The sequence below is a fragment of the Echeneis naucrates genome, chromosome 20, assembly GCF_900963305.1.
Source record: "Echeneis naucrates chromosome 20, fEcheNa1.1, whole genome shotgun sequence".
NCBI classification, from domain to species: domain Eukaryota; kingdom Metazoa; phylum Chordata; class Actinopteri; order Carangiformes; family Echeneidae; genus Echeneis; species Echeneis naucrates.
This window is the reverse complement of record NC_042530.1, coordinates 5,740,149-5,884,327: the sequence shown is the minus strand read 5'-3', so window position 1 is coordinate 5,884,327 and position 144,179 is coordinate 5,740,149. Positions and strand designations below refer to the sequence as shown.

The 144,179-nt window shown below is 39.9% G+C and overlaps 6 protein-coding genes across 8 annotated transcripts; 4 read left to right on the top strand and 2 right to left on the bottom strand.

The window, feature by feature from the left end:
- Window positions 1-28,580: 28,580 nt before the first annotated feature.
- On the top strand, window positions 28,581-38,072 carry rnf32 (ring finger protein 32). The gene is made up of 7 exons (XM_029529154.1): window positions 28,581-28,695; window positions 28,788-28,930; window positions 30,209-30,366; window positions 30,519-30,627; window positions 33,666-33,833; window positions 34,723-34,925; window positions 37,738-38,072. Exons 2-7 carry the CDS (start codon window positions 28,796-28,798, stop codon window positions 37,745-37,747), a joined length of 783 nt encoding a protein of 260 aa, XP_029385014.1. The 5' UTR covers window positions 28,581-28,695; window positions 28,788-28,795; the 3' UTR covers window positions 37,748-38,072.
- lmbr1 (limb development membrane protein 1) lies at window positions 35,480-66,271 on the bottom strand. Its single transcript, XM_029529153.1, has 17 exons — window positions 66,078-66,271; window positions 63,309-63,381; window positions 62,400-62,439; window positions 61,042-61,181; window positions 59,505-59,608; window positions 52,877-53,003; window positions 52,478-52,546; window positions 52,271-52,335; window positions 51,874-51,946; window positions 48,102-48,191; window positions 46,941-47,017; window positions 46,360-46,437; window positions 42,715-42,788; window positions 42,341-42,431; window positions 41,603-41,669; window positions 38,785-38,946; window positions 35,480-38,244 (listed from the first exon to the last, which is right to left on the bottom strand). Exons 1-17 carry the CDS (start codon window positions 66,138-66,140, stop codon window positions 38,159-38,161), a joined length of 1,479 nt encoding a protein of 492 aa, XP_029385013.1. The 5' UTR covers window positions 66,141-66,271; the 3' UTR covers window positions 35,480-38,158.
- A 140-nt stretch (window positions 66,272-66,411) lies between these two features.
- On the top strand, window positions 66,412-72,283 carry nom1 (nucleolar protein with MIF4G domain 1). Its single transcript, XM_029529313.1, has 11 exons — window positions 66,412-67,472; window positions 67,570-67,679; window positions 67,795-67,990; window positions 68,151-68,474; window positions 68,617-68,727; window positions 69,041-69,211; window positions 69,819-69,940; window positions 70,074-70,206; window positions 71,000-71,131; window positions 71,209-71,318; window positions 71,753-72,283. The coding sequence occupies exons 1-11, from the start codon at window positions 66,558-66,560 to the stop codon at window positions 71,928-71,930; spliced, it is 2,502 nt and encodes an 833-aa protein (XP_029385173.1). The 5' UTR covers window positions 66,412-66,557; the 3' UTR covers window positions 71,931-72,283.
- Window positions 72,284-74,570: 2,287 nt separating this feature from the next.
- Window positions 74,571-76,887, bottom strand: mnx1 (motor neuron and pancreas homeobox 1). Its single transcript, XM_029529511.1, has 3 exons — window positions 76,371-76,887; window positions 75,355-75,515; window positions 74,571-74,858 (listed from the first exon to the last, which is right to left on the bottom strand). Exons 1-3 carry the CDS (start codon window positions 76,885-76,887, stop codon window positions 74,571-74,573), a joined length of 966 nt encoding a protein of 321 aa, XP_029385371.1.
- A 5,581-nt stretch (window positions 76,888-82,468) lies between these two features.
- On the top strand, window positions 82,469-106,743 carry ube3c (ubiquitin protein ligase E3C). Its single transcript, XM_029529513.1, has 24 exons — window positions 82,469-82,571; window positions 83,163-83,274; window positions 83,427-83,480; window positions 83,706-83,780; window positions 84,216-84,362; window positions 84,467-84,582; window positions 84,689-84,846; window positions 85,461-85,614; window positions 86,592-86,812; window positions 86,978-87,129; window positions 87,564-87,751; window positions 90,761-90,847; window positions 90,983-91,140; window positions 91,476-91,702; window positions 94,091-94,195; window positions 94,447-94,534; window positions 96,308-96,405; window positions 96,615-96,747; window positions 98,035-98,282; window positions 101,022-101,234; window positions 103,255-103,443; window positions 103,536-103,602; window positions 103,754-103,884; window positions 105,577-106,743. The coding sequence occupies exons 2-24, from the start codon at window positions 83,209-83,211 to the stop codon at window positions 105,745-105,747; spliced, it is 3,246 nt and encodes a 1,081-aa protein (XP_029385373.1). The 5' UTR covers window positions 82,469-82,571; window positions 83,163-83,208; the 3' UTR covers window positions 105,748-106,743.
- A 3,442-nt stretch (window positions 106,744-110,185) lies between these two features.
- Window positions 110,186-132,046, top strand: dnajb6b (DnaJ heat shock protein family (Hsp40) member B6b). Of its 3 annotated transcripts, none has more exons than XM_029529295.1 (10): window positions 110,186-110,322; window positions 117,544-117,658; window positions 118,676-118,785; window positions 119,487-119,552; window positions 119,879-119,983; window positions 123,134-123,268; window positions 123,355-123,502; window positions 123,610-123,680; window positions 129,199-129,357; window positions 131,045-132,046. In XM_029529295.1, exons 2-10 carry the CDS (start codon window positions 117,594-117,596, stop codon window positions 131,152-131,154), a joined length of 969 nt encoding a protein of 322 aa, XP_029385155.1. In that variant the 5' UTR covers window positions 110,186-110,322; window positions 117,544-117,593; the 3' UTR covers window positions 131,155-132,046. The 3 variants fall into 3 exon arrangements, with proteins under 3 accessions (XP_029385155.1, XP_029385156.1, XP_029385158.1); XM_029529296.1 differs by having other exon boundaries at window positions 110,200-110,322; window positions 117,547-117,658; XM_029529298.1 differs by lacking the exon at window positions 110,186-110,322 and adding an exon at window positions 114,886-116,330.
- The last annotated feature ends 12,133 nt before the right edge of the window (window positions 132,047-144,179 follow it).

Genomic DNA, 144,179 nt, shown 5'->3' with positions numbered 1-144,179 from the left:
TACATCATCTGGAGTAAACCTGGGAAGAGAGTGCACACTGACGCACACACACGCATACTGTACCCCCCCTACCACCACCACACACAAACACACACACACACACATTTAGGATAATTAAGCTTTTGCTGCTCAGCCTGCATTGTTGACATTCAGCAGCCTTTCAGAACTTTTGAATGTGGTGCTAATTTGGCAACGATGGTGCCTTTTCTCATTTAGCAGATGCTTTTCAATCATGTCTAATGCTGTGGGGGGGTGGGGGGTGGTGGTGGGGTTGGGGGGGTATCTCAGGATAGTCTAGAGGACTTTGGTAAGTTGGTGGATTTTTGGGGGGAAATGAGGAGGCTTTCAATGTGACTACACTCAGGGTGGGAATGACAAGACCAGGGTGCAGGAAGAAGCAATTATATCCCCTGAAGAGTTGTTCGACATTTTTATAGTGCAACCTCCATTTTCTCCATCCTCCATATCGACATCTGTCTGGGAAAAAGAGTGCCATTAGTTCCCCCAAAACACACCTCAATAATTAATGTTGTGCTTCGGAAAATCACAGAATATGGTAGATAGAAATGGATCATTGTTGTCACATTGGTCTGAGGAAAGTATCAGTCTCTGTTCTCATAATGTGCTTAAGGGTATTAAATGTTCTTGACACGTTCTTACATGTTTAAAATGCGATACTGACAAACATAAATGCTACTTATGACACGTGTAAATCATTTTAAACACTTTTAGTGCTCAAATGTCAAAGTGGTTATATAATTAGATATCTTAAAGTCTGTAATTATAAAACCCTGACAACAAACAGAACAGGATCAATAACTGGAGGATAAGGTTTCTCTGAGTGCTGGTTCATCCAGAATGAGATTTCACAGCTGCAGAGAGGTTAGGGCAACCTTGGCACAACAAAAAGGATCATATCGGTAACAGCAGTCAATACAGCAAAACAGCTTTGTGTCTTATTTTTATGTCTCAATAAAGTTTTATCTTGGCCTTTATTTTCGCCAAGCATATCTTGTCTAGTCCACCGCCGAAGCACGGCCATATGCAGTTTAGTTACACAAGTGATAAGGATGAATTTCCAGATAGTGGAACCCAGGAGAGCAAATATTTACCTCGCCTGCCAAAGTACAATAACACTCTATAACTTCCTAGAAATTGCTTGTTTGAGTATAATAAAGCTTGAAATATCGAAGATTGGATTAAAATCAATACCAATTATCTTTCTTAAGCCTTTTTTTTTTTTTTTTCAAATGGCAATTTCAATATAAATCTGCCTGCATTCAAATATATCTGCATGATTCTTTTTCCTTTTACTTTGTGGGAACATTTCTTTTATATTGATCTTCGTCTCCCTATAAACTTACATTTAAGTCGCCTCACTAATTTGTGCTAATTTATGTGTTTAGCAATATTTTTTAATAATTCAAACTGTGCCCATAAAAGATCCTCATGTATGTTATAAAGGTAAAATCTGGTCAGCAAAATGACATCTCAAATTCCTTGACACTTTAACAGTCAATTGATGACAGTCGCCCTAAACTGTAAATGAAGTTATGATATCATCAGTGAGCGAGCAGACATATTGCTTCAGGTCACACGTTCTTGTACAAAAAGCTTCCTCTCCATTTAACTGTCTCTTGCAGTTGAATTACTATAGGGCAACATAAATCAAAATGTATTACTTAAAGTGTGCACTGTGTAATATCGTATATATTTAATACCCAATTTGAACCTGTAAGAAAGAATTTGCCCATCAAATGACAGAAAAAGATTAGAAGCTTCACATTCCTCTTTTTGTATTTTGAAAAACCTATTCCACTAAATATAAAGATAAACTCCGTGCTCCTTTTTCACTGTAGCCTGAGTTGATATTTGATAAACTAAGACAGTTTTAAATTATTACCTTGACTACTGATATTTATGTACTGACAAAACCACACTAGAAAATAAATCACCCTTTAAAGGCCTTTCAGATATATTTTCTCTCATATTTTCAACATGGTGCTGTAGGTGATGGATTTGATTATTGCACATTATTTCTTTACTTGTTTATTTGTCCTTACTGGAATTAATGAATGGATGAAAATAATAGTAATACTAATGTTTATGCTGAAATTTTATTAGCCTTTGCAATTTAGTGATGTATATATACAATTACAAAGAAAATCTTCAGATTTGAAACCAAGTTTGACCGAAAACTAATATTGTATTCATCAGGTTACAGAAGCCAACATTAGATGTTTTTGTTGTTGTTGTTTTATTATCCCTTCAGGTTCATTTGGCTGTAAATTTCAGTACCTTAAGTAACCTCGCTCAATAGGTGCTCAATTAATTGTAGATGTTTGATGGAGGTTAGTGCAGTAAAACCAGCCATACAATATTAATCCAATGGAAATATACATTAGCTAAAGGACAGACTGCTGCCATGAACCTGATTGGTGGCATCAGCACTTTTAGGGACTGTGTTCTGTACTGCTTATATGATGAAATAATCTGTTAGGAAGGGTCTAATGTATATACATATATTTTTTTAATTCTATCCTCAAATATATATTTCCATTAAACCACCAGTGGACATCTCCAGTGTTGTAAGTGGATTCATGGTGCTGGTGCCAAATTCCCACTCTGCATTAGCAGCAGTGTAACTCCTCACAACATGTCATCTGCTGCTTCAACATTTGTTGAGCCGAGTGTCCTGACGTGGCCCTCTGCACATCAGCGTGCTGCAGGTTTCACAGTCCTCATCGGTGAGCTTAATCCAAAGCTTTGTCACGAACTGGAAGGCGATTGAACCAAAACTGGTAAATTCTGGTTCTTATAAATCCCACGGCTGCTGCAGCTGACACGCCTGGCACCAGCAATCATATCATGTTCAAAGCTGCCTAGATCGCACGTTTTAGCTATTTTTGCATTTAGTGGAATAGAAACCAACTGCTGACTCACTGTCTGCAGGATCAAGTCGTATGTGTAAACAGGAAGATGTTCTTAATAATGTGGCCACAGTGTATGTATGCAGGGAGGAGGGACCTGTCTGTTTTCCCACTGGAGAATTTCATAACTACATTGTGACAATGCAGAAACTTCCTTATATAACATAGGCGTCATTGTATTGTGGCTTTTGTAACCAGTGAGAGTTCTTGTTGCTTCTCACAATTATGTGTGAGTGTCATCACTATTTAGCTGAATACCCTGTAATATTATTTCTTCTCACCGTGAATTAGGGACTATGAAAATTACAGGCTGGAGGTCTGCTTCACAGTTTTATGGTCTTTAAGTGCTGATATTGATGGAAGGGTAATGGTAGTCCTCGGCCCTGAGTGTAAATAGTATCTAAGGTGATTACTCTTTTATCATGTGGGGAAAAAGGTGGAGAAGCACTTAGGGGAAAAGATATAATGTGAGACCCAACACAGAGGGCCACACTCTGAGAAAACAAAAGCTACTTCAGTCTCATCCTGATATTTTTATCATTATTAGTTGTCAGATTGGGTCTATGATTAAAATATTAACATCAACTAACCTGGAAGTCCCTTGCAAAAGGGAGAATATGTTATTTGTGAGATAAGTGCTTCCATAAGTTTGAGTGGTGTAGAGTAAGTATATTTCAGTCTGCTCTCAGTTCAGTCGTCCCCTGCTCTGCTTCTTTGTGTTGCTAATCCACTGCAATGACAAGGAAATCTGACAGCAGTAGTCAATTTACAGTTTGAATGCAAAATATTCACAAAATAACTGCATATATATGAACTACCCAGTTGTATATAAAATTCAAAAAGAAGGTCAAAACAGCTGACAGGGATAGGGATTTTAACTTTGTTAACATCTGGCTGATACCACCTGAAAACCAATACTGTTTTTAGAGTATATTCTTTGGTGTAAGAACTGTGTTGTGCAAATAAAGTTGCCTTGCCTTGTCTATAAGCTCCTCGAGGCAGGACTTCTATTTACCAACACTGTTTATATTATATTTTTGGTGATTTTGCATGTTGTCACAGTCTGTAATGATTCGTGTGTTGAAGGTGAGGTGAAGCCTTATAAATACATAGGTTACATAAATACATAGATACATTATAGAAGTACAGGAAAAGACAAACATCTAATTCAGTAAAAACTTTTCATATTGAAAGATTTTCCAGATCATCCAAAGTGTTGTTTTTTTTTTTTTAATAATTTCACAATGTATCATGTAATGATAATAATAATAAAAATAATAGCATTAATAATGGAGTGGAATTATTTTAAAATGGCAGTATATGATAATAAATGAACTTTATCATTTTATTTGAATATTTATTCGTTTATTATCCATTTTTATTTGTGCAATGTCTTTGTTTGGCTGCTGGTTAACTGCAGAATGGAATTGCATGTAAACATACTCAGAATATTGTTTGTTTCGGACAACAAACTTCTGACAAGTCTGGTGTACTTTATCTCGAGAGAATACTTTAGCTGAGTGCGTGATCTTCAGATCTGGCAGTGGTCCATGATCTGTTCAGCATCGCTCCACAGCTGAGGACCCGCCGTCACAGAAGAGCAGAACGCAATCTGAAAGTTGCTCTCCTTTGCTACATCTCCAATCAATCTGCTTGGCAGCTCCTCTCTTCGTGGTTAAGCAGCTGTTAAATTGTTTTGCTTAATTTATATCTGGAAGCTCTCGTTACGCAGAACTGCCTAAAAAGCTTTCTTGACACCCATGTCGAAGGGTTAAGATTTTTGATTTTCATCAGTGAGTTGTGCCACCCTCCTCCTCCTCCTGCTCCACTCCCTCTTGCATTTGGCCTCCTCTCTCTGGGAAGCTGAACATATAGCTGATATCTTTCAATCAAGAGCTGTCCTGTCCTTGCAATCACAGTGTCATTGTTCGTCTCATGTTGTGGAAAGCTCTTTTGACAGAGTGCTGTGATGAATCACCTGGCTAAGGCTTTTGGAAAAGAAGCCTTCAGATCCCATCGACCTCTTTTTCATAGAGTTGGAAAAAAACAACATTCAATTCATTTCTCCTGCTCTTTCATGTCTCCTGCTGCTTTTTTCGTTTCGTGCACAGTGTTTTAAAAGTTATTCACTGCAAACCCTCCTCTTTTCTTCTTGCTGGGCTTCGCAAAGCAAATATCTGGCGGGTTTAGTTCATAAAGGAAGCGCTTTTACTTGCTTAAGGTGCTGACGGCAAGGCACACTCTGTTATGTTGGAGGCTTAGAAAAACAAAACTTTGCAGGGTAAGTCTCAGTGGCCAAATTAAGTGGCAGAGGCTTCTAATTCTTACCTGCTCACCCTGTGGAAAAACGAATCCCCTCACTCTTTTGTCCAGTAAGCCGTAGCAATGCAGGGAAACTTGTGCTCTTTTTCAAGATTGTCATGAAATTCAGCTGTTTTTTTTCCTTATATCAACTCTTAAAAGTGAAAAGAGGGACAAATATAAACTTGCAGGAGCAGCATGTGAGCACACGATCAGGTCCAGGGTGAGTGTTTTTCAAAAGGCTGAACACATCATAGAAGAAACCGACTGTGAGAGAGCTGCAAATGACACTCCCTCCAACCAGGCAAAGAGAGTGATTTAGAGCACCTGTGATTTTGCTACACGAAAGCACAATATGCTTTCAAAGCCTTTCAGTGATCACTCATCCTGTGCAATAGGCTGATTATAAACACTGTTAAACATGTGCAGTATATATCATTGTTTAAATTATGACTAAGTGGCAGATTAGCAGGAGGATTTGGAAGCATCTTGTTAGGTTTGTTACCTGTAGCGGCTCTGCCAGAGGGGTTGGGTAAAGGTGAGGGATGTCATGCAAGGCAGCCAAAGGGAATTTATAGATCCAGACACACTGTACCTGCCAGCTGTGCTGCGATCACTCCGCCCAAACCTCCAAATGTAGACATAACAAGCATCCTAAGTGATGGGACGCAAACTTCGGGTCTGGCCTCCAAAAGCTTAACCTTAACCAAACACTGCAAACTTCAATCACACACAGATCAAACCATATAAATACAAATATATTTATAGATCCAGAAATTCCTGACCACACCAAACGCTGCAGTGATTTGCCAAATACCTTGGGGCAGGGCTTTTTAGACCATGCTGAGAAAGTTGTAGTGTACAGTGCAGGAAAATTAGAAAGCGTTCTTGATTAGTCTTTTTTGGGGAAAGAGTTTATGTAGCGTGCTTAAAAGCACTGCATGCACAGTGCAAAACTGGATATTAGACAAATGTCAGTGTGCAAGAGTTTAAAGGCCACGATTAAAAACACGACTTTCAAAAGTATTTTGAGAGATCTTTTCCTATTTCTTGCAGCCTGAAATGTCATGAATACAGGGCAAGTTTCAACATTGCAACAAGGGGCACTGTTATTTTGTCACGATTATTTTTTACAGGCTCTTTCACGGCGATATTGAATGAAGCAATCTGTACAATTAAGGCAGTGTTCAGCAGTGTGGAGTTCAGAGACCTGGACAAACCCTTTGCTCGCTGCAGCGGGAGGCCTGACACCTGGGCAAACACTGCAGCCCGATGATCTGTCATCAGCTATGGAAACCAGCACCAACCTGGTCGCTTTTGTCAGCGCACAAAAGAAAATGCCTCAAATTAATTTAGCACTCGGCATTCATCTTCTGTTGAGGCTTAAGACCTCATCTAAGCTTGCGAAACAGCAAGGGGCTCATGGGGCTTCATGTAAGAATTTTGGCTCATAGGTGAAGCCAAACGCTGTTAAGACATGACATGTTGACTGTTTAGTGAAGTATGTGTATCCTGTTAATTCAGACAGTTGGTAATACCTGGGATCTACAAAGCCCTTAGATGTACTTCTGTGTATACCCTCCTTCTCTGATCTCCTTTACTCAGCCTTACCTCCACAATGCCAGACCTCTTGAGGACATACAAGATAATTGTCCCTCAGCCTCCTCTCTCCCACAGACAACTTCAAACAGTATTGGCAATTCAAGATTATGCTGAACATTGCTGGTGATGACTTCTAAAGAGCACAATGATGACATGTTGAATTTTGTTGTGGCTGTCCCGCTGACGCATTCCTCAGACCTGAATTAAATATTCACACTGTCTGGAATGCAAATCATTAATGTTGTATGACTCTTAGACGTGGTCGCGGTTCATGGCGGATCGTTTCCTTCGGAAAAATGTGGCTCATGAGAGATTATGAGAGCTTATTCTCCAAATTTACGAAACAAACATGCAGCTGTGATAGTTCCAATTGAAGGCACGTTCTTTTTATTTTCCCTGCAAAAATGAAAGCTCAAAATTCAACTTCAAATGAATTTGTAACCAAAGAAAGGAAAAAAAATAAATGGTTAACATCTAAGATGCATCAGGATCAAAAGTATCAGTTAGCTTTAGCATTCATATTTTTGGATAAGGTCAATAGAACTAAAAATATTGTACATTTGTGTACAGAAATCACATTATTATATAGTACAAATTGTCAGCATCAGAATAAAAAGTGATGATAAAAGGAGTAGCTATGATGTTAAATTTTATTTTCATAGCCCAGTATGATAAAGCAGAAGTTTTCCTCATGAGGTTTTTGAACACGGAGGAAATTCCACCACTTTCTGCCCTTAGTCCCTCAAATCAAACAAGGGAAAATATTCCTTAAAAAACTTTAATGGTATAGCCAATAGATGTGGAGAGAATAAGGTAGCAAAGTAACTTCCTAATGCCAGGCACAGACGAGACTGGAAACACAACCTGTGCACGGATGACACAAATACACAAAAGGCAAAACTAAGCAAATCAATCACGCAAAGGAAACAAGCGCATTAAGGGAGAGAGACAAGCATGAGAGAGGGAGTCCTGTAGGACAAAGGTCCAGACCCAAAACCTCTGGAATGAGGCACCAACAGCTAGAAGGAGAGAACAAACAGGATGGAGGAAGAAACTGGAGGACAGAAAGAGACAGAGGAGACTTGTAATGTCAGCAACGAGGTTGTTCCAGGGGAAGGTGGCGCAACAGGAGGAGGCCCCGCATCCTCCAGACTTTTAACTCTGGAGACAGACAGGAGCCGCCCACATTACATTAGGGAGCAAAGAAAGAGTAAAATCAGAGTAACATGATCGATGTCCTGGATTTAGTTCAAATTCTGGCTGCACTGTTGAGAACCTTTGGAGGAGCATTAGTGCTGCCATCAAGACAGAGCATTAAAATGACCCAAACTGGATGGCACAGAGGTTGAACAAATGGGGTCCTGGTGTGTCTGATGACAGAGCGGACTGAAACGTGATCAGCTTTAACAGGAAGATACAGCTCAGTATCGTCAACATAGTGGAAAATAATTCCCTGATTTTGTTATGAAGAGAAAAAGCAGAGGCAACAACATTTGAAGACAACAACATCAGTGGAAGAAAACCTAATAAGTTAGTTTTTTTTTTTTGTCTTCTTTTATGTGGGATTTAACTTCATGCTCAACTGGTTTTGCAGGATAAGTTGGAAAAAGAGGAACAACATTTTTCTCTAATCTCAGATATTTTACTTTGTCGTTGTCTAAGCCTTGTTGTAAAATATGGATTTACATTTTGAGCATACTCACCTTCAAAACATTTAAAAATATAAATTTTTGCTACAAAATCTGACGGATTATCTATTGATGAGTGCGTTCTGTGTTCACCTTTTTCCTGCTGCAGCTGTACATTAAACCAGCAGCTGTGAATACATTTGGTTATTGCAGGTATGGCGCCACAAAGCATGGCACAAAAGGAATAACCTGAGTGCTATTTCCATGGTAACGCCATGTGGCTTGGCTGCAATCAGTGCAGCTACGGCTGTCACACAAAGCCATTCAGACAGTCAAACGATGAGAGACCTTGAGAGTAAAACAGAAGGAGAGCCAGTGTAACGGGGCCTTTTCTTCTCAGCAATGCATTATAAGGCATGCTGCTCAGACTTGATCGCACACCAGAGGAACTCATCTTAAGCTCTTTAAACTAGCCAGTAATCCACCAATATGTGCAATGTGACATGAATCTTTTGGCTGGAAAGGAGGGCATGCTACTGCACCGCATTCAGGTCACCTAATTCCCTGTCGGTGTTATCCATCCCACATCCATGTTATTATTCTTAACAATACTTGCTTTCAGATCAAGCACTTAAAAGGGAGTTAGTGTATCATCTGGATTTACTTGAAATGCAACAGACTTTTGGATACAACGCCAAGCATATTTTCACTGCCACATATTCTTAATTCTTAATTTTACTGTTGCATTATATACACTACTTGACTGAAATGGTTAGATGCATCAGCCATGTGACACGTCCACTTAATCTTCTGAATCAAAGTAGTGTTTGTTTGTGCCTTTGTAATATATCTGTATGAGCCAGTGGTTAGAGAATATATGAATAATAAATAGCATAAGTTACTTAAAAATAATTCCGCCGAGGCATGCACGCTTCATTCCCCCGTTCATCGTGAATATGTTTTTACATTTTTTATGTCTTGCTGGGTCACCAGTCCCCACGCATGTACGCTAAATGCTACCTAATTCATATTTATACTATTTATATCAACTTTAATTTAGATTAAATTGAGGAAATAATAGTAATAACAATAATAATTTCACTATAGCCAGCTCAGGATTTAACTCAGGGTTAAATAGGAACAGAAACACAATGGAATTTAAATCCTGCTGGTGCTGGAGTGATAGAGCATTCACATGACGCTTAAAACACAAGAGGAAGGCGCAAAAGGCTGTCTGAAACACACCAAAGCAGAAACTGCATTTATTAGTAGTATATACATGTTTCATATATGGTTTGTGACAGAGTAGATTGAAATTTAACAAATACATTTGTCTCTTGTGGGCAACCATAAATGGAGGCTGGTGGATAAATAGAGAATGAATGACTGCGTTGGGAAACCGCTGGTTGTTTTAAATGTGCCATAGAAAGAAACACAAATGCAATCATGTAAAATATGACTTTAAAAAAGAGGTAGTAGTTGTTATAAAATAACATTTATTGTATCTGTTTATAACTGATTTATGATGATTAATTGTAATAATTAAACTGTTTTCTACAGAATTTTTTAAATGTTTATATACAACTTTTAGCTGCTAAATAAAAAAAGGCAACAACACAATATTTCTTCCATAAAATGCAGTAAATAGCAGTCAGTGGTTTATGAGCTAAGATGTGCTGAAGCCCAGAAAGTGAATTATCTTAACTCATCAGCATCCATGAGCGCACAAAGACGACTCAACATATCTACCCGTCTGCCATATCTGCCTCTTTATTAGTGTGTCAAATGCATCAGCATGGCTGCCACCATGCTGGTGCGTTTCTTTGGTAAAAAGGTTTAATAAAAAGCTTAAAAACTACAAACGTGGTTGATATAAAAACAAATTGAGTAATTTATCATTCAGCCCTCGGTTAACAAATCCTTCCCGGGTTTCCTTCAATGTAGCCAAAGGATGAACAATATACTTTGTCAGCCAACCGGTCTCATGGCTGGCTTCCCTGCAGGTTTCTTTTCAGCGACAGGTTAGCCACCAGGGCAGATTAAGCCTTCTCCCCTCCCAAATCATCCAGTAATACCAGCAGGCTGTATTGAGCCCATGTTGGGTTTTGCCTGTTGAATGGTGGCTTATGGCAGCTAAAGACCTCTAGAGGGGGAATCCTGAGGGGATTACTCTCACGTTCTCCATGAAGTGGGAAATCAAAACAGTCTTGAGCGTCTGAGGATGATCTCAAACATCCAGCATTCCCCCACATGCACACACACACACACACACACACACACGCACACACACATGCTTGTTTGCCAACAAGTCCCACAGTCTCCCATACACACACATGCACACATAAACTTTAGGCATATTCCCAACCCTCTTACCCATTGACACCCAGGGTTTTTTGATACCCAAGTATAGACATCTAACAAGGGCCAACTCCACTCTGAGAGGATTAGTGTAAGTCGGACTGATAATGAAATCATGAGCTGAGTAGCTCTTGGGAGGATTTTATACAAAAGAGGCCTGAATTACTTTGTCTTTTCTTTTTTTTTCTTTTTTTTTTTTCAAATCCTTCATTCTCTATGGTGAGAACATTAAGAACAGTATGAATTCTGCAACACATATCACCCTGTGGCCCCCCGTCCCTCTGCACAGGGAACCCCAACATTTCCACCATCCATAAAGAAGCTGCTTAGCCTGGTCTCATCTGCAGCGGAACACATCGTCATGGCATTAATCTGCTGTAAGGCCTGCATCCTCTTTCACCGCAAGAATTTCAACTGGGATTACACACACAATCAGCGCTCTTCTGCATAAATAGATTATTGCATGAACTAGGTACAACAAATTGGCCGTGCCGTGGTGAATAGTCAAGTGTCATCATGAATTTCTGAATTATTATAGAAATGCAAATTACCTCAAATCTCTTAATTTACTCTTCATGTCGCCTGCTAAATCTCTGAGTTGAGACAGATCCTATATAATATTTTGTATTGCTCACTGTACAAACCGTGTGGGATTCATTTGATGATTTTAAGATTATTTTCAGAGTGAGTGAAAACAGGGTATTTCACAGTTTCAACGTATTTCCTCTTGAAAACAAATTGCTTTTACTTCTGTCCATGAATGTAAAAACACTGCAGTTGCAGAAGTTGTCGAAAAGAAGCGAGTGACTGAAATGATTTACAGTTTACCGCCAGCAATGACGTCATGTGTTGCTCTACTTTTAGAAACTGAATTTATTTTAAGCTTACATGTTGTGGCCTCTGCCTTTTAATGGCTTTGACCGCCTGTGCTAATTTCATCACCAGTTAAAATGTATTCGACCAGCTCTGCTTCTGATTCAGAGCTTTGACTCTACGTTGTTTTCAGTCCAAAGCTTTTTGTCATGTCATATCATCATATATATGAACTTGTGCCATGACATGTCGTTTGATTGTGTTTCCTGCCACAGTCTTCAGAGCTTTTGTTTATTATATATCTGGTAACATTGCATGGTGGATCATGCCCAATCATATTTACACATTTTCCTGTCATGCAATGAGTCATGCGAGGTAATATCGTGTCTGTCATGTCAGTTCATGACATAACATGTCATATGTCACGATATGATGATTTCTTATGTGATGCCATGATGTCATGTCATGGTATGAGATGTAATACAGCACTATGTTATGTTACATATGTCCCATACTACATATATGTCCTGTCATATTATGTCATGCAATCAAATTTCATATCATTTGTCATGCCATTTCATATCCTAAAATGTGATATGAAATGTGATTATTGCATTATGACATAACATGGCATAATGTGATTTCTTGTTAGGTCATGTCAGTGCATGTCATGCTGCATTTTTTAATGGAATGACGTGACTTTATCATATTTTATATCTCATATTTTGGTACATGTTATTATGTGTCATGTCATGTCATGTCATTTTCCACTTCAGTCCTGTGATTGTTATGCATTAGAGTGAACATATTCATCCAGGCAGAAGCCAAACTACATACAGTGAGAGACCATTCAAGGACCTGTCCACCCACACATCATCATCAAAGGAGGATTTTCAATGTTGGTAAGTTATCTTTTAGCATTTAAAACTGCAGTGAGTCATGCACACCCTCTCAACTTGCTTTGAAGCAACACATACACAAACAGATGTTACTTTAGAATTTTTTTGTTTGGCAAACACTTTGAGACATTTGTTAATGATTATATCTTCTTTGGTTTTGATCAGAAAATAAAGATTCGCTTGATGAGTTGAGTCGCAACCCCAGAGAAACTGACCTGTAGCTTATGCACAACAAGCTTGGGGAGAAATGTAGGTCAAAAGCTAATTATGTGGTCTGGCAAGTGGGGCTTATATCAAGATATTTCACAAGGACTACCACAGATCTGCATGCACATGCTTGCTCAACACAAGTACCATGTGATCAGTTAGGTTATTTTTTGTTTGGGTGTGGGATATGGTCACACCTTCACCTCATGAACTTAATGGTCTTCGGAAGCCAAAGTCCAAATGTCAGCACAAGCTGTCTCAGTGCTTTTGTTGACTTAAATCAAAGGGAAAATACAATAACTTCCAATTTTGTCAAACCCAGTCCCTCATGTAGGGTCTCACACATGAGCAGTAATTTAGGGATCAGGAAGGGAGAGCCACCTGTTGAGAGACAGAGGGTAAAAGCTATCTGTTGGCTTTCCCAGCATGCCTCTGTACACAGCCAGGAAGTACAGTTTCAGGGCTTAACGTTGCATTCCACAAGTTGCCTCAACAGTGATCTCACAGGAATGCTGCTCTGAAAGTGTTTGAGATTAATATTTAACACAACATTAGTTAAAAAAAAATGCTCCACAGAGTCTGTGGTTTGTTTGGCTGCTTCCACCTTTATCAGCTTTTTGTTTATAACAAAGTATTTACTGGTTGTCTCCTGTGACTGAGGCTGTCGCTCTGCACATGCTGAATTTTAAGGGTCATAGGTACATGAGACAATTGTATTGTTTTATCTTAAATTATCTAATCTAACCAGTGTTCATATTCTACACTGTACCCAATAAAATGAATGAACATGTTGCTTTTAAGGAATTTTCTGTTTAACAAAATTAATCTCTGAAGGGTGCCCAACATCCTGGCAATGATATTGCTGTTTGTGTCTGTCTTGGTGATATAAAACTACGCAGGGATTGTTTAAAATGTCCACCACAAGGTAAGATTTACTTAAATCAAGAGCAACATGGGCCCTTGCAGATCCACATATTGCTATAGCAACAACAGCCTGGCCATTGAGATATGAACAATGTGACAGAGCAGACGAATCAGGCTGAGACTGGAGTCGCAGGAGAGATGGGAAACTTCAGCTATAATGAAGATGTATGGGGTGTCTCCTCCAGTTCTGCTGCGGATCACTCAAACTGTGACTCTTTTGTCTTCTTTAATGTCGTATGTTCATCAGTTTCAGAGGGAATCATCTAGATTTATCATAAAACTGACATGTTGTCATCAAATCACTAAATGATAATAGTTATCGATAGCATAGCAACTGATCCAGATAATACATTTCTCAACAATAATGTTCTCAGCTTTGGTTCAATATATTCATCTACTAATGCATTTTGATATTAATAATATTCCCATTCTTGATTGACAGGGATTCTGCACACATCAGTGGTGTTGCAGGATTATTTAATGCGAAATATATATGAATCCACAGTCTACCTTCTTAATGTGTTGATTATTTTGACTTGCAGGAAGAACTTGGAGAATTAAATCTCCTGCTTGATTGCTGTTCAATATTTATGAGTGACAAAAACACATCTTTGTCAGGAAGCAGTTTTAGCTGCACATTTAGATCCGATTATGGGCAGCCTGCTGTTTGTAGTTCGGGTTCATTACAATATCACAACAGCTTGTTGCAGATGTTGAACTCCTGAGCAACACGAATATAATCAATGAAAACAAAAATATTTAACTTTTCAAAAAGCGACGGAAACCAATATGAACTATTCGCAGGTAAAGATTTTGGAGAGTCTTACGAAATAAAAAAACAAAAACAAAACAAAACTGTTGGCCAAACATAAGTCCCTCAGAGCGATCATTGCACTGATTGGGTGACAAAGATGAAAAAGGCCTTTTCAATAACTCAGACTAATGTTGTGCCATTGCTCAGACCGGCTGTTGCCCTGGGTGCGTGTGAAATGCTTAGCGTGGACAAAGTAAACCGCGGCCGGTGCCCATGCTCCATTGTCCTCAAAGCCTCCTAAAGAGGTCTCTTCACAGGTCCAGCAAACACACTCTCCAGACTCTTGGCATATCTCTGAAGATCCTCCTTTTGTGTGAGGAAACACATTACTCTCTCAAGGAGAGGAACAGGGGAAACAAGGCAGCACTAGTGAAAAGGCTTAAGTATCTCACCCCCCACCCCTGTCAGACTGCCTCTCCTCCTTGCCAGATGATAATTGGGACTGAAACACTTTTTTTTGGCCCAAGCCTAATTCAGTGAGTAAATTGCAACATGGGAAAAACATGAATGGGGCCCAAGCTGTGTGGTGACTCAGCCACAGAGACGCTAAGAGTCGCTCTTTGTGGTTTTCTACAAAAGGGAAATGTTCTGTTAATCAGCATTGTTATATAAGTAAGTGTCCTTTCCTTCAAAACTGTATGATTGGATGCTCCCTCTGAGGAGATTAATGAAAAATATTGATACTGAGGGATGAGCACTGCGAATAATCTATAGATATGATGTTGGAAAAGTAAACTTGAGTGAACTCAGAGTGGTAATTATCGCATGCCTGTTTTGCCCTTCTCTCAATAATGTCTGTTAGGTTTCTTCATTCCTTTTGTTTCACAAGAAGGTAAACAACAAATTTATGAGTTTGAAGTGCAACCAGATCAATTGGTGATTTTTCTCAGCAGTTTAAATCCCTGCAGTTGGCATGGAAAACAAACCACAATGCTGACCTGACCAGCTTATACCAAATTGTTTCCCTCTGATTCGATGAAAAAAGAAAAAATGCAAAGAAGATTAAAATGCAACCAGGAATGCAAAAAATGCCTCTCTGCAAGGATCAGCAGCGGTCTAAACTGTGCTGCACTAATGTTTACTTCGCAATCCCAACATACAGAGAGGTTAGACTGACAGATGCAACTCAAGGAAAGACCAGTTGTACCACGAGAAACAGTTCATTTTACTTTGAATATCTTCTTTTAAAACACAACATTAAACATAAGATAAAGGGTTAGGGTTAGGGTTAGTGTAGGGCCTGTGCTGGTATACAGGTCATTTCTCAGATGTCACCATGGAAGTTTGTGATGTTACTGTTGTCTAAGATGATGATTTCACCCCCACCATAAATTTAAGGGTGTTTTTTTTTGTTGTTGTTTGTTTTCTTTTTTCTTTTTGCTTCCTCAAAACCAACAGATTTCATGACTTTACCAGATATACATGAGTTACTTTCCATGAGGTTTGACTGACGCTTCACAAGCACTCTAACCCTAACCCTAACCCTAACCCTCACCAAGAACTAGACTTTTCCCATTTAAATCTTATGTTGTGACATTGCTCTTCACATTTCAACATATAGAATATGTTTAGATACCACAAGGAAAAAGGAAAATAATAAAAAAGCAATGGTAAAATGCAATACCAGCTAATTTGCGACCATACTGCTGGGCAACACAACTGAGCCTGTAGAATGTAACTGTGTGTAGGGAGTACCACGGTGAAATGAATCCAAATAATGATTATGCACAGGAAGTTATGAATGAAGCTGTCTCCTTAGAGTAGATACCAGCTCACTAAAACTATGGGCAGACCTTGCTTATACCAGGAAATAGGCTGAAAATAAGAACAAGAATATACAAAAGTATAGCTTCAGGCAATCACAAGTGATAATTTTCCAAATTGCTAGTCTCTTCTTTCTTCTGTCTCTCCGTACAAGTTCAAATCCCTCACTCAGACAGACGACTCTCTCATTACCACTCTCTCTATATATATGATGTGAACAAGTAAACAGTAGCAACACAGCAGTGGGCTGAGTGTGCGCCAAAACTAAGCTGTGCTATGTGCAATAATATTACAAAAGAGGTGACGTCACACTCTTTGTTTGGACAGACAATTGAGAGACAGGGTGGGTGTCGTTTCATTCCAAATAACCAAATCAGCTAAAACCAAAATGTACATTTTCAGATTACAGTCATACCTGACGCATTAACTGTACATTAGATTGCATAATTTTCTATTTATGTTTTTCACTATTATATAACCACGATGTATCAGCAGAACTCAATGTTCCCTCAAGGATCCTGGGAATGTGGGCCGCGTTTCCTGGTGTATTCTGTATATTCACTGCTCGCAATGGGTAGCAAACCTAGGGGACAAAAAGGATGATAATCTCCTTGGAATTCCACTGCATTTTGTTATAGAGCAGAGGGGAGTGCTGGACAGTGGGGTGGAAAGGTCAACGGGACCAGTTTGCTGAGGCCCATCTGTCGGCCCCTGCTCTGTTTACGCACCATCTCAGGAGTGAAAGGCGAGCGTCTCAAGAGCTATCCTGTTCTCATAACACCACAGCGCTTCATATTGGTGGTGAAGACACAGAGGGGAACTTGTGGTGGTCTGCGCCCAGCTACCAGCAATGTTCCCCACCCTATTCATCATCTGCTCGTCCGAAGAGACCTGCAGACAAAAAGGCTTCGGCTCAAGAGGGCCTTTACTTTATTGAGAGATTCAATGCTTTCATCTTTGACGCGGCAGGTTGCACAATATTTTTTTTAGGAAGTAGGCGCTAGGAATACATGAAAGCCTTGAAATTGTTCTATTTTAAGCCAAATCAAAAAGTGTATTTATAGATTTCTGTAAAAAACACATGATGGAGACAAAAACAGCAATGAAGTAAACACTACATCCGCTATATGCTGTCTCCAAAATGGGATTTACACCTGCTCTACGTTTTAATGTAATCAAAGAACAGGTTTATCATTAGCGTCAAATCAGTTTAAATATCGGCATGATTCTGTTTTCTTTGCTTCATATTAAAATGAAGCTGTTTGTTTTGTTGGTGGTTCGTGTGCTGAGTTCGACTCCAACCCAGGACCGATGCAGCAGGTCATTCCCATCTCTCCTACCCCTTTCTGCCAGCTACTGATTGATATAAAGGCATTAAACCTTGGCAAAATTAAGTTTTGTTCAGATTTCAAGTCAGCAATAAAAGAGTTTAAAATGACACTTACACACCTGGAGGCTTGCCGGGTTTGCCCTAAGTGTTTTATACCTGCCATTTGGCCTCGACAGTGAGCCATTTCATTCACAAAATCTATGATTATATGTTTTAATAACACCGTGCCACTCAGTGATAGAAAGGATCGCTGACTGAATATCAACTGGTGATATATACAAAATGAGATGGTTATCCCAGCCATTTGAAACTATGATACTGTATTTAGAGTGCATTTTGCCTTAACTTGTAAAAATTACAGCCCTAGCTATGTATTTAAAGGAGCTCACTACAGTCAGAAGGCAATATGTGAACAGCCCATGACCACATTAAACAGCACTTTAATATTCTACTTCAAAGTGTCAGTGAGAGCACTGGGAGCAAGCGCTGACAGCAAAAACAATAATTTCATACATCATTATAAATATTAGTCAAAATTTAAATCTGCTTTAAAGTGAGATTTTATTATGTGTGCTTCTTGTAATGAGAAGGTTGGAGGATAATTGTGTCCATTGAAAGTCTCAACGTGAGTAGACATTGAAAAATGTTATATGTAGAATAACACATTAGTTCAATTTGTATTCATTCATTTATGTCATCAAGGTTTCGGAAAATAATTAAACATTTTTTATATTTGATATGATACTTTCATACCTATGTGGTAAATATAAAGCGTATGACAGAAAGCAGCTAACTTAGCCTAGCGTGAAACCCGTAAAGTTTTCCACAGATTAAACTAATCGATAAACTCAAACTCAATGATTCAGTTTCAGAGATGCTGGTAAATTCATTTTGTTTAGACAGAGTTTAACTGACTCTTAATGCTAACATATGTTTAGCGGTTGCCTCCTGCCTCCTTTAAAGTTGGGAAAATTTAAAGTTTTATTTAGTCTACAGAATTGCAAACCAGTTTAAACACAATTTGCCTGCAGATTAGATGATACCACCTTGTATTTCTGCCATCTGTAAAAACTGGATTCATAGTTAAGAGACGGAAGGAAGTCATCAATGTAAAAAGTATAATGAACTGCTCTTGTAAAATAAATATAAGTAAATGTTTCGGTGTTCAACTCATTATTAAATTGAGTTTTATAGTCATGCCACAAGTGCATGATATAATTTTTTTTTATATGAAAGAGTATGTAATTATAAAACAGCCCTGTGAGCAATGCTCATTACATTAATCACTGAAGATTAAGCCGGCTTACTTAATAGATTCTGAAGTAACATCAGTCAAACGCTTCAGTGGCAAGAACACTTCCAAAAAGGAAACAATGAGGCTAAATCTTTAGAGGTAGCCTTGCTTTGTGTTTGAGTTGTGTAAACTGGGGAAATTCCTATTGTTGGCAGATGTATCAGCAGGCCTTTAAAGTCCTGTAGGCATCTACTGTGCAAGTCTTGGCTACACGAGACACAGCCTGAGGAGCTCAGACAAAATATTCACACCCCAGATATAAAAGTCATCATACAGGTAAGCAAAGAAAAAGAAACTGTTTTGTCATCTCATCAGGTTTCCTGCTATAAGAAAGGAAGAAAAAATAAATTCACAATTATGTCACTTTAATGTTATGCTGTTCAGTAAGTGGCTAATATGAAATAATAATGGAGCTTGTGAAAAATAGTTTTTGTGAGACATTTTGACTTGCCTTGTGTAGACAGTTCTGATCATGCCTGGGCAAGCCTGCATGAACGTTTAATAAATCTTACATGGAAGGAGGAAAACCCTTAACAGATTGATTAACTGCTGACAGCTTTATGACAAAATTACTATTGTTGCACTCGCAGTACTCATCATTAGTTAAATCGATGGTAAGGCATGATCATTTATACTGCACCGCACTTCTAGTGTCTCTGTCAGCCCTTTCATTTGGACCAAGTCTATCAGCAGGCCTCTGCAGTACGACACTGAGACTCTCCTAATAGCCAGCAGTTATGACAGTAGCTGTCATGGGACATCAGCTAGCCTGTACTGTGTGTGTGGAACTGCAAAGGGATTTTATTTTGAGCGTAACATTTTTCAATGATTTCATTTGTTGTTGGAAATGTGTTGTTGTTTTCAAAGGCAAGTTTCTAATATTTCCTTATTTCATTCTATCCGCAGTTAACAGTTGGTAAGTTAACATTTTCTTTAACTTGAGTGTAACCTGAGTTTCACCCAACTTTCAGTTTAAATTTGCTCATGTCCACATCCAACAGATGAAGGCCATCATTAACATTCATTCATAGATATTTTTGATGAGATTTGTTGGTGAGATTGAAGCAAGGGAGTAAACTTAACCCAAAACAATGGCCTGAAATAAAAATACCTACATGAAGTCATTTCATCCTCAAGTAATACAAAGATACATTATACATGCAGCTTTGAAAAACATATCAGTGAATATGTGTGTACTGCTTTTATTTGACACCTTCTGCACCGATGTACAACATCAGTGTACAGTTTCACATTAAAGGCTAAAATTTCTGGATCAAGTCTACTTTAAGGTGGCAACAAATCAAAAGGCTTTGAAACAAATTAAGCAAAATGGCAAGTGGAACAATACTCTAAACAATACTAACTTGTTTCAGTGAAATGATTAGGCTAAATCACATTTGTTTGACCAAAGCAGCTTACAGCAAGAGGCATGCGTTGCCAGCAGCATAATAAGAGGGTGACTGAAAAGTCTGACAAAACAAAAAAACACTTAGGTAATGGCCTGATTCTGGGTTTAGGTAACCATTAATTTATATGTGTGAAGTTTAGATTTCAAATGTCCAACAGTAGGCCGTCATGCACAGTGTTGACATTATTATAGAGCACCCAGCTACAGTATTTAATTCATTGTTTGTTGTTGTCAGATTGAATGTGTGCATGTACACACTTGTGCAACAGTTCTGAAATCTTATGAGCTACTACATTTTCAGTGATGAGGTTGAAATTTAGCTGGAGTGAAATATCCCATAATGGCATTTGGGATAATATTTTCCACAACCGTAATGAGGCCATAGGGCCCAGATGATAACTCTAACTAAATCACAGAGTTAAGCATAACTTCTTATTGCCTAAATAAGACAACCTGCACCATCATAGCTCCACTCTTTACTGATGGAAATCTTATTATACCAGAGGTTTGGCTATTTCTTGCAAGTGCTTAGAGGCTCACTCGACACATACCCCTCTGAAGACGGAGCAATATAATATGCCCTCAGCCTCAGGTCAGCCCCTTCCTTCAGCAGCAGCCGCACAGCTCCAGTAGTTAGTAACTTCATCTCATTCACATCATCTTTCACAAAAGGTGTGTCTGTTTACAAAACCCCAGCAAACGCGACACTTACCCCGTCGGCGGGTACAAAGCCCCAGTCGAGTGATCTGGGCCTGGCAATGAAAGATGAAAGCTCAGACTGAGACTGGTGCTCTGAAGCACGTGTCTGGATGATGCGCTCATCAGTCTTCAGACGGACAGGTGGAGGAAGAAGACGACCAGGAGACAAGGACAGGGAGGACGGGGGGTTAAGCCTTGGCCAAGGTTGGACTGACTTCATTCCTGTTTGATATACTTTGATATGTGCACTCCACCTGAGCCCAGACTGTGAGTGTGAAGGGCGATGAGCAGGGACTTGTCAGCCGCTTTATGGGATGCGCCGTTTGTTTATTAATCACTAGGTTCTGTGATGTGTCTCTCATCACCCCAACAGGTATAATTAAGCTTTAAAGGGCAAGGGAGGCTTGATGTGTCTGCAATTCATTTTGTTTTATCTCCTTGCTCCTTTTGAAGTCACTGCTGCTCGGGTGAGGTGTGAGTGTGTGTAAGCACGTGTGTGTGCTTGTACAGTATGCGAGTGTGTGTAAATCTGTGTATGGTCAGAGAGCTTCTTAATAAAGAATTTGTTTGTGGTTCCCATGTTGCATGACCTAAAATGTCCTCTCACACGCCAGCTTATTTAGCCTGACACGTCTTGTTTAGTCTGAGTCTTTCGGAAGAGTGACAGTTCAAAGGTTGTCCGTTTCTGTGCTGTTTGGATGACATCTTGGGTTCCCAGTGAGCAGCTGCGGCAGCCTGTTTTTCAGCACAGGTATGTGACAAATGTTGGGGGGAAAATAAACACCATGACTGATGTGGCACAATTGACCCTATCAAAAGGTCAAGCCAATTATAATATACATCAGAGAAATGTTTGAATTTCTTCAGCACCTTCCCACTTCATCTCCTAAAATTGATTTGCTGTGTCAGATGAAATATGTTGAGTGGGACATAATGTAGGAATGTCAACAAGGCAGCACCATGCTTTTTTAACCTTGATCTTCCACGATGGCTCTTTTCCAGCAAGGTCACTTCTTAGATTTACCTTTACAGAATCTCTTCCAATCTTTAGGAGTTATTCCCCTTCACTCTGAAGCAATATAGGCAATCAAAACACGTTTGCTGCCTTTAGGGAGGCAAATCTATTGTCCACAGTGTCTGATGTTCTTCGTCTTGATTCTGTTCCATTCGATTCTCTGTCAGGAGCAGGCAGAGGTGTGAAAAGATGAGAAGCTCACCTGTTTACTTTGGCAGGAGAGACTGAGCAGGCAAACAGCCAGTAGCCTGTCACCTCTCCCACTGGATCCCCCAGTTGTGTCCCCTCACATGTGAGTGAATCGATGCAAATCATGCAGAAACGCTACCTGGCGTTGCACTTAACGTGATGAACACGGGTCAGGGGAAATTTTCTGAATCAGTCCTGCCTGGAGAAATGTATGTAAATTACAGGCAAGATTTCTCTGACATGCGGCACATTCATGTGGAATAACTGATTCTGTCACTGACTTTATTTTGGCTTCGAACACTTCATGAATGGACATTTCATTCGTATTTCTCTTGCCCTCATTTGTTCCATATGATAATATATTCAATCTCAGTTTTTCCTGATACTCAACTCCCTCACCCCCAACCCCCGCTAGTTTGTGTGCTCTTTCTTAAAGTCTTCTGCACTGAGCTGAATGCACCATGGGAAATGCAATTAAGCGGTGACAGTCAGACATCATGTCAAAAACTTCAAGTTTACAAATTACAAATTTACTCTGTGCCATGTGGAAAACCCTCATATTTACTCCAACAGCGCTGTTTAGTTCTCATCAGTGGAAGGAAATCTTGATAATAAATAGTTTGCTTCTTTAGGTGTGGGGTTTCTCTCATTAACACAGTGTTATTTGAGACCCCATTTCCAACTATGCCTTTTTAAAATGATGGTAAGATTCATAAGTAAACATTCATCAGATGATTGGAGGAATGGATTTGATGAGACAGCTAATGGAAACAAAAACATCTGCGGCTGCACCTCTGGCACATTGAATAACATGTAAATAAGTGTTGCTACTTTGCCTTTCATCACCCACTAAAATTACAACAAGAAACAAAGAGATCGCACTTGTTTGGCAGCATCTCAACACTCTTTGAACCATGCGAGCAATGGTGAATGACTTGCCCTGAGAATGATGAAGCAACATGTGTCATCTAGTCAGCAGAGCGTTGATGTTTTTTTAATCAGTGGTGGGTTTTTTGAGTATCAGATTGGGTTGGTTTACTGGAGGAGATGTTTGATAGTTTATTACTGTCTGTATGGCTATGAATGTGTATAATAATGTATTGAATTAAGACAAAATGTGTCTACTGTTATGACATACCATTTATAGTGTAGCATTTACCCATTTAACATGGGTTATCTATTCTGTCACTGTGGGAAACAAAGCAAATCAATGTGGAATTTATTCATTTATTATGCCAAAACAGCTTTTGTTTAGTTTTTGAGATTTTTGCACAGAGGTAACGATATACCTTTAGTTGACAGGTGTGTAGTATGTTGGGCTAACCAAAACAAACACAGTCAGGTCATTTTACCCATAACTAGTTTACAATATCAAGTTTGATCCTGATATCTATCAAGGTTGCAATATAAAATGGCTGACAGACAGTTTTATCCATAGTATATTGTATCATATCATGGACAATATGCGGTACATGTCATGTACTGCATATTGTACATGATGTATGTTAAGGTGAGGCAAACATATTTTTTCAAAAATTTATTTTTATGTAATGATTAATTAATTCCCTCTGGGTTTTCACTGCAAACACAATTAAAGGATCAGTCATACACTTAACAAATTTAGTCTCCATACTCAAGAATCCAGTTACTGTAGATTTGCATAACCCAACAACTTTAAAGTCATCACTTACCATGTTGACGTGCTAAATATGGCTCTTCCCACCCCTTGTCACCTAAATATGGACTCATCCGTTGTAGTACATACAAGGTAGGAGGAGGAGACAGCCGTTCCTGTGCAGACGCGGAAAGTCCCCAATTATGTGGTAATTCTAGAGAGTGGTTGTGATATTTATTCTGATTGCCCAAAGAACTTGGTTTATGAGACTCACCGCAAACACATTCCCCACAGCACAGGCAAACTTGAAGCTGTGCACTCGTTCAATCAGATGAAATAGCTGCTGTTGCTGATTTATGGCAGAGTTTGGAAGGAAGTCTCCATCAGCCCTGCTTATTTAATTCAGGTTCTCCTTTAAAAAAATGTAATAAGTTAATTGTGTTTACAGTTGCTCTTCTTTGAGAAAGTTGATGGAATATGTCTATAAATATATATAGCCATGACAAACACTGTTCTGTGATTGCAATCCAATGATTTGACATTTTAATGTGTTGATCTTAGAAAAATAATAGAGGCGTTTACCTACTGATCCAATGATGGCTCAGAAAATTACATCACACAAATGTATCAAAATTATTTCTTTTATTTATGAGAAATGCTACCATACATTGCATCTTTAACGCCCTGTAAAGGTCAATTTACCGCACTCTATGCTAAAAGGTATGATTTGACTTGACTGGATATGCATTGAATGCAATCAGCATGGAGTCAAAATGTAAGGATGAAAAGAAATGTGTAGAAGTTGCCTTGCCTCTCACACACAGCGGGGGCGGTGGGATTTTCAGTGCTCATGCCTTCACAGGGCACAATTTATGGCCATTATGATGGTCTATTTCCAGCTATAGTGATGGATTCTGCTCAATTATTGTCCATTACGGAGAAAGATGGCCAGAAATTATTGGTTCCTACTGCAGTGACATTACATTGAGATCATCACTGCATGTTCAGCACAGCCAAAAGTAGCCTAAACTGAAATTCTCTCGCTTTGTGGATTGATTATTGTGGTAATTTTTTATGCTTGTGGTTATTTTTGCTGTGCCTATTTGTGCACCCTTATACCGAGTTGTATATCTGATTTGACTATTTTAGGGACATGAGAGCACAAATCAGAGAAAAGTCCACAGTAAAACTAACATATTGATCTTTTTGTGTAGTTTTTACTGTTCACTGGGTAATAACTTACATTAGTCTCAGGATTTATTGTGTGCCCTAATTGGTACATTTTAGCATGACATGGCTAACTAGCTTACTGTGAGCTAACCCAGCATTACTCCCACTGTGTAGTACAGGACTTACTAATGTGTGAAATCGGGTCCTAAATGTTGTTATATCAGAGATTATGAACAAGAACAGTCTTGTTTGGATTTTGGGAGTTTAAATTACAGAAACCCCATCCAAACCTATTCACCCCAATAGCTTAGCCATATTGTGATTAATAAAGATACATTTCTTGTTAGCCAGAGTTGTAGTTGACTTTTCCCTGGACTTTTAACATTTACCACGATATCAGGTCTATACCAAGTAGCCTACATATTAAAGGTTCCCTGTTTTATCATGAGCCAAGACAAGTTTCAAGCTACCTTCAGAGTCAACAATAGTTGTATTTGATATATCTGATGAGCAAACTCTTAGTAGTCATTTTCTTGTTTTCAATATGTATGAGATATGGAGGGGAACTAAAAAATACAGGGTGAGTTCGTTTTATTCCTGGCATTGGGACACTGCAGTAGTTGTCTTCTCGCCAAAGCCCAGGCTGGCAGTCAGCACAAACTGCAGGTAATTGAGAAGGAGAAGTCCCAGCCAGTTGCACAGTGGGGACACCATGGGCCTCTGTATGCCACTGTAGCCCTCAGTGAACATTAATCAAAATGCCCGATCAATAACTTCTCAAGTGCTAATAAGCACTGGCACATTTTGTGATATGTGAGCCCCTTCATCATTTCAAATACCCAGAGATTTATAGGAAATCCATTGTTAGGTCCAAAGTATGAGGTAATGTAGCACTTAGTAAATGAAGTAAAAGCCAAAGCCTGGGGTGATCTGTATTTCATTTACAAAGGACATGTCTAATCATTAGGAGCCCCATCTCTCTGAAAAGCAACCAAACGCCTATAATGATGGCTGTGTTCTTTTATAGCTTACTTACTCAGCAGTGACGCAGGAGATAACGGCAAATAGTGAAGGCTTGCTGTCTTCTACTCCTGACTGGTTCACTCCCAGATAGCCATGGGGGACTCCTATCCACCATGGAGTGATTAAAGTCATGTTAGGAAAGCATTATGGGTCAAGCCATAAAATAATTTGATTTCTGTCCCCCTCCACTGTCTCCTATCAAAGTGATTGGTCTCCTGGTCATCTCGCTGGCTGACATAATTGTTAATTAACCATTATGGGCTGCCCTTTCTCATCTATAGCTCACAGCAATTACTAATTTGACAACAAAGCAATATATCACAGTGTATGATGTATGAACACAGACCTGTTTTATGAGTATGAAGTGACTCACTATCATGAAAGTGTTGCACATTTACTCATGTCTAGATGGTTTATTTATACAAGTATTGATTAGCGTCATGTTTGTTTCACAAGATATCTCCCACAGGTAAAGTCTTGGCAGCTCTGTTTCAGTTAGCATCACAGCATATGCATGAGCACTGAAGAATTTTCCTCTTCAACATGTTGTCGGTGCAAATTTGCAGCAAAGCAGCAAAGTTTATTTTTTTCTGTTTTTCTTTTTTCAACCTGTCGCTTAAGTCATCAACTCTTTGCACGTCAAGGTGAGTTGTCTTTTCAAAAATACCACAGATCAGGTAAAGAGGTCCAGAGGGAAGAAAGTTAAATAAAAAGCTCTTTAAAATGGTATTCATAAAGAAAAAGACAAACAGTGTCCCTGTTGAAAATAAAAGCGCACACTGAAATCCATTCTGATGACAGTTGAAAGAATGCAGGCTTTACGGGGGACTTGAGCCCCATCTTTGCCATATCTTTTAAGCATGATTATTTACTTAAAACAACAAACCAAAGCCCCAAGTCTGGCATTGTGGACGACAGGCCTTTGATTGAGCTCTGAGCTTGAATTCTTAACTAATAAATTGTTCCACGCCTTTGTTTGGGGCATTAACAGCAGTGGTCTGCGTTTTTCTTGTCTTAATCTCAAGAATGCAGCAGCCTCTTGAGAAGCTCAGGGGTTTCCTCCTCTCCCAGAGCCAGGTCTTCACTTTGTTTTCTTAGAGGACTCCCCGGATTGACAGGCCTCACTGTTAGCCCTCTCCTCAGCCATCTGTTTTCACCGATTCTGACTGAGCACATCAAAGTCAATCAAGACTGCAAAGCATTTTAAAAGTCACACACCCCCGCACTGTGTGTGTGAAATAAAGCAAACTTTTCATCAGGCTCACAAAAAGAGACGGTTTGGACTGTGCGTTTGTGTGTATGGTTTTCCATGTGAAGGTGACCTGTGAGGGATCCCTTAGCTCACAGCACAGGTATGAGCAGCTTAGCTTTGTTCAGCTCCTACTCTGACGACAGCTCCATGAGTCACCTAGACACAGAGACCAACCCGCTTCGGTCAGGTTCCAACTGTTCCCTGACACCTTCCTGACAATAAAATAATCATTAGTGAGAATGACACGCTGCAGTTCTGCGTGGTGATGGAGGTCAATAGAAAACTTTATTGCACATTCCACTGTGTTATCATCTATGAAATGTAGAAATGTAGAAACTACACTTGAGTTTTTGATTAAAAAAAAAATATATATTTTATTTGCACAGCAGAGCTGCATCATATCACAGTTTACTAAAGTACATGAAGACCAAAACGCATCATTGAATTTAACGGTGCCGTGAATTTGAAATCAATCAGGTGATCAATTGGTCTGAGCTCAGCCAATCAGAGGCAGCGCTGGCCCGGCGCGAAGATGACGCGCAGGGCGGGGCCACGTCACCTGGTAACCACGTTACCTGGTAACCACTCACCCAAACACTGTGCGTGTAGGATGGACGTGCGGAAGGTTTGGACTCGTTCATGGCCGCTTTACGCTCCATGTCGTTGTTTTTCTTGGTTAACGCGTTAACAGCGAACATGGTGGCGGATGTACGAGCAGCCTGTCTTCTTCTCATCGTCCTCATTCTGTCTGTAAACTCCGTCCGGCGTCCGTCGCGTCTGTTTTTCAGCCGCTAGCTTAACGAGACACCGAACACCTGCGTGAACTCCACACGGTTCACTTTACAGTCTAAATGAACAAAGCTTTGTTTTATTTGTGTGTCGAATTCAGTCAGACCACTAATTTCCTACAGAAACGGGAGGGATAAATAATTCTATATATAAAAAAAAACTAATTTCTTTGACACACTTTACGGCAGGACTCCATTATCTTAGCCAACAGTCTTGACCATGCAGTAATTCATGCAGTAATTCATTCCAACGTTTTGCAATTATTTGATCTAGAGAGCATGTTTGATATTATATTATAGCTTTTTACTTGCACTGGTCTGAGATATATAAGGTGTCTACATTTGGTGCTTTGCCCAAGTGGTTAAGTGAGCAAAGCCTCATGCATCATTTATATAACTCCAGAAATTAACTTTTTTTTTTTTTTTAACAGATCTTCAAGTCTAACACAAGCAACAAGTTGGTGATCACTGCTGTTGCCTTTCAAGATCACCTCACAAAGACGCTGCTGTATCCAAACTTCTCATTTTCTGACCCTTTGCTGCAGTGCAGAAGAAAACCCCCCAGAAATCCTCATGCAAGAGGAAGACTGGAGGGGAAGCGTTTGCAGAGACAGGATGGGTGCGATGAGACAGAATATGTGGTCGATCCTGCTCCACCTCCTTTAACATTAGGTGGAAGAATCTTTGGAAATTGCTTTGAGTCAGTCTTGCTGTTTGTCTTTCTGTTGTGGCAGTCTCATCAGCATTCATCCTCTGTCTTTTAGCTCAGAAGATGGGTTTGGTGGCTCCCTCCTCAGAGCGGCTGACAGAGAATGAATGGATGCAGGTCAAGGCGAGGTCTGTGCAGCAGGGGGATTCAGCCCATCCCTGTGCAATATGCAGGGAGGAGTTTTGTCTTCAACCTCAGGTATTTCCCAAACACAGAACCTACTGTTAATACTCAATGAGAGCTTTTTCTTTCTTTCTTTCTTTCTTTTTTTTTTTTTTTACTTGTTTTCAGTGTTGTGTGTCTGTCCTCGGGGAAACCTGTGTTTCCGCATGCACACATGAATACACAAACATACAAACAAAGCCCCTTGCCAGCAGTTCCTGTATGTTCTAATCTGTGTAGACAACTGTACAAATTTACCCATACTGCCTTGGAACTCAAGTGTGACGTGATGATGTAGCAATCAGTGTGTAACTGTGAGGGTCATTCAGTCTTTTACACCTTTCCGATCCCCTTTTAAGATGCCAATCTCCTCAAGAATGCAAGACTAGAATAGGCGGCCTCACAAAGCACAGTTGCCATAGATGCACATGTAAATATTAGTTTGACTCAGGGAAAAAAAAAAAGCTAATTAGAGCCTGCTAACAAGGGAAAGTGACAAGAGGGAATCTTTGTTGATTTGGCATTTTCCTGGAAGCTTTCATATTGTAACAAAGCCACTTTGCTCTAGACTTGTGTTGCCTTCAAGCAAAAATATGACAATGGGAAATGCTTACAACAGCAGTTGCTCTGAACCAGATGTATGAACTGTAATATTTGTTTCTCTGTCCAGCTCATATTATTTGAATATAGTAGGTCAGGGTTTAAAAAGAAAATTCCTCTTCTTTCTATTCAATTTTTATTGTGTTTTTTTAAATTGCATGTCTGACCTTAAACTGTTGCTTGTACCCTTACAATGTTGTGCAAAATGACATTTCTCTGGTCTAATAGCTTGTGGAGCTCTTGGAAATTGTACACTGCAGGGGGCCCTTTCACTGGTGATGGAGTGTGTTGGTCAGACCAAAAACAATAGGAAATCAATATGCCTCCCCTCTGCCCTCTAGAGATCTAAGTAAACTGGTTTGTGTGCAAAGCTCCATAGCTGTGGCTGTCTCCTTTCAGACGATAAAAGAGCCTCTCTCACAGGTAGAAGGAGACTATAGTCCAGGTCCCAGTTGGCCCACTGGGGGTCATGCTGACTCCCTCAATCCCCTTGGCAAATAACACTTAGAGGCACACATTCACATCTGTGCATGAATACACATAGATTAAGCATGGCTTAAAGCTCACATGAACACAGACAGTATATAGTACACATCCTAAACCTAGGAAATCTAAACTCTCAAGATTAGTTTCAATAGTGCTTCTGAATTTACAGCATAAGTCATCCCATTTGGAACAGCAATATGAAACATACACACATCTGTCCCTTTGTAGGTGCTGCTGTCTTGCTCTCATGTATTCCACAGAGCATGTCTGCAGGCCTTTGAGAGGTTTTCTGGGAGAAAGTGCTGCCCTATGTGCAGGAGGGAGCAGTATGAAACACGGGTGATACATGATGCTGCTCGCCTCTTCAAAAACCAGTGTGCTACCAGGTAAGTACATTTAACCAGTGATGCAAAATATAAACACTGAAGATTTTCATCTCTTTTTTGATGTAAAATTTAACATCAGATTTTGAACATACCACTATATTATCTAATTGGTGGTTATTTGCCTTTTGTGACTGTATTTTCTGAATGTATAGAATTCAGGCTTACTGGCGAGGCTGTGTTACCCGAAAGTGGTATAGACAGATGAGGAAAACTATCTGCCCGAAAGACAAACACCTGCAACGCAAATTCTTTGAAGCAAAGGTGAGTTTGGACTTTAAGTGATCACATCAGGACCATATTGATTAATCATGTTTCTTGGGCCACACTGAACACACATAAAGTTGCATTGCTAAGTGTCTGTGTCTTCACATCTCAGTTTCTTCTTTCATTTCACCCTGACATTCTTTGATCATTTATTTAATTGGTTGAATGAAGACTGTGACAAACATCACAGCTTGAAAGTTAAGATTTGTTTCTCGGGGACTCACTGACCCCACTGCTAACCTTCACACACATACACACACCTTCACCTGCTCTCACCCTCTCGAACTCCTTTGATGCTTTGTGAATCATACCCTGTTTGTTCACTAATGTGGAGAGAGTTTGTGTTTTAGTCAAACAGTCTGGGAATTTTAGGGTCAACACAAAAGCACGATGTCTCCTGTGCATGTTTAGGTCTGGTATTCCTTCATCGATCAGTGTGTGTAGTACTGTTACTGGGTTTGACAGGAAAGGGTGAAGAGGTGAAGTTGGCTTGAGTGTTTGGATACCTGACACAGGTTGTCATTTCAGACTTTGTTCTGTTGTCGCATTTAAAAGCTATTAATCATGCAACCACTGGACTCAAGGAGGATATATCTAAGATTGGCTGGTATTGAGCGCAGCCAGTGGATGGGGTCGTTTGACTCTGAGGCTTACGTTGCCTTTGTGGTGACTCCCAGGAAAAGGGAACATTGCCACCTAGTGAACCTCCCCCAGCTGAGGCCATGGGTGGTCATAGATGACACTGATTATTTCTGTTAACAAGATATCAGGTTTTCAAGGATGCTGAACAATTTCTTCAGCAAATTCATCCAACAACCCTACTTTGGAATTATCATACCTCCAACACGTTATGTGTGTCCATTGTCAAGAACAGGTGTATCTATTTCTGTGTAGAGTGTTGTAATCATGCAGAGTGCTCATACGCTTCAAAGAGGCTGATTAAGCCAGAGTGACAAATGCACGAGGGCCACCCTTGTAATGTGTAGCAAGGGTCAAAGTGTCCTACCCATCCCCCTGTCAGTGTCCATCATCTCGCCTATAAACCATGCCTTAACATGTCACATAAACAAAGACACTGCATTTACTGAGCCAATTAACTCTGTTGTAACACATTAGGCCATGCCCAGGTCCTCGTGCTCCAAATGAAGTCACAGATGCTGTCAGGCACTCTAGATTCAAGTTGTGTGATTCAGTGATTGTGGGTGGTCATGAGATTGTCTCATATCTTTTGTCACACTGAGGATGATCTTCAAGAGCTGCGAGCTGTACAACACAGCGCTGAAAGGTCTGATTGACTTGATTTTGTAGGGGAAGACTTATTTGCTTAGCTGACTGTAATGCAAACAGGCGTGTTAGTGCTGAGCTGGAACCTGTGTGAGATGGAGACCTATTCTCTCCGTTTTCCTTGTGAAAGCAGGAGGCAGTAAAGCATCTTTGCACCATGTAGCCCCAGGTGTTCCCTGCGGGGAAAAAAACATATTCATATCAGGTCAGTTTCTTATCAGCTGATCCCAATGCCCAGCTTTCAATTTTTACTTACTTCGGTCCGACCCTGAGTCAACACATTAAGGAGGACACTACCGACATCTAGATTGATTGCTGTGAGATAACGCCTGTGCACTCCACCTCCTCTTCCCGTTCTGTGTCCTCTCCTGTCCCCATCTACTGTGGAGCAAGGCAAAGTTCACCAGAGGCTATACTGTTTGCCTTGACTGTGGAAAAGTCAGCCGGACTCATAAAAGCCTCCATCCGAATGGTTAACAGTTGTTTAATTAGTGATAAAAACCTAGCTGTAAAGCAATTCTCATGTCACCGTGGCAGACTAAGGGATGGTGTGTGTGTCACAAATGGAGAAAACAAGTACATTTGTGCAAGCAGGTGCAGAGGGAAGATCTATGCAATGTATTGTAATGTGTTACACTGCCCTTTCCCCACTGTACTTAACTAAGCTGAAATTGAATTATTTAATTTTTCCAGTCGTTTCTTAAGCAATAATGCCAAAGTAGTTCCATAAAGCAAAGAGCTTTATGCAAGTGTGACAAACTTTTTCAGTTTTGACATTTAATAGACAATAAAAATGATGAATGCAGAAATAATCAGTGGTGTAATCAAACTATTTCAGCCCTACATTAATGTACAATTATCTTTAGTCCACATTCGTTTGTTGAACTTATGAATATATTGATGCTTAACACAAACAGTCTTATCATAGGGCCCTCTTTAATGCCTGAAATTTATTCAATTTGTTCAGTTGTCAGGGAGATGATTTAACTGTAATAATTGAATTGTGTGTTGATTGGTCAGTTGCATTAGCCTTTGAAACATACGGTTTATAAATAGCGCCTTCATTGACTGCTGAATATGTTTTTGATATAAACTGTGATATGCATATGCGGGCATTAGTTGTTGCTTAGCAACAGCTGTTGTAAATGGGAGAAGAGAGATGAATTATGGGATGATAGACACTAGAAGTGAGTCTTAAAATGGTCAACGTGATGATGGAACATTTTACTCGATCCATCAAAGAATGGAGATAAAAAAATACAATTATTAGAATTTCTATTTTACTCAGTTTAAATATTCAGTTGAATTATCTAAATGCTGTTTCATAGCTTTTCACACTGATAATGGCTGCTGGCCACATTGGTCCAGACTAAAGGCACTAAAATAATTTCCTAAAAGACAAATTAGAAACGCTCTATTACTTTATTTGGAGTGATTAGTAAGTCACTCTTTTTTGTGTACAAAACAGAAGAGAGAACATGTTCATGTGAGTGTGTTTGAAACAGGAAAATGTGTCAGATGTGAGTTTCTATGTTTCCCAGCACTGTCCTTTTTTACTGGTTTCCATTAATTCTCTACGTTAGTGGGAGACGTGACCGTATTGATCTGGCTGTTTAACAACTACACCCTGTCAGCATGCCTCAGCCATTACAATACACACACACAATTAGCCTTTGCCGAAAACACGACTCTATTGTGTATCTGAATGAAACATGCCTCCTTTGTGCCAATAAAATGGTTTCTCTAATTAGTTGCAGGAGTTGAATGACAGCTTTGTCCGATACTGTCACACTGACACGGACGCTTTTCTGAGTGATATCGACCGTTCCCTGTCATCAAGCAGACGAGTGTTCGAGCAGCTGGAGAGAAAGCGCATCTCCGAACCACAAGAGAGTGACTGGGACCGAATACAGAGCCAGGTCAGGAACAAGACACACTCGGCTGAACCAGAAACCATTTGTATCATTGAACACGGCCCCGTGAGAATATCTAATCCCAGTCTGATTCTTCTTCACCCAGCCTTGCCTTTCCTTGGCATGTTAATGCTTGCATGGGGACGACAGCATTACAGCTGCTATATAGAAAATACACATTTCTCCTGAGGTGATCATTCACTTTACCAAATGAATGGCAGTGGGAAGGCTAATAACCCTCTGTGTTTACAAAAAACACAAGCCAGTCTGATAATGCACGGCAGGCTTTTCATCGCCTAGACTGCTGCTGAGGAACTGAAAAGGCATTAAGATTTGCTGTTCCATAAGGCTCCATTGTTGGCTTTCATAGCAGCCAGTACCATTTTCCATAGAGGGGGTGGGGTATGTGCAAAGAAGATGTCTTTTTTTTTTTTTCTTTATTTGGTGTGAAAAGGTTGAGCACGAGGCAGGAGTGGCTCAGCCTCGACATGGAGAATCAAACAGTGAATGTGCTTTTAACACATACCTTGCACCTTTTCCACAGGTGCAAACTCTGTAAGGCAGAGTGCAACTCTGACAGTGGGGCATGTTGGCCCATAAATACAGGTAGCTGTCTTTGGTCAGTCACAGATGAGCTTGTGTTGCTTTATTTTGGTTAGCATGCTGTCGTTGTAGTTGTTAACAGAATTGTTTGAGTCTGTCCAAATTAGACGAGCCTTTACTTGAGAAGTGGGAGGAGCAAAGTCACTGTTAGCATCTACTTATCAACAGGATGCACAGAATTCCTTATCATGCAGATACTTGTGCATCTTCCTATAAACACCTATCTAAAGGGAATTCTAAGCATCCCTAATGTGGTTGGAGAACTTAGATTGTTTGTTTGAAACTCTAACAGGTCATCCAGAGAGGAGTCTGGGACTGCTCCATCTGCCTGACTGCACTGTGCAGCTGGAACCTTCCAATGGAAGCTGGTGGATCAGACCAACACCACCGCAGACACAGCGTGCTCCTGTCCTGCTCTCACCTCTTCCACCAGCTCTGTTTGGAGGCATTCGAAGCCTTCAGCGCAGACAGAAGACCTTCATGTCCCCTGTGCAGGTCTGTCTATCATAAGAAACTCATCTAAAAAAAAGTTCAAAGGTTTTTAGACCCTCGTGCCCTGTTCTCAGAGCCGGCAGAATGACTACGTTTTAAACAAAACTACAGCTGAGTATTTGACTTATTCTCTGCAGTTAGATGGGAAGGTCGTTACCACTCCCCTGTCTATATGTCAGATGGAGCTGTGAGGCAGCTAGCTTAGATATGCAAAACTGGAAAACAGGGGAAAGTGACAACCTTGGTTCTTTCCAAGCAAAAAAATCTTGAATAAATTTAAGCTGTTTAAGTTTTTTTTTTTTTAATCTTTAACCTTTGAACAGAGACAAGCTAGCCCCAACTGATTCCAGTTGTAGTGCTAAGCCAAGCTAATTAGTTCCTGGCTTTAGCTCCAGACTGTGTACAAAATCAGAGGAATGTTATTGTTCTTCACCAACTCTCAGAAAGAAAGGAAATCAGTTTATTTAAAAAAATGTAAACTATTAACTACTATAAAAAACTATTAGACACATTTCTCATTATTCCTTATAACCTGGAGACTGAGATTATGATTTAAAGACTGTTGAAGCGTTTTCTACTTTTATTTGCAAACACATAAACATCAGAAATAACAACTTAAATTTAGCCAACTGAGAAATTGTAAAAAAATACATTCACAAGACATTTACCAAAAATTACATGCAGAGACTGACTGACATACAGACTGAAAAAAAAAAAAAAAAAAAGCTGCTTCATCTACAACAGAGGTCAACTCTCAACTTTTGGAACGCCCATGTAACACAGATGTACCATAATGGCAACCAGAAAAGCTTGATTTGAAAACAGACCCGTCAGCTCTCACCCCAGAAGTTACGGCGAGAATGATTGTGATGTTTCCACCAATGATAGAGATATAACCACAAATCCGTTGAGCTATTTTAGTAAATGTAGTTTAACCAGATCAAGTAATACAAATCCTTTTACCTCCACTTATTCATATGAGGTTAAATTCCCAGAAATTTACAAAAGCTTCCCTTTTTCTTTACCATATTCCTCCCCACCATCTTGATTTTTAATAGTATCTAATCAGCATTGTTCATAACATTAATATTTTAGCTGAAAATAGCAGTAAAGCCATGAGACACACCATACCTGAAAACTACCAAATGTTTGTACTAGTAAATAATTTGGTTAAACTAGACCTTTACAATGACATTTTACAGATTTAAAAACATGGCCTAGCTTTTTGTTTGGGAGGCAGAGTTCCCACTTCTCTCTCTGAATTTCTGATTTTGGAAAATATCTTGAGTATCTCAGTAGAGTTGTTTGTTTTAGAATGGCAAATCTTTCTATCAATCCAATCTTTGTAATATCACAACCAATGACAGACAGCTTTGATGTAAAACATTCCCTGTCCTGAGAACCTAAAGATTGAATGTATATATTAAAATGTCCTTATTTCCTCTTCCTTAGTCATCATTATTGTTTCTCATTGGTCAACTTAAAAGACCTGACAACTATTACAGCATAAAATCAATCCTAGCAAGTGCTCAGGTTTTATGGATAGTGAGTGGATCTGGGACAACATTCATGGCAAAAAAAAAAAAAAAGTTCTGTTATATCTAGCTGGCTTGAACTTGTGGTGTGCAGGGGATCACAGTGGGACTGTCTAGAGACAATGTACATGTACAAAAACAGACTCCACAGAACAAGAAACAACCTTAACATTAAGCCTGTGAGATACTTGTCGTATAAGGCATTTAAGGTGGTTCTGGAGACGAAGAACATCACAGTTTCAGAAAATTATGCAGCAATACAACAACATGTAAATGGGGCCTGAGTCACCAAGTCTTTCTACCAGCTCCGTATTTTCACTCATGCACTCTGTATGTGAAGACTGTTACAGGTTTGCCTTTGATTTAGGTGTTTGTTTCCAAAAAAAAAAAAGTCCAATGAAATACAGATTGCTTAGTGAGTCAGACACTCAGCTGGCTCACCGAGAGCCCACTATTTACATCCAAATAATGCAAAAGAGGTATGAAACATAATATAATATGTACATGTCAATAGAACATTTGCAAAAATGAGAAGTTCGGTTTATCTTTCTGTGCCCTACGAATTTAAAACATTTTTTCAGGAACAGCAAAAATATGAGATTTTATTAGCATGTGCATAATAAAATTTTACCACAGGCTCAGCTCCAAATGCCCTAAAGCCCACTGGAACTGAAGTGGATAAAATTCCCAGCTTCTCATTTGTAGATTAGCTCAAATCTAGAGCACCTAAAAAAAAAAAAAAAAAGTTCTTACCCTACTTCGTACAAACTAATGACATCATCAATAAAATTAAAGCGCACTTGAGTAAAGCCAAATAAAAAAAGACAAGTGACAGCAGGAGTGTGAAAATCCGAGGCCTATCGTTAACGACAGTGCCAATGGATACAATATGAATTGTATTGATACTGTGCAGTTTTGCGTGCTGGCTTTGATGAGTGTCAATAAGTGACCGATTCCATGCTTCACAAAGCACGATTTCTTATTTCAAAATTTGGAGCGTAAACCAAAAATGGCAAATTGTCACCTAATCTTGCCTGTTTCAGTTCACACAGCTATCAGTGACCAACAATTAGTGTGTTCACTGACAACGATTCCCATGGACATACTGACGTTAGCTAAAGAGTAACTGAACTGTTGGGGTCTATTTACTATGCTGAATACAGAGATGGCACAGGGTGACAGAAAAACAACCCACTGCCTTTTAGATAGTAACACTTAGAAAAAAAAAAAGAAAAGAAGGTGCATTGTTTCACCTGCTGTACCCTCTTGCTTTTCTCTAGTGCAGCTTGAGGAGGTTGTAGAAGAATACCAAGTAGCAACGGTGGGAGGGGAAGAGTGTCCTGAAGCAAGAGACGGGCGGTTTAAAGTCACAGTCGCAGTTGAGGTCAACATCAAGGTCACTGCAGTGATGCCAGTCTATTTCACTCCTCAGTTGCATCCCTGGCTCTGTCCCAGCTTCCATCCGAGACGCAGAGGATGGAATGTCACGAAGCTAAATTGCTCTCAGCCTCCATTTGCAGCATCCGTCAGACACTGCCTGGGTTTATTAAGTTCCTTCCAATCCCTTTCACCTTTCAGCAGTCAGGCAGTACTGTTGAAATCTCCCTTTGGCTATGCTAAGGTCTATGTTTGTGAGTGTATATGTGTGGTTGTGTGTCTGTGTGGGGTTTTGTGTGTGTGTGTGTTGATCTGTCGTTCCTTTCACAGAGTTTTCTGATGCCCGTTGGCCGAGAGCTTCCCAGATTCAGGGTCCGTGGGGCTGTTTGACAGTTGCAATTTATCCAGACCTGGGCAAGAGGAGATAAGGGAGAGAAATCTCATTAAAAAGCTTCAGACTTTCACTTAGACAGAAGTATTGATGTGCCTTTTTCCCCCTCAGTCCTTCTGTCTGACATTTTCTAACCCTATCCCACCCAGTGTATCAAACATCCAGGGCCTGTCACCACAAGCCTTTGAGTCTAGCCCCATCCTCTGTCACATGTCAGTTCAGCAGCACTTTGGCTATGGCTACAATTTCTTTCATTTTGTCACTGCGGGTTGTGCTGTCTGAGAGAAATAAACATTATCTCCCTCAAAAAGCCACGGCGCAGGTGTGTCTGCTGTTGGAGTTTCAGACCAGACGTTTGTGGATTCAAAATTGGGATGAAATTGAGTCAAAAGTCTTGTTCCAAAACAGCGTCAATCATATCAAATGGAATAATTTTAAAAAATGACAGGACGGCGAAAGAAAATGTGGCGCACTTGGGAAATAAAATGTTGAGTATATTAAAACAGAATCACTAACAAGCCTCATGATAAAGAAACAACAGATACACAAATGGATTTACCTAAAGCCTTTAGGAGCTCTTCCCGAACTGCTGAGGTGAATTTTCTCACTAGACAAAGTGTTGTCACGACGGCAAATAACAGGTTGTATGAAAGGACGATGTAAAAGTTTCCCAGCCAATTAAATCTCCCAAAGTCTCCCAACAGATCAAACCTGGTGATACCTGTGAAGAGAGTGGCACAATAACGACCTGGTCAGAAAGCTGGTCATTCCTTATGCAGAAATGTGAGCTCAGTTTGGCCTGTTAATTTCAGAAAATAAACAAAAACAGAAGCTGAGTGTCCCGTTGACAAGGTAAGTTTTGTGTTTCTAGGCAAAATTCTTCACAGCAAAGCCTGAGGCTGCAACAAATGGGTCAGTTTAAGAAAGTCTCTGTCTGCGGCAGAGGCACTTTGAAAAGTGTCTCTCTTTCCAATACTCTAGCTCTTTCAACAAGCACAAAAGCTCAATCTGAAAGACGAGGATGAAAACTTGTGCCATAGTAAATCAGCATGAAAAGGGCTAGAAATAAGTACTAAATGGATGTACCCCTCACATGACTGTTAGTTTACATTTGGGGCCAAAATGTGCATTTCTTTGTCTCAGTGAGCAACAACAATGCTGTTATCCAAACTTTGCACTGGACAGTTCATGCTCATGTTCATCCTTTGACTGTTACTTGGTCTGCAGTAATGTATTGCCGGGACCGTTCTCTCTGGAAGATGAACAAATGGGTGACTAAGTATAGCGGCGGACGTCTCTGTCCCCGGAGATAAAGGAGCAGCTTCTCCTGCAGGCTCCTCTCTACTCCACGCTGCTAGACCGATTTCTAACCATCTGTCACAGCTGCCTGCAAAGCCATCAGCACCCTGGTGTTTTCCTGCTTATCCATTTTGACCTGCCAGTCCACATGTTCCCACTCTCCACGGGCCAACTGCACCGTAACGGTGCGATGACAGTGAGTTGACAGATAGTAAAGCTGTTGTGTTTAATGTTACTAGTGTTGTATGTATTATTTCAGATGTTTTAGGGTTTTTGTAAAAGGTAATTCATGCATCAGTATGTTAAACCGAAGCACCACAATCACACGTTCCACTATTTCTGCACACAGATGGCTGAGGTTGTCTGTGGACAACCTACTTCTGACTGTACATCTACACAACGTCTTTCCTCAGTCTGACTGGCTAATCGATTCATCGTCTTGAGAGACGTATTTACAGCTGCAGTAAGCAGTTTGCAAGCATCATGGAGCTTTAACAAAATTGCCCATGAAGAGACAGACAGAGAGATGATGGAGACCTCAGTCGATACAGCTTGCCACTGTGGTCTGACTAAATTCATTTCTAGTGCCAAAGGTTTTGATCTTGGCTTGGTAAAATGAGAAAATCTAATTGGGGATAAAACGATTATTGCCATTTAAAATGTCAACGGGTTTATACGGCACGGCCAGTTAAGATTGTCGTTCCTTAACACTTTTGAAAGTACTTTGACATGAATTACAAGCCATTATATTAAGGACTGTTTCAGCTCATGTGTAAAGAAAACAGGAACACAATGACAACTCAGTGTCACTGTAAAAGAATATTTTGGAATACAGATATGTATACAGACAGCTTCTGTTAGAATCCAGCATAAATGCTGTAAATAGAATCTCGGGCTGCCTCTAACCGGATATACATTTTATCTCGTGAGCAGGATGATTGACTGTTTTCACTGAGAACAACCGATGCATTCAACCTGTGAACTCCTGCCGTACGTATCATCTATGCTGACTGTGGATAAAACCACAAACACAGTCACATGATTTCCTGTTTTGCTTTCAATATCAATTTAAAACTTACGTTACACGTGAAACTTTAACATAAAATAGGACTTGGCCAGACCGCCATCAGCTGAGCGGAAATCAATTCTGATATTTCATCCCACATTATTTGTCACTAGCTTGATAAAACAGACTTGGGCTTTCTGTTGTGCAGTGGTATACAGTTCCTTACTCTCTTGTACAGTGCATGCTTCCCATACTGACACAGAAACGCACAAACAACACCTCACATCAACATACAAAACCCTTTCTTGTCTCTTAACATCTCACTTTGTCACACTCAACTCTCCGTGTCTTTTTTTTTTTTCCTTTGCTGGGAGGCTTTTTTCTTCAAGTCTGTCTCATGCATTTATTCCTTTTCATCTATTCAGTGTCACAAAGCAGAACCTGTTGATATTTTATAAAGCTCCCAATGAGTCACTGTATTCTTGCTCTGTCCCATTCTCCCAGTCTGTTGGTCTCCCTCTCACACACACTCACACACACACAGTAGTACTATTTGAACAGCTGTGCTCTGCACTCTGCATGTTTATTAGTGCCATTGTGATGGTGCTACTTCTGTCATTTTTAGCCCTTCTTCCCGCACTCCTTTCTAACGTCACTATGGGAAACTATAGGAGAATTCAACTTGCTAACCTTAATCGTTGGGTGTTGGTGGCTACACTGAATACCACTGTTGGGGGAGGAGCATTTTCGCTTTCTGATTGGTCATTAGGACACCTTTGAAAATTCAGTTCAACCTACACACATCTCAAAGAAATAATGTGACTTTTTCATAAATATGCCTATTCTAATTCTTTAGTTGGGATGTAACATTTTAACTAGTGATCTTGAGAGGTTGATAGTTGTATTTTGTTAAATTTAGACAATGCCATGCTGCCTAAAGTTTTGTATTAAATACACAGAGCAGATTTTTATCCATCTTCTCTAACTCCCCATTTTCCAAAATGTTTGAACATTGGACCTGTGGACTTTGGGTGTCACCCCTTAGCACAGACAAACACACTCCTGCACTCACCTAGAGTTCTGGACATCACGGGCAGGGCCGAGCTCAGAACCAGGATTGAGACACAGCATCCAATGATCTAAAAATTAGGACAGATTATCAAACTTCAGACAACCATAAAGATTTTGAAGAAGGAAATTTTAAGAACTGAAAGGAAAATCAGAAATCCATTCAGAAATACTTCATTAATCCCTTGTGAGAAATCGTAGAAAAAAAGCCCCTTTTGCGCCATCAGTTTCAGCCGTGACATGGCCACACATGTACACACACACACCACTTGATGTTAAATTGGTTCCACATATTGTACAATTAGTACCTCTGAAGTTGCTCATTACCAGGTTTTCTCCATTGTCCTTTCAAGTCCTTTCACTGGAGCGTCATGGCTAGTTAACAAGCCTCACCACTCCCAAACTCATTACCAAGTGAATGGGTGCCACTATGGGCCAAACAGAACACACATCCTCCACCCCCGTCACCCCCCAAAAACTCCACTCTCCCTCTGATGTACAAGAAAAGAGCTTGCACTTTGCCAGTGTTTGCGCAACCCACAAACAAATATTGGACAGATCAACTAAAGCCATTGAGGGGCCCTGAGGAGAACACTGGCGAGCAGTAGGAGTTCGGGGTAGAGAGGAAGGGGGAAAAAGATGAAACACAGGGGGTCTCAAAGACATCAGCACCCTAGGAGCAATCTTGGCACCCTTTCCCTCTTACTTCACCCCACCCCCTGACCTTCCATCCAATCTTTACCGTTGTCATGGTTGTGTCATCCTTCCTGGGAGTGAGTCCTTCAAAGACACGCAGGCTATAGAAGCCAACGACAGAAGACACCATCAAGTAGCTGTTGGGCAAATCAATCAAGGACCCAAACCGCCTCTCTGCTAGTAGCAAAGCAGCGTCACTGGGCTGTGTTTATGAGTGTCCCACGTCTGCACTTTTCACCTATGATAAAAGGTGATGACACAGCGGAACATGTCTTCCGGAAGGTGTCTGCCTGAACTATGTGCTAGATAAACAAAGCTGGGTGGACAATGTTGCTCTTGGCCATGGAGCATGCTACTCTGGCCACAGACAAAGGGGGAATGGGGTGGTGGAGGGGTGGGGGTGGGTCACTAAAAGGATACAACATGAGGATGATCTCCAGAGCCGCCTGAGCCACGCCAAATGTGGAGAGAGAGGTGTTCCCGATGCCTCGGTCCTGGATGATGGAGACAGACAGAAAACTGGGTTATTCAGTGTCATCATATGCCAATCTCATCAAAACATCACAAATAAAAAAAAAAAGAAAAAGAAAGAAAGAAAATGGGAAATGACAGCACTGCAGGCAGTTGCACACACATGCAATTACAGAAATCCTGCAATAGTAAGTACACTGTGCATGAAGAATTTCCCCACTTGAGAAAGACAGAATCAAATTGGCAAAGTAATGAATGGAACAAGATGAAAGAGGCTCTTTTCAAATCACTGTCGATCATACAATATGTGAACAGGTGTTCAAACAAAAACGGCACATTGCTTACGGTAAGAAGAGTGTACAGGCTGAAAGCACGCCAAAAACATAAAAACAACAAAACAAATACTTGAGCAAACATACTCGACTCAACCGCCACTTCTCCAACACACATACACACAGACACAGACACACACAGTCACCCATTTTGAAAGTGGAGCAGCAGAAAGGCGTTCATCTACATACACTGCACATACCAAGCATCTTCCTCGTCAACTGATAGGTATTTGCTTTTGTTGGACTGGGCACCTGTGTTGATCTCTGCGTCGTATGGGGCACCTACAGTACTTGACACTCTGTCTACCAGTAATGACTGCGTACCTGTGCTACTACTTCAACATCTCCCTCTTCATTAAAACTGCCTCAAACTTAGTGCTGCACGTTAACCGCTTATAAATGTGCTAGAAAATATGCAGATAAAATGCTCAATGCTTTCAATGCTATTTCCAATTCTTGCAATACCTGTTCATATCTCAATTGCACAGTATATATTTATATATTATACGTTATTTTTGAGCAGTATGATCTTACTTGTACTTTATTGTATTTTATTTCTTCCTCTCCACCTTGAGTGTGCTTATCTTGATTTGTTTTGTAAAAGAGCCTGAAGAAAAAAGGAAAGCCTGGCAGGTTGCTTCATGCCTTTTTATGCAACTGTCATCCCTGGGAGCTTACTGCAGAGCCATGGTGCAGTGCTCTTTCTCTCTTACACAGGGAATTAGCAGACAGCATCTGATGTCATTTATTAATGGAGGGCAGGCGAGCATGCATTAAGACTGTGTGTGCGCATGTACACTTGCATATGCGTGTATGCGCACACTAAGGACAGCTAGCTTTCACAGTATGCCTCCTTTCAACTCTTCACTTCTTTTCATTCCAGTAGCAGGAAGGGTGATGGAGTGTGTGTTTGTGTGTGTCAAAGAGACGAGGGGGGCGGGTGGGGAAGGGAAGAGGGGTGGGGCGGGGGGTATGTGCTGCCTGCCACAGCTCAGTCAGCATACATTGCATCTGTGCAATACCTGCAGACTGGCAAGGTTATCAGCACCTTTCTCTGTCACACACACACACACACACACACACACACACACACACACACACACACACACACACACAGCTACGTCTCTCATGACTATCCAATGCCAGGTAAGAGAGGAAACAGCTATTAAAAAAAAAAAAAACCCCAGCAAATATTATATAGGGGAGGTACGTGGTTCTGAGTAAGGTAATAATTGAGTGCAACCACCTAAAAGAGAATCATCACAAGTCATCGAGTGATATTCTGCAACGAGAACAACTCGGGCAACACTTCTGCCATCATCTTTACATTATTTGACAGATCTATAATTAAACCCTTGAATTTTTATCGTCTTTGAATCAGATATACAGACTGTTTCACATACTGTTTGCTCCAGCATCACTATGATCCTAAAAATGAAATGCCATCGTCATCTTGTTCTAATTTCTTAACTGGTAAGACACAAACCTTTGTTGGCAAGGAATGCAACAACAGTAGTCCTTCTGGTATTCCTTCTCACTTTAAGGGCATTTTGTCAAATTTGCTCTTATTTCAAGAAATTCATTTCTCATAATTACTTTTTTAATGCCAATGAGTGAACTGATGACAATATGGAACTGCCTCATTTATTAGATTTATTAATCTCCCTGTAATTCAGCCAATCAGGATGATGAAGTTTTAAATTCTAATTTTGCCTTTTTTTGCATTAGATAACAATTGAGCAGAGATGTAGACAGACATGGAACAAACAGGAGTTAAGGTGCTTATATGAGTGAAAGTCTGAAGGTGCTTGAGAGAAGGGCAACTTTAGTGAGGTGAAAATTGCAGTCCAGTTGTAGCTAATTGTCCATTTTACAAAATACAGTGTCAAGTGCGGTGGCTGCCAAACAGGAGAGGCTGCAGTAACAATTTTATTGGTCCCTCTTAGTGCTTGTTCATCAAGCTGTAAAACACTGTGTCCTTTGACAGAGCTGCTCCAGTGCCCCCCCTCCTGTTTGTACCTACAGCATCTTTGCATTCTTCTTCCTCCCCATCCACCTGCTTCTTCTCCCTCCTCTTCAACTCTCATTGCTCCTCATCATCCTTCACGTCTGCTCTGCTCTGTAAAGTTGAGTGGGGCACCACTCAGTATGCTAAAGACTACAGAGGGATGCTTAGTTAGAAGGAAAGACAAACATTGACAGGGCACTTCTATTGTGCTCTTCCCCCACAACAATCAGCACATCAGGGCCTCATTTGACTTTCCCACAGTCTGAGTCGCTTTGCTCCGATAAAGCCTCATCCAGACCTCAAACCAGCCACACTCTCCTCTTCCTTGCATCATTTTCTGTCCTCGTCCTTATCTCCTTCCAGGCAGAGAGCAGGTACCTGTGAGGGAATTTCTGTGCTAGTGGGAAGGCGTTTCAGAGTTGTGCAGGGTTAACAGGTGGCTAGATACCATATCAATATCGATTCTTTTAGAGGATGTCAGCCCACCCCACCCCTTTTCCTCTAATGCTGTGAGATCAGAGGTGTGGCTTCCATCCAGCTCAACAAACGCATAAACCATTTAGTGGGGCCACACTGTCAGGGAGGACAGCTTCAACTTGCATGACAAGTGTAATTTGGGGGATTTTCTGCGATGCGTCATGCCAAAGAAAACATCTCTGCTCAATAAAATAATTGGAATGTTGAGGGCAGCTTTGTCAGTTGCCCGCAAGACGCGAAATTAAATGAGGAAGAAATAGGATACATGATGTTGCCCCCTTTGAGACAAGAAGGCAACCACAAACACACACATGCACACACGCACGCACACACACAAGCACACGCATGCATGTATACAGGCACCTCTGTCACTGCAGATGAGAAGAGATAAAGAGAGCTTAAAACACATTGCATGTTAGCCGGAGATGCGAATCTCAGAACCATTTCACAGGCAGTTATTCTGCCTCACAGTGAGAGCCTTTCACCTGGCCTGGCTGCCTTTTGCAGAACGGAAGAAAAGCAGCTTATTCACCCACCGCTGACTTGAGACACGTAGCTAGCTCACTGAATCTTCACAGTGCTGTGAAATGATTTTCAATGAGCTTCCAAAACAAAACCAGAGGCACAAGGTTGGGGCTTGATTAACATCTGGTCGGGTCTTTTCTTTGAGCATGCACCTGAGCATATCTGGAATTTGACTTATGTCTCCGCTGGGAACATGGCAGATCTGCAGTGTGAGAGCGTGTCTGTGTGTGTGTGGTTAGACTGTTAGCTTACGGTGGATCCCTTGGGCATTGCAGTCTCATCCACTAGAAGGTAGAGGATATTCAGTGCCACCATAAGTACTGAGATTGTCTGCAGACGGAGAGGAAGATAAAGATTTGTTTACACATGGTATAATTATAAAAAGATTGATCAAATCCCCAAAGTATCTGGCATCATGGTATAATTGAATTGTAGGGGCCTTGCTGATCCTTAAGTATGGTAATGCATAATAACCATCTTGTGATTGTTAACTGTTCCAACATTAAGCTTCTCAAAACCTGAACAATGTGGGGGTTGTTTGATGCACGTGCCATGCGTCTCACATGGCCTTTCTGCCTTATCTAACAATATCAGACGGCATAAATAGTATTCCAACACTATAATCTATTGAAAATCACAGTTGTTGCAGGTGGCTATTCAGCATTGTCTTAAACAGCTATTAAACAAAAGTGGTTTCCCCACCCAGACACTGTGGGAAAACTGTAAGGGGATGGGGTTTGAGGTGCAGTGTTAGTCCCAATGGCCCCCAGCCAGGCTGTATACGCCATGAGTAAACAGTTAGGGCTTAATGATAGGTCAGTCTCAGCACTCACCGTTCCTGCGAGCAGGATCAGCATCACTATGGGATACAGCAAGTTCTTCTCCCAACCTGATGCTTTCTTTCTTCTCTCTGAGAGTGAAGGAGGGCAAGACAAAGTGTGAGATTATTTGTCTTCAGAAATATAGAAAGTAGAGCCTGGTCTTTAATAGCAGGATTAATTGGTGATCTTATCATTCATTACAAACCACTTTTTAAGCACAGTTTAATTAATATGTTCAAAGACAATTACTGAACCCTCAAACCCTCTGGCTTTGTTCACTGGTTTGTGCAGTTTGGTTTGGTTAAACATATCGTGAGTGCGTGTACGGAAAACAATCTCACCTGCTCTTGCTCACCCTTTCCCTTCCAGGTAATGCACATTTCATAACCTTCAAAAATGATGTGCTTCCTCTTTAATTAACCACATTCATCATTGCCTTAATTAGTGGAAACAACAATAAATCCTGGATGAAAAGAAATGTGGCAAAATTAATTCTGTGATTTATATTTTGGTCAGAATGTGTGTGTATGAGTGTGAGTATGCAGAGGGCAACTAATGTGTCTCATCCTTCCAAGCCAAATGAAACCTTTGAACTTTATCTTTCCATCTTCATCTTATTTCCACAGATGATAAGTCATGTTCATAGACACCGATGACAGCCTGTGGACTACATGCACTATGTCTTCTGTTATGGACATCCACAGTTCTCTTACAATATGCATCTGTTTGCCCTCTAGTCTGACCATATTGACTTTCTCTCTCTATTTCCAACCTTGTTAGTCCTCCTTATTCTCAAAGTGCACCCACCCTGCCTGCCCGAGAAGTTTGCCAAGTGCACTTTATATGCACCATCCTTCTAAATTAATGACATCACTAAAAGGCTTGCTACAATATAAAGTTTGCATCTTGTCCAATATCCTAAGTGCCTTGTACTCTCCTCTGCCCACCCTGCTCCCCAAAAGGCTCAAGCCTCATTTATAATATCCTAAAATGGATGGAAAATTATCAGGCTGTTCTGGTCCAAGTCCAAATTAAGAAATTAAGGCAGACGGAGAGAAAGCGGCTGCCTGTCAGCAATATGTAAAAAGCTAATTTCTTTGGCATATATTTCCATGGCGGTTCAAGATTTTAAGACAAAATATATCAGAAATGTCACAAAATACAAACACTTACCCAATTTATTTCTCTGATTTCGTACATTGTCCAATTCCTTGTTGAGCTGGTGAGTAACGCTTCCGCGTGTGTAAGTGTATGAAGATGATCCTGCAGAGAAATGACAGAAATTAACAAAAATATTACCAGGTGACTGCAACTAACAATCATTCTCATTCACATTTAATTTATTTGCCAATTTCAATAATAGTCAAAAACCCAAAAGCCATTCAAATGAGAAAACTACCATATGTGAGGATGGAGAAAGTGTTTTGCTTGCTCTCTCGACTAAAACACTTTTGTCAGTTGACCAATCGTTTCAGCTCTAAACATGTTCAAAGATGTAAGATAGTAGAGGCAAAGTTTGTATGTGATTTGTTCATCTGACAGACTGTAGCCGACAGTCCACTGAAGAAACTTCAGCGAGAAAAGTTTTTTCAGACAACAAATCAAAACTTCTCACTCATCTTAGCATATAGTAATAGACTTATCTTCATTAAGCAACCCCATCAAAACAGGCAATCCTGCTCAGAACGTAACAATGTGATCTCAAACAAGTAAAAATAATCTCTTGTGTCAGGAGCTGTCTAGCACATGCCACAACTGGTTGAGTGGGCTGGAGAAGACAGCAAGGGATTCTCCAGGAAAACCACAAGGCTAGCTCATTTAAGGCTAATTTATCTATTTTACTCTGTTTTCCTTCCAGCTTGACGCACTATCGTAGAGGCCCCTCACAGCCAAGGTGGAAGAGTATCCATTTGCATCCCCTGGGGTGATTGGCAGATCAAGACCAATTAGTTCAGTGTTACAGTGTTACTAGCGTGCAATAAAAATACCATCTTTCATCTTTGTTACAAGAGTGAGGGACCAATCACTTTGATCAAACCTTTTTTTTCCCTCTGTCATCATGACACGCCCTGTCTGGATGGGTTTAAGTAGGCAAAAGAGAGGAGATGGACGTGGAGAGAGAGTTAAGACTCTTGTCTGTGCCCTCACAGATACCTGTCCTTGGATCTAAGCAAGGGAAAGTTTGAACCCTCCAAGCAAATGCACTCACAACACAACAGGAAATGTCATGGACAGTTCAACAGCTCTTTTTTTTTTTTTCCTTCTCCAGAGACGAACTGAACACTGAACTGCCTGAGGGAAGCCAAATCTCCTCAGCCATAAGTGAACGAATCTATCACCAATGTGAACAACACATCCAAACATGGCCGTGCACATCACCAAGCGCAGATAAATCATTGATCAAATGACATGTAGATTCTTAACAGCCAAAAAAAAGGAACAGATCTAACCAAAGACAAAGAACAATATCATCACTTGTTCCAAGCAGAAATTGACAGAGACTCAACTGCAGTATCTTCAATGACATCATTCCAAACACAAGTTAAATATACTCTTCTCCTTCTGCTGGCAGCATGAAGACTGAGTTACAGCAAGGCAGAGATGCTGAGTGAAGCTTCTGGCAGCCTGGCAGGCCTGGAGTAATTCAACGTATCCTCTCCAACCTTCACCACATCCGAAAAATGACGTCATCTACAAATATGCTAAACACCATGCTGAGACAACAGAGGCACTGGCAAGGTCATTGTGCCGCATAGCATCTGGCCAGGCGCTCTGTTGCACTGATATCAGCAGATCGGGGTCTTGAAAGGGCACTGTATTTGTGCCACATTGCCTGTGCTGCAGTATGTTTGTGGACTGTCGCCATGAGATTTTACTTTAAGTAAACTTCTCAGACAAATTTCATGTTGAAATTATAGACTCAAGTCATTTACTGGGTACAGCCTGCAGGCATCAAATGGTACAGCATGAATTCCTGAAAACACATACATAAGATTCTTCCAGCTGGGATTATTCATTGCAAAGAAGCTTAACTTGGTTAAGTTCTGGGGTTTGAGTGATCTTAAGGACCTTCCGTGTTCCTCAAACCATCTTCAAATCTGTGTGCAACAAGGGGATAAAGTGAAAATTTTGCATACTACACACTATAAAGCCATGGCAGCCTCCTTGATGAGGGTCAGAAATCAACAAACATGGGTATTTTGTAATTAAATGAATCATTCCTTATCAAAATAATTTATTCTATGTAAATGAACCAGTTCATCAATCAGTTGATAAAATTGTTTCAAAAGCAATGACTTAATCAAATCCAATCACCTTATCTGTCTTGAACAACTGCACATTTAGTAACTTGAGTCAAAAAGCATCTACAAGCGGTAAAAAAGTGATTCACATTAGTGTCATGAAAATGGGAAAACTCTTTCTTGTAAATAGACTGCTTATCTAGACATTTGCACGGTCTTTTAACATTTTACTTATTAAACTCATTATGCTATTGACAAAGAACACAGACACACATGTTCAGTCAGCCGATTAAAACACAACCCTCTGATGTGGAAGATTTAAAGCATCAACAAAGTCATTAAAAATGGGCAATTGCATGTAGAAGAGTAGAATAAAAGCCCAGATGTATAAATAAACAAATGGATCAACTGATGTGACTCAACCATGCACATCTACAAACACAAACTTGGTAAGAGGATAATCTGTTTGAGGAGCTTGATGCAGACAGAACACAGGTGAAGCAAGGAGACGGCTTTGCTCACCTCTGGAGAGTGTCAGTGAACTGTTCCTGAACTGCCTTCTACTCAGCACTCAGCAGATCAAAGGAACACCACTCAAGCCTTCAGTTTCACCTATGTGCGAGCATGGACGCTGAGTGTGTGCATGTACGTACAGTGTATGCACAAAAACATTCATGTCAACATCCTCCTTTAATTCCCACCTCAGCAAAATGAATTGCAGCTTGGTCTCAGCGCACACATGGAGATGTTGGCCGCTGTTATTTATTTTTTTTTTTTTTGCCCCACAGTGACTTGAAAAGATCAAACATCTTGAGGTTGATAAGGAACAGATTACAATTATTTTATCATTTAGTTCAAAGCATTGCAGTGTGGAATGAGCCCTAAGGAACCATACGCTTAGGTGGCAGTGTATGGAAGTGGCTGCTGTGGCATTCGAAAACAAGCGTTATCAGGGAAGGATCTCCCTTACCTCCCTGGTTTGAAAGGCCGTTCCTCTTCCTCATCCTCTTCATTTACTCGCATCTGTACACTTGGTTGCGTGCTTGAGTTAATATTAAAGTAGGTTTTGGAAGCTGGCCCAAATACTTCCTGCTTTTTCAGATTATTCAACGCCAAACAAGGAATTTGGGAACACAGAGGGGTGGACATGAAAAGGAAATGCAGGCTAAAAGAATAACATCTTTACCATTAAACTCTTTAAATGTTCCCTTTGTGTCCAAGTCCAGACAACAGCACAGGCCTCCTGGTTTCTTTTCAGAAGTCGATGAAAAGTCGCTGCTCTTTAATGTCCACGGGACAAAGCTAAAACTTCTTGTAAAAGATTTAATTTCCATCCTATTACCCAGGCTACAATTCTAAGCCTGACATTAAATGAGGCAATCATTTTGCCAGCAGTGACAGTAGCACTGGAGTGTCTTAAATGGATCTTTAAAAACTTCCTAAACATAAAATATGGTCCTTGCCATGGTGTCTGCCTTGCCCTCAAGTACAAAGTTATGAGAGTAAGACTGGTAGAGAAAGGCTGGTGTCAAGTGTGTGTGGACTTTTGTGATTGTCTGAGCATGTGCGTGTGTGTGCGCGTGCACATGTGCCTGAATTTTCAATCCTAATTGATTCCAGTGTGGTATGCTCCATCGCACCCAATAGCGCAGTCGACCCCTCCCCTCCCCTATAATGTGCCAACACGTCTCCCACAGACATACCGTTTAATCTCCTCTGAAGGGCTTCCTCCTGCAAATGGATGCAGTAAATCTGCTCATCCAGGTCCTCCAGGATCTGAAGGGGAGGGAGCAGAGGAGGAAGGGATGAAATGTGTTATAATTAGGCCCAAAGTGGGACTAGAGAGAGGGCAGATGGGAAGATGAGTTGGTGATGTATTTGTAGTCCTGTCACAAATGTAAATGGCCAACTGAGACGGATATCTGTCAGAGACACGGAGCAAAGTGGATTCAAGTCTGAGCTGATTCGTTTAATTACAGTTTCAAAGAGAAACTCTTTATTTAAATGGAATTAAAACTATTAAATAAACTCTCTGTAATGACAAAACCATTTACAAACCATCCATGTATATTTAAATAGTTAATACAAACGATTACTTACTGTTGGCTTCACAAGCAACTGGCCCATGACGGTGAACATCCTGGACAATCCCACAGGGGTGCACACTGCACAGCAGGCAGAAAAAAATGAGCCGTGTTTTATCATAATAAACTGAGTTAACCGATGGCAGCAGTACATCAAGCTACCCGACGCTATGAGATTCTGTTTCCTGTGTCAGTGTGTATCAGACTGAGTTAAATGGCTTACTTAGTAGAAGTAGTCCTCCCATCAGAGATATACAGGAGTAAAGGTATGGTAGGTAGAATTCCCAAAGATCTACACAAAAAAACCCACATTCATTTAGGCAATTATACGCAATCAAAGGAATTTACAGCCGAAGTTATTCAAGAAAGAGTTTGAGCATGCCACGCCAACTGTTTTTATATTTAGATTTTTGAAGGGAATAAAACACTGTATAAAGGAGTTCAAGTTCATTTTCCATAATTCTTTATGCTCATGAGTATAACAATTGACATCCAGTGATTAGAACTAAAAAAATAAATACATTTTCCAATTACTGAAATTATTAAAAAAAAAATCTACACACAAATGTACAAAAAAAGAGATTTATAGGCACAACTGATGCAGAATCCTTTAAAAACTTACCATATAGGGACTCCATACTGGCTGCATCGTTGTCAATGAGCGCTGATGCCACCCACACAATGCCCAGGATGAGCAAAGCCAGCAGAAAGAGCATCACAAAGGTCTCAAGAATACGTGCCTTAATGCCCTGACAGTAAACAGTGCACATAAAAGAAATTAAATCAATTTTTATATGATTGGTACAGTTGAAATTACTATCAGAGAAAGAGAAACAGAGAAAGATTTTTATAATAATATCACAGTCTCATCACAAATTTAATAATAAGAAAAAAGTTCATTGCACTGAGCTAAAAGATGGCATTTCTTATATTTTAGATCCAATTTTTAAAGATAAAACCAGATTCATTTTATGAGACCCCTCCCCCAACACTCCTTTCTGCCATATTAAAACAGCATCACTTCCATTCACAGAACACAAACATAGCATAAATGCTCTCACAGATTTATGTGTAAAACAGCTTTTTTATACACACATATTGAAGTCTATAAAGTGAGTCTAACAGGGCCGGTCGTGGCAGAGGTGAAATTAAAAAGGAGGGGGGTGCAGGGTGCTGTAAGGAGCATGAAGCCTGGCTGGGTCAGCTACTGTCTGCGATCAAGAGCAGGCCTCCCATCTGGGGCTGATTAGGAGTTCCCTTAGCACCACGGTTGCGTCCCAAGCCGGGCAGACAAGGGGGTTTTGGGGTAATTTGGGTTTTCCGGGTCACAAACTGCTGAGTGGTTAATAAACTCTTCTTCTACCTGTTCACACAGTTCCCATTTCCCACCCTGCTGGAGAGCCAAGCCGTCTCACACTGTAAGATAGATAGGCGTTCTCATACACATGTCAGGTAGGCGACCAGGCACAGGATAACAAGGGCTCCCTGCTTTGGAAGGGCTGCGTAAATTGGGTACATATGAGCAATTTGTTACCAGCTAACATAATGGCTGTGTGGTTGCTGTTCAGTATTTGTCAACAGGTTCATGAAGGGGGTCTCTCTTTGAAAGTCACCCCTGTTACTCATGAAGCCACTTTATAGAATGGAAATGGTTTTGATTCTTACAATTAAATCAGACAGGGGTTTCAGTCTGTTGTTTTTGGCCCAACACTGCTTATAACTACCTGTCCCCTCCAGTTTGTATTACAATTAGGGTCACTGTTTAGCAACCGACTACTCTAAATCACTTGAGCTCATGTCTTTTACTCTGACAGACCGCATCCAGATTCAAAGATTTGATAAATGAAAATGCCTGAACGTTATCGCTTTCTATACTGACATAGGAATTAGTTTTGGTCCAAGACATTCAACATCATGGATCAATTAATCTATTGATTGCCAGGATAATAAATCCCCTTTACTATCCCTTCACCTGCCATGCTGCTGTATACAACGTACATGCCTCTCACCTCCTCTGATGGGGATATTTAAAGGAGCCTCAATAAGTGAGTGTAGAATTTTCTAGCACAAGAGAAAGGAAAGTGGGTAGGGTCTGGAGTGCCCCAGTGTGGCCAAGGTGGACACTGCAGCCACGACAGGTAACATCAGAGGGAGGCAGGCCCTACAGAAGCTTTAGTCCCCTCAAAATAAATTCATATACTATGAATAAAATATAGCATTAATAAATGTATTACACTGATAACATTTATAAAGTGAAACCATATGAGTATGTGTTATTATTACATCAACAACAATGATGATCAACAGGCTTCAAGTAAAGACATGAATCTATCTGACTTGACCATGAAATTTGCTGACTGACTGATGCCCATTTCCACACAAACACAGGCGCACATTAGATTTATGCAGCAATCAGCCATCTCACAACATGACTCAACTGAACCGTGGGGAAAATACTCAACCCTATCGAATTTAAAACAAAAAGAAAAAAAAAAAAAAGTGGAGTGCAATAGAGAGAAATAAAGAGAACAACAGAGTGACTGGCGGAGGAGAGGAGTCAACGTCTGAGCGCATCTCATTCCCCTGAGGTAAAAGAGGTGAGAGAGGAATGCTTTCAGGGACTTCAGCCACGTCCCACACGCGCTCTCTTAAGGAAGCCTCAGGACAAACAGAAGCTTCTGGCAGGACATGGATCTGCTGAATCGCACCAGTCCACCTTAACAAGCTGCCTATGCCATGCTGAAGGTGTATTCCCTTTAGATAGGTCTCTCAATCATTTATAAGACTCAAATCATTACCCATTCAGATCATTTAGGGCAAAAGCAATGCTTGTCACCTCCCTTACTATCATCCCCTGTCCCTGCGTTGCTGGAAGAACAATCCAGTGTCTGAAAGGATTTGACTGCACAAGAGAATTAGACAGTGAACTAAGAGGCCTGATTGGTTTCATTGATTCATCCATACGCTTGACATTGCACATTTAAAGTTCTGTCTGTCTTTACCTATTGGTCTAAGCAAGAGTCCTTTTGTTCCCCATCGTGAGGGAAAGGCAAAACGTGTGCTTTGAAATAAATATGATATAAAAACATCAATATCTAAATAAGCCATCATCATGACCAAAGATAAAACTGTCAACTGGTGAAGGAATGAAGGAAAAAAGAAAAGGGCCTGTGCCTTGGCATTCAGAGCGCCTGCTGAAAGTTTCTATTCTTGCCATTCTAAATGTGTAGCTACCTCTAAATATAGCAGCTTTGAAATATTCAGCATCCCCCGATCCTCACACTGACATCGAGTGAGGGGCTAGTTAACTGCAGCTATGTTGTACAAGACAGGAGAGACTTCCAAGAAATGCATGTAGCGGAGAAGAAAAGTAACCGCTTCATATGCACTTCCAAACAAACATACATGAATTCACATACACACACTGACAGACGGACAGACAGACACACAAGCAGCCAAGTACATCAACCTCCAAATCCGACCAATTACACAAAGCCGCAGAGGGCTTGGAAACAGTTCACAAGCTTTTTTGTCTAGTCTGTGCTACAGAAAAACTAAAGCGCAATCTGCCACTGTCTTTGATGTAGTGGTTTGACCAGCGAATCCAGCAGAGAGTTCACCTCTGGAAGCCAAATGATATAGTGGACAAGTGTGTGAAAGAGTGAGGGATGACACTTGGGAAGGTGCGGGCTGCGTTGGATGGTGGGGAGGGGATGAGAGAAAGAAATCAGACAAAGGAAAAGAGTTAGGTAGTGCGGGAGCTTCCTAGTTGCTACCATCAATCCTTAGCAGGTCAGAAGGCGGTGGCAGAGATCATCCCGCGGACCATCCTTCTGCTCACTGTCAGGGAAGTGTGGAACAAGGGCCAAGAGTGTAATAAGTGAGGGAGGGGGCAGGGTCCCTTTTTTTTTTGCTCCCCTGCAAAAAAGGACTGCCCTTTTTGCTAAAGACATGCCAGATGCCAACAACCTTATTAGTGCTTCCTTCAACCAGTCGGCCACAGCGCAAAGACCGTGTCAAAGACAGAAAGCAGAGAAGAGGGACACTCCCCTGTAAAGCTGCAGAATGAACTTCTAAAGACTCTTAATAAGACTTCTTAATAAAGCCCCAACGGCACAAGAGCATGGAAAATGATTGGCCTCACATCGTATTGTTCAAACCTGAGGTGGGGTGGGGTTGGCAAGAAAAGGAAAACATGGTTGTCAAAGATGTACTTCAGTGATACTTTGATATGAATTAAAACTCTTCCAAAAGGCGATTCTGTATCCATGCTGGTTCGTAGTTTTAAGTTGCCATCCTTCAGCTCTGAGAGCACATTCTGATTACAGAAAGGTTAGCGGTGAGTACACCTTGAGACCTATAAACATAATACTGTGTGCTCCTTAAGCCCAAATGACAGAGAACGTCTTATTTAAAATCAGCGAAAGCCGCAAAAAAAATCTGGGACAGAATCCGTTAAGTTTCTGAACTTATTGCTCAGTTTAGAAAAACTGAGTCATGAGAGAGGAAGAAATCCTGAGCAACTCATTTGTTCTTTTTTAAATTCCCAGCTCGAACTAATATGTTGCCATGGTAACGAACATTGTAACAGGCAGCTTTAGGGAGACATTCTGACCTTAAAGGAAGGTATGTAAACACCACTTTATATTCTCCGGCTGGCCCGGCCCGAAAGAAGGCCTGGGAAAAATGTCTGCATGTGCAGGAGATTTGAAATAAATATCCAGGCTCCCATTGTGGAGCTCCAACAAAGAGGAGTATCTTAGTAACACCACGCGGGTTTGCTTGGCGAGACATCCCCCCCCCTCCCACTCCCTCTTCCCCTCCTCTCCCTCCACAATAAACACACTTCTCATCATCGGCGGGTAGGGCTTTGGATGAGATTGATGAGGAGTTTCTTTAACTACCAGATGAAACCTGTTGGCCCTTTGCTAGGTCAGTCAGGGGGTCAGACTCGTTCCAACTCGTTTCAGGATCAAACACATTTCAATACTGTGGGTAGGACCAAAAAGATTATTCACAGCCAAGCACACTTTTCACAACTTATATGGTTACCTCAGGCAATCTAATTGGAAATTTTGCATATTGTTCATCACACTAAAGTAACAGAAAGTAAGACTAAACTAGAATTAGACCAGGAAGTTGTCAGTCAAAACTACTTCTTTTTTTTTTTACTTGATCTAATCGTTTTTGAGTAACTATAGCTCTAAGATATGATACTTGTCATGTATAATTATTAAACCAATTTAACGCTTTGATATAAATAGCACTGTGAACAAAGGTTTGCGCTCATCGTTTCAGTGTTTGTCAGAACACGCCAATTATTCCTATAAGGATATTACAGATGGTTCTCAACATCATGCCATCTACTGGTGATGAGAACACAATTTAAAGATTAGCAACAGAATGAAAGTGAGACATTAAAGCCTCAAAAGTGGAAACATTTGTAAATCCACTCCCAGTGAACTCAAAACACCACAACAACGTTAATTTCTTCCTTGACAATACTGCAAATGCAAGATGCAAAGGCACAAATACACCTCGGCACAGAGGTTTCTAAAGTATGATATGAACCTAAAACCCTAAACTACACAAGGAAAGACCTTTTGTGCCCCGTGATGCAGCTCTTCTGCAAAGATTTCAGAACCCAGCAGTAAAATGGGAGACATTTTACAGCAGCAAATAAAGCTGGATCATAACATCTGACATCAAGACCCTAAGTCACTCTGATTCATCCACAATTTGGACAATTTGTTAAACTATTAATCATTCAAGTGACATAGCCTCTGAAGAGCTAAATAGTTAACATTAAAAAAAAGAAAACATCCACATTTCCATCTTTATTCTGGTGGCGTCTTTTAGTACATCGTCAAAAGTAAACACAGCCACATGAAAAGGCTGACTTACAACGTTAGCAGTGAAATTCATCATTCACTTCATTTCCGCAGTCAAAGCGACCTCATAGTGCTATAACATTAGCCTAGGAGGTTATAATGCCACATAAAAACTTATGGCATTGTGGTCTAATGCTGTTATTGGAGAAAGGGATAATATCGCATTATAAAAACTGGGATCTGTGTTTTACATTCGCCTTGCTGTCGGTCGCATGATTGACTCTCCAGGCATCTTGGTTTTTTCTTATTCTTTTCTTTTTTTTAGGTGCAACAGGAGTGTCACCTCCACCCTCTCCTTAGCACACACACAATATATACCCGGACGTGCAGCTCAACATTGAACAGTGCTTCCTCTAAGCAAATTTATGGAAGATCAGTAGCAAGAAACAGTCTCACTAAAATGAAAAAGAACAAAAAGGAGAAATGTGAAAGAGGCCCTCATCCTGCTGCCTACACATCAGGGCCTGCCCTCTGTTGAAGAAATCCAACCGAAACAAATTAGTGAGGCTGAGGAAGAAAAGGACTGGCTATACACTACAGTACAGACTAATTTTTATGTGCTTTTGCCAGGAGGGACATAAACCAGAGAGGTTTCAAACTGTGACACAGGATAGAGGTGTATTAAAAGTAAATCTTTCCCCCTCCATTTTGCGAGGCTCTATTGTGCTGTCATGTTGCTGCGACTTTATGGACTTTTGGAACACGAGCCCCCAGCCTCTTTTTTTGGGGGGTAATCAATTAAACGAGGAAGTTCGCTGAGCCTTACAACTCGATTATTAGCCTGTCCTTTTGAAGTTTTATTTTAGGGGGGTGGGGAGGGGGTGACAAGGAATCAGGCTTTAAATCAGTGGGGCCGATGCAGCAGTGTTGAAGCGTTTGCAGCCTATGGCCTTATTGGAAGGGTTTGTTAGGATGTGGCGCTGGGTGAAGACCAGATTCAGACTTTCATGGTTAATGAGCTTTCTGCGGTGGCAGTTACGGGCAGTGGCTTGAGTCAGAGAGAGGACAAGGACTAGGCACCTGCTGCTGCTGGTTTAGCTGCTGACAGGGAAGCTTTTGATTCAATAGCCAAGCATACAAATATGTCAGCAGGAAAACAGACAAAAGTAAGTAGCATTCGACATTTTCCATTTCAAAGATTTATATTTTTTCAGACATTTGTTTTTTAATTTTGTGTGTCAGATTCATTTTTCCTTCTTTTTTTGATCATACTTGGTAACCTTTCTAAAAAAAAAAAAAAAAAAAAACAAAACAAACAAACAAACAAACAAAAACTTCAAGGAAAATAAATTAAACAGAATCACAAATAATTGTAACTGTGAACACTAAGGGTACACTAAGGCATTTGAGGTTCTGTACCTTTTTCGAACCTGCAAATCCCTCAGACTCCAGGAAGAAATAAGCGAATGGCATCAGAACAAAGAGGCAAAGGTTGGAGAACAGTGACACCAGGTTCCACAGACCTGCAGAGAACATAACATATGAGTGGATGCATACAGTTGCACACATAAACAATATTTTATGGTCAGTTCCATTTTTAATCTGAGAATGAAATATTGTTCCCAGAAGCATCTGAGTAATTTGAGGCGAGGTGCCCAGCACAAGGTTGCACCTAGCAAGGGCTTTACTTGGCAATGTCATGGACTCTAACGCCCCCTGGTGGATGTCAGAAGACCCAACAGCATTTAGCAGCAGTCAACACAGAGGATGGCAAAGGTGACAATGACAAACCCTGTGTTGATACTGTGAATGAAAGAGATGGACTTTTAAAATGATGGTTAAGTATATGGTGTGATCATCATTTGGATTAACCACAATTTGTATGCTTTCACAAAATTCAACAAGTTTGTGCAGGCAAAGGATTGAATTACAATACTTTGTCATGTTTTACCTTCCTCTTTGTGTTGTGCTACTGACATTTGCATGCAGCAAATTAAATTTGTGCATTCTGGAACCAGTCTAGTTCTGTTTTGACCAGTCCAGACAACCCTTCTTAATAATATTTTTAAGATATGGCAATGAGTAACTAGTCTCCCGGTCAAGGTTCAGTGACAACTTAAGACAAATACAGTTAGATACATACACGCATCTCTCAATAAATAATAACCATCAACGCGATGCAGCCTTTTGTGGCCAAAAACTTGAAGCCATAGGATTATGTTTGCACCTCCATCAGTTGAAATTATATTGCCTGTACAAACATTTCAGCGAAATCCATCCTGGCTTTGTTATCAGTGAAATATTATCATTTCTCATCTTTATTTCACACAAATCTGAGCAAGAAGAGGCAATTGGATGATGACGAACGCTTTACGAATATTTTTGCTGGAATATGATAATGTTTCATGATTTAAGTATAGAATTTAAAGGATTTAGCCAAAACACACTCATATTTGTATCCATGAACAGTGTTTTAGTTACATTTCTAAAATACTTTGTGGTGGTCTCAGGAAATTTGAGCCCATATGAATCTGCATGGAAATTTTGCAGGAAAAAAAAACAACCATTACTGTAACTTTTGAAATTATTAGAAAACTAGTATATCACGTATAAAACATAAACCTTCAATAGCAACAATGTGTTCATTATTCTGAGAAATTCATAGAACTCTATTATTGTTCTATGTTGTGTCACAGCACAAACTAATGTTGGGTTTAAATAAAAAAAAAATCAATTTTTGTGTTCCAACTTTTAACAGATTAGAATTTTCAAGAAAAAAAAACTCATACAATATCGGGAGCCTGCATGCTGTTTTTTAAAAATGAATTACACGATGGAGAAACAACATTAGATGGGTTAGAGTTAGCTTTTTCATGTTACTTGAGCTGACCTGAATTAAAATTTGAAAATGAGTTTATTGAACTAAAAAGAGACATGATGTGTGTGATCTACTGACCGTGAATGAGGGAGCCATTGAGCCACTGAATGTAATAGTTTTTGGGGAAGGAGAGGAGGATCTCATTACTAATAATTGAGAAAGGCAGCAGGAATACAGCACCACCCGACACAGCCAGGGTGAAGGTGCACAAGTACAATCTGCAAATGGAATCAAACACGCATACACAACAAGACAAAAACACAGACAGACAAACACACACACACACACACACACACAAGTGTTAGGGCTAGCTGCAATCAAAACTAACACATGCAGAATCATAAAGTAATAATACCATTTTCTTTCTTCAAATCCGATTATAAATTACAAGCTTGGTTACTTGGTTACTTGGGGATTAATTTTGGATTATATGTTCCAAAAGAGTCACTGGGTTTACAGTGTGACAGGAATTAATAAGTGAAAGCAACTGAGGAATTAACTTATTTAGTGACCACTTAAAGAGCACTGGATTTAACTGCCATCGGGCTTATTGTCATCTGTGCTCTCAATCATCCTTCCCCTCCTCAAATTATCCAAACTGCTCCAGGCCCGGAACAAAAGACCACGACTGGCTGCGTTTCTGCTGCCTGCAAATCTGTGGTTTACAGATTGGACCCAAGGGAGCACCCACCTGCTCAGTGGTCCTCAGTGGGGCAGCAAAACGTCAGTATTTCACCAGATCCCTAAAGAAGCTAATTTATCTGAAAAGCTTTCCATTATATTTGCTGCGCCTTGAGTACCATTTTACTCAGATGGCCTAAAACAGGGAGGATGCAGTGCGGCTGCAACAAGCATCCCTGACTGTGGTGTGTCCTTCCAGCCAGATATCTGTGTCGCCACTGTTCTAGTTTAAGTAATACACTGAAATAATTAGTATAATCAGTGAGTCAATGCAACACTTTTTCAATTTGTGTCATTGGTGTTTAGTAATGTTTTCATTTTAAATGAATCTGCTGGTACTTTTTATTAAATCCATTTATTGTTTGGCCTTCAAATTGTTGCTAACATCAGGCCATTAGTCAAAAACAAAGGTCTAAGACACAGAGAAGCAGAAATCCCTTAACCATGATAAGGTGGAACCAGAGAATATCAAAAATCATAACTGAAATAATGAATCATCATCAAGATTGCTACAGATTCAATTTCTGCTGACCAACCAATTTATTTTAGCTCTTCAGTAACAATAACCATTTGTAATCATTCAAGTCATGTCAAATCTAATCTTTGAGCATTTGCTTTCTCCCCTTTCTTTTATATCTTCTTTTTTATTATTATTATTGTGTACTGTCTATGTATATTGAGCCTCAATATTAAAAGTTAGTCTGAGAAGTTGATATGGTCAAGAGTGTTCGTTCTATAAAATCTGCTTCACTCACGATATTCTGTTGACAACTGCATCTTCATCCTCGTGATCATCTGTAAGAAAACCAAAACACTGAATCAATAAGAATTATTTATTTTATTTGGGGTTAACTGATTCATCTGAAGTTAGCAAGTGAAATATGATATTTTTGTACCACATTATTAAAGTGTTTTGCATTATCATCTGCTATTGTTTTGAAAACAATGTAATTTGACAGTCAAATTAGGAGACTCTCTTTGCATACAAATTCCATAGAAAAATATTTTTTCAAATCACAGAGTGCAAAAGCACACAGGTATAAGAACAAGAGCAGCCTAGATTTCTTCTGCATAAACTCCAGAAGGAATTTGTGTGCAGAGTGGTCTACTTTCAAAATGAGACAAGGGAAGCCCAGGTGACCTGGACATACTATATTTGTCCTGGGAAAATGGGATACAGTTCATAGTGTTTTCCTCTCTATTTTCTCTTTTATTACAACTGCAAACTAAAATGCATTCCAGAAGAACAAAACATATTTCACTATATGTCTCGCTTCCTGTGAGGCTTGTATTTATGAATATCTGGACAGGTTATGTCAATTATTGTTGTTCTTGCTGTCACAAACCTAGAGGGAATTTGGTTCCTTGATAGTTTACATTGACACGGAGCTGGTAGATCACTGTACAGATATGGGTGTGGTTTTTCACACACACCCAAATGGCTTCTTGTCTCAAACGTCCTTTGACTCTAAACACAATGAAAGGCTTTGTCTGTGCACAGACAAAAGCATAAACAGGTATAACATCTCAGCTGGTTCTACCACAGTTACAACAGTCTAAGTATCTAAAGTGAGGCTTTAAGATGTATAGATGCAGTCTCTCTGGGGCATATGCAAATTTCTGCTCACATGGTGTGAAAAACTGTATTCTACTAGAACACTTACCACTCTTCCTCTTGTATCTAGTTATGATGCAGTAGGATACAATGTAGAGGACTGCAAACAGAAGGAAACAAATCTGGAAGGACAACATAAGAATCTTAGTGCAGGATTTATTATGACAAGATGATGAATCAGCACATCAGCATGTGGTTATCAACAGTAGATTTTACTTTGAATGGCCTTAAGAATCACTTGCTAGAAATTGCTTATTATAGAGAGGATATTTGTTACACTATACATACATACATACATACATACATACATATATATATATATATATATATATATATATATATATATATATATATATATATATATATATATATATATATATACACATACATATATATATATATATATATATATATATACACATACATATATATATATTAAATATATATATATATATATATATATCATACAATATTTGTGCATAATCAATAGAAATACAATTTCAAAAAAGTAAAATCAGCATGCATTCATGAGATGTTACTAATTAGACCACTGCTAAAAGCAAAGTGCTCCACATAAACTAATGCAGGGAATTTATGAAGTAACTGCAGGCTCTAAGCAAATTAGCTGGTCTAAGATCACCTTCCACATTCTGCTCTTCTACTGTGACAGTGACTGGGACATAACTAATGTTAGAAGCTCCCACTTCAGCACTTTGCACCCTGTCAACATTGCACAACTCATCATGGCCAAGCTGGGATTATAAAATGAGTCAGGCAGAGACCAGGCACATCATGCACATTTCAGACAGAGAGACTAGCATAAAAACAATTATTCCAATATTCATCAGTCAATCTGGGAGCTATGTAGTGTTATATAACTGCTGTAGCAAAAGCTGTTTTTCATTTGGAAGGGGACAGCAAGTTATATATATAAAAAAAGCAATATTAATTTCCAAGCTCCAAACTCTGAGATGACATTGGCTTTGCTCAAAAGGGAATGAACCCAATACAACACAATCAGGTGCACAGGACTGATAAACTGACGAAGACACAAATGTTCAGAGGGAGATAAGAGTAAATTTCAGACCCACCAGTCAACGCTACTGCCGCTAGTCTAGATATTACTCTGTTTCCCTTCAAAAATTGAGTCGTACAGTAAGCTACAGAGGTAAGGAGCAGGTAATAACTCGTCAGGCTTATTCTAAGCACTTTGCAAGCATCCACAACCAACTTAGCAACAGAATTTCACACCTAAATGATACATGAACTCAAACTTGAAGTCACATCAACTTAATTACAGGGTCTCTTCAGGTCCACTGAATATACCTGCAAGCATGTACTGTGTGTAACACCATAGAAATCTCAATAGCAACTTCCAGGACTTATTTCAGCAGTGCAAATGTAGATGGATTTACTAGATTTATGCTGAAGAAACCTAAATAATTGTTCTTATACCTTACTGAGTCTATTTAAACATTAAAGTGTGCACAAAATGCATATGGCACAAAGAGAGCGTTAGGTGGTAGCACTGTGTTTTAGTCTGAAATGTGTGTGGAACTATCTTATAATTGTTCACTGAGTTGTGTTCAAAGCTGAATAGCCTTGACAACAAAATTAAAAAGCACAGCAATAAAAATCAACCTGCTGCTGCCAATAAAGATCAATCCATAAGATAGGTCACCACAGTCATTCAGGATAAATGACAGTGGCATTACAACATTGTGCAAACCGATCTAATGTGAAAAACACTGATATGGGATACTGCAAGCCATGTGAGGAGGGGTGTGTGGGATAAAATATAAAAGCTAAATCTTGGATGTCACACTTGGCCACAAGTAAGAAATCTGATCATTTCTGTGTCTGTCAGAAATAACAAAGGCTGTTTTCTGAAGGTGTGGCAAGTTACGAAGACACCCAAGGGGAAATCATCAGTTTATTATTTTTATTATTATTATTAGTCATTGTTTAGTGTATAAAACTTTCTCACCGAAGACTCATTTGACAGAAAAAGTAAATTTTGAAGAGGAACAATGTCAGACAAGAGTACAATTTATTACAGTAACATTACACTATTATTACAAAGACAGAAGGTAAAAAGCAGAAAGTCTTTTCCCTATATGTCTTTTATAATCATCCAACCAGATGACCTAATCAGAAATGAAGACTTTCTACCATTAAATGATCATAAATGGGAATAAGAGCAAGAAAGGTCTTTTTAATTTTTAAATTAGTGTTAATGGTAATCTTGATTTCATTAAATATGAAAATCCGACTTCACTGATAACTCAAAATGCGTTTTGAACAAGGTGCTATGTTGTCACCTCGATCAACACCAGGCGTCATCATAAAAACGTATTTTTAAACCCTAAATAACTTCAAGAATAATGCTGATACAAAATAAAGTTTTCAAGTGTCAAACTAGGGGGACATTGCACTGCTAAGGACCGGGACGTTGTCAATGTCCCATATAAAGACCTCCCCTATGAACGACAGCTGTATTTAAGAAAAGTCTGATTAAAATGTTATTACTTATTCCAAACTATTGTAAAATCAGAGAGCTATAATTAACGTCAGCTCCTTTTAATCAGCTGTTCGCTTGCTGTCTTTGCTCTAATCAAGATTCGTCCTGGAAGCTGATCGTGCCATTAAATATCACATTTTTTTGTGTGTGTGTTTGCACCACAACACGAAGTGTCGACCTTTATGCATTTTGCCGAGTCAAACTGACAGCTGATGCTAACGCTAGCTACCGTGAAGGCTGCCGTGCAATAGAGGACGTTGTTAGCCGGCTAGCCCCGACTAGCTGTGAGCTACTTACGATGTACTCTCGAACTTGGCTGTGGAAATTTTGCTCTCTGATGGAAACATCGTCTTCTTCCATTCTTCATATTGCAAATACAAAAAGCTACGGACTCGCTACATGCTAGCACGTACAACTGCCATCAACGACAGCAACTGTGAGCAAACATTGCCCTGACTGGTGTTAAAACACAGTTTACACCGATGGAAAACCGCCCGCTGCTGCTCAAAAAAAAAAAAAAAAAAAAAGATGAAAAAAATGCCCCAAAATAAATAACGTCATCACCCAGCGACAGCTCTCCTGCGTGACCCGGAAGAGAAGCGTCACGTGTCCATGGGTCACGTCAACAATTATATCCTCATGGAGATACATGTGTAGGTTTAATCTGATTTAAACAGGCTGCTTCTTTCGCCTGTTTACATTTCAAATCGGGTTAGCTGAGCTGTCGTGTGTTTTCTGCGAAGGCTAGCCGGTTATATCAAATAATATTTTGCAGAGATGAAGGGGAAATGGAAGCACAACAACAGCAAAAAGAAGAAAGGAAATGTTGTGTTACAGAAATACATGGTGTCGGTGGACGAGTTTGTCAAAAGCAAAAGCGGCGCAGACGAGGCGCCGCATGACCACGGACTGAGATTTGTGAAAAAGAAAAGCAGAAAGGAGACACGCAAAGAAAAGCGAAAAATGAAAAAAGCCAAAATGAAAAGTCATTATGAGGGTAAGAAGACGCCCAGTTTACCCAAAGGTGATGGAGAATGCTCGGGGATGCCAGGTAAGAAACAGCCACAGGAGCAGACGAAGAAAACTGTGAAAGCACAGAAAGAAGTGCCAAAATCCAAGTCTGCAGGTGATACCTTAGTCCAAAACGTCAAGTCCAAAATGCCATCATCTGCCAAGAAGGGCAAGAAAATTAAAATGAATAAGCTTCAACAATCAAGAAAATTAGCACTTTTGGAAGCAAATGAACAAGAGGACAGAGAAATAAAGAAACTGGAGCGCTGCCTGGGATTAAACAAAAGGAAAAACAAGAAAAGTCTCCCACAGTCCTTTATGGCTGATGGACTTGATTACATCCTTGGTGTGCTTGACTCTGGCTCATCAGCTGCAGGTCTGTATGATGAAGATGATGACATGGACATGGCTAAGGACAACTTCGAAAAGCTTGGGAATGACTCTGAGTTGTCAGAGGAGGACAAATCCAGAGAAGAATTGTCAAATGAAGGCAGCGATGAAGATATGGTTTCATTTGATGATGAAATTGAGGATGACGATGACGATGAAATGGTTGACGAAGAAGAGGAGGAAAGTGAGGAGGACGAAGATGAGATGGATGACAGTGATGAAAATGAAGAGGAAATAGATGAAGGAGCTGAGACTCCTCACGCAAAGACATCAGAATCCGATTCAAAAACTGTGAGTTCACAAACGTAAAAATTTTTGTTTCATTCCTGTCGAAGCACGGAGAGCCATATAACAGATCTAATCTGAAATGACTTCTTCCACTGTCCAGGTCTCCGCAAATGGTAAGTACGTGCTGCCTCACTTGCGAAATATAGGAGATGACAAATGCAAAGCTGAGCTTGAAAAACTGAAGAGGAATGTGAAAGGCCTGACGAACAGGTAACAGAGTGAGCCCAGTTTTTATTTCTCATAGAAAATGCAGATTACTGATCAAGGTCTTAAGTCTGTTACGTTTAAATGACCGAAGTTCCCACATAATTTTACAACTTTTTAGGCTGAGTGAGCCTAACATGGCGTCCATTAGTGCTCAGCTGGAGGAGTTATACATGAGCTTCAGCAGGAAGGACATGAATGACACACTGACAGAGGTGCTGCTAGCGGCCTGCGTCACCCCCACTCTGATGCCTGACAGACTGCTGATGGAGCACGTCCTCCTGGTCAGCGTCCTCCATTACACTGTTGGGTTAGAGGTAAAGACAGCCATCTCAGTGTTTGCTTTTCGATTTGTATACGTAAAAACTATCCTATATATGTTATCATTACGATATAAACATTGCAGTATCAAACAGTACAATGTATCGTAACTCCTACAACAAAAAAAAAAATCACATTGATTATTTTATTTTTCAGGTGGGGGCCCATTTTCTAGAGACAGTTGTGCGAAAGTTTGACAAGTTGTACAAGAACCCAAGTGAAAGCAAAGAGTGCAACAACCTGGTGGCCATTGTTGCTCACCTTTATAACTTCCAGGTGGTGCATTCACTCCTCATCTTTGATATCCTAAAGCTGTTACTGGGAGCGTTTACGGAGAAAGACATTGAGCTAGTTTTGTTTGTGCTGAGAAATGTTGGCTTCGGCCTGAGGAAGGACGATGCTCTGGCTTTGAAGGAGCTCATCTCTGAAGCCCAAAGGAAGGCCAGCAGTTTGGGGTCACAGTTTCAGGATCAAACCAGGGTAGGGAACTAATGACAACAGCAATGTGTTTCAAAATGAGTTGCAAAAATTAATCACAACTACATTGTTGTATTATTAATGGCTTAACTTTAGTTGATTTTGTATCCTTGTCTTACATTAAATCATGCGTACTTGTCATCAGGTGCGTTTTATGTTGGAAACCATGCTTGCTTTGAAGAACAATGATATGCGGAAGATCCCAGGATATGATCCTGAGCCTGTGGAGAAACTGAGGAAGCTGCAGAGGACTCTGGTGGGTAATTTTTCAAATCATAACCCTGTAGTAGTTAAGTAGTTTCACAAGTGAAAATAGATAAAAATTTCAAATGCTTAACTCACTGGGATTGATTTTATTTAGCTTACTGATGCTATTTTTGTAGCAGCTTCTACTTGTACCAGCAGGTGGCTCCAGACGACCACCTTTACATACTCCAGGTCCAGAGTGTTTTTAATGCTATTAACTTGACCATGATTCCGAGATTGCAGACAACTTCGTTACATTTTTTTAAACTGGTGTTAGTCTAAGTGCACTTGAGACTGATGATTGGTGAATATATGTAACTCAGGTCCACCGCAGTGCAGGAGGCAGTGACATGAAACTGAGGGTCTCTCTGGAGAATCTCTTGGCCGCAGAGCAAGTCGGTCGCTGGTGGATTGTCGGCTCCTCGTGGAGTGGAGCACCCATGATCAGTGAACCAGGCAACACAACAACGAAACAGCACACTGATGAAGGAAAGGTAGAGTATTGGATCTGCAGAAAATAATAGCACTGCCACAGTGTGCAGTTTTATTTAAATCATTCCACATATTAAATGTAATGAATTTCTAATTTGTAAATCTAAATTATTCCCATTAGCAAAAATTTTAAAATCCAAGACAATTAAAGTATTTACTCATTTTGCATCTAATAATTTATATTAATTACAACTGAATTACATTTGTTACCATCAGCACAATTAGTAAGGCTCCATGGGCGGCTGTAGTTTAAATAAGTCATGGCATTAAGACCTGGTGTCCACACTGTTTTTTTTTGGTTGTATGACTGAGCTTCCTTGGTCAGAATAATAATCTTATTTACTCAGTCAATTTTGTGGTTTTCCCTTAATTATCCCACATTATTATTATTATTGTTAAATCCTTATTAGTCTGTGTTAAGACACATTGAGGTGTGTGTGTGTTTTCTGTTAAAGGAAGCGTTTTACAGGAAAATATATTTTATGCTTTTAAATACAAGGTAATATAAAGTATTGTTTCAGAATTACTACCAAATCCTTTTATGGAGCTGTGAGTTTGGCCTTAGCAATATTTCTCCCTTAACTGTTGCCATTGTTTTATTTGTCTCAGTTTAGTGCCAAAGTCTTGGAGCTGGCCAGGAAGCAACGGATGAACACTGAAGTAAGAAGAAATATCTTCTGTGTTATTATGACCAGTGAAGATTACCTGGATGCGTTTGAGAAACTGCTGAGGTTTGTAATAGCTCCTGTCTTTGTTTTATGTCAAATTGGTTGGGGAAGGGGGGATATTTACTATAGCAGCTTTTTATGTCCTTGTGATCCAGTTATAAAGTATTTCAAAGCCTGTTGTGTGTTCTGTGTAAAGGATGGGACTGAAGGATAAGCAGGAGAGAGAGATCGTACATGTTTTGATGGACTGCTGTCTGCAGGAGAAAACCTTTAATGCCTTCTATGCTGTGTTGGGAGAAAAATTCTGCTCCCATGACCGCCGCTTCCAGGTACTCCAGCTAAACCATAGAAAAAGATTGTTATCAAAGACTAAAGGTCTTTCACTTAATTCAAATACAAACTTAATAAGCACAACCTACTGTAAATATCTGTTTCTTTATATTATTGAATGAACACACTGCAGGTCCACAAAAGCATAATGAACTAACAGCATTAATAATTTCACCTTAAAATGTGTTGTTTGTAAGTCACTAAATGTAATGATTGATAATACTACTTTGATCCTTAGGAATGAATATGTTTCTGTCACTCAATTAATTATTTACAGTTTTTGTGCTGTCCAGTACGTTTAATTATTATATAAATGTCTATGACAGTTGCTCCTTTTTGAAGTGATAGCACAAGTTTTAGCACCTCTGAAGATAGTTTGTAATTTAATTGTGGGTGGGAATTTCGCTGTACATAAATTTGTGTGTGTGACCACCCAGTCTCTTAAACTGTGTGTGTGACCTGCCAGCAGCCTGCAGTTCACCTCTGCAGCGTGGGAGTCTTTCACACCTCTCACCTCTTACATTATTTGACTTAAACTGTGCTGACAAACAATGGGGGTGAGACCACACTTCCTACATTACAGCCATGTAAGCAACGCATCTGTATCAGAAACTGATCACCATTGTCTTCATCGAAGAGCTTGAACCAGGGCTAATGGGAATGTTTGCTTTTCACATGTAAACTGGATCAGGATGAGAGAAAAGCTAGCATCCAATACTGTTTTTGACAATCGATCTGAATTACTTGAGGTTCACATATAGTCTTTTAATTTCACATGCTTTGCTTTCCCAGATGACTTTCCAGTTCAGCCTATGGGACAAGTTCAGGGAGTTGTCCAACCTTCCCAGCACCACCTTTAACAACCTGGTTCAGCTGGTCACCTGCTTCCTTCAGAGGAAGTGCCTTCCACTTTCCATCCTTAAAGTAAGAGACATTTAGAGTGAAGCTTTCAGTGAATGAACAGTCATATTAACTGCAGTCTTCTGTGTTTTTCTATGTAGGCAATAGAATTTGGGGAACTAGATAAACCCAAAGTGCGCTTCTTACGCCAAGTTCTAACTAAACTACTAAAAGAAACTGAGCCAGAGGACCTAGTCCATATTTTTGGAAGGTGAGTGTTGTCGTGAATTCACTCGGTTCTTAGAGGCTTGGAGATTTAATGTGTAAGCTAAAGCAAAGCTAAAGAAAAAGAGTCCACTCAACAATAATGTCTGGAGACTCCTAACAAAAAAACCTTGTAATCGCACCAATGAAGAATTGAGGGGATGATAAAAGTCATTATGATTTATTCTCTGGGACGAATAAATATCTGTCCTCAGTGTCATGGAAATTCATTAAATAGTTGTTGATATATTTTAGTGAAAGTGATGGAGACAAATATTGCTGCTGACAGAGCCACAAACCTCACATGCTCAAAGAGTCTACTTTAACTGTTAAGGAACGTTAAACTCTATTAGCCTTTGTCTCGTAAAAGCTTTCCTCTACTGCAGGGAACTGCCTCAACATCTAAAAATCAATGTCCCTCATTGTCTTCTCATCCACCAGGATTTCAGGAATTCCCAAGCTAGGAATGCTGCGGGAGGGCTTGAAGCTTTTCATCAGTCACTTCCTGCTGAAGAATGTTCAGTCACAGGGACCAGCTGAGCAAGCAGCAATGCTGTCAGAGCGCGCCCAGGTCGCCACCAAAGCCATGGAGGCCAAAGAGGCCAAGCTCAAACTGTAAAACACACAACAGACATGCTTTCAGGCAAGGTGGAGTGAAATGCCTCGTAATACAAAGAACAGAAACCCACAGTTTATTTTAAAGAACAAGACAGGATTTTGATATTTAATCAATATTTTGCCATTAGGGAGTTCTTGTACATAATTCTTTTCTTTGAAGATTTTTTAATACAGAAGGTTACAAAGTTATCAAATTAATTTGATAACAATGTTGAATCTTTTTTATCTATACTCAGATTCATTGTCGAGAATAATGCCTCTATTTCATAAGGAAATGGGGTGAAATGTCAGAAAGTGTAATAATTCCTTAGATTTACTTTAAATGTGGGATCTGAAGTGTAAACATGAGTCACAAAAGCCTTAATAAATAACCAATATTAAGCATAAATTTTGGACTTATTTATAGAGAGAAAGAAGCTCCTAAAACAATCGTTGTTTTTTTTTTTTTTTTTGGACTGCCTTCTTGGAGGGAGTGGCAATGACAAGAGTTAATATCACGTGTTTCAGACACCTGGAGCCATTCTTCTGGGCTTTAGTGAGTATATTTACACTTAAACACAACTGATTAACAAACATTATTCTGTTTCTATCGTTTTCCATTATTATTTACACTTGGCTGCTGAGAGTGAGACATAAATAAGAGCAGTGAGATTAGACGGACGGTGGTGTTGTTCGTGCAGTGTTTACATGCCATGATGAAATGACCCAGAGCGTTGAGTCTGGCCTGTTTGCTCGCTGACACCAGTGGTTCTCCGCGTGTTTAGCATAGCAGAGTCATTCTGTTACATTTGATACTTGCTCCTATTAATTAGCTGTATTGGTGCAGCCAGTATCAATCTAAGGCTACAGCATGCTCTGAGGTCAGGAATGGGCCACCAAGGTCAACTAGAGGAAATGTTCTCCACCTATATACAAGCCACACAGTGACTATGGAGGTGTTTGAATTACAAGAGTGATTCACTGTTTTGTTGACGAAGAGCACAACCCTCCATCAACAAAAGGACACGGATGCAGAGGTGGCGTTTTCAGTGAAAAATGGAAGACACTGGAGTATTTGGACAGTCAAAATTGAGATAGTGGGATCAATAGGCCTACTGTGCAGTCCATACACTGGTCATTGTCTGCAGCTGTGAGCCCCAGTCGCCATCATCTTTACCTGGTGCACTCTTGTTAGGATTGACCCTCAGCTGAACTTTGATTTCAGTCTGCTAAAGTTAAAAGCAAACAGCTGAAGATAGCCAACAGATCCCTCAGTAATCCTGTTTCAAATGGCCCATAATCAGTCAACCCCTGCTATAGTTTAACACGAATGACAGCGGGAACAAAGATAACAGCTAAGGCCATTCTGTGGACTGTTTTCTCTGGAAAGCAACTGATGCATAGGGTAAGTAAATATCCAGGTGAGTTATCTAATTGTGCCAATAGATCAGTCATATTGGTAGATGAGGGATTAAAAAATAAAAGACTACAGTAGAAAAAAATCATTCTCATACTGAATTTAGAAGGTGATAAGACACCCTAAACAAACACGGTTTTCTCTTTTTCTTTTTTTTAATTCCCAGCCCCAAAACCACAATAACAATCCTACAATTATAATTTCTAATTATTAGTTATTCTCGATGATAAACTGTCTGTATAATACTTCATTGCCAAATCCCAATAAAGCTAATTCACACACTAAAGCACCCACCAAAATAAAATAAAATAAAAGGCGAGAATTCGTTCTCTTAACTAACTTTAGTGTAAATATATATAATTTTATTTTATTTATTTTTTTTTATAATTTTAATGTTTTCAGAGCTGAAAATAGGGCATGCAGCTGTCGCTCAGGCCGTTTAAAAGCTTTATTAATACGCGCCCATTGCTAGTGTGGTGTGAAATGTTTCCTCCGTCTGCCTGCCGACTTGCTGTTTGCTCTCACTGCACGTTTGCACAGATCTGACAGCGCTATTAACAGTAATTCCCATGACCCCACCTGTCAGAGCTGCAGAAAAACACACGTCCAGGCTGCAGCCCTGCGAGCAGCCCCGCTGTAAATCAATGATCATCATCATATTAATGAGAATAATAATCAAAATACCGACTGATATTTATAGAAAACATTTTATTTCGCGTTGTTTTGCACCGAGAGAGACGCTAAACAATAATTTAGCATGCACTGGTATGACCATTTTATAAATACAGTATAGAAAAATAAACATACTTTTTTTTTTTTAAACTCCAGCGTGATATGACGCACTATGGAAGTATAACACCACAAAAAACACAACAAGACAAATGGCAGCAGATTATAGACCGTGTGCTGTGGGATATAAGAGAAACTAACCATCACTGCACAGAGATTGAAGTCCTGAGCCAGTTTACAGCATTTTGCATAGAAACCATGCAATGTCAGTGTTACTATAGCCGAGTGCTGAAGACTGTTCCTACGGTGTATCATCAAACTAAATATTTTGTTTTCAATGCGCGTCAAAAGCCTGTAACATATTGTTGACCTACATTTTATTCTTTTCATAACAAAAAAATAATAATAATAATAATTTTCATTTATTCCATGAAGGCGATTAGAGGTTGGATTGCATGCAACTGCATTTTTCTAGCGAAAATCCCCCACAGTCTTTAGAAATTGAGATCTTCGTCTTCAGGGCTGCGGACTAATGTCACTGGTGTGATTTCTCTCGTCGTCCGAGGAGCAGTCTGACGAGTTGTACAGGAAGTTATCGCCCTCGTCATCGTCACTGTCCCTGAAGTCTCTTATTCTGCCATTTTTTGAGTCTGTCTTGCTGTGATAATCCGACTGTTCCAGTCCGTCAGATTTCTCCTGGCCGCTCTTGGTGCCCTTTTGCTTCTCGGCCTCCTGGGCGGCCTGCTCTTTGGCCTTCTTACTTCTCTTCCACTTCATCCGTCTGTTCTGAAACCAGATTTTGACCTGTAGAGATGGACAAGACATGTAGCTGAACAGCTGCATTGATTCAACTAACCGTGGCTCCTGCTACAGCAGCGTCTCCGCTTCTCTTCAGACAGGGCTACTTTGTTAAACATCATTTCCAATCTATCACTTTTTATTGCCTAGTTCCAGTAGTAGTTATGAAAAGCCCCCAGAGTACTGAAAAATGAATTTTAAAAAACTGTAGCCTAACTCTGTGCGTAACTGTGCGTAACGACTGCGTAAAGGTCACTGTCCACTTGACCATGATCGACTGCGCGTTACAATTATCCAACCCTGAATTAATTTATTATCCCAGGTTTAATTAGGTAACTCAACAATTTAGATACCAGTACTGAGAATCAAATTTTTAAGTGAACTTTATTTTTTCTTTGTTTTAAAATGTTCATATTAAAAAAATATTTAACATTGTGTGAATTTTCTGGGGCGAGCCTTCCCAGAATATAATCACAACAACCGGCTGTGTGTGCACATTCACCTGTGTCTCTGTCAGCATGAGGGACGTGGCCACTTCAAAGCGCTTCGGTCGTGACAGATACTTATTCAGTTTGAACTGATGCTCCAGCTCCAGCAGCTGCTGACTTGTGAATGCAGTTCTGGGTCTTCTGCACTTGCCAAGCAGATTGGACTGAGCCTGAGCTGCAAGAAGAAGACAACATCAATTTCATGCACTTGAAAGCTTCTCAACGCTTTTCTTGACACACAAAAAAGGTCCAAAGAATGCCCTTAGCCAGCTGCCAGATTATGAGAATAATTCAAAATAAAAATAAGTATAATAAAATATCCAAAAAGTTTTTTGTTTTTTTTTATTGGAAGGCAAACCGGGCCAAAATTTTCACAGTTAAATCAAGCAACACTGCCAGCCCTTGGCTGTTATTGCATTGTAAAACGTAATTTTCCATCTCTGAGCTCTCTGCTTAAGCAACAAGGTCATCCACATATGAATATTTCCATAGAGAAGCTATTTGCCACTCCATTTTGAACAAATCTGTTAAGACGAGCAGAAACAAAAAGGCAGTATCTGGTGAGCAAACAGCATGTCGACTGTGGGTTTCACACTCCTCTGCTACTTTCCCACTGTCCATTATCTGTCAATTTTAGTTCCTCTCAGAAAAAACATGACCCTATGACAGCTTTTTTTTTTTTTTTTTCATTCACACCATCACAGTGCACCAGAAACCTCCCAAAGCAGCTTTATTTCAGAGATCTCTGAATGCAGCTCTAATCTGGGTTGTATATTTATGTCTTTAGCTGTTTCAGTAGGACATTATTTAGGCCTGCATTGCTTATGGCTCATTCTTGTTCGTTATTCAAATGACAACCAACATGATTACTATAAAATATTTATACACCATATGGGATTTACATTCGTAACTGCTTGATCAAATTATATATATAATTATATTATATATTATAAATTTTATATATATATATATTCAGGTAACTAAGAAAAAATACCGAAATATTTTGTAGCCAAATAAAAATTGTACTCACAGTTAAAGTCAGACATTTTGGGCAGCATCATGCCGGCTGTGGAGACCCGGAGCCAGTGGTCCAGCTGGAAGGTGCTGGCTGTCAGTTTGATGGGGTCGCTGGAGTGGTGGTGATGGGAGCCGTGCGGGTAGGAGTAGGACAGGGCCGGGTGTTGGCCCGTGAGAGCTGCAGCCGAGTAGGTGTACATGGGATGGCCGTAGAGAGCCTGTGCGGGGATCCCCGCGGTGCTCTGCGGGTGTAATCCAACCATGCTGTGCGGACTGTTGAGGAAACCCGGTTTAGGGATCAAGCCGCAGGTGGAAATCCTCGGCGGGGACGGCGTCTCGGTGCGTAAAGACTCGGCGCTGGTGGTCAACTCCGGGGCTGCCCCGCTTCCAGACGATGGGATGGAGGAAGAGGAGGAGGATGAGGAGGAGGAGGAGGACAGGGAAGTCACAAGCGCCAGCGGGGAGGTCTGCACCTTGGGTGTATCGACTGCTAAGAGCGCGTCAATGCGAAAGTTTTTGGATTTCTCCATCGGGGCCCCGGTGCAAGTCCTTGTCGCCTGCGCTGCTGTTAAACGAAGGAGAGAGTCAGTGCCGTTTTCCCACCTCTCAAAAGTTATGATGTGGTCCGGAGTGTGAGAGAGGAGCTCCGTGTGACACTTAATCCCCGTCAGATGGAGGCGATTGGTGCAGCCTTCTGGCAGGGGGCCGTCCCAAGCGGCTGTCGGACCCAATAACGCCTCTCTGCTCTAATCACTGTAAAGCCCAGTGTTGGCTGCCTCATTGCTTTCATAAAATATTACTATTATAGGAAAGCGTTAGAAAAAAACTTTGACTTCTGATCTGCTATAGCTGGGTGTTATTTTTTTTTCTGCACAGGGAAACATGCAGTTCATTAACAGAGGTTTTGTCGAGTAAAAGTTTCCAAAGTGACCAATCACGAAGAAGGAATTGATTTATTTTTTATGAGTAAATGTTTCTGTAGTCTGTCTCACTGAATATACACATATCACCAACTTGGCCAAGGTCACGGGAACAGGTGTCACATTTTCTTTCTAAACACGGATTTTGATCATATGAAATTTGTGACAGTAAATGAATATCCAATCTTTAAATGTTTTGCTGTTCTGAATGAAAATTCATGTATTTCTTCTCCAGATTGATTTTATGACCACTTTCTTGCTGCCACAGGATTGATCTGTCTCATTTCTCCATTTCATGGTTCATCTGAGATTAGGAATTGGTGTGGTGGTGATATCACATAGGTCTGTAAGATGCAATACTGGTGGTGACATGGTGGATATGCGTGTGTGCGCAACAAAAAACTTTAGTGTGAACATGTTGAGCAAGGTTATAGGTGTCATTTCCAATTATTGAATTTAGATAGCAAATTAAATGAAAATATATCAGCAGTTAGAAATGCGGACAAAGGATCAAGTTGAGCAGATGCACCCTAAGAGGCCAACAGGGAAATAGAAGTAAAAGCCTTCATTCTGGTGACAGGCTCACCCTGACATGTGATAATGGAGCTGTATCAAACCAAATGAATGAGGTTACACCCTTACTGCTTCTAACATGATGTTATCAGCAGATGTTATTTTGAGATCCCCCACCACCACATAGATTTTCATACAAGAAGGGAAATATTTTCTCAAAAAAAAAAAGAAAAAAAGTACAGGTCCCTCCAATACCCCAGTAGTGAAACCATTTTTTGCATTAGATGAAAAATGTCATTCGTGGTTTTTGCCGTCACAATAAGTGAAAATTGGTCATAACATGTGTGCATGGAGCTGCAGAAAAATATAATTGAAAACGTCAAAGTGTGATGAGGAGAGAAATGTAATAGGCCCGTGGCTCCTGGTGACTTGGGCCTAATAAGCCACTTAAAGTTAATGGAAGAGGAGGTCAAAATGAGAATTATTGACACCCCGTTGCCCTTAACCTGTCTACCAATAAAGCTGATTAGTTTTTGTCAATTCATCAGCTAACCGCGCTCCCGGGTCGTTTATTTGCTCGGGGGAAATCAACAAGTCACAGGGTAGTTTTCAAGTAACGGATCGCAATTTAATTGTGAACCTTGATGATCATGGGCAATTACAGAATGATAACGGGAAGATTGATGTGATAGGGATGCGGGTCTGCATGGAAAAAAATAGAAAGGGGAAAAGTTAGAAGACAGTGAGTTCTCTAAATGTGCTTCTGTCACCAAATATCCAAACTTGTTTTGCTTGGAAATGGTGGGATTGATACTCTCTCTTCTGTGTCATCAGCATTTTCTTTTCCACAAGATGGGCCACTTGTGATTATTCACTTAGCCTTTGCTCTCAATTGTATTGACAAGACATAACAACTATATATCGTAGCCACTTAAGATCACTTAAGAGCTAAAAAAAAAAAAAAAAAAAAAAGGCCATGGGAAAAAGCGTGGCAAGTATTTAAAGTGATTCTGCTGATGGGAAGAACTACATAAACATCCTCACCTCTGGTCATTTAACAGACCAAAACGGAAGTCTTATTTTGTGTTTTCCTCGTCAATTAAAAAGCCCTTTATCAGGCACCTTAGTGATTATTATTAGAATAATAATAACAATTATTATTATTATTATTATTATTATTATTATTATTATTATTATCGCTGTTGGGCTTTTGCAACAGGACCCTTGATCGCCATACGGCCGAGCTGCGGGTTGTCTCCTGCACCTCGGGTTTAATTTCATTAAGGGGCCCGCATGAATATTTCTATTAAAGCTGCGGTGAAATATGGAGCCATTTAGTATTGGCCTTCACCGATCACCCAGATTTATCGCTCCTTTTCATCACATCTAGGGGAGAGAAAATTAATAAGGCGCCCAAGATGGAACCGGACCCTAAAACCCTGGTCTTTCCTGAAAGCTGTTAATTTGCTCCGTAATTACTTTCACAATTAACTAAAATACAAATCAAAGTGACAAATCGGGATAGTTTATATATTAATTACGCCCGATAAATGTGTTCATCATGAAAAGGCGATTTAAAAGGACCCTTACTGTCTCTTTTAATGCAACACATAGGTGACATCAGGTTAAATTGTCACGAATGGTCACGTCCATGAAATGTGCGAAACTGCTTTTAAAAATATTTGTGGCTCATAATCATTTTTATTTCCATCTGATTTTTATTCAGAGAGGGAAAAAAAACATTTCAATGTCAATATCGCAATGACACAATTAGGACACTGAAAGTGACACTGAGATCTCAAAGTCGGTATGAAATTCAATATGGTTTGTTAATCTGTCTCAGACGTGTTATCAATACACTTTGAATGGTGAGTGCTCCTGCTTCCCCCTCAACATAAACCCACAGTATTTTATATAGGCCCGATCGGATCTTATTGATGAAACCATTTGCCTCAGCCTCATGCTCATGCTTTTAAAGCATTTATTCGTTCGGACAATAAAAAGCCAGGTGAAATAAGTCATCAGCTTGTTGACAAAGTGTAAAAAAAGAGCAATAATAATAACAACAATACTAATAGTTTGAATAATAATAATATAAGCGTGTTCATCCTTGAAAGCTTACATGGCTACAAAGTATGAAAAAGAAAAAAGAAATATGTGACTACAGCTTATCTCTATCTTCTTCTTCTTGTTAGATACTTCTAATTGGAAATGTAAAAAAAGAAGAAGAAAAAAATAGAGGATAAAACATGAAAGGTAAGCAAAAGTCCAAATCAAAAAAGAGATAGGTTAAACATTGTATCTGTAACTTAGATATAAAAAAAAAAATACATTTCTATAAAAGCATATGTCTTTTATAAGCCAATTGGTTGACTTCCATTATAATCACATTTTATTGGAAACAAAAATCTTACTTTTTAAGTCCCTATAAATGTCATTCTGCTGGAATTACTGACGGGATTTATTTTTGATTCTACAGAAGCTGGTTCCAAAGTGAGAAAGTCTGTAAATGGTGATATTTATTGACTCAGTCATAAATTTAAAAATGAATAGAAAGCGCTGTTTCGATAAGAGAACTCTCACTTAGGATCCTGTGTTGGGTGGAAGGGGAAGACAGATTGAGCGTGGTGCTTACTTCTTGCATTTCCGGCTGCCTCTGTCACAGATGAATTGTTTCACAGTCCCAGTTTTCTAGTTTTGATACATATAAAAGCAATTACCTTTACAAGCAGCCGATCATTTGTAATTTTTCCACAGTGGGATAAATGAAGGAAATCAGTTAATAAAAATGAATCCATGACTACTGCCCTCCAAGAAGATCTATTTACATTAATAATCCTTTTATGGACAGATACTAAAGGGGATTTAATGGAGTCTTCTGTAGTCATTTTGGATTAGATCTTTGAAGATGTAAGTTTTGCATGAGGTCAGGAAACAGAAAAACTTCTTCATAAACATAATAATATTCACTCAAATGTATGTGTAAATGGGGGTTTTTCAGAACAAATGCAGATGCTTCAAAATCTAGGTTGATAAAACTAAAGCGCTGACAAATGCATAGTGCAAAAAAAGGATCACTATAAATTACCATCCCACCAATAATCTTGTTATATGTCTTAGAATGAAAGAAGAAACTGTCAATTTCTACATCGTATATAACTGTCTGTTCAGTTATATATGATGTAAAATATGATTTCCACAAAGAATGAGCCATGAGGTACACCAGAGGTAATTTATAACTACGAGGAGATGAACACGTTCACACAATAACTTAAACGGATCATTCCAGTGTGACAGGAAATGGCTATACTGGCAGTATTGGACTGGCCTGTGATCATGTCATGGGAATAAATATCAGTATATCTAACTATTACTGAAGAAAATTTTCAAAAGAAAGGTTTGCAGCCAATGTCTTCATGTAGACTATGTGTTATCAAGAACCATCTTTTTTTTAGATATCACAGAAATTTAATGTCCAGAGATTTCTTCTGTTCACTTAAGTTTATGAAGTAATATTTACTGTTTACAACGTCAACATCCTATTCTTAATCTCAGTTTTCCAGACAACATGTTTACAGTTCCATGACAACCAGACATTGTACCACAAAGCTTATCAAATGTAAATACAACAAAAAAAGTCCTTTTATGTATGTAGCAGATTTATTTACAGATTCAGTTGTGTAACGTGGCTCTTATGAAAGAGTTTCTTACTGGAGAAAAGGGTTATTGTTTTGACTGTATCGCTGGCGTAGGAAAATAGGCACCTTCAATTATAATGAAGCACATTGGAAAATAAACATTTCCAAAGTGCCCACTTAGCAATAGTCCATCCATTCATACAGAAGGAGAACACTTTTTGCCCATATCGATTGTTTGGAAAAAAAAGGTACTTGCAGGGCGGTATCTGACCTGTCTCAAATCTATTCTATTGCATGACAATGATCCCAAACATACAAAGTCATGAGCAACAAGTCAAACAAGGAGTGCAAGTCTTGATTTAAGAAAATACTGTCAGTGTGGAATGATATGAAAAGACCAAAACCAGACAGCCCAAACCAACAGTAGAGCCGAGGCAACGTCTCCAAGAAGCATTGAACCATCTCTACCTGCCAAGTGTCTTCGAAAACTGCGTGTAAGTGTGCTGAGGGGAAATTATGCTGTTTCAAAGACAAAACAAGCTCCTGCCAAATGCTGATCAAAACTCTCCATGGCCTTTATTTTTTACGCCTGAAACGTTTGGGGTGCTGTACATATATCACACTAGCCATCCATCAAAGAAAAATAAATTAGATATGAATAGTATGAGTCATATTTATGTGAGCCTTGGATTTAAATTAATCTGTTAATATTCATATAATAGCCTATATTACTTTTATCATGAGACTATTTGCCTACCTATGATCTGATGTATGAAATTATGACTACAATGAAAACAAATGAATAACCAAGCAAATAACGAGCTTCTGAACCACAAAACCAAAACCAAAACCAAAACATGAAGAACGAACACACACACGAACACGAACACGAACACGAACACACACGAACACACACACTAGTCGCAGACATTTATCGATGGCTGTAGTTGGGAGGCGGGTTCAAGAAGTGATTGTCATGAGGGTTGACCAATCAGAAGCCAGGAATGGCAGGAACCGGATGTAGTTAATCCGGTCGTTCCCCTGTCAAAGAGAGGAGGAAAAGAAGACTTGACGTTTGGATTAACCCCAACTACCTTCTCAGAGTTATTGTGTCTGTCTCACTGACCAGTTCAAAAGTCAAAGGTAAACGATTCACAGGCTGTTGATTTATGTTCCTCCGATGAGTGTCCTGCAAATAAGAACGATGTCAAAAGGGACATGCGGATCTGAAGACAGCCCCCGGAAAGTTAGCCTGTCTGAGTGCTTAGCTGCTGTGCTAGCTAGCTGCAGTGCTAACATCAACAAAATCAGTTTACTTTCACGTGTGAGAACCGGCGCTGCGACATGCCACCAATAAATGTGTTGTAATGTGTTGCCTCCGTTGTTGCTTGTTGTCAGATAACTTGAATAGCATTGTGTTTTCTGTGCGTGACAGCTGCTGAGTCATTAGCTAGCTAAGTTAACCGGCTAGCTAACTATTGTTGCAGCCAAAATGAGTCTGTCAGCCGGATAAATCGCTCAAATGAAGCTTTGTCGTCCAATAATCGCCGGCAAAGAGGATAATATCTGTAAAATATGGCCATATAAGTTGCAAAGATAAAACGTAGCTGTTTACTGTAATGTTGGGAGAATCTAGTAGCCGAAGGCAATTGCTTCTAAATTGAAGCCAGGTCGTCAGGTCATTCTGGTTTTATGCTGTCGCCCACTTTATTGGCGTTTCACTTTCTCTTTCAGAAATTAAAGGAGACCTTGGGCATCAGTCAATGGGAAAAATCTAACAATGTTTAGCTTTGAGGGTGATTTCAAAACAAGACCCAAGGTATCACTTGGAGGAGCAAGCAAAAAGGTGAGTGTCATTTGGTCTTTCATTGGAGCAATGGGGTGAAACTTGCTTCTCTTCAACTAATATTACAGTTTCTCAGTTGTCTGTGTTTATCATACATCGTATGGTATAATTGTCTTCGAAGTATTGCTCTCTTCTCTCTTGTTGTGTTTCAGGAGGAGAAAGCATCTTTGCTGCATCGCACTCAAGAGGAAAGAAGAAAGAGAGAGGTAACTATGTTTGTGTAGGGTTTTCTAAACAAACAGCTTAATAGTCTTTGTCACCAATTGTATCTGATTTGTTTGTGTGTCTCAGGTATCCATAGTTTCTTTAGAGAGAAATTTATACAGCAAATTTACAGGCTTATTTTGTGAAAATGCTGCAGCCTGCTAATATTTCAATGCAGTGATTAAATGATGTATAAGGCTTAATCATTTTATTCTTGCATTTATTAGGATGAAAGAAGACGTCTGAAGAATGCCATCATCATTCAGTCCTACATTCGTGGGTACCAGGATTTAAAACGACAAGTGAGTCTACAAGCGTCATACAGTCACCCTCATGGTCAAATGATTAGCATTTGAATGTCATCAGTATCATTAGCTTGTTGTTCTTCAGTCAAACAACTTGAAATGAAAATGTGTAAGATCAAGGAAAAGGGGTCCAAATATATCAGATATTAGGTAACTTTCAGTCTGACTTGAGACCTCAGTGATCAGAGAAATGCTATTTAAAAGATCCTGAGAAAAATAAGCCTTTAAATTGTTTGTGATATTCTGGGAGGAAAACATGTATGAATGTATTATACTTTATCAGCAAACCAAGTAAATGTCCCACTGAACTTATTAGAGCACATTTAGTTACAATTAGTCAAATGCACATCTGTTTTTGTTCTGATGTTTTTGCTATACAAGTTTGCGCAAACAAACTGTGCAGGATTTGACTTTTGAACCTTTTCCTTCCAGTATGCCATCCAGAGGGCCAGGTTTGATGAGTGTGCCAGCCAGACGCAGGCAGGGGGGACTCAGTATATGTTGGATGGTCCTGGTCTCTGCCTCTTATCAAGACAACTAATTTTTTTTTATAGACAAAGTGTGGATGCACATAGATTGGTGAGAATATGACATTTTTATTGCTTTTGAATCAAATATTTTGCAATTATAGCCAGAAGCTTACATGTCAATCTCTCAAATATCTTCTGTCTGTATTTTTAAAGATATGGTTGTGCCAGAATCTGGTGAAACACAACAGCCAGTTTGTGAAGTTGTTGTTGGGCCCTCAGAAGCAGACATGTATGTTCCAGATCAAGAGAATCTTAGGTTTCTGCTGCAGGTATAGTGCTTATATTCCTTATTGTTAGATGTGTCCTGACAGAAAACTGATTAGACATTTTCAGGGATGTTAATTGTCTCACCTTTGCCTCTTTTTTTTCCCCCAGACTCTTACAGAACTGCAAGGATGACAGTTTAAATGTGGCCGTTCCCATGCGGATGCTAGAAATTTTTTCTTCAAAGAGAACCTATCTTCCTCTTATTCCAGATGCTAACTATGTAGCTTCATTACTCGAGCAGATTTTGCACTATATGGTTCAGAAAGGTACGAAACCTTTGGGATTAACTGTCTTATTATTATTCACTGTGTGAAAAAGCACTCATACTGGAAACCTATTAATTATCAGTCTCTTTTGTGCAGATGTAATACTTGAGTTTGTGATCATTCATGTGGAGGGTGAAAAACTCCAGTATTACAGATGTTTTCTAAGGCCACTGTTCACTGCCAAAGAGACGCTTCTGAAGTGTTTGAGTACTTAAATCTCTACATGAGCAGATCCTGCTCTGACAGGCACCTGAGTATATACAGAGCTGTGTGCATGTCAAGTACATTTTGTAGTATTTGCATTTTCCAAGTATTACTCACCAGCAGAGTTTGAGATCATTCATATTCAGAGGAACTTATTTGATTAAAAAATAAATAACCAAGAATATTAAACTGGCTAGTCCTTTTTTGACCAAGAATATGAGCCTTAGGGAAATGTGCTTTTCGTTTTATGTTGCAGTTTATCCTTGCTTGTACTATTCATTCTTTTTTAATATTTTGATTTCTTATATTTATGTAAATTATGCTGCAGCATGTTTATGGTGGGATTTTAATATTCCTCAGAATTCCTAAAATTCTAATTACATTTGTTTTTATTTGTTTATTCTCTTCAGGATACTACAGGTCGCTTTACATTCTTGTGAATCACAGGCTCCCCTCTAGTCTGGAGTACAGCGACGCTCCCTCTATCCCTCTGGCAAGCACACTGTTGGAGCACATCCTCAATCCCCTGCACTTTACCTACTCCTCCTGCACAACAGGCGCAAGGTACAGTACTAGAGAAACCTGACCATTTGAGACACTTGTTGAGGGCTGTGCTTTCTGCATGGTAGCGGGCAAAATTTTACTGCAGAATCTACCTGTCAACTTTTTTTAAATTATTGTTTTTATCTCTATTTAAATTTATAACAAATAATTTTTTATATTAAATAGAAATAGAAAATAGATTTTTTTTTTCTTGGCTTTCCTTCGCTTCAGGTCAGAGATTATGTTAGTGTGTGAAGAAAATATACATTTGAAAATAAATATAAATTTTGAATAATGACGCACGTTACTTAGTCTATCTTGAGCAACAGACTTTTGCTTTGTTCCTTCTGGAGTACTACACCACAAGGAATTCCCATATTTACAATAAATAGCAGATTGCGAATAAGTGTGTCCACTATATGTTCATAAGGTTACACTTACCTTAAAGACCTCCCAAATTGCTGCTACGTTTGCAGGAAGGGAAGTTTTCACCCCTGGAGAATTCTTTTAAAAATCATCCATTAAACTGATCAGACAAACCACAGCAGTTTTTGTCCCCTCTTAGTCAGTGGTGAAGCAGTAATTGCTTCAGAGATCAATTTACAACAAGCCATAAAAGGCCCCCGGACTCGCTCGCGTGCCAGAGTGCAGAATATCAGCCTGTTTGCCCTGAGTTTGAGACATTCTTAATAACAAACGACAAGAAGACTTCTTTTCTTCTTTGAAGAAAAGCGAGGTGGGAGTGAGAGAAACTTATGTACACACTGACTCCGACAGCTAATTATCTGACTTTACTCACCAGATGTGTGTGACTGAACCACACAAAGCAGTTCTGTTTGGAAAGACAATATTGTAGCACTCATGAAGTAGAAAGAGCTGGGGAATCCTAAAACAACCCACATTCTCAGATAATTTCAGAGTGCACACAAAAGATTTTTGTTCATGTTTATGTCTCTAGTGTGTTGACTTAACATCCGATCTTGTTTGTCGTCTTTTAGGCAGTTCGTATTTGCAGCCTTTACCGAGGAGTTCATCTCTGCCCCGTTTACTGAGCAGATCTTTCACTTCTTTATACCGGCGCTGTCGGACCTCCGTCTGTCATTCCCGTTCGAGGCCTTCCTGAGCTCCCTCAAGGATACCATCGGCTCCTCCTCAGCAGCACAGAGCCAGGCACCGTGGCTGTTTTATTTTGTCCTCTCTGCCGGGGAGAACTGTTTAGGTAGGTGAACTGTGCTTTACACTCCCTGTATCTACTGTGTAGTGCACTGTGTGTGTTAATGAAATAAATGTAACTCGCTTGAAGCATAAACTCGCAGGCAGACTGATTTATAGAGATGAGGATATGATAGCATGTACAGTAATGAAAATGGCTGTGTGTTGGCAGGTTCACTATCAGAGAAGGGTCTCCTGCTGTATCTTCAGGCTCTGCAGACGCTGCTGCCTCTGCTGCCGGTATCAGAGAGCAGCACCAGGCCTGAGGTGAGCAGTGATTCAGAGGATGAGGATGATGTTGGCATCCATCCACCACCCATGCAGGTAAAATCCATTCATTTGCATGTATAAATATATGTTATAAGCCCACGTTTGAATGTGTTGGTATGTGAAATTATTTTTTTCATATGGGTGAGATTCCTTCAGTTTAATGAGGATTTGCCTTCATATGCATTCAAACTAGTTTTTAGCATACTTTTTTTCACCAAAAACCAAATAGTATGAGAGGTTTGTCACTTTTGACCTATGGCAACATCACTTGTCTAATAATGACGTGTGATAATATAAATAACCCCAAATAAAATATGGTAGATGGTTTATAGTTATTTCATTCAAATCGGAAATAAATATTGGTTTGCAGATCATTGTGACAAAATAAGGTATCTTTTTGTGTTATGCATTTATTTTTGTTATGTGTGACTGCAGCTCAGCCTGTCACAATTTCTGCCATCCAACGCACATGCTTCTTTCTCCCTCAGGATGATAGTCGGATATCTGTGCAGCTGATTACGGAGGAGTGTGTCCATAAACTGGACACTAAGCAGCAGACTAACGCTCTGTTGAACCTGGTCTGGAGAGATTCAGCGAGTGAGGAGGTTTTCACTATGATGGCATCCATCTGTCACACACTTATGGTCCAGCATCGCCTCATGGTGCCAAAAGTCAGGTACACGTACAAAAAACAGATTATTTTTATGGTCATGTTGGTTTTCTAATGCAGATGACAGGAGAACTGATTAATATTGATCAAAAATTGCACACACTTTGACAGAGTTAGACTGTGAATCAAAAGATATCATGAAAATAAATGTAAAGCCCTTTTCCCTTTATTTGATATCATAACATTTTACACATCTTGTCAAGATCAGCCTTGTGTTCAGAGAGCTTGTTTATACACCTACTTGATTGAGAGGAAAACTGTGTCTTTATATGTTTCTGCGCTGTAAGCATGAATGTAAATAACAGTGAAGTACAGCAGACAGGCAGTTATCTGTGGTCCGCACCCACTGGCATTTAGAACTGGCAGAGGAAGCAGGGATGTCAGGGAAGCTGTCAGTTTTGGATGAGGGCAATTACCCCGTCTCAAGTTGATTACATTAGGGCCAGGATGTCAGAGTTGGTGTGGGTGTATAGGGGGGTGGATTGACTGACAGGAGGTTATCCCAACAGAGCTTTATGGATGATCAACCTGCTCTAGTTAATTATTAGTGGAACCAGTTGCTGCAGGTAATTTGTATGTGAATGTATAAAGATTCATATTATTTTGCCAACACTTTTTTTTTTTTTTTTATTCTGTGAGCCACGTCGAAGATGAATTTCCACTGCTCTGCAATGGACAATAAAGTTCTTTCTGATTTCTGATTTCACCTCCTTAGTAGGTATCTGTTTTCTTATTGCAACTTTGTGTTGTGGCTATAGCGTCTCTGAAGCCATGCAATATAAGGATATGTAAAAGCTTCCTTTGTAATAAAAATGGGACACATATGGCTAGGGTCTGATGATCAACTAATAACTTTGCACTTCTGCTTATCAGAATTCAGAAGAATCTCAGTTTATCGCCCCTCCTCTATTCCCCTTAATTTTTTACGGCTTCCTCCTTTCCTTCGCTTTTACCATAAATCCTGCCCTTCGTCCTCCATCATTATTGGATATCTGTACAAAATAATTAGCTCACTGAGAAAGATTAATCAGTGCAGAAGTGGACCGGATAGCTTTACAAGAGGCTAAGGGGAGCAAATTGCATTCCGGCCTTGATTTACTGCCTTTACAGCAAAAAAAAAAAAAAAAAAAAGAGAGAAAAGGAAAAAAAAAAGAAAAGAGAGGAAGAGGCTGGCTGGTTGTCCAGCCCGCCCGGCACACCGTGTTTTTAATAAATATGTAAAATGCCTCATGAAACCGTGCTCTGTGCTTTTTTTCAGAGTGCTTAAAAGCGATGCTGTGATTCTGGACCAAAAATAAATTTTTGATTGATTCACTAATTCTCCTTAGCCTAAATTAACTCCAGTTGCTTTGCTGTAATTTCACTTTAATTGTTCAGCCTTGGATATTTGGTGTAATTTCACTTTGATCGTTTGGCTTTACCCAGTGTGGCACCCTGTTGCTAACGGGGCTTGCTGTGATGAAAGTGAGCGCGGATAAGCTTTGGTCCTTCATTTGCTTTTGAAGGCTTGCTGTGATTTTTGTGTTGTCATGAGATAATGATGTTGATTGAGGTAATATAGGAAAAAACAAATTATTTGGTATTTGGGTGGAAAGTCTGTTGTTCAGTCTGTATGATCTCAAAACCACAGCACAGCCTTTTTTTCCTGTAGAATAGAGCTTCTTTCATTACAGCAAAATGGAATGATCTAGGCATGATTCATCAAGCTGCTTTTCTCACAGAGACACACACACATACACACCCCTTTTGATGTCTTGACTTTGTTTATTAGTGCTTCATTCCATGATTGAAATGGGGGTTTGGGTTCTCTCAGGCCGTAAATCAGCATGTCAGCTGGCATTTAGTGCTTTGTTTCCCATTTCAATCAAACACCCGCACCACTTGTTATGAGCCCACAGCACTACTCCTTGCTTCTCTCCTGAGCCTTGTAGTACTGACAGATGGTGTGTGCTCTACTCTAACCATTTTTCAAGTCATACTGAGGGTTGGTGACACTCCTGAAGCTGATTTTCATTTGGGGATTTTTGATTGGGTGATGGAAGATTGAATCAGGGAATGGGAATTTAAGCATTGACATTGAGATGAGAGACTTCAGCAACTGTAGAACCCCGAACCCCCCTGTCTACCTTCTTTTCTCTTTTTGTCTCTCAACTCTTTTTCCACCATTGACCTTTGCTCCTCTCCTCTGCCGTGAATATATGATGCTGCCCTATTAAAGGGAAACATCCTTATAGGTGTCAGTACTGTCACTCTTCAGACAAGGGACTATTATATGCAGGGGCACTTTATTTTGTCTTTTAGCTTACTTACCACATTATTGTCACCTGCACCTACCCTCTGTGTGAAAAGCCATGCAATTCAGGAGTATACACACACAAACACACACACACACTTGGACAAAGAGCAGCTTCACACCTTGGTGCCATAGCCCGTTGAGTGGTGAATGACTGTTGCTAGGTATGTGGGCCCACCTCAGTGTTATCATGTAATTCACTGTGAGTGTGGAAGCATGCCCGCACTGTGGGGTCACAGTGAGGACCAGGCTACCCCTCCTCCGCTGTCCTCCATTGTCTTGCTCCCCTGGCCATTAAGTTAAATGGGCCTCCAGCAGGAAGCCAGAAGGCTGTTTATGACCCGAGCTGGGCACCATCGCCAGCAACTAGTTTACTAATGGAAGGTGCCTCGCCTAAATAAAGCTTAATGGCTCATTTAATCTCTTTTCGACCCTCACAAGGTACAAAAGGGGAGAGAAAGGCCAAGAAAATTCTATAAGGAAAATGTTGGTTAACAGTGTCATTTATTTTTTTCCTCCTTTTACTTGTGTCCTCTGGTTAACAGGGCAAAGTTAACAATCCTAAAACAGGAGACAGATTGGCGGAAAGTAATTTTACTGTTCTTCACACAAATTGTGTCATCTGATTGAAATATTTTTCTAACTCACTCTTTCCTCTTTCAGATGTCTGTTTTTTTTTGTGGTGTTTGTTTTTTTTTAATCTCCGCACTTGTTCTCTGCAGACTTTTGTACAGTTTAGCTTTCAATGCACGCTTCCTAAGGCATCTCTGGCACCTGATAACATCCATGACAACTAAAATGATCACTGGGTGAGCTAATGCATTTCTGATTATTGTCATGTATTTTGATCTTTGTGAGTGGTTGCATAGATACATTTGTGCTTGCATAGAGCATATATATGTGCCTAATATTTTGTCTCTTTCGTTCTGTCTCTGCCTCCTCAGCTCCATGGTGTCTCTTCTTCAGCTGATCTCGCGAGGTTCTCCCATGTCGTTTGAGGACTCGAACCGCATCATTCCTCTCTTCTATCTCTTCAGTTCTCTCTTCAGTCACTCACTCATCTCTGTGCATGACAGCGAGTTTTTTGGGCATGAAATGGAAGGTAGTTGAGTTATCAATCCATTAACTAGATTTTTAAAAAAGTGTTCATCAGTGCTGCAGTTTATATTTACTCTAAGAGCGCTGTTCAACAAATTAATACATTGTCTTTAGATTGCTGGGTATCTCAAATGCCTGGTTGGGTTCAACCTCTCCTTGTAGCTGATTATCGTTTGGACACATTCATCTATCATCTCTTATTATCTTCTTTAGCATTTGAAGAAAAATAATATATTGGCATTGACTGTTGCCTTCATCAGTTGCATTCTGTCTTGCCGCCATGTAAATGTGAAAATCAATACCTGTAAAATAAGATGAATATCTTTTCCCTCTTCACAGGTCAGACGCAGTCCTCCATGATGCCCTTCACGCTTTCAGAGCTCGTGACACTCTCTCGCTGCCTGAGAGATGCATGTCTGGGAATCATCAAACTGGCCTACCCCGAGACCAAAGCAGAGCACAGAGAGGAGTACATGGCTGCCTTCCGCAGCGTGGGTGTCAAGACAAACACTGAGGTTCAGCAGCGTATCCAGGCAGAACAGAAACGCTGGGTACAGCTTTTCAAGGTAAGCTGTGTAAAGGCTCTGCTCTTTCTCAGTTATGCCTGACACCCAACAACATTTCCTTTTCTTCAATCCCATCTAAATATGAATATTAAGTATTGTTTGTTTCAACCTGCAAATATGGCCAGCAAACTTGGCAAAAACATCCACATTGGCAGCTTCTATTAGATGATAATATTTGGTGTTTTTCCACTGCATAATTTATTTTAAATATGTTTATAACATAGACCAAACCTCTTTGCCACAATTAATCATCTTAACCTAGCTCCTTAAGTCCCAGTCTTTACTCTGAGAGGATCATTTTAACTTAAAGTACTTTCAAACCTGGTGAAACAATTAAGACAATGTAAATTAAATTGTGTTCTCCTATGTAAACCTGTGTGGTGTGAATATGGCCTCAGTGTTAGCACTACATCTGTAGCACAGATCATATCTCATGCCTTTCATTATCGTGACTGCTTGTTCATTTGTCTTGTCTGCATCACTGCCTGCCAGTATTGGGGACCTTTGGATGGATTTTATTCTGTAATAAACATTACAATAAACAATAGTGCTGTGAACTCACATGAATGAGGAGAAACTGAAACCGAATTCTTCTTGGATGGGAGCATAAACCATAACATGTGGCACATTAACTTTGGGCCTAATTGTTGTGTAGCTAGTCTGTGCAATGAAGCAGAGTGGCCTAATGCTTGGCCATGCTAGTGGAAATCAAGCATATATGCATGAACAGGCAAAAACAAAGTTGAGCGCTGCCATCCAGGTCATTCATTAGTTATTTACCTAGAGGAAATGAGGTAGAAGATGGCATTAATGTCATTCTCTTCGGCTCTTTTCCTCATTCTACAGCCACTCTTCATTTTCCTTTTTTCCCTTTCTCCATTCTTTATCAAAGAAATTGTAATTAAGGCACTTTGTTCTGCCTGATACTCTTTGACAGAAGGATTTAAGTGTGAACGCTGGCATTCTGTGAAAGGTGGCAAATACGTGAAGAGGACATCAGGAATTTTCATAAAAGATCTGCCCAAAGGCCTCTTGTCAGCTAAAATGACCCATTAAAGAAGTGGGAAGCACGAGAAATGCATTTTCCAAATTGAACGGTGGGATTTACAGTCGGTTTAACGCTGCTGACCCCTAACACGCTAATGTTTGGTTCGTGTCATCAGCCGTCCCTCCCCATCTTTTATCACCTCCATTGTCGAGCTATCTATTTAATTGAAAGAAGTTAATTGAATGAAAATGATCAACTAAGCTTGTATTAATATTGCTAATGGAACTTTCTTCTTGGCCATGTTTGGACAACGATGTCACGCCGGAGTTTTGGAAAGGCCCATTAAGGCTTGCACTTAACCCGATGGGCTAATTAAGGAATGCTTATTCATTCCCAGAGTCAGGGGGTAGGCCTCCTCCAAACCCATCGCCACGTGCATTTTACAGCATTTTGCACTTGCCATTATTGCGGACCCTGGTTGCCTTCTGGTGAATGGCCAAGATTGATTGTCATGCTATGAAAATGACGTGCTTTAGAGAAGAAAATTTCGATTGAAATAATCTTGCTGGGGTATTATATGGAAATGGAATGGCTGTAACTGTTATGGCAGATATAACGGCTCACTTACTGAATTGTCAGGCATTGGCACACATGAGGTTATGAAGTGAATGTCTGACAATGACTAGCAACATGGCAACAGTAGAGCCTGTTGTGTTCTTTGGTCCTAATCCTGGATTAAAATGGGAAAAGATTAAATGTATCTTTAACTTTGAACGGCAGATGTTATTCCTAAACACAAAAAATATTTTTGTAGAGTATATTTGCTTTGATCATATTACAGATCTGAATCTTGGTTATGCATGAACAAAAGCTAACGAAGTAAAATTGACCAGTTTCTTCAAAACTCCTCTTACATCATGCAATTTGCTGTCATTGCATCAAAGTACAATATTATTCTAACTGGGAGCCCTCCACAGTCCAGGCAAGAACCATGCTTCAGCATGCAGTGCTGTGGACCTCTGCTGCTGTGTCTCTTGCATTCTCTCTTCTGATGGCTGATGTCAGCAGACCTTGGCAGTAATTAACAGGGCTGGACATTGAGGCACGGTGCAGGTCGTTTTTCTTTTATACTCCCTATAAATGGTGCACTAATGGCTGGATTCTCAAATTGCTTTTTTTTCTGAGAGAGAGAGAAAAAAAAACAACCCTCATTTTGTTCAACGGCCTATACAGACAGAAAAATCTCTATCTGTCTTGTGTTCTCTACTCTGAAATGTACTGGAAATTTACATTTTCCTGTCTTCTCAATAAATTAGTGGAGATTCAATTGACAGCATCAGAGGTATTAATGCAACTCGTGTATGGGCTGTGCCTGTCTTTGTGTTTGATCTACTACCCAGGTCATCACTAACTTGGTGAAGATGGTGAAAGCTCGCGACATTAGACGACCTTTCTGTCCAGCAGGTCATTGGCTCTCTGAGGAGGTCAACATCCGGGCTGATAAGGTAAAACCTCTGCTGTTGAGATTAAGCCTCACTGTTGGCTGTTTGATGTTGTGTATGAATTCAATTGTAATTAAATGTAGGAACCGAAGAAACTGCAACTCATTAAAACTATTGTCAGTATCAATTTTAAAGAATTTCCCACCAGAGTATGGCCAGGAGCCTTAGAGTCGAATACACCTATAATTAGATACATAGATGAATAAAAAAAACAAAAGCCGTCAGTTGAATTAACCAGTGTTTTGCATCTCTAGGTCACACAACTGTATGTTCCTTCTGCAAGACATGTTTGGAGAACACGACGGATGGGTCGCATCGGGCCACTTCAGTCAACACTCGATGGTAGTGTCATCTGTTTTTAATTTTTCTTTTTTTTTTTTTTATTTCTTTTTTGTTGTTTTTAAAGCTTGACTCCCTTACCAGGATGGAGGTCTATGAATAGCACAGTACTACCTTCTTGGTTTTGTGTTGAATGATTAAAAAAATATTCAATTTACTTAGAAAACAGTGATTATACATATAAAAACGTTTACATTGTTTTGAGTGATTGACCTTTCGGTTATTCTTCCCTTTTAAAAACTAAGGGTCAGTTGTCTTTGTCTTAGAATAGTATATTGTGTTATTTATCATCAGTCTGAACAGCTAGACTCCTAGCCTGTTATTCCTAATGCTGCACTTAATGTACACCACAGAGCTGCTCTACTGGCAATGGATGAAAATTTAGAATCGTAATGCTTGTGTCAGCTTGATACATTGCCCAGAAAATCATCCTAATTGGTGTCCAAAGTCACCTTCTCTGTGTTTGCTGCTCATATTCTATGCAGCTGTGCTGTGATATTATATCCCCTAAGAAAAACTAAAAGTCATCTCACCGGTTTCTATCTATAATAGGAGGGAAGATTGTCCTTTGGTGTAAGACTAAGAAAATATGTTATTAATACTTCCTCAATCACTTTTTTCCAAGTAAAAAAACGCTTCTCAATCAAGATTCTGGAGCAACATACCATCCCAGTTTTAACAGATATATATGCATTTTTCTTCATTCACTTAATTAGACACTCGGAGGGAAGATTCTTGCAGGCAGCGCTGCATCTGGCTCGCTTTAAGCAGTCCTGGGTTTCTGTGAAGTATGGTGTGAAAACAAGCTGATAACAATGTGTGTATGATCTACCTAATGCCACTCTGAGGCTGTATGGGGTAAATTCAATTAGTGTGAAAGTACCTGATGAACTCAGCCACATCTGCTCCATGTGTTTGTCTGGCCTTTTCTCATTTCCTTAAATTGACGGACCCATGGCTGATGAATGAGCAACGTATTGACCACTCCGGGGCCATATTTCTCCTCAAAGATGGAAACCTGATGCGAAAATGCAGATCAGATTGACTAATTGAGCAGAATAATTGAGCTGCAGTGGAAGCAAAGTGAAGAGGAAGAAGAACAGTTAAGCTATTGTGGCAATTTTTTACAGGCTAAACTGCCTTAACCCTGAGTTAAATACAAAACAAACATCAGCTTAATGGATTTAGCCCAGCAGGTAGATGGGCAGCTCACGGATGGGTTTATTAAAAGGGTGTAATTAAAATGGTGTAGGATGGAAAAGTCTTTAATGGTAGGCCTGTAAGCTGTGCACTGGGTCTTAACTTTAGAGCTAAGCCCTGAGAGTGTTAAATATATGGGAAGATATGGTACGCATCAAATTCACAATAAAGAAAACACAATTTTCATGGTTGTGACTTCTGCACTACATTGATGCCCATGATGGGAACCAAAGGTCACCTAATGCATACGACTAACATACACCTACATTCATGGACAGAAGTATTTACAAATAATTGACTTTAGTGCACTATAGCTTAAAAGTAGCCAAAAAATTACACAATAAATATGTATCATCTATGCCTAGCTATAACCATGATTTTAGAATTAGTAGTAAAATTAGTGCCAAAGAGGGTTGATGGAGGTGTGGCTCAGCTAAAAGGTATTTTGTCATCACAAAATACAATTTATTGGAAAACTAACCTGGATTCTGTTGAAACCGCAAAGAGAGAAGAATGACTGATTGTCCAGAATGAAGGAAAACTAATGTTTTTATATTTGTGTGTGTCTACTTAAAGTTGGCTCAGAGCCTCCGCAGCTGTCTGTGTCTGAAGAGAGACATCTGGCTATACTCACAGAGCTCCCTTTCGTGGTTCCCTTTGAAGAGCGAGTTAAGGTACTGCATCACTGTCCCACTCACATCCATAGTTATATTTATTATTTATTTATATATTTATAATATCAACCGATCTGCTCATCTGTTTCAAAAAATCTTCCAAAAGTTGAAAATAACAAAGAATTATAAAGTCTATGGCCGAATTGAACATTTTATTACTGAAAGGATTTGCCACTGACCCTGCCACTGGGTTTATGTCTGTCTTGTAGATCTTCCAGAGGTTAATCTTTGCTGACAAACGGGATGTACAGGGGGACGGGCCATTCCCTGATGGTATCAATGTCACCATCAGGCGTAACTACATCTATGAGGACGCTTATGACAAACTCTCTCCAGAAAATGGTAGTAAAAAAATAGAAAAGCTATTTTTCTGTTGGGGGGGCTCGTGCGCGTGTGCGTACACATGTGTTACTGTGTTAAAGGCGTGTACATGAAAACATCTATAGTGACTTATTTATTTTCAAGATGACAAGCACATCAGAGGAAGAAGATCAGCGTAGTAAATGTTGACACTGTTACTGAAACTCTTGTTATAGTCTATAAAATCTTAATATTGAGGTTCAGGGTTCCATTTCGCATTAAAGATGAAGGCCAGCTCTTTCTCCTGGTGCAAAGCCCTGAATTTCAGTAAAACCTAATTGAGGTTCCGATTATTATAATGGATCACATAAAAGCAGAATCAATTATTTTAAGTCACCTCTTTTGTGTTTGAATTTGAAAGGGCACTTCGGTCGGGGCACTCTGATTAAAAAGAGTAGTATGAGACCTGGGCTGAAGACATGATCTATATCATTTATGTGTCTATAAGTTATAGCTGCCTTGATTTATCACTGTACATTAATTATTCTGAAAGATGACCTTTTATAGAATTTGATTTAAATATACTGAGGTCAAGAAAATGCTTCCTTTGCAAAAATGTTTGTTGTGGAGAAAACAATATATTTAACATTTAGGATTTCTAATTCTGTATCTTTCAACAACTTTCGTTTTACAGAACAAGTTGTTTCTTTATAGGACAGGTCATTGTTGAAGAACAGATTAACATTGACGCAGAGAGGTTGCTGTCTCATTGCTTTTATTTTCACTCACTTGGCTGTTTCATTTCATCTTATTCCATCTGGCCCAGGCCTGCAAAATGGCTTTTCAAACTTAAGTAGATGTCCCACTAAAAAGATCACAAGAAAATTGTTAAAAATTGATCTCTGTTGATTTAAAAAAAAAAAAAAAAAAGTCTCAGCAAGACTTTTAGACTTTTATAATGGCAATATGAAAAAATGTGTCGTAAAATGTGTGTTTTTGATTTCTGAAGCCAAAACGCTAATCAGTGTTAGATTCTTGACCTTAAAAAAATTATTTTCTGACTTCTAAATGATTTTAGTGCAGTCTGTACCCATTTAAGTGATTAGCCTGAGGGGCCAAGTACATCTTATTCACTCTAAGACTAACCTGAAAAAATGTGCAAGCTTATTTAATTTTTGGGTGAAATGGGTGTAAATATCAATCACAAACTTGGAATGTAACCATCAAGTCTTAGAAATGAACATCAGAGATCAAATTCACTGGGCAATGTTTTAATTATCCTTTTCATTTTGTACCTTCCTAAGTGCTTGCTCTACTTCCTTATGTTAGAACCAGACTTAAAGAAAAGGATTAGAGTCCACCTGCTGAATGCTCATGGTCTAGATGAGGCAGGCATCGATGGTGGTGGCATCTTCCGGGAGTTCCTCAACGAACTGCTGAAGTCGGGCTTCAATCCAAACCAAGGTTTCTTCAAGACAACTAATGAGGGCCTGCTGTACCCCAGCCCTGCTGCAGAGATGCTGGTTGGAGACTCCTTCACCAGACATTACTACTTCTTAGGCAGGATCCTTGGAAAGGTGGGCATTTAATAAAATCATTGGTGATGTCAGATTTTTTTTGGATTTCTTTGTGTAATCCTGAAAACCAAATCAAAGCAGCTAAAAAAATACAGAGCTAAACAGGCGGCCTTGACTTTATGATCAATACGTCAATTAAGATCAGTCACTCAGCCAGTGTCAAGGCTGCCCTCGTTCTTCATGTTTATTCAGAGGTTGTTTGCTCTGGAGACTGACAGCGTCGAGAGAAATTGCCATCATTTGTTTCTGAAAAAGATTTTAGGGTTGGGGTTAGAACTTGAACCTAACACTCTTGTAAGCCTTTGTTTTTTCTAATCAGCCCTGTGTGTAATCTGTTGACGCCATTGTTTTTCTGTTCCTTCCTTCCTCTGATAGCACTATTTATTAGAGCCTAATGTTTCTAAATCATCCTTAATGCATGTGGTAGTGATTGTTTATCAAGATGTCTTCTTTGTGGGGGGGGTGATCATCTCAACCTGGAGAAGAATTACCTCATGACAAGCGGTCGCCTCTCAATTAGGGCTTCCATTAGCCGATGATTCCTACTTCTTGTTTGTGTAGTGATTGCATTTGGCTGGCATTAAATCAGTGGGCCCACACAGACAGGACATAAATAAGCGTTCAAAGCATGTGGTAATAGCATTTTGATCTGTTTTACAGTCAGGAACATCCAGGTCTCTTCTCTCTTGCTCAGCCCAAGATGGTCCAGTCCACTTATCAGAGCATCGTAACTCCTCCTCCTCCTCCTTTTCTTCTTCTCAGTATTCTGTGCAAGTAAGAAATGATCAATCAGCAGCTACAAGCTTTCTGCCCCCACTCCCTCAATATTATGCTCTCCATAGCTAATGGTTCAGGCAATTAGGTGGGGGGAAATTAATTTGAATTTGACTTTCAATTAACCCTTTCTTAAGTTCCCCTTTCTCCATAAAAATGGACGTTTGAGTGGCCATTTGAGAGGTGTATTGATATTTGTTTAGTGCTGTTATTGCCTGGATAAAAGGCAACCGTTTATATAGATTGGGATTGCATCACCACTGCAATGTGCACGGTGCACATTGCGGCTCAAAGGACACAGGAGATTAATATTGTTAATTAATGTCCGAGGCGTGCCATTGTTGTGGAGGTGATGTATTACAGGCAGGAGTGGCTTGTCTAGGGTACTCACTGAAATGGGATTGAACATCAGAATAGAGGCCGGTCATCATCCTTCTTCCTCACTTGTCCACCCAGCTGGCAAGCCAAAAGATTTAAGCCACAAATGGGGAGACATGGAAACAGGTTACTTTGCTTTTGTTGTTCAACTGCCCCCCCCCCCACCCCCAAGCCAAAAGTCTAAAAACTTAATTTAATTGTGATGGAAGTGTTGCTGGAGTCATTTTGTCAGAATTGTCATTATGTAATATGACCTGTGGGAGGTTCTCCGTCTGCCTCATTCATCTCTCATTAATACAAAACCTCCAACCTCATCAGCTATGGCCTCTCCGCTCTGTAAACTAAGAGGGTGAAGAAAGTTTCATCCTTCTCCCTCCTTCAACACCTCGTTCCTCCTGCCCAGTCTGATCACCAGAGACTGATGGTTCCCTTTAAGAAATGTGTGGGGTTGGCTTCTCTGATTGATAGAGATGCGTTTTAAAGGCATTATAATTTTATTGATTCTTAATGTTGTAAATTAAGGAATTTATTTGGCAGCTAACAGAATGCACCTGTAATGTTGCTGGCATTTATTCCACCTGATGGTGCCGCGATCTGTTTTAATTGCGTTGCCACTGCACTCACTTATATTAAAAGGCTTGGGCCATAATAATTAATTCTTTCCAGCCCAAGTCATTTTGGCACAATTTCTGGCAATAAACACTCATAAATAAAGTAAGTGGCATTGAAAAAATAACGCTACAGGTTTTTCCCATATACTTATTGCTGCCTCTTCCCGGCACAAGTGTTATTGATAGGTTTCAAGGGGCCACACGGCGCATATGGTCTGAAATGAGCTCAGGCCACGAGAGAAATACTAAGTGGATTATTTTGCATAAAAAATAGACAATGTTTGAAGTTGTGCAATTAACCTGTGTTTAGAAAATAGCTGTGATTTATGTATGTGTGTGTGTTTAAGATGCATGCATTATGGAAATCCTCTAGATTTATAATCCATTTAGCTGATGCGGTCAGGGTTTTTAGCGCTATCATTTATAAAGACCTGTATATTTTAATGCCTCCAACAGGCTCTTTTTTGGACTATTCCAGTACATTAGCTTTGGATTTTATGAGTCACCTGCCCGCCTGTGGTTTTAATGGCATTTAAGGTCAAGGTGAGAATTGACATTTATAAAGTTTGAGGCGGGTGAAACAGAAGCCTGTGTGTTTTAGAAAGATTGTGTTTTGCTCTCAGTCACTCTGATGTGACCAGGTTTACTATTTTATCACTTGAATTTATTTATTTATTTATTATTTATTTGTTTTTATTGATCTAAGAGTATAGGTAAATTTAATGCTGCATAAGATATGTTGTAATCACATTTTTGTATAGATACTTGCTACTTGAGCCAGGCTGCAGTCCATTTAGTTATCTGGGTTATCTAATCATGTTTTATTCAGTGAGACCCAAGCAATAAACAATAATGTTTAATGCTGAGAGCATTTCTCATTTGTACTGATTGACTCATATCTGTAGGTGAATTTACAAGAGTGGACTGTGTTCCTTCTCCTGCTGTTGTCCTACAGTTAAATTCCATTTTCCCACAGGCGCTGTATGAGAACATGTTGGTGGAGTTGCCATTTGCCAGTTTTTTCCTATCTAAACTGTTGGGAACCAGTGCGGATGTGGACATACACCATCTGGCCTCGCTGGATCCAGAGATGTATCGCAACCTTCTCTTCCTTAAAAGCTACGAGGGTGACGTGGAGGAGCTGGGCCTCAACTTTACTGTTGTCAACAATGATCTGGGAGAGGCTCAGGTGACTGGGGCTGGGGACGGGGTGGGATGAAGGCGCTTAATTGACTTACATCACTGTTTTTCCATCTCTCCATCCTGGTCAGTACCTCACATTTAGGTGTCTTTACTTCCTCCTGTATGGTTTGTCTTTGTGGCGTTAATAATTCATTTCCTTCATGATGTGTCACTTTTCAGCTCTGGGAGATAAAGCACGTTGCCACTGTCGCCCTAAGCCCTCCTCTAGTGCAAGGAACACAGACACTGTTGACCATTCCACGTACCTTTCCTCCTGCAATTATCTCTCAACATGCCTGACAGAAGCAACTAGTTGCTCTTAAGCACGTCCCCTCCAAAGCTCAAGGCTGCAAAGATGAACTGCTGCCACCATACTGCTGGGTTCCAGACCTGCACTCTATCCAGAACCCCTGTTTGCTCAGGGCCTTAACGCCTCTTATTAGCTCTTCTCAAACAATACCTGAAATGGTTGAGTTACAATGTAGCCCTCCTGGTCTCAAATAAGGCCTTGCAAACACGATAGGGAAAACAATTTGTGAAAGATTAGGCACACACCCGGGAGCAGTCTGCCCTGCATTTGCCCTCATGAGATAGCCAAAGCAAGCAAGATAACGACAGTAATTCTCTTACATTAGCACATAATCAGAATCCACTGTGAGGAGAAAAAAGGCTGAAAATGATTAGCTGCCAGTGCAGCCTCATGCAGTGAATACCATTCAGGAAATGGACATATTAAGAGGAACACCTAACTGTGGGTTACAATTTCATTTAGTATGGCTACACTGAATTCCTTTGTGAAGCTTATCAGTCACTTTTAGTTGAGACTGCGTCAGAGAGCTGCTGATTCATGTCTGTTGCCAGTTTTGAATTTATTTTATACTGTTAAACAAATATTCTGTAAAGTGTCAATCAGTCACTTTATATGACAGTCTTCGTGTGACCACTGTTGCTCATTGCCTTTGCAACGTTCCTGTTTTGAAAATGTTAGGAAGAAGGGCACAGAAAGGTAGTTGTGTGATTCTGTTACAAAATAATGGCAGTTGCTGGATATTTTGGGTGCATGTCCACACACTGGATTAGATACAGTGTGATCCAACTTTTCATCAGGCCTGATATAAAATATTTTGATCTCTAGTCCAGTATTTGGATACCTTCCACTTTTCCTAAGACTTTTCTCAGTGTGACATTGTATAATGTTTAAATGTTTGCCACTGCTCCTTTTTCTTCCTCCCATTTAAGCTGCCCAAAGCTGCTTTGAAAAACATGAAACAGTGATTTTTAGACTTTTACCATTTTGTATTGGGACTTGTATTGGGTTGTCTATATATATATATATATATATATATATATATATATATATATATATATATATATATATGTATATATATATATATATATATATATATGTATATATATATATATATATATGTATATATATATATATATATATATATATGTTAAAAATCAAGCTATCCAACAAAATTGTACAAAATACAAAAAAGAATGCAATAGAAAAAAGATGACATTTATATTTTGTCCCATAGTGCAATGCTGCTATGATGTCATCATACACTCGACTTTATGAACAGAGATGAGCACATCTTATCAAGTGCTAACTGCTCTAAAGCTAATGAAAAGAGAACCTGGGGCCAAATTGTATTGGACCAGATGTACATTGGATGTGCTATATTTAGAAACACTGAAATGCACTTTAACACTCACTCTCACACACACACACACACACTCACGCGCAAACAATTCCCACCTTGAATCAGAGTGCTATTGGAAAATATTTAAATGCTTTTCTGTGATTGAATTAAATCTGCATGGCACAATTAAAGCACTTACATTGTTTGTTGGTCATTTGGCTCTCAGTGCGGGCTCTGTGATATGCATAATGCATTACACAATATAGTTACTCTGATAATATTACTCAAAAACACAGTGGAGATTGCATCTTTCCCCCCCCCCAACTCATTAATGTGAATATTTGAACTAAAACTGTGTGTGTTGTCTGTCTGTTCCAGGTGGTTGAACTAAAAGCAGGAGGCAAAGACATTCCTGTGACCACAGCGAACCGAATAGCCTACATCCATTTGGTAGCTGACTACAGACTGAACAAGCAGATCAGGCCTCACTGCCTGGCCTTCAGACAGGGCTTAGCCAATGTGGTCAACTTGGAGTGGCTGCGTATGTTTGATCAGCAGGAGATTCAGGTAACTTGCTCATGACAAGCAAAACTGCAGAAACACAGAACCAAATTGCATCTCTTGAACTTTAAAATGTTTTTTGTTCTGCTCTTTAATAGGTGCTGATATCTGGGGCTCATGTGCCAATTTGTCTTGATGACCTGAAAAAGTTCACAAACTATTCAGGTAGGAGTTTATTCATGTTATGTATGTTGCTATGTACAGTAAATATGTGTTGTCATGACACAAATCATATCTGCATCAAATGGCTTGACAAAAAGAAAAGGTTAAATAATTTGGGCTAAACAGTATTGTTGTCCGTCATCATCTTCTTTAGGCGGTTACTCTGCCACTCACCCAGTCATCCAGATCTTCTGGGAGGTGGTTGAAGGTTTCACAGATGAAGAAAAGCGCAAGCTGCTGAAATTTGTCACAAGCTGCTCCAGACCTCCATTGCTGGGCTTCAAGGTGAAGGTTTACCAGACTTGAACTTGGACTCCTTTTTTTTTTTTTTTTGGTATATTCCTACCCTGCATATTGTGCACTACCAGAATCCTGCATTATAATCATGTTTTCCGAGCCCAACAGAAGGGAGTGTTCTCATTTAATGGGCTTGTAATGAAAATACCTAGACTGATAACAGCCCTCAAAATGATCATTTTCAAATTAGACGGCGATAAGACAGAGCCAGCACGGCTGAAGCCTTATCTCCATGTACACTGTTGTTTTATAGTTCGTGACCTTCCTCTGTTGAAGAACTCCCTCTGCAGCTCTGTATGTGTGTGGGCTTGGTCAGAGATCTTAGCTGGACAAATATTGCCATTCAGAACTCAGTAGCAGATTGAACCTTTCAACTTTTGCCCTCTATGTGACATGGCAGGAAGAAGCTATATCCTGTTCAATGAGCATACAAGGAATCTATATCCACCTATTCTAAACATTGTTTCAGCAGTGCTGAATCATTACTACAAACCCTGTATTTCTGAAATGATTTCTTAATTGGAAACCATTTTACTTTCTTACTGACATGATTTGTGGGATGCTTAAGTAGTTCAAGATAGTGGGGGGTGGGGGGAAAGGAGAAAATGTTGCTTGAGGCCATTAAAGAGTTTTTATGTGTCTTCCTTCGTCTAACCAGAAGCTGTAATCATCATATGATTGGTTTTAGTACTCTTTATGACTGCCATTAGTTAGGAAAACTTAAATGGTGTAGAGCAAGGGAACAAAACTCTTCTTGAAATCCTTTGCAGCGCATCCTCGGGAGGTTTAAGAGTCGCCATTTCTCCTCATTTAATCAATTTGACTTTGGCCAGTGTGTTTGAGATGCTGCTCTACCTCCCACCCTCGTCATCTCTTCTCCGGGGCTGGAAAGGGCGGTAATTCGTTGGGCGAGGGAGGGGGGGCAGCCCCTGACCCGGCCCTCAGCCTGAGCCAGCTAAGCCTTAATTGGCTGTCGTGAAACAGCCCAGGATTCATTAGAGGAGAAATAGCTCTGTCAGAAGAAGCCATTTAAAAAAGATGATGGAAACTCTCTTTTTTTTCCAAAATGATAGTCGCAGTAATGACACTTTCTCAATAAGCAACGATAGTTTAATACGGTAATTGTCAGAAAAATGGGGTCATTACAGCTAAGCCCCAGAAGAGCCATTTAATCGGGCGAGTATGGCCACTGCACCATACACGCTAACTTTAAATAGCAGAATGAAATCAGTGCTGTAGTGCTTATTTGTCGGCTGGGCTTGTGATGGAAATGGTCAGTGTCAGAGTCGGTGGATGAGGTGGCCTCATCACAAGAGGGCTTGATTTAAAAAATGCCAGCTAGACAACATGAAATGACTATTCCTTCAGCATCTCATCCAAGGGTCAAACTGTGGGCTGGATTCTCGCTCAGTACCTTTCAAGCACTAAACTGATTTCCTAAATTTATACTTTCACTGTATTAGCTTTAGGCTTAATGTCTCTCTTTTAACATTTATCCCCTAGTGGAATTTGACATTTATTTCTTAATTGGGATTGCTTTGAACATTGTGATCATCACTGACCCAAGTTGATTCATCCCTTTCTCTAAATGCCTCTTGATGGCCAAATTTCTTGAGTTTTAATCTGCAACTACATCTACAGTTTATCATTCGCTTATTAACAATGTCCATATGCACACAGGAGCTTTACCCGGCCTTCTGCATTCACAATGGCGGCAATGACCTTGACCGTCTGCCCACCGCCAGCACCTGCATGAACCTGCTCAAGCTCCCGGAGTTCTGTGACCAGCACCTGATGAGGAACAAGCTGCTGTATGCCATCGAGTCCTCTGCTGGTTTTGAGTTGAGCTGAGGAGGGAGAAGGCTTCTCTGTCCCTGCATCCATGGACTCGGTGCCACAGAATGGCTTGGGAGAAAAACTTTTCAAGAGACAAAAACAAAACAATGAAAAACAAGTGATGCACTGACCTGCCTGATTTACTGTGTTTTTGTTTGTGTACCTGAGTGTACGCATGTGTGTGCGTGTGTGTGTGCGCGTGCATACGCCAAGGGTGAGAAGATGAAAGAAAGGGGGTTCAATGATGAAGTGGGGGTAAGGAAGCCATTTTTATCCTTGTTGCTTTTAAGTAATTTAAATGTTTAATCATTTGTCAGAACAGTGATGCAGTTGAATTTTGCAGGAAATATTGTGCGATGAAATAAAAACGGGAAACGAGCTGCAGCAGTGGCTGCTCTCTTGTGTAGTATAAAATGAATGGAGAGTTATTTTTCACCAAAGATTAAGTGGCATCATATTAAAGAAGGCAATATAACAACAGAGGGACAGACTGTAGGACTCTACGGCCACCTTGTGGTGAGCCAAGGGCTGTGGAGGCAGAGGAGCTTTTGTGTATACCCATCATGTGTTTTCACATAGAGGTCATCAAAACTGCAGTTTGTGTGATTTCTCCAATTCAAATTATTACTAGTAATAACTGTCATGGCTCATAACCATAATGTACATGTGCACATGCCATCCGATGTGTGGAAGTTACATATCTTGTTGGACTGAATTAGGGGAAGCATATGATTATGGATTTGTGAATATGTACATGTTTATAACTACCCTTGTATTATTCAGTATTCAGTATTTGTACAGGTTTGTTTTCCTTTCCTTTGTGTGGTGAGTGGACGCCTCATGTTTTCACACATGCTCGCTAAGGTGAACAATCTCCTTCCTGGTCAGCGCCTCAAAGTTTGCCTATGGGGAGCAACTGCCATGTTGTGTTGATAAGGCTTACAATGATCAGTGTACCAACAGGGTGAAAAAAGAGTGTATGGAAATAATAAACCCAGTTTTCTTTTTGCATTTTCTTTCCACAAGTCTCTTTTCTTGTTGTTTGTAATTTACAGTAATGACCAAGCCATAAAACAGTGCTTTGTGGGAAAATCTTCGCCGGAGTTTTATGGCCTCTGACATATAATTAAAGAAACATCCAGTTAAGAAACACTGAGCAGAACTATTCTGGCCTTGAAATGCATTATCGTGCTGAGCACAAATTAAGATTGTGTGCGTTTGTTATAAATCTACCTGCCCTCTGACGCAGTACAGCCCAGTAAGATATCCATCCCTCTTTGGATGGAGTCCATCTCTCCATCCCATCCTACATGCTGAAACAGCCAACTTGCTGTCCCCCTCTTCTGCACTCAGAGCCCGAACTCTGCGCATCTGCCGGGCCAGGGAGCTCAAAGTGGTAATTGGGTCTTAAAAAACGGACTTGTCATTGGAATGAGGGATTCATCTCAATTACGATGAGATTTATTTAAGACTATTACCTTATGATGAATTATAACTGACAAAGTTAATGCAGGATATTATGAATCATCCTCACTGTGTAGTATACTTTAGCTTGTTCATCGGCTTTTTAAGGACTAATTGAACCTTTTAGCCTTGTTTATCTTGCTGCAGTGCAAGGAAACATCAAAAACCACTTGAGGGTGATTGGAGATTATAGCCTACTTTGCACAATATTACTCCATAAGCGCTGTCAACAAGGAAGGCCTGTGAATTGATGCATGAGACCAGATGAGTGTGAGCCCAACATGGAAGCTGACAAGTTAACCATACCAGAACAGGAAGTTTAACAAGCACTGCGTCGGAGTTACATAGGTAATTCAAGGATTCCTTTGCAGAGAAAAATATTGCATCTGCCTCAGTTTTCTTATAACAGAGTGCCATCTAGTGGTTTTTTATAAGTAATACATTTTTTGGTTTATGTGTGTATTCAAGTCACCTTATGTAATTCATGTAAAAACAGACAGTTTGACGTGTCTGGTGGCTCACCTGGTAAAATATGCCCCACTAAGGATTAGTTCTAACTGTAGTGACCTGCGTTTGGGTCCAACCTGAGCCCATTCTGTCATTCTGTCTTTTTTCCATTTTACTCTTTACTCACACTGTGGCCATAACAGGGAAGGTGGAAAAAAGGCCTAAAAAACCCAAAATAAACAAACAAAGAAAAAACGCCTGTAAGACGTGAAATTTGACTGTCTGGGCCTTAAGGTTATGGATAGGAAATGTCAAAAAGTAGGTTTGCTCACAGCACATTTAGACAGTATTATGTGCGACAGGGAGCTTTCTTCCTGCATGTCGCAACATGAACAGGGATTGGCCACCCTTGTTTCTGGGGTTTAAAAACATCAATTTAAGCAGTTTACAATGCCTCCGGTGCATTTAACTGCCAAGAGTTTTTACAGCGTTCCTTCCTTGTAGCTTATCAAGGACAATGAAGTCTTCAGCCATAAGAATCAAAGAAAGGCACACAAGTCTATGTGAATACGTTTAGAAACTTCTATCGACTGTATGATATGTAATGACCAGTACCTTATATGTATTGCTATGATTCCTCTTGCTCGATGAGTCTAATTAGATACTGACCGGTCATAACGTCTATTATAATTAATAGCCATCTGTCATTTTCATTGGTTCCTTAGCTGGCAAGAGCTCCAGTCGCCTCTAACTGCAAGAACGACCTTCATTTTCCATTTAAAATCAATGCAAGTCTGTAATTTCAGGCTCAATTCCATTCAAAACTGCAATAACCTGCCCTGTTTCCTTCTCCCTTCTTGGGTTATGATGAGTTCAGCCCACAGATTTCCCCCATAGATCTTTTGAGTGTTGCCCAGTTTGGAGCTGTAGCCTGAAAATATGGATGCTCCTTCTTGCCAAGAAAGGTGAAAAAACTTGTAAAAATAAAAAATGGCAGTTTGCTAAAACTCTGGCCTTCTTGGCTTACTTCATAATTCAAAATTATTGGTCTAATAATTGAAATGTAGTCAAACTACAAAGATGAAATACTGACATGCTTTGCCAGCGCTAGACAATCTTCCTCTCTTTATATACATAAGAAATATTTAGAATCAAATCAGTTTTTTAATTTCAAATACAAATTGACCAGGTTTTTAAGACACATAACATGAAGGTGAAGAGACTTTTAGGATCTGAGGCTGAGTGCTGTGGTCACTTTTCTTTGATGTCTGATGACAAATCAGTTTCTCAAAAGCACGACTGACTTATTTCAAAACCAAACCAGACAGCTCCCTTATTCCCAGGCCACGTTTCCATGGTAACAAGAGAGAGGAAAACTTAATTTGTGGTTCGCTAATGATGAATGTTGTGCAGTGAGACCAAGTCGGGTTCACTAATAATGGCTGGAGGCCCTTGGAGCTGCAGACATTTTGAGTTGTCGAGGAAAGAGAAGCACAGGTGACTTACAGCAGTAACAATGGCCCTGTTCTTTGGAAGGGTCTCACTCAGCCATGACAGTGAACACGTCACAGGGGAAGTGAGTTTGGAGGGTTTTTGGGGGGGGGGGGGGGGGGGGGGGGGTTTCTGTCCGTTTTTATCCCAGCATGAAAATGATGAGGTTAGAAGTAAAAAAAAAAACAAAAAACACCTTACTCTCTCTGACAATTTGGATTTCTACAGCTCCCCTCTCGACCTGGCTTTCCATACTCACCTGCTTCCTGCACTGCGCGACAGATGGCGCACAGAGACGCTTGTCTGCTCTCGGTACCCGCAGGTTACCCATTGCGGGTCCGTTTTTGCGTGAATTCTTCACTTTTGGAGAGGGCACTCCTCGTCCCTGTAGTTATGTGCATCGTGCATACGGAGGTGAGAGGCCAGACACCCGTCCTCTGGGTGCTGCTCTGCTCAGGGACTCTGTCTGGGTGATCCGCTGTCGGCGCTCAAAGGCACGGTGCGTTCATGGACCTCTTGTAAACTTCTCTTTGATTTTTAGCTTGGAGTCCCAGAGGAGAGAGATGTCAATGTTGATTATGATTATGTTGGATTTCAGCATAAATAATTCCCTTTAATGCGTTATTCAGGACCAGATCTACTCAAGTTACTGACGAGAAAATGTGGAAAATATTCTGGTAGGTAATGTCAAAAAACGGGATGGATGAAGTATTTAATTTGTACACTGAAACGGGAACTTTTCTGACTCAGAGCACATATAACACAAAATCAATTTTAAGCAATCTACCTTTTTGTTGATAGTAACTGAATTATCATGAAAACAAAACAGCCAAAAAATTTTGGCTACTTTGGTGACTCACAATTCATATTTCAGCTGCTTGATAAATAAATTTTAACTCCTTAAATTGAATGTTTATTTTCTCATCTTTTTGTTTTTCCTGATAAATAAAAGAAACATCAGTTTTACCCTGAACTCAATGAGTCTCACACATTGTTTTTATTTATTTATTTATTTTTTTTAAATAAATCCAAGCCTAGGATCTCCGACGGCCCATGAAGGGAGCAGCAGCACCGTGTGCTGCCTGATTTTTTTAGCGGACGCCGTCAGCAGCGGTTACCGAGCAGCTTCCGACCTGAGGCGGACACGAAGAGACGAAACAACCGGACACGCACATTTCCTCCGAACAGGTGAGCTCTCGGAGCCGAGTTGATTTAAACCCAGCTGCTGCTTTTTTTTGCGTTTTCCGACGGCTTCAGTTCGCCAGAAGTGCGTCGGCAGTGAAGTTGTCGCGGTGGATGCTGTGGTGTCGTTACCTGAACACCCCCTCCTCCTCCTCTGTTATGGCCGGTGTCATATGTGAAATATTGTTTTTATTTTTTTTGTGTCTTGTCTTGTCTGAGAGTCACACAGTCGAGGACGGAGAGCTAGCCTACCGTGAGCTGGCTCCGTTTTCATTTCGCTGTTTACCCAAATAACGAAAATGTTCGGCTACAGCTAGCAGCCGTGTTAGCTTATAGCCGATCAAATGTTGTACAGCTTGAGGTAAAATTTGAGATTATGTGTCCAGCTTCTGAATGTGTGGGCCAACATTACTGCCAATGTAGATATATGTCTCTGTCACAGGTCCAACGATCAAACGCTCAAAGGTCCGAGAACCCGAGACTGCTGGACAAATATTAAAGTTACGACATCACTATTTTTAGAGGGCTTTTCGCCAGTTATATAACCATTTAGCGATTTTATTAATATCCCCAATGCTGCATGTCAATACGGCTTCAAAATGTTAACGAGACTTTCTGGAAGTTTCTGTCAGGCTGATGTGTTTCCTCCACAAGTTGTTGCGACACCTGGGCCGTTTGATCGGCACGTTGATGGCAGATTTTCAGGAAGTGAAGAAACGGAAGCTCTCCTGAGGTTAGACCGGGCCAGCAGATTTCAGGAAGTGAAGAAACGCTTCGTCTTCCTGCACTCCTCAGGTTAGACCAGGCCAGCAGATTTCAGGAAGTGAAAAAACGCTTTGTCTTCCTGCTCTCCTCAGGTTAGACCAGGCCAGCAGATTTCAGGAAGTGTAGAAACGCTTTGTATTCCTGCTCTCCTCAGGTTAGACCAGGCCAGCAGATTTCAGGAAGTGTAGAAACACTTCGTCTTCCTGCTCTCCTCAGGTTAGACCGGGCCAGCAGATTTCAGGAAGTGTATAAACGCTTTGTATTCCTGCTCTCCTCAGGTTAGACCAGGCCAGCAGATTTCAGGAAGTAAACGCTTAGTCTCCCTGCTCTCCTGAGGTTAGACCGGGCCAGCAGATTTCAGGAAGTAAAGAAACGCTTAGTCTTCCTGCTCTCCTGAGGTTAGACCGGGCCAGAAGATTTCAGGAAGTGAAGAAACGGAAGCTTTCCTGAGGTTAGACCGGGCCAGAAGATTTCAGGAAGTGAAGAAACGGAAGCTTTCCTGAGGTTAGACCGGGCCAGCAGATTTCAGGAAGTGAAAAAACGCTTCGTCTTCCTGCTCTCCTGAGGTTAGACCAGGCCAGCAGATTTCAAGAAGTGAAGAAACGCTTCGTCTCCCTGCTCTCCTGAGGTTAGACCAGGTCAGCAGATTTCAGGAAGTAAAGAAACGCTTAGTCTTCCTGCTCTCCTGAGGTTAGACCGGGCCAGCAGATTTCAGGAAGTGTACAAACGCTTTGTATTCCTGCTCTCCTCAGGTTAGACCAGGCCAGCAGATTTCAGGAAGTGTAGAAACGCTTTGTATTCCTGCTCTCCTCAGGTTAGACCGGGCCAGCAGATTTCAGGAAGTGTAGAAACGCTTTGTATTCCTGCTCTCCTCAGGTTAGACCAGGCCAGCAGATTTCAGGAAGTAAAGAAACGCTTAGTCTTCCTGCTCTCCTGAGGTTAGACCGGGCCAGAAGATTTCAGGAAGTGAAGAAACGGAAGCTTTCCTGAGGTTAGACCGGGCCAGCAGATTTCAGGAAGTGAAAAAACGCTTCGTCTTCCTGCTCTCCTGAGGTTAGACCAGGCCAGCAGATTTCAGGAAGTGAAGAAACGCTTCGTCTTCCTGCTCTCCTCAGGTTAGACCAGGCCAGCAGATTTCAGAAGTGAAGAAACGCTTCGTCTTCCTGCTCTCCTCAGGTTAGACCGGGCCAGCTGCTGTCACTGGTTACAGAGGACTTTAAAATTAGACACTTATAAAGTCAAGCAGTGAAACAAACAAACAAATGTTTACAGCCTTGATGGCAACAAACAGTTTTAAATATAATGCGTGTGAAGAGAGAAAAGCAAAGGTTATTTTTTATTTTTATTTTTTTAACTGAAGTTGGTCCAGCAATCAATTAGTCAATTTTATTGTTGATTAAAGAAGTATATCAAAAAAATCTGAGAACAAGGGATGGTCCTTTTCGGTTTCTTTCTTTTTTCAGACAAAACAATTATTCGATGATTTATTGTAAAAATAATTTACAGATTATTTACTCCGGTGAAAAAAATTGTGTGTTGCACCTAACAATTGAAAAAAAATATCTGAATAAGAAGCAAAGGTTGGTAATAATTTTTGGCAGGACTGGTTCATTGGTTAACATTATACATCATGTAATGTAATTTATTTAAGGAGATGCATTGACTAACATTTGCTGAATGCGGTTTCCTGTCCAGCTCACTAAGTCTCATACATAAATCGGACCTTGACACTGGCAGGTTGCGCCACATCGGAGAAATGAAATGCTCACCTTTTACCTTCTGATACTCCTGTCTGCAGGAGGTCTGAGTAATATTGCACTGCCAAGAACATCTAATGAGATAAGTGCTTGATTTATTATTGAAAGCTTTTGATTGTTCTCACACGATAGTATAAATGCTGGGTACCTTGGAGATTTCATGTCCTACACAATCGATGAGAAAGCTTTATGGATTGTGGGTTTGTTTTGAAACTCTAGTAATCTCAGAATGAAATGCTTTCTTTGTCCTGTTATCTTATCAGAGGAATTATGTTACAAATTCACAATAAAACATAATGATTTGTTTATGGAGGTTGGACTTTAACACACTCCTTCATGTGTAGAGTACAGCAGGGAATCCGCAGCCTCTCGGCTTTTATGTGTGGGCTGATAAATTGCAGACATTATGTTAATACATATAATATATTTAATGGTTATACCTTGATCCAGAGATTATTATCCTCGATGTATTCCTATAAGTTATCAAATTCTTTTCAGGATCAACTGTCTCTCTTGATTTTATATATTTCATACCTTGACATTTACATTTATGATTAGTCTCCCTGACCAAGAAGAAAATGTTTTCTGCTGTTGGTAAATTACATACTCTTGGGATGATGGCCTGTAAGAAAATGTTTCCAATGAGAGAAAGTTAAATGAATTCAAAAAATTATTTCCAATGTCAAATTTGTCACTGATGTGCAAACTCCGAAGTGTGCACAGCCCTGTTAGAATGAATTATTTCAGGTAAGACACATACTTATTTTCTGGGTCTCTGCTCTGTCAGCTGGGATTAGTGTTGTGTGTTTGTAGTTGCTCAGAGCCGGTTTTGTCCAGTGCACTTGTCTTGTTATTGTCAGATGTGTAGTTTTGTTTGGATGTTCTTTGACACAGGCAGACCTGCTCCAGAGACATTTTTTAATTGCAGTCACAGTCACCTCAACAGTGTAGTCACTCTTCAGTTTGTAACAGGATGAGGCTGGCTAGGCAGATAATTATTTTTCAAAAAGAGTGAAGTCCGTAGGGGAAATTTGGGACAAGAGGTATCTTGTTTGTGATCTCCATTTGTTTTTGGGGAGCACCTTTCTGTCGGGAAACAGAAATACTGAAGTCTAATCTGAGATTTTAATTGCCAGATAAAACCTAGAGCTGCTCTTCATGTAATTAATTTGTGCGTGGACAGAACTTTTAAAAGACAGATGTATCTTTACGAGCTGAAAAGCACAACAATAGTCACAGTCAACTTGTAAGCATGCAGTTTCGTGTTTCCCCCAAGCGTCAATGTTAGGGAAATTCCAGTCACACTGTAGACCTCCAGTTATGATCTGTATCCATTACACTAGAGTCTGATACAATTTCTATTTTTAATATAAAATTCCCCTTCAATAATATTGCCTCAGTACACAAAGAATCCCCCATCAAAATGATCTGTTTAGATCTTTTATAGTATTGTGAAAACTAACATGTACAATGTCTCTTGTTAGGTCACAAAATGTAAATTTTCATAGAAACCTATTATATGAGCAGGCTTTTGGTGTTAAGCCAATACTGACTTGTCACAAATATATCAGTATTATTTCTCATTTCACCTTTTTTCATGAAGTCTGATGCATATGTATCTGTCCAAGATGGCGAACTTGAATGTGCTTGTGAAAATGGCATCAGATAACGACAAACTCAGCCTCACTCTGAACTACGGGAGCCCAACAGGAACATTGTGCCAGAAGTTAAAGAGAAAACCAAATTTCATTAAAAAAAACGTTGTCCTAAACCACAAATTCAAATTAATTGTTTTATCACCCAGCCCGGATTTTTACTATGTTAAATACCCTGATGTCTTTGTATTCCTGTTTCTTATGATTCAGTAGTGTAAGAATTTGGCTTTTAGACTCATTTATTTACTGTTGCATAATATTGCTCCTTAAAGAGAAATCTAATTTGGCACTCCACTGCAGCACAGCTGAAAACATCGACCAGATGTTGCTGTAATCACCCACTGCTCAACTTGTGCAAAAGTGTTAGCTCCCAAATCCTGGGTAGATTTGAGTCTTCGTGTAAATCTGGGTTTGGAGATTGGACCTTTGCTGATGATTTTTGGTAGCTAGTTGCAGCTCTAAAAACAGGCCCCTAAACCCATGAGCTCTACTCCTACTAGCACTCGTGCTGCTGTGATTGCTCGTAAGATTTCCAGATGACGGCCATCTTCGTTCAGACATTGATTCTGGAAGTGCTCCCTGTTGCTTGTGGGAAAAATGGTGTCCTGATATTCTTGAAGTCACTCAGGGTCAGTGGACCTGTTAAGTGTTGGGCTGGATATACTTCTTAAAACTCCAAACCATTGAAGCCCAGCTCCTGTAAAACACAGGCAAAGCAGCTCATCACTGAGGTCGTCACCTCATCACTTACTGGAAAATAAGACCATCTGCCCCGTAGAGAGGCTTCTCGTTGGCTGCCTGTTACATGAATTCACATCCATTGGGGGTGAGCTTGTGTTCATATGTCAGGGTCAGCCTCAAGATCAACCAGTAAATTTAGAGAATTGCTTTGTGAATCAGCTGTGTCCTCAACACAACTGTCTCATATCCTGTCTTCATACTGCTACTAAGTGCCTTTTGCGTTTTCAAATTTTTTCTCACTTCCCTGACCATTTATCACCAAGATGTTAGTCATAACTCATGACAGTAATTACTGTAACCAAAGCTTTAAGGGAACAGATGATTCCACAGTTAATTTACTAAAAAAAAAAAAAAAAAGTAACTTAATTTAACAGCTTTTCAATTGTTCAATTGACTTCTACCTGTAAATATAAATTTTAGACAGCTGCTTTTTATGAGCATACAGAAACAATGACTGCCACCTCTGTATCACAGAAGCACTGTGTAATTGACTGACCCACATCTTTATCTCAGTCTGGCAGTGAGCAGACCAGGAATCCATCAGATCTGGGTTAGTTGTGCTGTGTAATGCTACCTTAAGGCAAAAGTCTGTACGCACATGCATGGATGCACACACACTGCGCATAACCAGGCGTAGCTATTTCTCCAGTCGGCACTAGTGTCCATTAAATCTGAACTGGTGATGGGTGAGTGGATCAGCAATCAGTGAAGTAGGGGGATATAGGACTCTGCATTTCATAAGATGAGTCAGTATATTAGGATGGATTTTAGAAAAGCCACCAAGGAAATAGGTCTGTTTAGATTTCATTTATATGAGAATTATATGGAGGAAGAGAGGGAGGGCTTTATGGCAGCTATGCTAAAAATATTTGAAATCAATAAAATGGGGGAATTAAGAGTATTTAAAAAAAAAAAAAAAAAAAAAGAAGTGGATAATGAAGTTAGTGCCATGTCCCAACCAGGAGTTGTTCTCTGGCACTGCAGTGTGCCAGATTCCCCCAACCCCCCACATGCCCATAACACACACAAACACAATCTAACTGCAAAGGCCACAGGTTATAAATAGCAAACAAACAGGACACAGTGGACTCCCAGTGTAAGTCGTCTTTACCGGTTTGTTTATCATTTTTCGGATGATAGCAAAGATATCCCAATGATAATTATTGCTCAGTTCTCTGTTGCATTGTCATTTTCCTCGTTGTTTTACTTGGCTTTGTCTGATGTAGGATTTTTTTTTTTTTTTTTATCTGTCTAAGATAGACAAACGCCGAAAGAAAGGTATTTGATTATTTAAGGTCAATGTGTTGAAGAGCATTAAGGAGCTATTGAAAATGTGTCAATGTTGGGTGTGATTTATAAATTTGGTCTGAACAGAGAATCTGTGTGAGTTTATCTCCTAACATGCCTGCATCTGTTCAGAGCGGTACAGTTTTAATAGCTTAAAGTAAGACGAAAACAGTGTCATATTCTAACAGTAGAAATGCAAAGTTACAGTCATAACACGGAAATGCGATGTCAAACAGGTCAAGGGAGAAGCATGCGTCTCATCTCTATCTGGTAAATGTGGTTTTTGTGAGCTACACCAGCATGGTGTATGTATTGAGGAGTGGTTTCATGTCTCCAAGCCAAGTGGTTTTAGAACAACACAGGTATTAAATTTGTGGTAATATATTGAGGTTATAAATACATTAATGCTTTGGGTTGTTTATTTGTTGTATCTGCCATCAGATCAAGAGTATGCGTCATATGCTGGAATCTTTATATCATATACCAAGTTACATACACTTTTAAGGAGGAATTTTGCCCAGACAACTCTGTTAATGATAAGTTGGGGTAGGTTTTTCTCTGTGCTCTGTAGTGTTGGAAATATCTGGGGCTAAATCCAGACTGCTTGATATCTTGACACATTTTTTTCATAAGACTTGTTCTGTCTTGTTTTATAGTGTCTGCTTCATAACTTCAGCATTAGATCATTTTTAAAAAGTACTTTGCCGTCTTTATAGCTAAAATTCAAAAGCATAACATGATTCACAATTCCTTTTAGACTCAGGGTGAGGGATGATCACCCCGTTATTAGGTAATTTTGCTTGGCTTGTATTAGCTTAGCTGTCCTCCAACCCCCTGCATCTCTATTTCACGTCAGTTGATTCCATTGCTGAGTATTACCATGCTGCTTAATGCTATTGCCCTCTTCTTCCCCTTAACACATTGAGCCCTCTGGTCCCTTTCACACATGGTTACGCTCAGTCAAGTTTGCTGGGTTTTATCTCTTCAGACAAACATGTTGTAACTTAACTTTCTTTCTACAGAAGCAAGCCAAAGGACCCTCACATAAGACAGCACTGACACAGACACAGTCATGGTGGAATACTACCAGATATTAGGAGTTCAGAAAAATGCAACGCAAGAGGACATCAAAAAAGCGTAAGTGCCCCTTCATGTTTCCTCCTCCAGTTTGCCCGGTTGTTATTGTTGAATGTGTTTGTAATAGGTTAATTATATCCACCTCTGGCAGTACAAATTGACACAAGCAGAGAGAGAGAGTGAGTGAGCAGGGAGACTGCAATGCAGAAAGTTTCCACTCTTCTTCTTGTAACCTTGCTGCTGTCACATATCTTCCCCCTACGCTCACTCACCATTTAAAAGTGAGCCACTAAAGAGGCAAATTCCAGTTAATTACATTTCCGCATAGGTTTCTAATTTTTTTGATAAGACATGAGTTTCTCATGAATTGAAGTCTCTGTTTGAAAGGACAATAGTGCCTTTTTGCAACTAGGCATGTGCAGTTGAGAAGATTAAAAGTTATTTGGGGTAATGCAGAGAGTTACTAAATAAAATAATAGCATATGATAGAGGCAAGAATCATTGCTTTTTGATGATTCAATCAACCAGTCATTCACTGTGAGCAGGTACATACAACTTAGTACCACTGGCTGATAACAGCATGCACTGCCAGAGAAGGTCACAGATGATAACGGACATCAACTACAAAGACTATTCAATGTCTACTCTTAACAGACTCTATCCCTGGGTTGTGCATTCTTTTTTTACTGGTGGACTCACTGTCCCGAGTCTCATCCACAGAATCTGTGTCTGTTGCTCTTGCTGCCACCAGGCTTAGAAACAAACAGCTGATGCAGCGTAAGCTGCAGTGCAAGGCCTACATTGCACGTCAATAGAATTTATGCTGTCTTTGTTATTTCTGCTTGGATGGGGAGAAGAACAGTGGATGTGTGTGTTTGTGTTCATTGTGTAGAGGAGTGGTGGCTGTTTTTGGTGTACTCATTTTTGCCACACACACTAAAACGAATACCTGCATGTGCATATGTGTCTGATGGGGGGATGTTTCTTTTGCATACAGACTCTTTATTAAGCCCTACTCTTTGTCTTTGTCCATGCAGCATCCACTTGTATTGATAGTATTTTGTATTTATGCTCAAGTTACAGAAAATTGGCACTGAAGTGGCATCCCGACAAGAACCCAGACAACAAAGAGGAGGCAGAGAGAAAGTTCAAAGAGCTGTCAGAAGCATATGAAGTGCTCTCAGATGGTAAGATAGTCATGTTGAGCTCTGCATGTAGTAATATGACAGCTGATTCTTTTTAAATGCTCCATTTGAGAAAAAAACTCTTGACAACTTGAATATAGAAGCTGACTTTTTTCTGTTGTCATCTCTTATTAAGAAAAGATGAGACTGCACTTCCATCACGTAAATACAAAGGCAGAGTGTTTAAGAAATGTAATTAATCTGAGGATTATTGATGAAAAATTTACATCCTCAACATGCTCATCTCTAATTTCAACATAAGATTCACATCTTAGTAATTTTCTCCCAATGTCAGTTTAAAGACCAAACAAATGTTTTATTTCTTTCATTGTGTAGAAAGAAAATCAAATTGCTTATCCTTGATTTACATTTATGAACATGACTGACAGCTTATTACCTTAATTTAAGGCAGTAAGGCCTCCTTTTCTGAGCCAACGATAGAAAACATGCCTCAGGCATTTCAGAACTTCAGTTTTCAAGATGCAATATGACAGACAACAGTACTCAGGCTATATTTTTATCATGAATGAAATTTGTCAACCAGCAGGTAAACTTTCTGATGTCATATTTGTTTTTGTTTCTGGAGTGGACGAGCATGATAGCTTAAATTGGGCCGGAAGGAGAAGTGTGGCAGGTTTGAGAGCACAGCAGAAGACCATAATGTTTTATTAGTTTCTGTTTAAGTCCTCCTCTTTTCACTGCAGAAAACAAGAGGAATATTTATGACCGATACGGCAAAGAAGGCCTCTCTGGAGGAGGAGGAGGGGGAGGTAAGGAGATGCCATAATCTTTATGTTTGCCAGTGATTGCTAAGATTTCAGCACTTAGGAGACAGCAAGATATGACGAGGGTTAAAAATAAATTGTGCTTTTAAGTCTTTAGGTGTTCAGTTTTTTGTAGTGTCAGGTTTATATGTTGTTCTTAAAGTAATATAGGCAAAGTCTAACATTTTTATTTATTTAATTAAATTTTTTTTTTACAGTGGTGTTTTTTTCTGACCTGCAATGATAGCAGTGTGATAACAGTAATCCTGCCTTTAATCCAAATTTAATTGAGCTCCATTGTTTTGTTTTGTTTTTTGTTTTTTTTTTTACAGGAGGCCATTATAATCACTTTGGTGGTGGTGGCTTCACATTCCGTAATCCTGAAGACGTTTTCAGGGAATTCTTTGGAGGGAGAGACCCATTTGCAGAATTGTTTGGTAAGTCCATTTCATTTCTGGTGAGGCGGTGTTGCCTTATCTGGTTTTCCCAGAGCAAGAAGAGAGGGATTGAATAATGTTATAAGGGTGGGGTGGATGTGATGGTTATAATTAACTTGATAATTTTATCTGGTAAAAAAAAAATATACATGAATGGCCAGGAAATGACCAAGAGAGACAGAAAGAGCAATACATTCTGCAGGAATCAGTTTCATGTATGTAATACACTGATATTTTAATTTTCCAGTTAGCTTGCCTGTTAGCTGGAAGCAAGCTGTTCCTGCTGTGTAGAAATATGGAAGATTGAGCATTAGTACTGAGGAAACCTTCTGCAAAGTCTGGTGCTAATCCCCTGCAGTGCTCTAATGTGCATTTGCACTGCTCACCTCAGGAAGTCAACTGTCACTAAATGTCACATGTTGGAGGCACTGAGTATCTCTGCTGGATGTCAGCCTAAACTTCTTTAAGAATTCTGCATCAATTAGCCAGGAGGCGTCCTTTACATATATTCAATTAAATTTTTTTGTGGGGGGTGCATTTATTTTAATTAGTAAGTGGCAGAGAGGCTGACAGGAAAGAGGGAGTGATAATGGGAATGCCCTGCAGCAGGTCCAGGGTTGGTATCGAACCCCTTTGAGTTTGTTTCCTTAAGGAGTGTTTACTTTCACTCCCTACAGAACCTCTGGTAGTTGCAACTTGTCAACTTGTTATCCACAATACTTTACACAAAGAAATTGTCTAAGCTGAAATGTTCTCTTTCTTTCTCTTTCTCTCTGCATTTTCATACACACACAATCATAGCAGCTTTTCTGTTGAGATATAACTCTTAATTAGCTTTGTGAGCCACTCACACTATTGGTTTCTCATTAGGTGTTATGGGATCATCTTGTTGTGCGGCACAGCAAATTGTCAATAGTTGTATTATACTGTAGTAACAGGACTTTTAGCGTCTGTCCTGGGTTGGCTGGGTTCACCACAAGGCTGATTAGAAGGCATGTGCAGTTCACCCCATGTAGCTCTAAATATGGAGTTCAGACGCAGGCAGAGGATGAATTTGAGCATCTACATCACTCAACTGGAATGCTTTCAAAAATAGCTTCCGTATTAAAACAAAAGCAGATGTAATAATGTCGTGTGAGTGTGTGCGCTGTCTGAGGGCACACGTAAAACACGATAAAATACGAGCTCACAAGCATGGCTGACAAAAATCAACTTTCAACAATACTCCGAGGAATTAGAGATGCTTACAAATATGAACTTGTGGACATGTCTCTTCTATCAGATTGTTTCTATAAAGTGCACTTTGACACTGACATGTATTACTGCATTTATTTACATTAATGAATTGAAGTGGAGGAGCACAGCTGTTGCTGTTTACTCTTTTCAGTAAACATAGACCGTTTAAAAAAAGCCTGAACCATAAAGCTGTCTGCACTGTCGCACAGAAAAGTAAAGTTCAGTTCAAGTTTTGACTGGAGGATAACCTTTATCATGATTGATTGGTGGGCAACAGGACTTTGTTCATCTTAACAAATTTATTTCAGTTGGATATTTAGTTTGTTTCCTTAAAGTGTGTTTAGTTTTCTTGTCATTTCTCTTAAGATGGCAGACGGACAGAAACGGGGGGGGGGGGGGGGGGTCAGATATGTTGCTACATTTCCAGCCTGCCTCCAGTCCTGACTGTCCAGAAGCAGCTGGTCCTGTGGATCAGTCACTCACCCACCTAGAGCATCCAGCAAACTGGGGGTGGGGGTTTTTGAATACAGATTCACAGGATGACTAGAGCATAGTTGTCTGCCAAGAACAGCACACACTCATTCTAAAATGAAGACGTGTAGAAGCAGACAAGAAGCAGATATCAGCAGACTCCCTTTTGCACACTTTTTGTAGATGTACTGCAGAAATGTGACATATCTGAATGTCTCCCTGAGCCAGATGTACATGTACATTCTGAAAACGCAGTGACAGTGTCATTTTAATGAATCCCATGGTTTTACGCCCTGCGCGATGCTACACAGGTGTGCCACATTCTTTGCTGATTTAATGTTTCTCTTAAAGCTTGACAGGCTTTTCTAGTTCTATAAGACACCAAGAATGCCTTTCTTCAGAGCATGTGTCTCGTGTCTTTGTGTACACTGAGCATGTCCACAAGCTTGGAAGCAGAATTCAGATGTTTAAACAGCATTTCTCAGTGCTGTCATTTCTCTCTTTCCCTCTCTGATGTCTGCTGTCTCACTGACAGCTTTGTAAGAGCTCAGCTGTCTCCTCCAATGTGCTCTTATAGGTAAATGCACAGTAACGCAGTTACGGCAGTGGTTAGGGGATACTTTTATTTTCAGCTTTCTGTTAGACAGAACAAGCACAGCTTTCTTGTCACTGCCTTCATACAGTCAAGGTTGAATGAAGAGTCTTCTTTCAGCAAATGGTGCCAGTGATCCAGTCTTATCCTGCTGGGGTGACCCAGATTGGCAGTGCACAATTAGTAGCAGGTCCACAGGGCTTTAGGATGAGAATTAGTGGTGGGCACGTTGACGGTTTAGGGTCAAGATTCTTCCTGAAATTACAAACTGAGGCTCTCACGTCCACCACAGCTTGTTTATGTCAGGCCCTGTAATCTGGATGTGTGTGTCTTTCAGCTCATTGTTTTGTTTTCTGGCCCCCATCCTTACTTTGGTTTTGATTCATTGTCAACATTATCATGCACCACGTTTTGCTACTGCAAGAGAGTTATTTTCAGCAAACGGCTCTAAAATCTAGTCAATGTACGCTACCTGCTATGCAGCAGATGGAGCTAGCAGCTAGCTGGGCAACACAGTGACGCATGCTGCAACCAAAGATAAAACAGATATTTCCCAGAGGAGTTGGCTGAGGCTAAAAATGGCTTAAAGGAAGCTCAAATGAAAGAAGATTGGAATCAAAGCATCAACTGATCAGAGACATGATTACTAATGTAGTTTGTGTGTAAATAGGCTGTTTCCTGACAGGTCCACCACTGCAACTCAGAAGTGATAATGTCTTAGTCTTGTGTTTTCAGGCACATTTTGCTGTAGCCAAGTTGCTAGTTATTTGGGTGTTTTTTTTTTTTTTTTTTTTTTCTCCTACATGGGTTTAAAATGTTTTGAATATTCCACAAATCTAATCCCTTCACAGCTGACGACCCTTTTGATGATTTCTACGGTGGTCGCAATCGCCAAAGGGGTACAAGCAGAAGCAGAATGGGTGGCTCACTCTTTGGGTTTGGGAGCTTCCCAGCATTTGGCTCTGGTTTCTCAGGGTTTGATTCAGGTATGTGTATCCCTACAAATATCACTGCGCTCATTAAAAAGTTTTTGCTTTTGGAATTTGTATAAAACTGTTCTGCTTTTATACAGGTTTTAGCTCATTTGGTGACATGGGTATAGGAGGTATCACCTCTTTCTCCTCTTCATCTTTTGGCGGCGGTGGAGGAGGAATGGGCAATTTCAGATCTGTGTCAACCTCCACCAAATTCATCAATGGCAGAAAAATAACTACAAAACGGTACCTAGATTTCTAACTCATTAACCTTTTTACAAGCCGTTTGTGTGATCATATCGCCTTGATCTCAAAGTTTTTAATTTTTTTGCATTTCCTCATTTTTGTTACAGGATTGTAGAGAATGGCCAAGAGCGAGTGGAAGTAGAGGAGGATGGTCAGTTAAAATCTCTAACAGTTAATGGTAAGGAGCAGCTCCTAAGACTGGATAACAAGTAATTATCTCTCCACAAGATTTTGTCAGCTTAGAGTTTTCACACCTGGAAAAAAAATCACCCAGTGACAAATTTTGTAACGGGTGGTCGGTCTCTCTTCTCTCTGTCCTCCTGCTTCTCATTCCCAAAGACCATTTTTTCCCATTTTAACTTAGCTGAAAAGGAGGATAGAGAGATGTTCACAGTATTTGTATATTTGTATTTATTCCATTATTATTGGGTGGGGGACATCTTGCTGGGGTTTTGTTTACTGCAATAGTTCAATTGGCAGTAACTATTATTACTTCCATAAGCACAAAGCGGGGTATGTACGTGTGTATATACACACAACATACATGCGCACACACACACACACTTTTTTTCCTTTTGAGGTGGATATTGTCTGTCATGTTGTAGCAGGAAAACCAGATGCTGTATCCTTGCATGTCATTTTTGCTCCCTTTGTTTGACCAATTTAACAATTGAACAACAAAAGCTTAACCACCGGCCCTAATGTCTTTAACTTGAACTTCACCTTGCTAACCTGTTGGCTATTACCATGTTCATGCGTATGTAATATCATTGAGTTAGATTATTGATAAATTAATTCATAAGAATGTGCATACTTCTTACTTTAACATTTGTTTGTGTATTTGAAAATACCAGTTTGTTTGTTTTTTGCATGATTGCTGATTCCAGAAGGCTGCTTTGTAGTTTCACTGTAACCGTCAGCAAACCGTGAACCGCATAACACCTTACACTGTTACTGGACAGACAAAGGACTTTTCATTCTTTGTACAAATAGAAGGAGAACCACAATAAAGACTTCAGATTTGGTCAATAAAGTTGAGTTTGATGTTATGGAAATGCTGCTGCAGTCACGTGGTGTCTGTGTGGTGTTTCCTTTTGCTTGAGTGACTTCTTACCGTCCCACCCTTCCAGGAAGTATGAGGTGTGTGCTTGTGCCTGATCACATAAAACTGCTTCACACAATTGCAAAAAAGAAAAGCACAGTGGCTGCTCCTTTTGTACACCCACACATCATCCAACTTACTGTGTGCATTTTTTTTTTTTTAACACACTAATACCTCAGTTTTAATGTAGATGATTCACATTAGGGTTTGGTCAATCCATTGCACGAGTAATGTACTGTGTCTTCCCACACTAAAACAGTCCTATTCATGATGTAACTATGAGATAAAGTTGAAAGAATCACTCTTTTCAGCAGATATGTCTTGATCTTCAAACCCACGTGTTTTATTTATTTATTTATTTTTCTTTGTTGTGGAAGGTATTCTTTCCTTTTTACAGCATTAGAATAAAACACCAACCTCAAGGATTCATTTGCTTTTTGCTCCTTCAGCTTTTCTGATTTCCTCCCTTGCCCCTCCCTTGAGGATAATTTTTTGTCCTTGTATATGTGCTGAGAGTAGGTAGGAGTATTTGTATGAACAAGAAGCCACACACTAAAATTTGGAAAATCCAAAACGCTTAAAATTGCTTAAGTGGGATTTTCTTCACTTTATCTCAGACATATGACACGGCAGACTCTCATACTCAAAGCTCACTTGGTGCAAATGATTGCATTTGGCCCAAAGGCCACTGTGTGTGTGTGTGTGTGTGTGTGTGTGTGTGTGTTTCTTGAGGAATGTGCTCGAGGCTACTTTATTTACACAAGACCCACTGCATATTTTTGTGAGAGGCAAGTCAAGAGTGGAGAACAGAAGGAAGAAAGGGCAGGGTGAGGCTTTTCCTTTTCAAATGATAAGGAACAAAACTTCTCATGAAGGTGCCAATTAGGTGTGATAAGCCATGTCATCAAGTATGTTTGTTTTGTCCTTCATTTTTTTTATTTATTTTTTTTCCTCACCATTGTCAATTGAATTGGTGGTAAAGCTCACACAGTCCTGTTGCTAGGTGACACTGCAGCCCTGCACCAGTCTCTGTTCCCATATCCTCCACACTCTGCCTGCTCTCTCTCCGTCAGTACATGTTGGTGCTTAAATGAGCTCAGCATATTAAGGATTGATGTGTACAAGTGTGGATTATTACACTAACCAGAAATGAACGTTATGCAGCAAATAGGATCCTCATCTGATACATGCTCTTTGTTTTTATCTGAACGTATCTCACCATAAGCTTTGAATCAGGAGTCAAAAGATCACAATGAAACAGCTACTGAAGCATGAGTAGTCATTAATAGTGCAATAGCTCCCTCTCCTGGATCATCTTATAACATCCTTCTTGGGCATTTTTTAATTATTATTTTTATTTTATTTTATTTTTTTGGAGGGAGATGAGGCTGAATTTGTAATGATGTGATTTCTCTCTCATTATTCCTTTGTGTCTCACATTGGCCTATAAGTACATGAAGGTCGCTCCATTTGCTTCCACAGATGAAGTTGTTCCTTTAAGCTGCACTGGGCTAAACTAAACTGACTTTTGATGATAGCCCCTTTATTTGTCTACCTCAGGCTGATGCTTCATCTCAGTAGGTAGGTTGAGGTTAACGTTGTCATCCTTTTTCTTATTGTGAAAGCAGATTGAGAAAGGGACAATGTAGTGACCAGTATAAAACAACAGGGATGACCAACGCGACAAAATCCTGTTTCAATGAAATGTGGCAACCTGAATTTTTTTTTTAAGAAAGACTTTGGATTGTGATCCTCATCACAGTCACCGTGGCATCTCCAGACTGTGCTGCTTTCCTGTACTATACTATACAGCAGGTAGTAGCAGCACACCAAGCTGCAGCAGAGTCCTTTGCTTCACTTTATCCTGCCTTCTTTCTTCCCCTTCAAATTTCACTACACAGTATGTAATCTGTGTTCGAACACACTTTACTTTCACACTTTTTGTCTTGTTTGTGCATCCTGAAGATGAAGCTGTTTCTCGTTGTCACTCCTCATAGAAGGGCGTGTATGGGAGGTACTGACAGGCCAGATTCACTCAGATTTTAGAAGTTCATTCATTCTGAGGTTGCCATGAAATCACATTTCTGTCTTTTACCCTTCTTTGGCCACAAGATGTCACTGTTTGTATACAAATCACAGTCTTTAGCACAGTCACAGAACCAGAAGTTAAACCCATATAAATGAACAAATTATCAATGCCTTAAATGAGAAAAGTTGAATTTTCTAAAAAAAAAATTGTAAAGAATTCAATATGTATGTTTAAGTGTCACTGGACTTTGATTTGACACCATTGTCACATAAAATTGGGCCTGTGGTTCTTCAAAGGCTCATTGAATGGCCTCGTAGAGATATTTGATAGAAAATCCTGCGGCCGTCTTTTCCACCATGAAACGCAATAGTGTGATTTCCTGTTCCCAAGTTTTGCTACCTTATGAAATCCAGCTTCCTGTTGGCAGAGAGCAGTATCCGGTTTTAATCCCCTCCCTTGTCTGGTTGACAGCATGAAGCTTCAGCTCAGCTGAGAGCCATTGGACACTTTATGAGTGATGGCCAAGATAAGCTGCCAGTTTCTTTGGCCATGTCGGAACAAGGACACTGACTTTATCTCTCTGTGTGCATCAGCACAAGAGCAGACGCCTTGAACCCGAGGAGGGTGTAGAGTTGAAAAGGACTTGGTCCAGAGTTGTAGTTGTCGTGTAGAGTTAACAGTGATTTATTTTAGGCCTCCTCAATCATTTGCTCAAGATCCCGCCTTGCAGTAAAGCTGCAGCCTTTTTTTTTTTTTTTCCTGTCACTGATTTCGTGTCTGTGTGTGTTTAGGGTGTTAGCCCTGGTGTTTGTGCTTTTGTACACATTCTTGTATTTCAGTCTAGACAGTGTGCAACAAACAGCTTTCACAGACACACACAGCATTGTTTGGCCTGGAGACAAATGACAGGCACTCTCAAGACAAGAGCTGCAAATGAAAGCATCCAGGAACTCAACTGTGTTCACTCTGCTTTTCAGTCCTTGATCCAGAAAATGAAAGGCCGCCTTTATGAGCATTAAAAGATCTCATTATCATCACTGCTCTTTGATATTGTTTTTGCTGAAATTAATTAACTGATGATGGATTATGCAACTTGATGGGATTCTTATCACCCAGGTAACCGGCTCATTGTTTGTTCTCTGAAGTAAAGGAACAAAGTAGACAACCTTGAGGTCACAACGCATTGACTTAATCCAGCTGGTTAACTTCACCTGATTGGATCACCAGACCCATGCACCTTGAGATTAGTTGTTTGTTTGTTTGTTTGTTCTTTTGTTTGGGGCCAAAAGCTGGATTGAAAACGAGTAGTGGCAGCCACGAGAGTAAAGCCACCAATTGTCCTGTTTCTGTTGGTCCACTGGGAGCTGGTCTCTCTGTCTGCAGGGTCACCTCTCTCTCTTTAAAAGCTTGGTGTGATTTAAAAAGCTCATTTGAAATAAAGAAATGCAGGCCTGGACTTAAAATAACATAAATCACCTAAAAGTTTAAGAATTGTCAGCAAGAAAATAAACCATGTTCTGCGAAAATTACTCAGGCAATTTTGACCTTAACAAATGTGACAAAGAAATTGGACTTAGGTCAAAATGGACAACCTGCAGTGTTAAGACGCCTATTCAAAGGGAATTGAAATCCAGTGATATCTTTGTCTTGGTTACAGCCTGAGCACATGCAGCCGCCTTCCATTTTCTCAGAAGCCTTTCACCCCGAAAAGAAAACTAAAGAAAATATTTCATGGTTAGTGTTTTAGTGTAGCCACGATTTACATTAATGATTAAAATGTGTTTATGTTTACATGACACTTGCTGTTACACACCAATATGTCAAACAAAGCTGCCACCTCTGATGTGTTTAAGGCCAGGCTATTACACACTGTGCAGGGGATTTTGAAATGCTGGTGCAGATCCTCCTCTAAATGGGACCAGGTTCAGCACGGCGAGCATCTGGCCTCCTTTCTTCTCCTCTCTGCTGCCTTAATTACACAACACAATGGCGATGAGATCTGCCTGTAATCTCGCAGCATAATAAGTCCCCCCCCACCCCCCCACCCATACTCTGCCTGCCACTAATTCAATATAAATGTAAATTACCTAGAGAAAAGAATAACCAAATCTCATTTTATTTACATGACTAATCACAATAAAGTCAGGCAGATGAAATATGAATGAAATATATGGTTGGTGTTTGATAGGAAGGAGGGGTCTGTATTGCCTTAGGGACTCTTTGAACTTCTTGTTTTATACCATCTTTGTTGTTTCATGTTGGTTACATCAATATACCTTTTTGCTCTTGTGCTCAACTTGATGTAATAGATGTGTGTATCTCTTTTTTTCCCTGTCTGATTGTATTCACACTGCCAAGGGCATCACAAGGTAATATGTTTCCCTTTCAGCTAACTTTCTCTGTGCCACACATCTCATGTCAGAAGGCTGAAATTCAAGCTACATAGCAAAAAAAAAAAAATAAAGATTTAATGTTGCTTCTAATGCCTCAGGCAATCTATCCAGACAGCAGGAAGACAGGGTTTAGTAGGGATTCATTCCTGTTCTGCTCTGCTCACACCCCCAGATGTCCCAGCTGAAGACCCCTTAGAGGAAGAGTTTCGTCGCCGCAGACAGAACGCACTTCCTGGCCTCGGCTTAAACCAGCGCTACCTGAGAAGCTCTGCCCAGAACCACTTGGAGGAAGAGGAGGAGCACGGCGTACAGAGCCTGGGACTAATGAGAGGTCTGTCCAATCGCCACCGTGAAGGCTGATTAATTACCAGCTCAAAGAGTTCTCCTTTAAGGAGTAGAGTCTTAATAAGCGCAGCTAATTGTCTGCTTTTGTGTCTGATGGCCACATAAAGGGTGATGACGAAGAGTGGCGTGTTTGACTGGCAGACATAAACACACAGGACAGAGGTGGCCATTAGGCAGCTCTGTTCTACATTGCAGTAATGACCAGAGGTCAAAGGTCACCCTCTGTTTTCCGTCGCAGGGTCAGAAAGTCACGCACAAAAGCTGTGCCAGTATATGTAAGACAGTCACTGAATGCTTTATAATACCAGCTTCGTTAATGAAGGAGGCAACCTTTAACTTCACTGTGCATAGTTCCTGCTGGGATGCAAACAAAGGGCCTAATTCTCTCTCTGAGATAATGACATAAAGTGCTCAAATAGGGCTCCTCAGAGAGTATGTTTTTTTTAAGTACTGCTGCTGGCTGAAAGTAAGCATTTTAAATATGAAGAAAATTAGCAACACTTTCTAACAAGGCACTCTCTCTGCTGTGCTTACAAGCTGTAGCTCAAATTAATAAGTTTTTGTTTGCCAAGTTTTTGGTGTTTTTCCATTTCAACCCCTTTTTTCATCTCTTAAATTCAGTAAGACTAGCTCTGGAGTGGGCTGCTTGATCACTGGCCTCTATAAAATCAGCTTCATTTTTTTAAAAACATAGATGTGAGGCAAATTTTTCGGGGAAATACTTAATAATCAGGGCAATTTGAACATTATTAAAAGTACAGTAAGACAAGTGAGGCACAGTCTTAACAACAGACTTTTTATAAAGTTTATTCTTATTTTAATATCTCAAAGTTTAAAACAGAACATTGATGTCAAACTTGGAGAAATTTGAATTGTACATTTAGATCACAAAACCAAAGAAAAAACCTGTTAACAAAGCATATTTTATTTTGAGTTTGTGTTTGGCGGTTCAATACACAGCACATATTCAGCTAATCGGTGAAATTTGATCAATCTTTGAAACTGACAGCAACTACTGTAGAGGCTCTCAGCAGTCTGAAAACACAAAAACAGATTAGGTGCATGAAAACACAATCATTTGGCTTGAAAAAAAAAAAACAAAAAAACAAAAACAAAACCATTTGAATCCTGACAGTTGTGTCCTGCTGGTACTAATAAGCTAATAAGATATTTAAAATGACAGTTACGAACCTTTGCACATTTGCTGTCATAGATAAACACAGTCTGACTTGGATCAACAGGAGAAATCTAATGTTTTGTCAAATATACTTCACTGTGTGAATAAGGAGTGAGCACTCACGCCTGGTTAGCTTGGCTCGTTGCTGTTGTTCGTTTAAGAGTGTAGCTCTGGGCTATTTTGCACTCTTTGGCTGTTTTAATGTTACTAATGAGAACGAACATGTAAAGACAAGCTTTGGAGGTTGTTGCTTGGTTGGTTTTCGTGGTCCACTTTTTGAGCTTGGTTAAGCTAAGCAATTCGCTAAAGCTTCAAATTTATTGGATTATCATGAACGACGTGTCAATACTCACATCTAACAGTCAGTAAACAATGATTCTTGATTTAGACAGCTTAGTTAATTAACCTTTATTAAGTCATTAGGAACTTTGGGATTCATAACATTAACCCTAACCCTAACCCTTACTAATCACTATAATTGTCTTTTATTTTGTAGGACACACAGATACCAAGAGGAAGAAACTGTGGCTAAAAGAGGCGGAGTCCAAAAAGAAAAGAGCTCCTCGGGTCCTCCCACGGTTCGGTGGGCTTGGTGCATTTTTTTAAACACTCAGGCAAACACACATACACACCTACTCATTTGTTGGCAGAAGTGCCATCAATCATACGTGGCATTAGTTCATCTTTGCTATGTATCAGAAGCCCGACATCCCCCACTGTGCTGCGCTCTATCTCCCCTTGTCTATCCGCTGCAGTGCAGAGTGTAACTCCTGCATACAAAGCCCGCAGAGACCTTCAGAGTTCAGTGTTGTCCAAGGTTCATTTTCAGTTTCTAAGCTTTTGCTATTGCTGTATTTATTGTGGGTGGGCCCTGTGGATGTCAGTGAGCATTCAGAACCTTAATTAATCTCTAATTATTGATTTGACTTTTCCACTTTTTACAGCATGCTTTGGGAACGTGTTCTTGTGTTTGAAATGGAAGGAAAATTTCAGAAGCAATTACTGGCTGATACTGTATAGCATGTGAGAATAAGTGAAGGTCAGGGTTATTGGGCTATTGAGTGAATCCTTTTTAATAGAGAGATAGAGACAAGGAGGAGAGTGTTGGTGGGGAATGAAAAAATAAAAGATTTAAGCTAGTTTTCCCACGGAGGGAGATGAACATATTCTGCTCACTCCTGCATCATATATGAAAAATGAGTATCAATAATCTGGCACTGACATTGTCCACTTTTCACTACTTCTCCCAAAGGGTGAAAAATATGATATAAATCCTCCCAAAGTCATTATTTTATTTTTTTTTTGTAAGATTCTTTGTACAGAATGGATTCAGTAACGCATTAACCTTCCATAAGTGTTTCATAAAAGATTCTCTGAACAAAATGAAAGTTTCCCTTGTTTGATTTGTCCTTGACAGTTTTTCTTGTGATAACTTTAAGTAGAAATGTGGAAATGTCTGACAAATGCTCATTTCTTATGGACGCCTAACAATAAATTCTTAAAGGAAAAGCATATCTTCACGGGTACCTACTTTGTAACGTATCGTAATGTATTGCATCATAGTGGAACACAAGATAACGCAGTGCGTCACAATCCAGTGCAGTCAATTCATCAATTAATAACATTGCTATTAATTGGGGTCGCAAAACGATGAGCTGAAAAGCACTCAAACTGTCTGAAGCATTTTGGGGAACTGCTGTAGATTTGTCACTTTAAGTGGACTCTTTCATAAGTCTTCATATGAAAATGGTGCTTAGACTGGCTTTTATTTGAGTGTTCCCTAACCATCGCATCAATGCAAAAAACCCACAAGTGTATCAATGCTAATTCTTCCTCGTTACGTTACCAAGTTACCTGAGCTGCTGTGTCTCCTTTCTACCAGCTGCTCATCGCAGTAATTGAACAGAAGCATGGACAAAACAAACTGGATTTCCCTGCCACATGGGCAGAGCTGTGGAAAGAGCAGTACTCTGATTATTTTGAATCGGCCTGCAGTGTTTTGTATTATTCATGTAGCAGAACGCCTGCACATGACCCAGCAACTCATTTGGCCCTTGTTCCCATGCAGCCAGTAGTCTCTGAGGGTTTAATTAAACAGTGTCAAGGCAGTGGCCCATCTCTCTCCACTGCCTTGCTTTTTATAGGGCTCATCCTCTCAAAGTCATTACACAACTGTTTCTGACTGGATTTAAAAAAAAAACCCCAAAAAACCCTGAATTGTTCCTATTGACTTCCACTCCGAGGACATCTACCTCCCGAAGAGCAAAGAGTTCAAACTCTCTGCCTGCCGCTGTCTGCCTCCTTTTAAAAGAAAAATCACCCACTTCCACCCGAATGAAGCGCCTATCGACACCCATCACCACATGGAGAGAAATGATGTTCAGTCTAACTATCTGCAGTCAGTAAAAGAAACACAATGCGGTTTGACTGGGATGGATGGATGAATGGGTGAATGGATCATTTTATTTAAGTACCAATCTACTTTGTGCAATTTAGCAACTCATGAGGAATGAGGATGCACCTTTGTAATTTCTAGTTATTGTTTGCAAAAAAAGTGCCACTTATTGTTAAGATATTCTCGGGAGGGGGTTGCAAAGTTTATCTTCATCAAACCTAAAGTAAATATTCAAAATACTAAGGAAGTCCTCTCTTTTCATATGCATCATAACTCTCCAAACCAATAACTTTCATATTCCCCCTTAATTCAATTCCATGTCAGATGGATAGATGCACACAGTGGATGTAAATGTGCAAAACTAACACATTGAACAATTTCTAAAATAGGATCTGCAGCATCAGATAACCACATTTTATATATACATAATTAAAATTCTACAAAATAAACATGCACAAATGCAATAAACAAATCAGTGTTCCAAAACGTGGTTAAAGGAGTCAAATATTTCTTATCTTTCAAGCAAACACACAAATATAAACAATAATAACATTTTACCAAATGGGGACTGCAGACTATTTTGAGGCAACTGTTTGATTGTAACAGAAAATTTTCCATCCGTAGTGCCATAAATTGTGTCATACGTTGTGTTCCTGTCATGGAAAAGCCATAGAAGTGGCTGTTATTTGCCCAAATCAGTGCGTATTGTCTCTTTATTAGTGTTATGATGAAAAAGCGTTGCAGCCTTTCAAATAGGAGGTCATGGCCACAGCAATAGTGGCCCTGTTGAAATTAATAAAAGAAACTCCTAATTGGATTAAATCAACATGAAACAGGAGATGTGCCTGAACAGTTGTTTTCTATTCTACAAGTAGCAATACCTAATTGGTTTGGTGTTGAAATTACTCATAAATCCTCATGTGTCAAACAAGCTTTGAACACTCGTCACTGCAGTCAATTTGTTTCTCATCCGCTCGTCAAAGGGCTTTTGTCGTGCTCAAGGACTTAAGAGTTTCAGAGAATTTAAAAAAGACAAATAAACCAGGGTCAAAGAGATGTGATTCAGAAACGTAAAAAAAATAAAAAATTTGGCAACCATTTGGTATTGAAAAGAGGAGGAAACAGGACATTCAAAGTTCAATAATAAGCCTTGTGGATGTGCTTTATTTTGGAACAGCTGTCAGACGGGGATTTAGGTGGAGTTAAATTAGAGTGAGATTTCTTCTGGGGTCGCACTCAGAAGATTAGGAGACAGGAAACACTGTCGCGAGTGTGCTTTGAGTAAACTGGCATAGTGTGCAGAGCACTTCACACCCTGACTTATAGTCCAATACCAGTACGATGGTTCTCACAATGTCAAATGAAAAATTGTGAAACATAATAACATAAATAAATCAATATTAGGTCTGCTTTTTGGAGTGCATTTTGACAAATAGCTTTTTCTTGACCCACGTCCAATTAAAACATCATCAAATTCCTTTGTGATTGATTTTTCATTCCTTGTTTGTGTATTTCCATGTGCTGCCTAATATTGCATTAGATGTATTAATGCTGCTTTGTCTTGGGAATGGAGAAAAGATTTATATGAGTCTAAACAAAAGAGAAACTACAGCTTTAGTGTGGCACATGTTAAAAAAAGAGAGCTGTCATGATCTGCAGGGCACCAACAACGGACACTAGGATCTCCAACTGTGACACCAGAGTAAATAAAGTTTGTGTCAGAATCAGGTGGCTGTTTTCTGAAAGGGATGGAAGTCTGTCTGGATTGTGTGACTGTCACTAAAGCCCAGGATAGAGGAGCTCAGTGTGGAGCAGGATGGATAAGGTGTACTATAAATGGGTAAAAAAAAAAAAGATTTTAGATGCAGTCATACTGTCAGAGTATGTGGGAACCCTCAGGGCCTCCTTTAATCTCTTCCATTAAAACATCTTTTTTGGAATTGTATTTTTAGAATTTAGGGTTACTATGTTAAAACTATGAAATAGATCCAATCAGATATATTTTCCTTCCATGCAAAAGAGAAGAGGTTACCTTGTTCACTAATTTGTTAGAACTTCATAACAAGAACAGAAGGTCTGAAAGTTGAATGCTCATTTAGAAAGTGGCAAAAAAACAAAAAAAAAAAACAACAACCCCAAACCAGCTATTTGATTTTGACGTGAGTGGGACCAAAAATGACTCCTGAAGGCCTCAAGGCCTGAGCTGTCTGATGAAGTTTAGCTCTCTTTCCAGAGGTTTAAGCCAGCACATCAGACCTCAGACAGACAGTTAACTGAAGTCTCTGCACAGATAATGAAATTATTCAAAAAATAAAGATTAAAAATTAGCAGTTTTGGTGTAAGAGGTGAAAAGGAAATCTCATAAGGACTTCACACAATAATTATGTTAACATGGATTTCTGAAGATTTTATGAAAAACAAAACAAAACAAACAAAAATGTTTATACCTTAGTGTGTGTGTGTGCGCACGTGTATACGTGATTGTTTTGTATTTTGATGCTTTGTACCGTTTATTTACCGCTCCAGGGACAAAACATCGCCTCTCATCTTGAGAATAATGCTGTTTTGTACATTATCCCTGATACAAATAAACTTAATAATAATAATAATAATAAAAAAAGGTTCCAATAATTTTGAACTATATAATAATTAAACTTCAGGGCTTCACACTCACTTCAAATGTATAGTGGGTTTAGCAAAATGAACCTAACAGTCAGCGAGCCAACTCCCGACTGGTAAAACAGACCTGTAAGTGTCTGTGTGAGATACGGTGAGGTAAAGGTGACTTTATAAACAGTCTCTGTGCTTGAGCATCAGGTACAGCTCGCTCTCAGCGAAAGGTCTGCTTCTGATGCTCATGTGCTCTGAAACATCACAGCATGGAAAAGGGAGAATTCGCACGTTCATTGTCATGTTGAAATTTCTGCTAATTGGAGCTGAAGCTGATAAACACCTACGGGGCGAGAGTCATTTAAAAGAGGCAACAGTTTCAAACTGCTTACTTTGTTGTTGTTGTTTTTTTTTGCTCCCTCTGTTCAAGCTCCTACTTTACATTATCGACGGCGATTAAACTAGCCAGTTAAAAGTGTTTGCCTCGACACTGGATCACTGAATATTCGCTGAGTAAGGGAGAACCCTTGGCACACTAAATTGAAAGTCTTATTGCATAATTACAAAAGTGATTAGGATTCATCCTCAGAGGATCATGAATGTATGTGCTAAATTTAACAGCAATCCATTCAACAGCTGGGATATTAAGTCTGGAGAGAATGGCTAAAAATTCAGTAAATGAAATTGTTCCTAGCTGATGGCTTTTATATTCCTTGTGCCACATCTTTTGGATTATTATTTTCTAAATTACATTCTGTGTTTCTTCTGCAGTTGAATGTACCTACCTGACTCTTTCCCCGGGGGCTCCGTGATAGCATCTGCTTGGTGATGACATCGTTAGGTCTTTTCCTCCTATGTGACCCTCCATGTCATCTCTACCTCGTCTCCTTCTTTAGCGCCGTATCTATCAGGTGTTGTTTGATGGATTTCCAGAAACATTGAACTCAAGGCTATCAGAAGAAAAGAACGGCATCTTAAAATGAAATTCTACAGCTGAAGGAATAAGAATAGCCAGTGAGAAGGAAATAACGTCCAAATCTTACCTGAAATGCAGCTTTGTGGCTTTTACTTTCATGGCAGGAGAAAAAAGTCCCTCTTCTCAAATTTTGATTGTTATTTTGGAATTAAATGATCACAGATGATTTACAGGTAAAACAACAATCTGCCTTCAATCCAAAAAACAGTGTAGGCTCAAACTGCGAGTGAAGAATACAGGGAACCAATCTACGGGCTCCTTTAATGACAAAAATGGGCCACTCCTGCTGTGTGCAATCAGCACGCAAGTAAATATACATGTAGTGAAATAAAGAGATGAAAGCAAAATGAAGACGAAAAAATCCTGCAAATTCATACGTTTATGGAAGCACTTGTTTTTATAGTTGTTGTTCTGTGAAATTAGAACTTTTTATGGGAGTGTTTATGGTTTTTTGCTCCTTGTAGATCACATAATTAACTGGGAATAAGTTCAGCTTCTTCCAGACACACTTACACATGATAGACAGACTTTAAATGGAAAGAGTGTTCATAGACCTGCTCAAGAACACTTGAATAAAAGGAGAAGAAATTTAAGTGTACTAAAACCTATTTTAATATAAAATAATGCTGTAACAAAAAAAGGAGCAAATCTTAGAATTGTTACTGTAAAATCTAAAAGGTTTAAAGCCTTTATGATAGTGGGTACGTTATGAAAAACAAGACCACTTACCTTCCTCCTCATCACATGTTGGGATGTGACTATTATAGGGACAACTGTCAGCCCTGTGGGAAAAATTGCACAGTGTCTGCCTCCTTCATTACACCTGTGACTGTCCTGTGATTGAACCCTGTCAAAAACGGGAGCCACGTCTCCATGTTTGCTCCACAAGCTGCTCACTATCAACACATTTTCAGTGGAGCTGCTGTCTAGCGTGGAAATAGTCCCAATGAAAACGCATGTGTGGACATTGGTCCTGTGTGGCTTGCCCACGGTAGCAGAGACATTGTTTTTAGTGAGAGATGTTGCTCTTGATCTTTATAAAATCTGGTTCATTGTTCCAGTGAACACCACAGAGGCCCATTCATCTCCATTATGCTGAAGTGGAGAGAGCGACAGAGACACATCCCTCACAACCTCAGCACAGTAAACCAAAATTATCTGCATGGACAGACCACAGCTAAGTGATAAAATGTGCATTTTCTAACTTGGGTTTCTGGGGACGAAGATAATGATGTTTTATGTTTTTTTATAGCAAATATCTAATGAAAAGGACCAACCACTGATGTGTAAGTTCTCTCTTTTTGCGCTGTCTGTGACACTATTTGCTCCGACTGAAGACGTAAAAGAAGAAGTAATCTTGTGACAGATTTTCAGCTGCAGATTCATTCTTATATGCCAGTCTAGTTTGTAACTATATCACTGTGGGATTGACCCAAAATAGCTGTAGTTTGTCCACATGAAGACACCCAGTGGAACCGTGTCTTACATTTATGTTTTGGACAACAGTGGAGCTCTGCGCAGAAATCAGGCTTTGGCAAACCTGTTCATGGGAATTGTTGAAAATAATACCATCAATATGATCAGCCTAATGTGCACCCAATATTCAGGTTACAGTGCTTTTATTTGACCTCTACAATGAATAATATCCACTCCTTTCTCGCCCTGAACATAGTTTCAAAATAGCTGCTAGTTGCTACTTATTTAAGAAATGAGTCAGTTCCTTTAAACGAATTTCATGTGAGGACAGACAGTTGTGCCTTTGAAAATGCTCCCAGAAGGCGTGTGATTGCCAAAATCTATAAAAGAAAGTGTTACGATGTGACTTGATGCTGTTCAGCTGCGTTTATCTGGAACTTTCCATCACACTTCTGCCGTCTCTGCCAGGCCAGAGTGACATATAAAACAATCCTTCATGAGCCTTTTGAACATTTTGTGTGTTTGGCAATCCTCGCTTTCAGGTTGTGCAGGAAGATGGCATCCCCGTGACAAGCACAGTAGAAAGAACGAGATTGCTCCCAAGTGGAGGCAAAGTCATCGTTGTGATGTATTAACAGGCTGAATATCATCAGAGCACGGAGCATTTAGTTTTGAAGTGACGGCCAGGCCTGTCTGACATCACATGGTGGTCAAAACGCCCTTTGAGTGATGATGTATGATTACTGTGAAGCAGGTGAACAAACATCACACTTCTGGATCATTTACATGTGAGGGGAGTTTACAATAAAGTGCTTCAGTTTTTTGAGTAAAAGTGAGAAAAGATAGAAAATGTGGGATCAGTAGTTAACTGGAAATAAAACAGGAATAAAATCAAAGCAAAGTGAGTGATAAATCATAATTTCCCCATAGTCTGGGTACAAATTGGCCGTGTAGAGAAGATTTTCATATGTTTAAATGACTGAAGAGTTCATACTCATATAATCCACAATATAGCAAATGTGTGCCTATATTTAAGATTTGGAAAGCTGCCTTCAAGATTAAACAGATAGATCAGCGTTTCAGTTGCAGCCGGTATCTGTGCTACTTTCAAGCTACATTTTGCTCATCACATACTGCAGCTATAATCATGGAGAACAATTACAAGGCGCAGCGTACACATCAGACGGGCTTTCTTACGCAGGATTTGTTGTATTACAACATTCATCATAAATAGCTGCTTTTCTAAAAACTGTTTGGTAAAAAAACAAGCCCACAGCTTGTTTTCACAGCAGATCTTCCGACTGATCTTCCGAAGCCATTAAAGACTACGAAGGCCAAACACAAATGAAATTGTCTAAGTGTTGTTTCTGCTTTGTTTCAGAAGTTGTGTCTTCTCTGTCTTTTTAACAAGACAGTTATCAGAGTAGCTGTTGAAACTCAGGGCTTTGGTTAAAATACATAACTCTCGTGTTTCCTGTCACATTCATTTTATCAACAGTGCACAAACAACAACAAATCTTGGAATAGCTGGACTATGCAAACCAAGTTCAGGAAGTTGCTTGTTGTTTTAGTACTTATTTGAGTTTTAAGTTAGGAACTCAAGTGCTTTGAGCATTTATACGTTGTTGATGGATTTTTATTTTCCTATATCAACAATGTCAGTAGTTGTAGTAGAGATAAATGAAATGGCAATCGGAGCAGAAATTCATCATTCATGCCACAGTGTGATTTCTATTACAAAGCAGAAATCATTACTCCCACAGCAAATACACAGTAGACAGAAGGAATACCAGATTTACACACAAATGCACTTAATAACGGATAAAGTCTCAAAGTCAGAGAGTTCAGAGCCATCAGTGTTCCCCAGTCTGGTCCAAAGCACAAGGAAACACATCATCACGCTTTCTGCATGTCCTCCCTTCTTTATTGGCTAATTTTTCATCAGGCATCAAAGTTTCTGATAGGCTGCTGCTGCTGCAGAGTTGTTGCTGTTGCTAGGATCCTGTTGCTAGGATGGTTGCCATCTCGGAGGCTCAGCAGGAAACATGTAATGAATCATGGATGGTTGATTTTTCTCTAAGCACCCTAATCTGTGATGCAGATGAGCCCAAAGCTCGTCTACCCTGTCTCCACCCTCCTCCTCCCAAATGCATTACCACCCACGCCCCCCACCTCTGGATGGGTTCATTAAAAAAAAAAAAAAAAAAAATCAAGTTTGAAATTGGAGGGCTGGCATTTCAAATGGTCTTGAGGTTGCTATAGAGGGGGTCGAGGAATACTGATTATCATGCAAAAACTGAGAGGTCAAAGGTCATTATCAGTTATTTGTTGAAGGAGAGCCAGAGGGGAGAGCGGTGATGACCCCTCCTGACCCCGGAGATTACTCTGAATGGTGTGACTCTTGAAGTTCAGGTGGCCTCAAACTACAGCTGAGATTCAATCTGAAATTCACAAAATTCTGCTTCGACACGTTTAAGATAAACCTTTTCATTTAAAAGTGCCGTGAGAAAACAAGAAAAGTGAAGCTAATAGCTGTTTGTACGTCTGCAGACCAATTAGAAAACTGTTAATTTAATTTTCTGCTGTTCACAAACGCATTTAACTGCAGAGACTTTTCACACAACTGATATTACGCCACATGCTACTGTAAGTTTTGCTCTCGAAACTCATGAAAAAGCCTCATTAGGATTCACAAAAGGTCATCCATCCTGGTGCAAATGTGCTGCCGTGACTTAACCATCGCTGTGGGCACTTTTAATATCATGCTATTATACTGTGCAGAGGATATACAGGCCTGTGTTTAGTGAAGATCACGGGGAGGGTAACTCAACCCCCAATTGAACCATAGTGTGCATGACTTATTTATTCCTGTCCTGGAAAAAGGGTGCAGCTGCTTCATATAAAATGGCAGACAGTTAAGCTATTCACAGGAAACACTTCTTGTGTAGACGCTGAGCATTATCCACAGAGGATAAGACAGTGTAAAAAGTGGTAATTACAACAGATGACAGACAATATGGGCGCGCTGCTTTAATGGCACACAGAGGAAATACTGAAATGAGCAGCTACAGTGACTCTGCTGTATGTAAACACCTTGTGCTGTTCACCACTATGAGTTTTCTTTTCACTGGAGCAATATTTTCTTTAATGTAATTATGTGTTATATTTCAGGCTTGGCTCATCATCCTGCATCCTGCTGCTTGGCTAGATGTGAGTTGTTTTTGGGGGGAAAAAAAAAAAGAAAAGAAAAGAAAGTATTTTGCGTTATTTGTTAGCTATTTGTCGGTCAATTGTTTTGTTTTGTTTTTTTCAAGGAATTGTGCTCCTTTAGAGAGACATTTGTAATCTCAGCAGGGTGTCTGGTTCAAACAATGAATTTCTACTCCCCCAACCAAAAAAAACAAAAAAACACCCAACAACAACAACAACAAACAAAACAAAACAATCCCCCCCATCCTTAGGCTTTTAATTAACCCCTTCTTTCAATGCAAAAAGTGCATCCTTTGACAGTCCTGCTCTCCAGGCTCAGCTTTCTTACCCTGTGCCCTTGTGTTTCCTCTCAGCAAGTTACTGAACTGATTCTTTAGAATCTACTTGTATACGTGATGCTAATGCCGTCTGACACATTTGTTCACCGTCTCTTTATCATTAATAATTATGCAAAAGAGGCGCATTCTCAGCCGAGCAAAAGAAACCAATCTTAGTATGCAAATGGTTAAGGTCCCTGTGGAGTGTGGCGATTAGATGTGTGTTGATAAACTCACTTATGATGAGTGACAGTAAGTGGGACTGAAGTTGTGCTGGTCAACGCTGCCACAGACAATGAAGAAAACACTGACGCCAAATGCCAGGGTATCCCCAGATGCATGATGGGACAGGGATGAAATGGTGTAAAATGTCATTGTGGCTGCTGTGTGCCCACTAATAACCAGAGAAAATGAAGCAAGTGCGTCATGAGAAGAGATTTGCCTCTTGATTGAAGGCTTTTCCTTTTTCTGCTCAGCCAGATGTTGGTCCTCGCTGCGACTTTCTACGTTTAGCTGCCAACATCATGAAGTCCTGCGTGGACCATAAATTTAACATCTGATTTTACATCTGGGCCAACCGTGATTCACCTGGATGGGATTTTAACAGTTGTTTGTAAATCCTTTAATAAGTTTGAGTTCTACGAGTTCCTAGTGCTAATAGGTTCAAGCAGACTTCAGCAAATTGGGTTGCACCATTACAACCTTGGTAGTCTTGGCTTTGTAAAATGACACTTCATTACTCAAAAAGATTATTCATATTAGCTAAATGCTGTCAACTCTGGAGCACATATTTCTCTACAGCGCCACATATGAAAAGTCTGGGTGGTCTAGCTTGATTAGCCTGCAGCCTCAGGGACCTGACCAATGATAAGCAGATACAAATCAATGGATGGAATTAATTTTTCTTCAGCTGCTTTTGTAAACTTTTCTACAGCCCTAAAAATCTTTGAATGTTTTATTTATTTTTTTAGAGTTGTTAAATTAATGAATTAATTAATTCATCTTCAACTGCTTACCCTTTTCCAGGTCATGGAAGTTACTGGAGCCAATCCCATCTCACCCTGGACAGGCTGCCAGGCTATCACAGTGTTGTTAAATTATTATCTAACTGTTATACATTGCAGTTCATATCAGGTCAGATACTCAACGGATTAGCAATGGACTTGTCGGTTAATTAGCTACTTTAGTTAGAGACATTTGAAGTAGTAACTCCATGTAGCAACTTGCAGTCCTTTTTAGTTAACTCTGTGCTCACTAAGTAAGTAAGTTTGAACTGTGGAAAAGCAGCTGGTGCAGTTTGTTATTGAACATAAAGTACTGAGCCAAAAAATGTCACTTAGAGAGGCAAAATCAGGCAGATGATTTGAATGGTTTGACTCTGGGTTTAGTGTATTCAAAGATAACACGAGCTGGTTTACACTAAGATGTAGTAAAATCACATCTGCCTTTTTTTTTTAATCCTGGTGCATTGTCATAGAGTCTCACATCACACTTGATCTTGCTTTCATGTTGAGATTCAAAAATGCACATCAACCTAAGTTTTCGTGACGGGATAGTGGGAGTCCGCATTTGAAAGCTTAAATCACTGTTTAAGCACGAGTATGCATAACTATTCAGGCAAGATCAATTTTCTCAGGATCAGCATTTTGATGAACACAGACAGAAGAAGAGGAAGAGAGATGCTAGCCGGGAGTGCCAAGTTTAAAAGCTTGTTTGTTTCTTAAGAAGATCAAAGGTATCGAGGCCTTGGACAGACATGAGAGGCACAGCCTCTGCAATCTGCTCTCCATTCAGTCCCAACAACACCAGCAAAGAAAAACAAGGCTTTTCTCTTTGGGAAATCCTGGAAAGCATCCCAGACAGTTTTTCCAAGAAGCAAACACTCCGGGATTTCCCAACCCTCTCCACGGGGAAATGACATGCTTGTCAGCATGTTGTGTGTTATCATTTAAAAATTGAATGATCCGCAGGTGCTTTTTTTTTTTTTTTTGTGGAGCCATCCATTTTGATGCGAAAAGTTAAGCAGCAAGCCTTTTTTTTTTTAATGCGCTCAGCAATTATTTTTTTAAGCAAACGACTGTCTGATTAAAGCTACAGTTAAGTTCGCTCCCACAGTTCAACATGATGTGAGAGAATATTTCTGAAGCTTTGACATCATTAGAGTATATATTTTAAAAGCATTTCACACCAAGTCATCTAAACTTCTAAAAAAAGTTCATTACTTTTAGATATCTGCCAGGACTCCTCACCTGCTTCTTCTTCTTCCTTTTCATTCTCTCTTAAAAGCAACAGACCTCTCCTGCTCAAAGCTCACAACACAGAGAGTCATCCAGCCTGACTGTCTGAAAATAAGGGCCTTCCAGCACCTCTAAAATACACTGATTAATTTAATATGTACAAAGCACAAGTGAAATGAGTGTGCAAATGAGGCACTGGCACTGGAGGTAGAATTACTTAGCTTCCACTCTTTTTCCAGTTTTCATGCTATGCTAAGATAGCAACCTGCGAGCAGTTAGCTTTGGTTTTAGAGGAGCTGGTGGATGACAACGGCCGGAGCAGACGTTTCCCTGTTTCCAGTCTAAAGGCTGAATTAACCTGCTCTGGCTCCAGCTTCATGATATGAGTCAAACCAATCGACTCTATCAATCATCTCCAACTCTTACCTGGCAAGAGAAAAACATTTTTGCCAAAATGTCAAACTACTCCT

Excerpts from the sequence above, each read along its gene's own strand:
- rnf32 (XM_029529154.1), top strand. The coding sequence starts at position 28,796 with ATGGGTTTGGTGGCTCCCTCCTCAGAGCGGCTGACAGAGAATGAATGG. Across the intron at positions 28,931-30,208 it reads AGTTTTGTCTTCAACCTCAG|GTGCTGCTGTCTTGCTCTCA; the intron begins GTATTTCCCAAA and ends GTCCCTTTGTAG. Across the intron at positions 33,834-34,722 it reads GGGACCGAATACAGAGCCAG|GTCATCCAGAGAGGAGTCTG; the intron begins GTCAGGAACAAG and ends AAACTCTAACAG.
- lmbr1 (XM_029529153.1), bottom strand. The coding sequence starts at position 66,140 with ATGGAAGAAGACGATGTTTCCATCAGAGAGCAAAATTTCCACAGCCAA. Across the intron at positions 59,609-61,041 it reads CAATGGCTCCCTCATTCACG|GTCTGTGGAACCTGGTGTCA; the intron begins GTCAGTAGATCA and ends TGTTCTCTGCAG. Across the intron at positions 42,789-46,359 it reads CAATGCCCAAGGGATCCACC|GACCGAGGCATCGGGAACAC; the intron begins GTAAGCTAACAG and ends TCCATCATCCAG.
- nom1 (XM_029529313.1), top strand. The coding sequence starts at position 66,558 with ATGAAGGGGAAATGGAAGCACAACAACAGCAAAAAGAAGAAAGGAAAT. Across the intron at positions 68,475-68,616 it reads AGTTTCAGGATCAAACCAGG|GTGCGTTTTATGTTGGAAAC; the intron begins GTAGGGAACTAA and ends ACTTGTCATCAG. Across the intron at positions 71,319-71,752 it reads CTAGTCCATATTTTTGGAAG|GATTTCAGGAATTCCCAAGC; the intron begins GTGAGTGTTGTC and ends CTCATCCACCAG.
- mnx1 (XM_029529511.1), bottom strand. The coding sequence starts at position 76,887 with ATGGAGAAATCCAAAAACTTTCGCATTGACGCGCTCTTAGCAGTCGAT. Across the intron at positions 75,516-76,370 it reads CAAAATGTCTGACTTTAACT|CTCAGGCTCAGTCCAATCTG; the intron begins GTGAGTACAATT and ends TTCTTCTTGCAG. Across the intron at positions 74,859-75,354 it reads TCATGCTGACAGAGACACAG|GTCAAAATCTGGTTTCAGAA; the intron begins GTGAATGTGCAC and ends CCATCTCTACAG.
- ube3c (XM_029529513.1), top strand. The coding sequence starts at position 83,209 with ATGTTTAGCTTTGAGGGTGATTTCAAAACAAGACCCAAGGTATCACTT. Across the intron at positions 83,481-83,705 it reads AGGAAAGAAGAAAGAGAGAG|GATGAAAGAAGACGTCTGAA; the intron begins GTAACTATGTTT and ends TGCATTTATTAG. Across the intron at positions 101,235-103,254 it reads ATGATCTGGGAGAGGCTCAG|GTGGTTGAACTAAAAGCAGG; the intron begins GTGACTGGGGCT and ends TGTCTGTTCCAG.
- dnajb6b (XM_029529295.1), top strand. The coding sequence starts at position 117,594 with ATGGTGGAATACTACCAGATATTAGGAGTTCAGAAAAATGCAACGCAA. Across the intron at positions 123,681-129,198 it reads AAAATCTCTAACAGTTAATG|ATGTCCCAGCTGAAGACCCC; the intron begins GTAAGGAGCAGC and ends TCACACCCCCAG. Across the intron at positions 129,358-131,044 it reads GAGCCTGGGACTAATGAGAG|GACACACAGATACCAAGAGG; the intron begins GTCTGTCCAATC and ends TTTATTTTGTAG.